The sequence below is a fragment of the Camellia sinensis genome, unplaced genomic scaffold (genome assembly GCF_055761805.1).
Source record: "Camellia sinensis isolate YWXY unplaced genomic scaffold, ASM5576180v1 Unanchor4, whole genome shotgun sequence".
Lineage (NCBI taxonomy): Eukaryota > Viridiplantae > Streptophyta > Magnoliopsida > Ericales > Theaceae > Camellia > Camellia sinensis.
In genome coordinates this window covers 10,086,570-10,230,748 of record NW_028129277.1, presented here as the reverse complement: position 1 = coordinate 10,230,748, position 144,179 = coordinate 10,086,570, and the positions used below count along the sequence as shown (strand labels likewise).

General features: G+C 36.9%; 1 protein-coding gene across 12 annotated transcripts; it reads right to left on the bottom strand.

Annotated features, from left to right (window-relative positions):
* Positions 1 to 36,707: 36,707 nt before the first annotated feature.
* On the bottom strand, positions 36,708 to 123,282 carry LOC114259240 (rRNA biogenesis protein RRP5). 12 transcript variants are annotated; one of them, XM_082912643.1, is made up of 40 exons: positions 122,977 to 123,282; positions 122,645 to 122,868; positions 120,643 to 120,783; positions 120,263 to 120,436; positions 114,028 to 114,127; positions 95,419 to 95,537; positions 95,197 to 95,319; positions 95,010 to 95,081; positions 93,408 to 93,500; positions 92,560 to 92,673; positions 92,336 to 92,458; positions 90,368 to 90,553; positions 90,082 to 90,156; positions 87,918 to 88,054; positions 73,252 to 73,386; positions 63,088 to 63,233; positions 62,937 to 63,002; positions 59,918 to 60,024; positions 59,139 to 59,219; positions 58,431 to 58,505; positions 58,249 to 58,350; positions 55,811 to 55,979; positions 55,572 to 55,720; positions 54,690 to 54,773; positions 54,489 to 54,589; positions 49,183 to 49,336; positions 48,975 to 49,049; positions 48,687 to 48,837; positions 45,347 to 46,010; positions 44,656 to 44,713; positions 40,531 to 40,676; positions 40,274 to 40,457; positions 39,870 to 39,968; positions 39,242 to 39,627; positions 38,974 to 39,150; positions 38,040 to 38,136; positions 37,767 to 37,922; positions 37,415 to 37,645; positions 37,221 to 37,304; positions 36,708 to 37,085 (listed from the first exon to the last, which is right to left on the bottom strand). In XM_082912643.1, exons 1-40 carry the CDS (start codon positions 123,137 to 123,139, stop codon positions 36,984 to 36,986), a joined length of 5,823 nt encoding a protein of 1,940 aa, XP_082768769.1. In that variant the 5' UTR covers positions 123,140 to 123,282; the 3' UTR covers positions 36,708 to 36,983. The 12 variants fall into 12 exon arrangements, with proteins under 12 accessions (XP_082768769.1, XP_028055069.2, XP_082768770.1 ...); XM_028199268.2 differs by having other exon boundaries at positions 122,974 to 123,268; XM_082912644.1 differs by having other exon boundaries at positions 120,685 to 120,783; positions 122,974 to 123,267.
* Between the last annotated feature and the right edge of the window lie 20,897 nt (positions 123,283 to 144,179).

The following is a 144,179-nucleotide window of genomic DNA, read 5'->3' as shown; positions in this document are numbered from 1 at the left end:
AGCAACCACTTGCACAAGACTTTAACTTTCAAAAGGGAACACATCCCGCTAACCAATTCAATTTGAACATAACTTCATCTTATAACAATACTCATGTGATCTAAACCTCATTAGCCATGCCATTAAGTTTTCTGTTTAGATTAATGTTTTAAGTTAGTTAGTACAAGTATTAAAGGAATAAATTTGCATATATGTGAGCATCATCGAAGGACTAAAAACAAATGTATATATAACCATGATATATTTAATATCATACCAAGACATGATCATATATTAATAAGCATATTTATGAACACGAGCATAAAATACCTATGCAAACTGAATTTCCAGATTCAGTACCACTTAAAGATTAAAATCAAAAGGGCTATTTCAGATTTTTTCCAAACTCGGCCTTTCTATGGCTCATAAATAATTTAATCTAGTTTTCAAAACATGTTTCGAAAATTGAATAGCTTTTCTAGAGTTTTAGTTATTTAAGAAACACTCCAGCACTGTCCAGATTCGTCGACCGTTGCAAAAATCAGATTTTCTTACAAATCGGTCACTCTTTTTGAATGAAACCAATTTTAATTGAAATCTAACTCCTTAACGAACATTTTGACATAAAATTGAGGTCCAGAACATGTTTCTACATTTTTCTAGAATTTTTGAAAGTTGGCTGTAAAATAGAATTTTTATTGCATAATACTCAAAATAAAAAGATTGGTGAGAAAAGAGGCCAACTAAGGGAAATTTTCCACTTCTTTTGTGTTGAAAACATACCATATAATATATCAATAACTCATATTTTTAGAGTTATGGTATGCCTTTGAAAAAAATGTGAGATATGGGAAGGAAAATATAGTTTTGCATCTATTAAGAGGAAATACGAATAGAAGAAGGATTAAAGCCCTATTTATCAACTTTGAACACATGAACACCGTTACAACACATCTGAAAATATGATTTCAACACTCTAATAACATGTATTTGAAAAAGAAAATAGAAGGAGAGATGGTGATGTGGCTTACTTGAGGCTTGGTTGGTTAGCTAACAATATCTTCTCTTTCTTTCCTTTCTTCTACCATGCTCACCCTCTTCCCCTCTCTTCCTCTCAGCCGAATGAAGTGTTTGTGTGCGTGTTCTTGCATGTAAAATGCTAAGTGCAAGGTGGTTTTTATAATAAAATTGGTATGAAAGGTCCAAAATGCCCATTGGTTGGAATTGGATTGTATATTTTGGATTGAGTTTGAATTCAATGGAATAGTGGATGATTAGAGGCGTTAATTGAGTACCTAAGCATGATCTTGTTAGAGTTTTATCTTAATTAAACCATCCTAGTTATAAGTACAATGCATATATACATTTATATATATTTATATATATATATATATAAGTTTGTACCTAGGTCAGAGATTTTCCTTAATCCAAGCAAGTTTGTTTCAAAAAGTACACTCATTGCATCTATATATGCATTGGCCGGCCTCATGATGGTGATTTGAGGAGATTATTTTATTTTTTTTGTACAATTCTTGAAATTTTCAAAATATGGTATGTGAAATAGGTTTAAGGTACAAGTGTGTGTATATATATATAATAGTACTTGTTTGGGGTAAATTAGTGATTTAATAAAAATGTTAGGGTTTTGGATTTAATTTATGAATTGGAAAATTTATTTTAGTGTAGAATTAAACTAAATTAGAGTTAGAGAATCTAATTCGGTTTGGATTTCTCGTTTCAAATAAAAGGCAATCAATCGACAAACGTGATAAAGATAAAAAAAACCGAGGGTTTTCAAGTGGTAATTTCATATTTAGGGAGTCAATTAATCAGTATTAGGGTATTAGAAATGATTCCCAAGTTACCAAAATCGATTAGGGTTTGCGAGTTTTCAGTTTGGTGCATAGATTTTGATCTTAGGGTTAAAATTACAATTAATTAAGAAATTGAGAGACTTCAAAGAAATAATTTAAAAATAAGGAAATTTAAAGAAAATAAAATTTTCAGGGGCCTTACATGTCTCGTTGAACTTTAAAGTGTAGTCTATTGTGCAGTCATGACATTGATGTGTTTTGAAAAGTATCATAATCCTAAAAGATGCTTTGTTTGTGTTGCTTGATTACCAAGGTCCCTCGACAAATTTTTTAGTGTTACTTCACTTCACTTGGAGTTTTCTTACACTTGTTCAAAAAAAATAAAAAAGAAAACAAAAGGCTTTTAAAAATACATGTTTTCCATCAAGATGGTATCTTGCATAAGTTCCTGATGTGCATAGTGGTTTTGTCCCTAGACGAGTTGCTCATAGATCTCTCTTGCCCCTAGGCATTGCATCCATTGATGTATTTGAGTAAATCCAGTGCCCCTTGCAACTGTCACTTGGCATAGCCATAAGCTCCTTCATCCCTTAAGTCACATCCCCTAGTGCATTTTTCTAGCATTGCAACCCCTGATGTATTTGGGTGGTCGATGTATTTACATTTCTCTTGGCATTACGTCCCTTAACGATGTATTTACAAATTGGGCCACATCTTTCTTCATGCCTCTTCACCAAAACTGACGTCTCAAGTCACGATACATTTTTGTACCTCCAGGATGAACAACAAAGCGGGAGTGATGGAAGCCTCGTAATATGTCATCTCTATAAGATTGTGGAATAAATAAACGATCTACATACCAAATACTTGAGTCATAATGCACCCTTAATCCTTTTTCCTCTTTTTATTGGCTCAAGTCACGATACATTTTTGTACCTCCAGGATGAACAACAAAGCGGGAGTGATGGAAGTCTCGTAATATGTCATCTCTACAAGATTGTGGAACAAATAAACGATCTACATACCAAATACTTGAGTCATAATGCACCCTTAATCCCTTTTCCTCTTTTCATTGCATGATTTTCTCTCTAATAGCCTCCACTTCTAGGTCATCTTGTTGTGCTTCCAAGACTCAGGTAATCAATGTTGGCTGGGCTAAAATTGAAAACAAGGTAGCTTGACTAGGTGGTTCACCAAGTCGTACATCAAACTCGTTTAGGTCATCTAACATCTTCCACTCCCTTATAACAAGGCTAGCAATCGCACTCATAGACCTTTTGCTCAAGCCATCAGCAACTACGTTTTCTTTTTTCGGGTGGTAGTGCAATTCAAAATCGTTGTCCTCCATATACTCCATACACCTCCTCTAACGCAAGTTTAGATCTTTTTGAGAAAACAAATATTTAATGCTCTTATGATCAGAAAACACATCAAATTTCTCTCCATAAAGATAGTGTCTCCAAAGTTTCAAGGCGAAGATGACTGTGGCCAACTCAAGATCATGAGTGGGGTAATTCCTTTCATGAGTTTTCAGTTGACGAGAACCGTAAGTTACAACTTTGCCTTCTTGCATCAAAATGCATCCCAACCCCTCTCTAAAAGCATCACGATAAACAGTATAAACCCTTCATCTTTCTGGGATAATCAGGATAGGTGCAGTGGTTAATCTTTCTTTTAACTCCAGAAAAGATTTCTCACATGCATCATTCTAGACAAACTTCACCCCTTTTCTGGTTAATTTGGTCAAAGGCACCACTAAAGTGAAAAAATCCTTTACAAAATGCCTATAATACCCAGCAAGACCCAAGAAGTTACGAATTTCAAAAACATTTCTAGGTCGTTCCCACTTTTGCATTGCTTCAATTTTGGAAGAATCTATTGTAACTCCCTCCTTTAAGACCACATGACCTAAAAATTTCACTTTCGAGAGCCAAAACTCACATTTTTCATATTTGGCATACAACCGATGTTCTCTAAGGAGTTGTAAGATAATGTGAAGGTGTTTCTCGTGATCCTATTCAGAAGGCAAATAAATAAGAATATCGTCTACAAAAACTACCACGAACTTATCAAGATAATCTCAGAAGACTCGATTCATTAAGTCTATGAAGGTAGCAGGGGCATTGGTCAAGCCAAATGGCATCACAAGAAACTTATAGTGGCCATATTGGATATGGAAGGCCATCTTAGGAATGTCCTCCTCCTTCACAATCATAAAATCTATCTTTGAGAAACACCGAGAACCCTTAAATTGGTTGAAAATATCATCTATCTGCGGTAAAGGGTATTTGTTCTTGATTATGACCCTATTGAGCTTACTATAATCGATGCATAACCATAAATAACCATCTTTCTTCTCAGCAAAGAGGGCCGGTGCTTCCCATGGCGAGGTGTTAGGGCATATAAAACCCTTGTCTAACAATTTTTGTAACTGCTCCTTTAGGACAAGTAGTTCTGTTGGGACAAATCTACATGGTGACATTGAGATAGGTGTTGTTCCCGGCACTAAGTCTATAGAAAATTCTACCTCACAATGAGACGGTAACTCAGTGAGGTCCTCGGGAAAAAAACATCTAAATACTCGCAAACTACCTTAGGAAACATCCCCCGAATCATGTCACTCTCATCGTCTAAGATGGCTGCAAGAGGAAAACTAAGTTTGCCCCGAGTTTGTGGGTCATACAATGGTGACAACCCTTTATTTGTTCTATCTCCTAGAAAATAAAAATAGTCTCCTCTTGCGGTACATATCGTAACCCTTCCACGGTAGCAATCTATAATAGCATGATAAAAGGACAAGCAGTCCATACCAAGAATAACATCAAAGCTCGACATTTCTAACAATACAAGATTTAAAGGGAGTTGACGTTCAGCTACCTCGATTACACACCCACGACACCCCCGATCCAAAACGGTTTGACCCCCAAGTGGTGACTCAACCATAAGTGAAGATTCTAATCATTCTACCTTTAGGCCCAACATAGATACAAATTCAGATGCAATGAATGAATGCGATGCCCCGGTATCTATCAATATGTTGGCCCATGTGTTATAAACAAGATAGGTACCTCTCATCACCGATGGGCCGAATGACTATTTCGGAGTAGTAACAACATAGACTCGTCCTTAGGGTCTTTGATCACCCCAATCACCTCTCGAAGTATTAGCTGGTTGTGTTGACTGTGCTGATGTGGCTCTTTGCACTACCCTTGATATTTGTCCTGACTGAACTAACTGATAGTTTTGCCTCTAACCCTGACTTGCTTGATAACCCTTAAAATTTCAAGACCCCCGAAGTACTCCCCACTCCAACCAACTGTGGACAAGATTTCTTTTGTATGACCCGATTACCCGCAATGGTAACACACAATTGGCCCCTTCCTTGGGCTTGACTTTGAGAACAAGTTGGTTGTTGATGACTAGGATTTTGTTTGCTGTCTAATGCCTTGTGACCTTGCTGACCACATTAGAAACAGGTAACACGATAGAGACTCACACCCCCCCGAACTTCTCATATAAATGGACCTTGATGATTTGGCTTGTTGGGGTGTGGACTAAGAGGATGAAGAAAAAGAACCCCTGGATCTCTTGGAAGACCCTGTATCACCCCTAGATTTGGTGTAACTTGGCTCATGTGTTTTTGCCTTGCTTCTTTGGTCTCTAGCATAATCTGTACATGGGCTGCAGCCTCCACCAATTGATCATATTCCTGATACACATTAATAATCACCTTTACCAAAATTTTGGGCCTCAATCTCTTCTCAAATTCCATACACTGATGTTCCATGGTCACTACATGCTCGGGTGCAAAACGGGCTAAACTAGTGAATGTGGCCTCAAATTCTGCCACCGGTGTGTCTAATTGTCTCAAGTCTTCAAATTGTTTCCTCATCCATTCCCTTGCCATGGGAGGCAAGAACTTATCTTAGAAGGCATGAGTGAATGCATCCCAAGTGTGTTCCACTCTGTGCTTAACAGACTTCCACCATTGACTAGCTTTCCCTTTTAACTGGTACATCGCCAATGCCAACCAAAGCTCCCCATCTCAGATGTCCAAAATTTCAAATGAATTAATAATTTGCTTCGACCACTCGTCTGTCTTTATCGGGTCAGGCCCACCAATAAATTCGGTGGGGTTAGAACAGAAAAATTCCTTCTTCAAGAAGGAGACTCGGTTTCCCCTTCAATTGTTAACGCTGCTTGCTCGACTGAGAGTATCTCCATGGACGCACGATGAGCCCCTGCCATCTCCCGGGCTGATGCCCCCCATTACATCTTGGGCTAGCGGAATGATTGCATTATTTTTCCCCACCATTTCTTCTTAGAAAGGGAGATCTTGTTGTGTCGGCATCTCCCAGCGACCTCTATAGGCTTATCTCTACCTCTTCCTCATCTTGACATATAAAGATAAGGAGAGAATGAACTAACTCAAGGCCTATGCATCACTAACCAACTTACATGTCACACAAGAATTAGACATACGCCTATGCAAATGCCTATACTACGTAAAACACACCACGCAGTCATATAAACACATAGAGCACACACAAGTTACTCTCCCAAGACTCTGACTAGTCCCATAGCACTCAAAGATTTTCTAGTGGAAAAAAGCATTTGATCAAGTGCCTTTCCAAAAGTATTTCAATGATTGCAATAGGTGCAAGTCATATCCGAAAAGCTTAACTCCATACCCTCATCATCACATACACAAATAAGACACACAAGACAAATTAAAGTCCCCACTAACACAATAGCCCTATGCGGTAAATCTGCTTCAAACGAGTTCCATGTATTAAACCCGGTTAACTCTGATACCAATCTATAACACCCTGGAAGAACCTTTCCCAACCCTGTCCACTAGGCATTACTACCATACAACCCATACAAATAAAAGAAGAAATATTAATAAGTAGATAACATTCATTATATTTCTATCCCTTTGAACTATTCGTCAACATTTACAATATTGTTCCATTACAATCCAGATAAAGCGAAACAGTTCAAAAGGCCAGAAACGTCTACAACAATTGCATCCTAATGAACTCCTTACAAAAGTACATCTCTAAAATGTAATAACACATATAATTACAACCCTTGCAAAACCAGATGCAACAAAATATGAAAAAAAAACAAGCCATCAAACTCCCAAAAAGGTTCCTTCGTATTAGAACAGTCACTTGGTGGGCACTTCACCTTCATTTCTTGAAAATTGTTAGTTTTGGGGGTGAGCACAAGCTCAGTAGGTGATGACTTTAACCAGTTATATAGCCAATTGAAAAACTTATAATCATGCAATGCAACATTTGAAATTATTGAAATGAAAGTGGGTACAAATGTATAGATATGTAGAAGAAAGATGCGATGCATGAACTTAGTTCCATCCTTTCACATTCACTTTAGGTGGTAAACTTACTATAGCATCCCAAGAGTCGAAAATCAAAACACATACATATAATTATAGTTTTGTATACAGAAAATAGTTACACATTTGCCGACTCTAAAAACGGTGGGGCGATGGGCACCCAAAAACGTTTTCCCTTCCACATTTGCCAGCTCCATAAACAGCGGGGACATGGACACCCAAAACCATGTTTTTCCACATTTTTCAGCTCTAGAAACGATGGGCACGTGAACACCCAAAAATATTTTCCCACATTTGTCTGGCGATATGCACAGACAAAGCAATTGAACACCTTGACTCCCTGCGTAGGTACCAATTACAATACACAACTCAACTTAACCCGACTCACTACACGGACTCATAGACAATTTACCACCATATAACTTTTTAACCTTCATTTCATTATGATGTCAAGAGAGAATGTAAGATACATATGATGCATGAATTTGGAAAACCTTTGATTTTCCCTAAAACAATTCTGAAGCATAACCATTCAACATTTCTCACATCAATAATGAAGCGTACCTCATAAGCAGTTCTTATGATCATCATGAGTCATATAGGGAAAGAGTTTCAAATCTTGCATTTCACCCTTAAAGTTAAGTAAATACATTCAATTTCATGTTTTTGAAACCAATTGAGCAAAACCACCCATCTTTGTTGAATGCATCTCAAAATTAGGGTTATGGAAAATTTAGGGTTTCTCTCTCAAATATAAATTCGAGATCAACTCTCATCATCACTTATAATAATCTTCAATAATAAACATAATTTCATCCATAACCATAGAGTATTACTCACATTTTCCCAAATCACTTACTAACAACACAATCCACATATACATATATAGATACACACACACATACGCATGAATAACTAATGAAAATTACCACATAAGTAGTTCAAATTAAAGATATAGCGAGTTAAAGACACCCTTACCTCAAATGTGGAAGCTAGGGTTGTGAATCACACTCGAAACTTTGATGATCCAACGAAATAATCGGTAGAAGTGTTGATCTAGACTTCCTTTCAACTTTTCTTGGATGATTTTGAGGGAATCTTGGGTTGAAGTTAAAGAAATCTAAGGTTTGTGGGTTAGGGTTTTCAAAAAAATAGCATTAGTGAGAAAGAGAGTGTGAAAAGTGGAAATAAAATGAGTGAGGATTGACTTTTAAAATCTACTATCCTGACTGACCGCTCAAGCGCAACTTCCTTCGCTCGAGCGAACAACACAAATTTGGACGGATCGCTAGAGCAACACGTCCTACGTTTGAGCGAAAAAGGAAAAGTCCCTGAAGTTTTGCAGAGTTACAGTGAAATTACTAGGAGCAAACATTATATGCTCAAGCGACAACATCTTCGCTCAAGTGATCCACCTGCAAAACTGCCAACTACTGCGAGTTGAAGATCTACGCTCGAGCAACAAAAGCACTGCTCGAGCGGTCCGAAAAACCCAGGTGTCACAAACTCTGTAAAGTTATGTTCAACTTTAAGTATTTTCTGAATGATATGATATGATCTGTTTTCTAAAATGCTATTTTGTGATTAAATGAATGATTGTCCTATTTGTGAAATGTATTCATGGCATCCATAGCATCTGTTACTGCTACTGTTCACTGTTGCTGTTACAGAGATCTCTGTCAGTTCCACTTCGTGGAACTTCTATTTACTGTATTGATGATCATCATATATGACTGCTCCGGTCTTTTAAGACCTACTGTACTGTTCTGCTAATGGACGTACCATGTATGACTGCTACGATTTCAATATGATTTGACATGTTACGAGATACTTATTTGAGAAATTGATTCACAGATGAAATTGACTGTTTTAAATTAGTGAAAGGACATCATTCATTGCCCCTTTACACTGTTGTTATTCACTGGGTTCTAGCTCACTATATATGTATATGTATATGTGTGTAGGTGATCAAGCGCGTAACCAGGCTTAGAGGCGTTTTCCTGGAAATATGTTTTTGTCAGCCAACCTATGCGCCTCCCGTGGAGGTTCCGAATATGGCAAGTGGTCAAGGCTATGTGAATAAAGTTTAAGTTTTTGTTTATTCCGTATATAGGGCTAAGTCCCTTTTGTCTCATCTATATATATGATGATGCAAAAATGATGTGATAATATATGTATATAAAAAGTATAAATATTTTCTTTCTCATGTAAGTCTGCACAGCTCAATGGACAATGTATGTTTGTATTTTGCTTCCACTAGCCCCTAATATTATGTATCTATTTCAGAGGCCTTTTGTAATCTTAGGTATCAGAGGCAAGTTTGGGCCATGACTGAATGGTATCAGAGAATGAGTTGATATCTCACACACAAGTCCATTGAGTATTAGAATGTCTAGCACGGATTTAAGTTACATGCATCTAGTAAGTAAGTGATAAGTTATGCATTCAAAAAATGTATATGTATTTGTTTAACAAGCTAAGTATGAGACAAAGAATTAAGAGCTGTTATTACGGAATTTTGATAATTATATGGAAAATCGGAATGTGTTTGTTAATAGGTTATGTATTGAGACTAAAAGTTTAAACGATTATGGAACTTTGATGTTATGAAAAAAAAAAAATTAGAATCTTGACTAGAATATTGGTGAGTACAAGTATATTGATTTGTGGGAATATGGAATTATACTAAATTAGAATCTTTGATGGGAGCCATGAAAGTTATATGGTTTATACATAAAATCAGACTATGGAAATATTTGGGAAATTAAGATATTGGATGATTAGTGAAGTGTGTGGAACTATGGTGATTGAGACGAAGAAAATTTTGTTTTGTCAGAAGATATATTGATTCGGTAAAGGATCTAATGCATGAACCATTCATACCTTTGTTGAATGACCTTGAAAGTCCGTTTGGAATCATGTTCGGCCGGCGTAGCTTCGAATTGGAAATTCTCGGTCAACTTCATGGGAATGAATAGTTTTCCGTACCCATGTCTTTGTATGATTGTATGTCTCATAGTTGGTTATGTGATACTATGTGTTATGTTCGAAGTTAGCAAATAATATCCCAAGTACTATCCACCCTTGTTTTGTGACTTTAGAAAAAAATGATGAGAAGTAAGAATGATGTGGAAATTGCATCATTGTTGGAGCAATTAGATAAAGTAGAAGAAGTGTTAGACAATATGACAAAACCTAAGCAAACATGTTATGAGAAACGACAAGATTAAAAGAAAAAGGCTAAATGTGGGATCAACAAAAGAATTAAAGAATGTGTTTGGAAATCTGTGGAAAGAAAGATCAATAAGAATATGATTAGTAAATGCAAGAAGTATTGAGTTGGAATTGGTATTCTTATATTGGTTTGATTGACTATTGGGGAATTTTAGAATTCATTTTTATGGACACTTGAAGCTCCATCTGAGATTGCTAAGATAATTAGGATGAGAACAATTCGATGTGCCAAGATCACTATTAAGAGTACCTAAACTATTTGTGAGAAAAATGTTTGTATATTAACTGACTTAGGACCCGTTCATTCGTTTTGAATTAATTGATACAAGATAAATAGATCATTGGGATTTATTTCAAGAATGTTATATGAGGAATATGACTCAATGCTTTTGTTATAAATTATTAGGATGCAATGATAAATGAGTTGTCTTTGACTTTCGAAGATAAATGACTATTCTTGTGGAACTAATGGAATAAATTACCGTCTTATTTGAATTGTCAATTAAGGCTTATGCATTGTGTAAGAACGAATATCTAGATTATTATTGCAAGACATTTAGTAGACCGAGAACTTGAATTTGTGATTGAGGTTGTATCAGGTACTTAACCTACTTTGAGGCCTTCAAGTGAATGTCAATAATAGATATGATTCATTTGAAACAAGGAGATATAATCATGAATATCCTTGAGGTTGAGCCCCGACTGTTTGGAGACATATGGATAATGTGGAAATATAAGGATTACTTAGAGATATGGGAATAGCTAAACAAGCATATGGGTTACATCAGTAGTACTTTTGTAAAGATATGTTCTTAAAGTGTTTTGGTTACTGCAAGTTCATTATTTTGAAATGCTATTTTGTTAGAATGAATGATTGTCTCTTTCAAAATGTAATTATGGCATCCTTAGTGCAGCCCTCGCCTGGGGGTAACAATATCGCGGCCTACGACCCTTGCCCAGGGGAATAATATTGTGGGCCATCGTACAGAGATCTTTGATGTAGACCTAAGGGGTCTCTATGTTAGACCTATATGGTCCCATTGTGCACTATTGGATGTACCACATATGAAAATGATTTATGAATTTTGATATAACTGTTTACAAGTACGAATATGACTCTGAAATGTTACGAAATTCTGATTCAAGAATTTATTCCACTGATGTGTTAACTGTTCGTAATGGTTAAATTGGAAGTATGTAGCTCTGCTCTGATCCATATGTTAGCCTAATGCTATTTGGTTACACCCCAAAGTCTATTACTCCAAAAAGGCTCAACGAATTTCTATAAGATATACTTATGTTCTGACTCTGATACACTTCTATTCTGAACCCGATATGTCTCTATTTCGAAATTACCTTTATTAATGGTATCCAAGATTCCTATTTGAAATTGAGACCATTAATATGTGATTATATTAGCATGTGAAACCTTATTTGAGGATACTACATTATTTGTATAACTTAAAAACCTCTGACATGGTCAATGAAGGTTAAATGACCGTTCTTTTGGCAAATAATGAATTACGAATTGCATAGAAAAAATGTCAAGACTATGATTGTCAATAGAATTGAAAGACTAAGAACTTGTATTTGTTATTAGTAATGCATTGACTATTAAATTCAATTTGAAGAATCTAGCATGTTAGTAGCGAAATATTTTGATTTATTTGAAAAGTAAAGAGAGTCATGAACATCCCTTGAAATAAATCTCCTAATATGTGGAGTATAAAAAATTATAGATCGATAAATTAAAATATATGAGTTATATGATTGATGAAAATAGAAACAGTAATGAATCACCAATTTAGGTTATTAACCATTAAGTGATTAGGAATAAATATAATTTCTATGAAGAAAATCAATTGAATTGAGACCAAGTCAGAGAGAAAATGAATTAAGAGAAAGCTATATGACTGATTTTCGGTACAAGTATCTTAAGTTTTATAGCGATTATGGTTTGGACCCGACCCATTTCATGTCTTATATAGTTGTTCATGCTTTGTTTCCCCTTATTTCTGTTTTAGTTTGGCTACTGGGATGTGTTGGTTGCGTTTGGAGTAGGTTGGTAGCTTGTCTTCCAAATTGTTGTTGCCCAAATTTTGGCTTCTTCACTCGAGTGCCACTTCTCAAGCTCGAGCGGTAATTGTAACTCTCAGTACTTTTTCAGGCCTGCAGAGATACTGGGAGTTGGCATTCTTCACTCGAGTGACACTACTTGCGCTCGAGCAATGTAACGACCCCAAAATCCATATTAGAGATTACCTTTATGGCCTTATGGGTTAATACATTTTAATTTAATGATATCTGTTCAAATTGAAGCATTATCTGTTGAGTTATGATTTTAGAATTGAAATTACCGACCTTTACGGGTTCAGAAAGCAAAATTGAGTACTTGGGTATGTTAATGGGAATTTTTAGAACTATTTGGAAAAATTAATTAGAAATCTAAATTGTCTGATTCGTTAATGCACGTTTGGGCGGTTAACTTGGTACTGCAAATTGAAGGCCTTAGAGGCTTCAGAAACCAGAACATGGGACATATTTATGATCAGCACAATTTTTAGAGTTACCTGGAAACTTTAATTGAAATTTGATTTCGTGCGATTCGTAAGGCCACGCTTGGCTCTCCCTATTGTGTTAAGCCATGTGTGTGTTTATTTATATATATAAATGTGCCTTTGTGTGGTTGATCTCATCTTTTGGGAGCCCAAACTATCTAAAAAGAGAGAGAAGAGAACCGTGAGAGAGAAAGAGAGAAAAGAGACCAAGATTCTTGAAGAAAAGCTCAACAATCATGAGAGTTTGAAGATGATTGAAGCGAATTGAAGAAAGAGAAGGAAGATCACCCATGGAAACTTGGGGGAAGTTGAAGAAAGCTAAGAGAAAGACAAAAATTGAACTAAGGTATGATCATCTATCTTGAATCCTTATGTTTAAAGCATCAATAACATGAAATCAAGGATTGATATGGAAGATGTGAACTTTGAACCCCAACTATGGCTATATTATGCTCTTGTGTTCTTGTGCTTGGGAATTGAGTAATATTTTGAGGTTATGATGGAGATTAATAATGTGAAATTTATCATGTATTAAAGGGTTTTGGGCTTTGATTTACATGAAATTGAGGTTTGATTTTGAAAATGAGAAGTTCCAATTTTACAGCCATTTTCGGGCTACAAACTGCCCAGGGCCGCACGTGCGGCTCTGTTTCCCGCACGTGCGGGAGACAGCTCTGTTCAGCCAACTTTGAATAAGCATATCTTTTGCCTCTGGACTCCGTTTTGAGTGATTCTTGTGCGGCTCTGTTTCCCGCACGTGCGGGAGACAGCTCTGTTCAGCCAACTTTGAATAAGCATATCTTTTGCCTCCGGACTCCGTTTTGAGTGATTCTTGAGCCTAAAATCAAGCCCCGGAAGTCTAATTTCCAATGGTGGTGGTATCACTCCCAAATTATAAATACAGAAATAGTTATGCCCAAATTAGTGACGACTGTTCACTTCCTGTCAACCAGTTTTGTACCATTTCTTCACCTAAACCATTTCCCATCGATTTCTCCTATTTTTTGAGACATGGATTAGAACTTATTAAGGAATAATGAGCTTGGTGCCACCATGGCTAATTGATTGAATGATCAAAGAGAATAAGTAAAGGATCGAGTATAATCTCATATTATGTGTTGTGCACTGTTCTTGTAGGTCGAGACGAGGGCATCGTCCCATTACTATCGGGAGCCGATCACTGTGAGTAATAGTGGTGTAACAATATGTTTCACTTACTTCTTGTGATTATGATTTATGTATTGTTATTTGTGAATGGTCTATTCCATTGATGTTGTGCTTTGATTCAATTAATCGATGTGCTTGAATAATGGCATTGATATGGACCTAAGGTCGTTCTGTCCCTAGTAATAGACGTGGGCCCGAGGCTGTTATGATGTGAATTGTTCTGTTCCTATTAATGCAGTGATACATTTGCCTTCTGTCAATAGTTATTATTAATGTTCTGTTATTCGCAAGACAACTATGTCGACTTGTAATAAACCATGGGAAAATCTTTGTGCACTATTGAGTAATAGTATTGTAGCAGTACGTTTTGCTTACTGTTAAGAGTTAATACTGACGCTCTGTTATCTGCAAGTTAACTATCTGAATTCATGATGAACAAATGGAACATAGGTGTATTATGGAACAATGATATCTTTGTGTATCTGGAATCATTCTGTTTTGTTAATAATGGGCCCGAGGCCAATCTGTTGATATCGAGGCCTAAGGCTGCTCTGCATAATATGTTGGGCCTAAGGCCGTTCTGTATTATTTGTGGGCTTAAAGCCAATCTGTATCATGTCTGGGCTTAAAGTCGTTCTGTATCACATCTGGGCTTAAAGCCGTTCTGTATTGTATCTGGGCTTATAGCCGATCTGTATTATATCTGGGCTTACAGTCGTTCTATGTTGTATCTGGGCTTATAGCCGATCTGTATTATATTTGGGCTTACAACCGATCTGTATTATATTTGGGCTTATAGTCGTTTTGTATTATATCTGGGCTTATAGCCGATCTATAATATACCTGGGTCTAGACATTCCCGAACGCCCCTGGAGGATGAGTCCCGTTCTGTTCTTTTTGGGGTTCACTACAGTTCGGACTCTCAAATTGTCACGGTTCTAAATCTGAACCAAAGAGTCCAAATCCGGCAAATCGTTTTAAGAAAACAGATTTTGAAAGAAGTGCCAAACATGGACTGCTTTGCCAGATACAGAGTCGCCACCTAAATGTTTTATTTCGGGAAAATTTAGGAAACCCTGACTCGTTTGCCTAAGGCCACGTATCTGTCATCACCAAAGTTGCCTCGGCTCGGGAACTTGGGTACGATTGGGGAAGGTCACTTCGTGAGCACCCCCGCTCGCCCGATCAAAGATCGGCCTCTACTAACCATGATATCTAGTTTTGAAAACTTTATGCGTTCTTATTCCGGTTATTAGCCTAGATTTACTATGTGATGCGCACAGCATACAAGTATAGACTGGATCGTCTGAATTGGAACAAAACATTTCATGTTTATTTTTTAAAGTGGTTTGATGGTGCTACCCGCAAGTAGGCTAAGACGTGGATTTGCCACCCTCGGGTGGGCTTAGAAAAACATGATTTTTCCACTTATCTAGTGGGCTTAAAACTCACAGTCAATGCATTTATTCCAATTCAAATAATCCAACCTTCATCCACAGGCATTCAGGCAGTTATATCACATAAGCATATAGCCTCATGGTAAGCATGCTATCATGGCAGTCACTCACACACATGCAAGGATGCTAAAGCATAAACACTTACCGAGTACTCCAAACCAAAACAGAAGCTAGTTAGTAATCATATGCATGATCCTAGTTTAAGATGGCTAATGCAACACATGCGAAATGCAACTAGAAATGGGCTCGGCTATTCTAAACATGGCATGTGAAATGCTACAACTAACACGTATTCAATTTGGAATTGAAACACAATGCAGTTAGCATGATGTGCCGAGCCTGGTGCATGCAAGACAAATGTATGAATGCACGCATGCATAGCATAAGGTATGCTAATTTAAATATGCCCTAGTCTACCATCATAAGCGGGTAAATAAAAGGAAAGAAAGACGTGGGGTTGGAAGACATATACACACTCACGCACACTTATTACACAATTGCCCTTGCTCGGAGGGTCCAAAAGAATAATATAGTCCGAATAATGAATCAACTATCCTAGCTAATTAATTATTACAGACCCTCTAATTAATTAACAAATTAATAACAAAAGAAGGTGGCCACGGCCCCACCTCGGGATGCGTGAATGATGCATTCTTGACTCGTCTCGCCCGGAAACTCGCTGCCATAGCACTGCTGCCTCTATTTTTCACTGCCCTGCTCCTCTGAGGCCTGCCAAAGTCCAAGGGCATGCTCTCTGGATGTTGGGGAATACCACCGACCAAGTAGAAACACCACCGGCCTAATAGGAGGATCACCGGCCGCCTTTTAACCTGTCGGCCACAGATTACTGGCCGATCGGCACTATATTTAGCCGACCGGCCAAAGCTTCCTGCAGAATCTGCAATTGACAGCAGCAGAGGGTAAGTAGTGTATGGCATGGAATTTTTAGGCAAATCTATGCATAGCCACACCCCCTATCATGCAATGGACTCAAGGGAGCATGGCCCTCGACCCCTGGGCCACCAATTGCGCATTTCGATGCATGATGGCCGAAGAGTCAAGTATGCATTTCAATGTCAAATGCAATACACACAAAACATACAAGGGACCCAACCTCAATCATGGTTGATCAAGAGGCGAGGCAATGCACAACGATGCACATGCGACCTAAGCATGCAAGCAAACATACAAATATGCAATGCAACTATATGGCACACACAATGCTAACAACATAACATATAAAACGCATTGAAACATGACATACACAATGCAGGATGGACTTACACTAACATGAATGGACCTCAGCCACACTCACATCAGTAGCCACTAGGTGGAAATGAGACTCTCGAAATGCGTGCATACATGCACGCAAACCGATGACCGAACCTAAGGCATAACATGTAACTCTAACAAGACATGGCAAGGGATGCAAGATGGCATGCAAACTCACAAATTCCAGCACTGAAATATGATGCTAAACAGCCCCAAAACATGGAAAAATGGCACCCGATGCATGAGATGAAACCCGAAACTAGGCACATGGAATGACTTATAGCTATACAAAGCATGCATTATTTGATCATGAAGCATGAAGACAGAACCAAGGCAGTCCCAAAACATGAACATTTCTAGTTCAAAGCATGGCTAAAAGATGCTAGCGTGGTGGACAAAAAGCATGCAATCTTGACTAGTAATCATAGTTTACATGGCAAGTATATGAAGAAAATGTAATCTCACCAAACCAGAAAAAATCAGTGAATAAATCATGTGAAAATAGGTCCAAATAACCACTGATATGCAACCATGGTATGCAAAAATAATGAGTTACTTTGGAGGGCCATGCAAGGAGTTATTAAGCACATGCAAGGTAGACATTTAGCATGGCATAAAAAACTATGAAAATCAAATATGGTAGTCCTAAAACTCACCAAATTGACCCTGGAAAGTGACTTCGAAGCATGCAAGGTAGGGTCTCTTTGGAAGGCCAAAAAGGCCACCAAACAAGAGAAAGAGAGAGGGGGTCACCCCCCTCTAATCTTGGATTTCAACACAGTGTTCCAGCCACTGAAAATCCACTGGATTTTAGTGGCTAGAAGGCCGAACAAAGCATGCAATTGGGGCTTAGATGTAAGGCTCAAAAACAAGGGACAATCAAGCATACAAGGAAGCATGTGGCCTTAAATAAAATAATGCCCTTAATAAAACATGAAGATGATGTCAAAACAAGCCTTTTTCCAGTTTATAACAAGTCTCAAAAATGAACAAAAATAGGGCTAATCTATCATGCAAAGATGGCCCTAAAAGAGAGAATAGAGACAAAGGACAGCAGCTGGCCCCAAACAGAGGAGAGCCCTTCAACAAAGTTGAAGAGGGGCTCAAAACAAGACATTTCACAGTTTGTGACCAAGTCCAAAACAGCTCACAAATAAGCCTAAAATATCATGCAAAAATAGGCCTAAAAGAGAGTTTAAACACAAAGGGGGAGGAGGAGACCTCAAACAGCAAGAGGTCCTTGATCAAACATGAAAAGGAGCTCAGAATATGACTATTTACAGTTCAGGTTGGAGCCCAAAAATGTAAGCAACAAAGGCTAAGATTGCATGAAAAATAGAGCAAAAAGAGAGAGAAATGAGGCTCACTCTTGTAGTCCAAACTTCCAACAGCTTTTGATCCGAGAAATGGTGTTCCTAAGCTCTGAAAAAAAAAGCCTCAAGTTGCTGGAATGGAGTATGGAGGTTGTAGGCTATGAGTGGTAGTGTAAAGGGGGGCAAGAACCTTAGGGTTTGAAGGGTTTGGAAGAGAGAGATAGGGAGAGAGCTGAGAATTTTAGAGAGAGAGAAATTTTTTTTCTCCAAGTTGTATCTCTCCTTTCTCTTCTTCTCTCCTAAGTGAGAGAGCTTGATTGATATAGATATGTATCAATCTGCAGCTCCTCAAAACACCCACGCGTAGGTATGGGCTGGGGTATGGCCTAGAATGACAGCTGCCAGCTGTCTACAGAAATATCTGTTGAAAACCACACTTGGCCGACCGGCTATCAAAGTGGTCGACCGGCAGTCAAATTGGCCGGCCGGCCATCACATTTGGCCGATTGAAAATCAAGGTGGCCGGTGGGCAGGAGACTTGGTCGACAGGCTACCCCCTTCCCTCAGGAACACATCCACAAGCTCTTGGTGCAAAACCAGACACAAAGCAATCGAGCCGAGATATTCTAAGGCAAGGTACGCAGCCGAGGCCTCCGGGAACTCAAGACGAACACAAACAAGGATGATCACCGAGTGTTCAAACGGTGACGTCCAAGTCTTGAGGACGGTCAAAAATGGGGTGTCTACACTGGGCTTACAGCCGCTCTATATTATATATGGGCCTGAGGCCGTTCTGTGTTGCATGTGGGTCTGAGGCCGTTTTAAAATATGATTATGTATAAGATCTATGTACAGTTTGATATGCATATTTACATTCTCTAAGTCTATGCTCAATTAATTAACCTCCTTATATTGCTATTATTTACTGAGCCTTACTCACTCCGTTTTTATGAATATTTCTGTAGGTGAGCCATCGGAGATTGACACTAGAGTTGTACTAAGGTTTGCCTGTCTACCAAGTCACTGGAGTATGTCTCCATGTGGAGGCCTTAATTTGTGTTGGGAGTCATATAAATTATTAATTCTTATGTAAGTGTGTGTGAGATCTATATAAATTCTGTGATTGTATGTGTAATTCTGAGAATGTATTTAAATGCTTGAATCTAATTAAACCATCATGTATGCACAAGCTTAATGGATGTTGTTTTTTATTGATATTGCTTCCGCTTAAGGCCCGTATGTGTTTAAATATTATTCTAAATTCTGTTTGAGGCCTATGTACGGTCCGGTCATGAACCAAACTTTTAGGGGCGGGTTTGGGTCGTGACAGGTGGTATCAGAGCACGAGTTAAGATCTCACACACGTGTCCATTGAGCATTAGAGTGTCTAGAATGCATTTAAGTTGCATGTATCTAGTAACGAAAGGATATGATGTGCATTTTAAAAGATGTATGTGAGCTTGTACAATACGTTAAGTATTGAGATTAAGAATGAGAATTCTCATAGACTTTGGGCTAATAAAAGAAGGTTCATATGTTTTGTTTCATAGACTGAGTTTTGTGTTTTAGGAGAATTGTATAATTGTTATGAAATGAGAATGGGTTACATAAGGCTAAAGTTTTGAAATATGTGGAATATCGGTGTTCTTCGGCTATTCAAATTAATAAGTATAAGCATGTTTGTGGAAACGTAATATGAAAAGAGATTAAACTTAGTTTCTATCTGTGTTATATGTGAAATTAGACCATGCAAAATTTGAGGAAACTGAGGATGTTGTGAATCAATGAAGTTTATGGCAATTGAAAGATACAATGATTAATAACGAGTATGGGATTTGAGAATGATTTGATATAAGAAGTAAAGATAAAGGGATTGTCCCACTCATATCCTTGTATGCTTATGTGTGTTATGACTAGGTTTGCGAAATTATGTGTTATTAAATAATTAATGAATGATATGCGATATGTTAACAGTCTGCATCTTATGACTCTAGGAGTGGGGATGAAATGGAATGTTAATAAATACAGGTATTATGATCTATGATCACATAGTATTCGGTGGAATTTTATGGAAGTTTAGTGATGCAGGGAAATTGAAATTTTGACTAGAATGTGGGTGGTGTTGAGTATGTTCATTTGTAGAGATAGAGTGTATGTTGAGGGAATTAAGATATGTATGCTGGCGAAGGAAATATTATCTGAAATCTTGAACCATGGAGTTAAATGACTTGGTATGATCTTATGTATTAAGCTAATTTGTTTTTAGTGGCTTGAGGGAAAGGTAGTAAGAATGAGGTGATGCTTATGTTGTCTTACCACGTGTAAGAATACGAATGGGCATTGTTAACGTAGTGAGATGATATGTTTGTTAATCAAATTATTTGGGTTATTAAAGTGGATCCTTGGTGAAAAGGTCATGTTGTAAATCTTTCTATGGGATGATAAGTGAAGTTTTGTTCCTCCTTTCAGTACGAACATATATTCTTGTGAATGAATGTAAATAAAAGGAAATTTGTGTTTCTTTTGTGGACTGCCATTTGTCTGAAAGACATAATTTTGTTCTGATGCGTTTTTGTTCAGAACCTAACATGTTGTTATCATAAACTCACCATTATTGACTAAAGACGAAATATTTGTATGAGAATTAATTCAAGGCTTATTCCTTTATTGTGATCTGAAAATGAGTGATCATTGGAATGAAACTTATGTGCTCCGTGTTATTTAGAGATGTCATACCATCAATTAAATTCGGTACTTCCGACATAGATGAATAATGTGCGACCTTGTGTGAGTTGACCATGGACCTAAGTGAGTAATGTCTTTGTAAAAGATACTTTTGTATAAATGATTTTGAAAATGGCTATACTCTACGATGTTTAATGAAATCTATATCTTGGTTACGAAATGTTCTATATGATAAGTATTTTCTGAAATGATAAAATATGCTATGAACTTCCGACATGTTTATGGTATGATGAGTTTTCCGAATAATTTTCCCAAAATGACTAGGTATGCTACGAAACTCCAATTGTTCAGGATATGACAAGTTTTCTGGAAGAGATATTTTGCTATGCATGAATGAGTTTTCCATTTGATAATTTATTGTGGCATGCGTGATGAATGCTCTATGTTGAACTTGAAGTCATTCTATCTTATCTGTTATAAGTTGGACCAAAGGTCCTTTTGTCAAAGTTTAAATAAGTTTAATGCTATTGGGAAGTATTCCATCATCTGATAATCTTTGAAAGGTCTGATAAGTTTCTGAATAATATCTCTGAACAACGTATTGTGTGTAATTATGAAAGGTTTGATGAACTTTATGTATTACACATTTTTGGAAAAGGTTTTTGTCCATGAGAAGAACGTTTTACTAAATATGGAACAAGAATATAATAGCTTTAAGGTGAATATATTATGTGCTTGATGTCATGATGTCGACTTTAAGATCTTCCAAGCGAATATGGATTTTAAATGATTATTACCTTACTGTAATTTGGGATTAAGGTTTGATCTGTATTTGATCTTACTAACAATTTATTTTGGAATTCGGGTTACTATTTAAAGTCTGTTAGGAATCTAATTTGAAGTGATAAGTTTAATTCTGATTATTTAAACCTACATTGAAGTTGAGGATTTGAGCCTGAATTTGAATATTCAAAATTTAGACCTCACTTATCCTATCTGTTATGGAAGTAAAACGCGTGAGGATACTTCAAATTACTGAAACTATTGTTCTGAATATTTAATTTATCAGTGAGCAAGGGTTATAAAGTCGTTAATGTAGAACTTATTGGTTTATTCTGGACCTAATTGTTGTAGTATGTTTGTGCCATTTAAAACCCGATTGAGAAGTGTTGTATACCCAAGACGAAACTGGACTTGTGGCAGGGTGAATCAAGTTTGGCGGACCAAACTTTTTAAGGTGGGGAGGATGTAACAACCCCAAAATCTGTATTAGAGATTACCTTTATGGCCTTATGGGTTAATACATTTTAATTTAATGATATCTGTTCAAATTGAAGCATTATCTGTTGAGTTACGACTTTAGAATTGAAATTACCGACCTTTACGGGTTCAGAAAGCAAAATTGAGTACTTGGGTATGTTAATGGGAATTTTTAGAACTATTTGAAAAAATTAATTAGAAATCTAAATTGTCTGATTCGTTAATGCACGTTTGGGCGGTTAACTTGGTACTGCAAATTGAAGGCCTTAGAGGCTTCAGAAACCAGAATAGGGGACATATTTATGATCAGCACAATTTTTAGAGTCACCTGAAAACTTTAATTGAAATTTGATTTCGTGCGATTCGTAAGGCCACGTTTGGCTCTCCCTATTGTGTTAAGCCATGTGTGTATTTATTTATATATATAGATGTGCCTTTGTGTGGTTGATCTCATCTTTTGGGAGCCCAAACTATCTAAAAAGAGAGAGAAGAGAACCATGAGAGAGAAAGAGAGAAAAGAGACCAAGATTCTTGAAGAAAAGCTCAACAATCATGAGGGTTTGAAGATGATTGAAGCGAATTGAAAAAAGAGAAGGAAGATCACCCATGGAAACTTGGGGGAAGTTGAAGAAAGCTAAGAGAAAGACAAAAATTGAACTAAGGTATGATCATCTATCTTGAATCCTTATGTTTAAAACATCAATTACATGAAATCAAGGATTGATATGGAAGATGTGAACTTTGAACCCCAACAATGGCTATATTATGCTCTTGTGTTCTTGTGCTTGGGAATTGAGTAATATTTTGAGGTTATGATGTTTGATGGAGATTAATAATGTGAAATTTATCATGTATTAATGGGTTTTGGGCTTTGATTTACATGAAATTGAGGTTTGATTTTGAAAATGAGAAGTTCCAATTTTGCAGCCATTTTCGGGCTGCAAACTACCCAGGGCCACACGTGTGGCTCTGTTTCCCGCACGTGTGGGAGACAACTCTGTTCAGCCAACTTTGAATAAGCATATCTTTTGCCTCCGAACTCCGTTTTGAGTGATTCTTGTGTGGCTCTGTTTCCCCGCACGTGCGGGAGACAGCATTGTTCAGCCAACTTTGAATAAACATATCTTTTGCCTCCGGACTCCGTTTTGAGTGATTCTTAAGCCTAAAATCAAGCCCCGGAAGTCTAGTTTCCAATGGTGGTGGTATCACTCCCAAATTATAAATACAGAAATAGTTATGCCCAAATTAGTGACGACTGTTCACTTCCTGTCAACCAGTTTTGTACCATTTCTTCACCTAAACCATTTCCCATCGATTTCTCCTATTTTCTGAGACATGGATTATAACTTATTAAGGAATAATGAGCTTGGTGCCACCATGGCTAATTGATTGAATGATCAAAGAGAATAAGTAAAGGATCGAGTATAATCTCATATTATGTGTTGTGCACTGTGCTTGTAGGTCGAGACGAGGACATCGTCCCATTACTATCGGGAGCCGACTGCTTTGTGTTAAGAGTTTTGCTTACTGTTAAGAGTTAATATTGACGCTCTGTTATCTGCAAGTTAACTATCTGAATTCATGATGAACAAATGGAACATAGGTGTATTATGGAACAATGATATCTTTGTGTATCTGGAATCATTCTGTTTTGTTAATAATGGGCCCGAGGCCAATCTGTTGATATCAGGGCCTAAGGCCGCTCTGCATAATATGTTGGGCCTAAGGCCATTCTGTATTATTTGTGGACTTAAAGCCAATCTGTATCATGTCTGGGCTTAAAGTCGTTCTGTACCACATCTGGGCTTAAAGTTGTTCTATATTGTATCTGGGCTTATAGCCGATCTGTATTATATCTGGGCTTACAGCCGTTCTATGTTGTATCTGGGCTTATAGCCAATCTGTATTATATCTGGGCTTACAGCCGATCTGTATTATATCTGGGCTTATAGTCGTTCTGCATTATATCTGGCCTTATAGCCGATCTGTATTATACCTGGGCTTATCGATCTGTATTTTATCTGGGCTTACAGCCGCTCTGTATTATATATGTGTCTGAGCCCGTTCTGTGTTATATGTGGGTCTGAGGCCGTTTTAAAATATGATTATGTATAAGATCTGTGTACAGTTTGATATGCATATTTACATTCTCTAAGTCTATGCTCAATTAATTAACCTCCTTATATTGCTATTATTCACTGAGTCTTGCTCACTTCGTTTTTATGACTATTTCTGTAGATGAGCCATCAAAGATTGACACTAGAGTTGTACTAAGGTTCGCATGTCTGCCAAGTCATCGGGGTATGTCTCCATATGGAGGCCTTAATTTGTGTTGGGAGTCATATAAATTATTAAGTCTTATGTAAGTGTGTGTGAGATCTATATAAATTCTGTGATTGTATGTGTAACTTTGAGAATGTATTTAAATGCTTGAATCTAATTAAACCATCATGTATGCACAAGCTCAATGGATGTTGTCTTTTATTGATATTGCTTCCGCTTAAGGCCCTGTATGTGTTTAAATATTATTCTAAATTCTGTTTGAGGCCTATGTACGGGTCAGTCATGAACCAAACTTTTAGGGGCGGGTTTGGGTCGTGACAAGCATTGTTGGCTTAAGTGATAGTCTTCTGTCTGTAAAACTTCTACAAGTTGGTATTCTTTGCTCAAGCAAAGCTTCTTGCGCTTAAACAGTGCAACTTGTTGTGTCTAGTCACTCGAGCAACACTTCTTGTGCTCGAGCGATCTATGCGTATATCAGTTCGTAAGAAACCATTTTTGAATCACTTTTTCATTTTTCTCTCTCTCTAAACATTCTAAAATCCCTAGATCTATACCCTCTATCTCTAAGACTCTACTTCTCTCTACAAATACACCTAGATCCGTCGAGTTCCCCACCCGTGTTCCTTTGTTAAAAAGATAGAGCACGTCGTGGGCTTCTTTTTTATCCGAACAAAGTTGAGTTTCAGTGTTCTTGAAGTATCTCCATTCTCTTTCTCATCTTCTAAGCTAGAGGTAGGGATTCTTTGCACTCTTTTATGATTTTTAACATAGTTATTCATTATTTTTTAAAACAATATTGTGATTTGAGGATTTTTGGACAAATCTAGGGTTTTTGGTTAAAAATGAAAAGAGGGTTTTTCAAATGGATTCTTGAAAATGGTTATGGAATTTGAAAAGAGATTGAGTTATGATAGACTGGTTGGTTCTAAAACTTGGATTTAGCTTTGAAGGAAACTAGGGTTTTGCCCTATATATATATATATAATGTTGATTTTGTATAAATAATGGGATTGATGTTAGAAATGTGAAATTGAATTGATATTGGTGAGGATGGTGGAGTTAGATATGTATTATCACTCACACCTTGAGATTTGGAAAGCTTATCTTTATTAATAATTGTTTATCTGTTTAGAAATATCTGTTTTGGGCTATCAGTTGAGGATAGCTATGATTGTTGTAGAAATTGCATGAGAATTAGGGGAATTGAAACTATTTCCTCATTCATTTACATTGAGTATTATCTCACATTTATACATTGGAAATGTTTATCATTTTGAGAAAAATTGGTGAATCTAGGAAGTATGTATTGTCTCGTTGAAATAAGTTGCCCTGAGTGTCCATGGTAAAAGTCCTAAAAATCGCGCGTATACATTAGTGTCAATCCCACGGATGAAATTTCTCTAAAACGGCAATAGTAGTGCTTATATAGCCTACGTTTACATGGGTGCCGATTTACGGTTTCTCGTAGACGAAATTTCCATGAAAGGTTGATATTGTTTTGAGATTCTCAAAGTGTAATTCGTTGCCCTATTTCTATTGTAAAGGAAGTGACTTATGAATTCTAGTATAAAGTTGGCATTACATGGTTTTTGGAAAAAGATATAAAATGTTTTGACACGAGCATTGCATGTGTATTTCACCCTTATATCTTTGTTAAGATTCATATATTGTGTTGGATTATTTCTACTGGACTTTTGCTCACCCTATGTGAGAAAACCATTTTCAAGTGCTAATGATACGCCTCCGCCAAGGCAATAGCTTGGGAGAACTTGGAAGTAAGAGCTTCATTTTGTTTATTTTGTTGTATTCTTTTTGTAAAAGCCTAGGGCTTTAACTGTATTGGATTTAAATCTATTTTGTTATAACCAAGCACTGTATTCGAAATTTGTAAGCTTTATGGGCATTTCTTACTTGTTCAATTCTCATTCTATTTCTCCATTATGTTACATATGCTATAGATTCAGGGTAAGGCTTGTGAATGTATGCCTGCATATGTTATCCTTTTGTACAATCATTGGAACTAATGGGAGGTAATCACTTATTCATGTGTTGTTATTTAATGGATATGGTGGATGGTTTATTGTCTTTTATTTCAGGGCGTGACAACTTGATATCAAAGCGTACCGGGTTTGAATATTTTGGGTACGTGGGAAGTGGTTCTTACCACAATGGGTTTATCTCGCTTGATAGAGATATTTGTATGTATGGTATGCTTATGTGATTATATGGGCATGAGATTTAATTTCTAAGATATTGATTAGGTCTACGAGTTTCTAGAAGTTCTATTAGAAAAGCACTTGATCACTGCTATTTCTAATTGGAACTCTGGCAATGTTGCGGGACGATAATTATCTAGGAAGGAAATTCGTATGTGTTTATGTGACTATGTGCTTATATGGAGTGAATTATCTGTTGCTTATCGCCTTAGGATGCGAGTGAGTTAGCTTTGGCACATTGTGAATGTGCTAATCTCTTTTGTTACCTTCATTAGAATGTCAAGACATGGATGTGGTAGGCATACTAGGCCTAGACGGCATGAGGTGCTGTTACCGGATAAAATTCCGGTGCAGGAAGAAGGGGCTGATCAGGCCAATGTGACCGAACCGGTTGGTCAATAGGCCATAGGCACCTTGGCCCGTGAAATGGCCAGGGCTTTGCAAGAATCCATAGACATTTTTAGGGTTGAGAATCAAGTCCAGGCCCAAGTTGCTGAAGCAGGGCAGTCGTTCTTGAAGACAAAGTTTTTCCGGTCTAATTCGGACGAGTTTTTGGGTGATCCTAAAGAGCCTTTGAAAATGGATGAATGGCTCAAGCAGATGATGAAGACAGTCGAGATGCTTGGCATCGAGGATGATAGGTTAAGGGTGACCTTGGCATTCTTCCAATTGAAGGGAGATGCGGGTCAATGGTGAAAGTATGCATGTAGGCACATTGGAGTGACTTGGGAGCCCTTTGTCAACGCCTTCCAGGACAAGTTTTTGCCTCTTACTGCTAGGGAGAAGTTGAGGGACCAATTTTTGAAGCTCAAGCATCTTAATTTTCCAGTAGCCGAGTTTGAGGCAACTTTCACAAGCCTCTGTAGATTTACACTGGAACTCATAGCGACAGAGGAACGCCGTTGTATCGAGTTCGAGAAGAGATTGAGGACCGGGCTTCTTTTCAAAGTAGCTAGGTCGATGATTCGGGATTACGGATGCCTTGTGGAGGTGGTGACTCATCTTGAGACCGTAGTTCAGGCGGAGAAGAAGCGGATGAGGGGCTCCAGGACCAGGAGGAGTCAGGAGGTTCAGAGTGAGGCACGAGGACAATATGAGACAGAGGGGTTCCACCCCACAGCGGTCCCAGGGTGTGGTCTAAATCGACCTTTCCTATGCCGAGTTCGGGCTTAGGGAGAGGTAGTCAGAGAGGTTTCACTTGTTTTAACTGTGGCCTATTGGGTCACAAATCTCCAGCTTGCCCGCAGAGAGGAGGAGGGCAACAGTCTGCACTAACTTCAGCTCGTTCTCAGAGTCAGAGTGAGGGGAGAGGGCAGTCGCTTACCTATTATCAGTGTGGGCAATCAGGGCATATAAAGAGGTTTTCCCTCAGTTGGGTGGCATACCTGGTGCATCTGGTTCGAGGTAGACACAGAGCCATCAGCCTACCCAGTCAATACAGACTTTGAGGGCCAATCAGAGGGCCTCTTCAACTCAATCCGTACATCAGACTTATGCTCTGAGGGGTGAGCAGGTAGAGCAGAGACCTACAGGGCGTGTGTATGTTGTTACCATGCTAGACTTAGTGTCATCACCTTTGATAGTGAGAGGTAACTTCTTGTTATGTAATTCTATTGCCAATGCGTTGGTTGATACCAGTGCATCCCATTCTTTTATCTCATCTGCATTTGCATCGACATTGGGGTCAGAAGTGGCTTAGTTAGTATCTTCACTCAGTGCAGAGTCGCCTATTGGTGGTGAGATTGTATTGGAGTAGGGGTGTTGGGGTTGTGAGATGGAGGTTGTCGGTCGCCGACTTTCTTTTGCATTTTTGTTAATTGACATGTCGAGTTTTGATGTCATATTGGGTACAGACTGGTTGTCATCGTATTGGGTTGTCATAGATTGTTGCCGTCCGAGGGTTATTGTATGTACCTCGAGTGGTGATTGCTTTTATTTCATGAGGGACAGAGTCAATAGAGCCTTATTGCCTGTGTGTGATCCGCATGGTCGGGGTGATTTTGGTCTCCTTCTAGCTACATTCTTGGGTGTTGAGACTGATGTGGTCCGAGTTGAGTTAGCGAGGGTAGTTTGTGAATACCCGAATGTCTTTCCCGAGGGTCTCACTAGTTTACCACCTCATCATGAGATTGAGTTTTCTATTGATTTAATGCCTGGCACGACACCGACTTCTATGGCACCGTATAGATTTACACCGACCGAGTTGAGTGAGTTAAAGATTCAACTCCAAGAATTGTTAGATAAGGGTTTTATCCGCCCTAGTGCTTCGCCTTGGGGAGTACCGGCTCTCTTTGCCAAGAAAAAAGACGGTGCAATGCGACTTTGTATTGATAGCTAGAAGTTAAACCGAGTAACTATTAAGAACAAGTACCTATTGTCTCGTATAGATGACTTGTTTGATCAGTTGAAGGAGTCTTGTTGTTTCTCTAAGATAGACTTGAGATCAGGCTATCATAAACATGGTTTTATGTTTGGTTTAAAATTTCGGGAATGAAATTCCTTAAGATAGAGGTTATAGCGATTCCGATTTGGACCCGACCCATTTGACGTCTTAGATCCGGGTTTCATTGTCTTATATAGTTGTTCATGCCTTATTTCCAATTATTTCTCTTTGAGTTTGGCTATTGGGATGTGTTGGTTGCATTTAAAGCAGGTTGATAACTTGTCTTCCAAATTGTTGTTGTCTAGATTTTGACTTCTTCGCTCGAGTTTCACTTCTTGTGCTCAAGCGGTAATTGTAAACTCTCAATACTTTTGCAGGCCTGCAGAGATACTGGAAGCTGGCATTCTTCGTTCAAGCAACACTTCTTGCGCTCAAGCGGTATTGGCTAGAGTGACCTTTCTGGAGCTCGAGCGAAAGTCTTCTGTCTGTAAAACTTCATCGAATTGGTATTCTTCGCTCGAGCGAAACTTCTTGTGCTTGGGCGGTGCAACTTGTTGTGTCTGGTCACTTGAATGACACTTTTTATGCTTGAGCGATCTGTGCATATATCAATTCGTAAGAAGCCACTTGTGAATCACTTTTTCATTTCTCTCTATCTCTCTCTAAACATTCTAAAAACCCTAGATCTACACCCTCTCTCTCTAAAACTCTATTTCTCTTTGCAAATACACCTAGATCTATCGAGTTCCTCACCCGTGTCCCTTTGTTAAAAAGGTAGAGCACGCCGTGGGCTTCTTTTTCATCCGAACAAAGTTGGGTTTCAGAGTTCTTGAAGTATCTCCATTCTCTCTCTCGTTTTCCAAGCTTGAGATAGGAATTCTTCGCACTCTTTCATGATTTTTAATTTAGTTATTTGTATTTCTAAAACAATATTGTGATTTGAGGATTTTTGGACAAATCTAGGGTTTTGGGTTAAAAATGAAAAGAGGAGTTTTCAAATGGATTCTTGAAAATGGTTGTGAGATTTGAAATGAGATTGAGTTGTGATAGAATGGTTGGTTTTGAAACTTGGATTCGGCTTTGGAGGAATCTAGGGTTTTACCCTAAATATATATAATGTTGATTTTGTATAAATAATGAGATTGATGTTGGAAATGTGAAATTGGATTGACATTGGTGAGGATGGTGGAGTTGGATATTTATTATCACTCACATCTTGGGATTTGGAAAGCTTATCTTTAATAATAATTGTTTATCTGTTTTGAGCTATCAGTGGAGGATAGTTATGATTATTGTAGAAATTGTATGAGAATTAGGGGAATTGAAACCACTTCCTCATTCATTTACATTGGGCATTATCTCACACTTATACATTGGAAATGTTTATCGTTTTGAGAAAAATTGGTGAATATGGGAAGTATGTATTGTCTCGTTGAAATAAGTTGGCCTCAGTGTCCATCATGAAAGTCCTAAAAACTGCGCATATACATGGGTACCAATCCCGCGAACGAAATTTTCATGAAATGGCAATAGTAGTACTTGTATAGGCTACGTTTATATAGGTGTCGGTTTACGGTTTCTCGCAGACGAAATTTCCGTGAAAGGTTGATATTGTTTTGAGATTCCCAAAGTGTAATTCACCGCCCTGTTTCTATTGTAAAGGAAGTGACTTATGAATTCTGGTATAAAGCTGGCATTACATGGTTTTTGGAAAAAGATATAAAATGCTTTGACATGAGCATTGCATGTGTATTTCACCCTTATATCTTTGTTAAGATTCATATATTGTGTTGGATCATTTCTACTGGATTTTAGCTCACCCTATGTGGGAAAACCATTTTCAGGTGCTGATGATATGCCTCCGCAAGGAAATAGATTGGGAGGACTTGGAAGTAAAAGCTTCATTTTGTTTATTTTGTTGTATTCCTTTTGTACAAGCCTGGGGCTTTAACTGTATTGGATTTAAATCTATTTTGTCGTAACTAAGATATGATTTATTTTATGAAATGCTATTTTGTGAATCATAAATGGTTGTCCAGTTTTTCTGCAATGTATTCGTACCATCCTTAGCATCAAGTGTTCATGTGATATCTGTGACCTAAAACCAGGGTTTCAAGTGGGTTCCATTCATGGAACTGGTTATGTATAACTGCTTATATGATCTGCACGTGGGTCTTTATGACTATTTCAAGTGAATGTGGGTCTTTATGACCATCCCAAGTGAATATGGGTCTTTATAACCAAGTGATTTGTTAGTTAATGGTTGTACCACGTATAACTGGTTGAGAAATTTGTATAAGTATGTAAATCTGAATTTGTTCTGATCTGAAATCTAATTTTTGAATCTGTCTTAGACATCATTCATAAACCCTTCACTCTGTTGTTATTCACTAGGCTCCAACTCATTGTATTATTTATGTATGTAGGTGATCAGGCGCGTGATCAGACCTAAGTTGCTACCTATGTAAGGCCCCTAAAATATGTATTTACTTTTAAGACCTTAATGATGAATTATTTTCTTAAAGCTCTCGTTTACTTGAATTAATTCGAATCTTGTCGGTTAGCAATTTCTATTTTTATTTTTATCGAAACAGAAATTTCTCTAACTAGATTAGTTTCCCTAACTTAATTTAATTCTACCTAGGTTGCATGTAATTAACTTCAAGCCCTCACTCTTTATTTAAATTTTAAACTTACCCCAAATTAGTACTTGTACCTTGTACCCTAGTATACCATCAATCTTGCAATATATATATATAGGTATATATACACCTTGAGGGATGTGCCTAAGACCAAAATTAATAAAATAGTCACCCAACACACTCTCCCAAGGCTGGCCCTCCTAGGGAAGGGAGAGAGGAGCCAATTTTCAAGGACTGTGATTAAGATATTCTAGGAAATCCAAACCTAATGACCTAGACCTAGGTTGCAAATCTCAAAACTAGTTACCTTTCAACTAAAGATCAACTAATTAATGCCCAAACCTATGATTTAGCACCTTAGTTACTCCTATCCCATTTGACACCATCCAAAATCCTAGCTTTCCCATCCATTTTCAACTAAAGGGCTTTTATGTCCTTTTACACCAAAATTGCCTATATATATCACACCTCCTTAGCTTACAAACTCACACAACACACTCACTCACACACACATTTTGGTTAGAGAGAGGGAGGAGAGCAAGGAAGAGAAGTCTAGAGGAGAAGAGAGAGGAAGAGGAGAGTTCTTGTGCAAAGCTTGGAAGGTAAGCCACAAACACAACCTTCTCTTCGTTTCCTTTTCTAATGCATGTTTTTGAAGATTCTAAATAATGTTTTCCAGATCTGTTATTATCAAGTTTTTATGTTAAAAATACTAAGATTTGAGTATTGAGTCCATCTCTCTTGTATTTCCCCATTTTGGCACAAAACCGTCTTCTTTTTGTACCAATCTCTCAATTTTTCAAGGGCACTCCTTCAAACAAATTTTCTAAGTTAAACATGGGATAGTTAGCATATTTTCCTCACAAAAGAAATGAAACTTTCCCATGGTGGAACCCCCTTTTTATAAATTTCTTGTTTTGGGCATTCTACATTAAAACCTGTTTTTGCAGTCAACTTTCAAAAATTCCAGAAAAATGTACAAAAATATTCTGAACCTCTATTTTATGTCAAAACCTTCCTTCAGAAGTTAGCTTTCAACTAAAATTGGTTTCATCGAAAAACATTGAGCGGTTTGCAAGAAAATCAAGTTTTCGTAACAGTCGACGGATCTGGACAGATTCTGGACAGATCCTGGACAGTGCTGAGATACTTTCTAAATCATCTAGAATCCGGAGGAACAACCCCAATTGAGTTCATGAGAATGTTTGCAGCTTATAATCATATCTTGATCTGATAATATATGTGTTGTAGTTATGTTATTTACCTTTCCCATCTTAAGATTTCATGCACATATGGATATTATTGTTTTATAAGTTAAGCTAGTATTGTCTTAAAACACTTAATTCAACGGGAAACCTAATTGGGAGGGTACTGGGTTTTCGAACATTTGAGTAATGACAAGATGAGAAAATGTGATATATGGATAATTGGGAGGCGTTCCCTTTTTGAAGGTTAAAAGCCTTGCGCAAGTGATTTTCGGAACCCTTGAACGGAGCGGTTGTATTCGGACCCTAGATAGTTGGTGTAAGGAGGGAGTTGGGCAAGGCCCTATTTGTACCGTCTCTTTTGAGGCCCTGCCGTTGGCGCTACGCGGTATAGAACTGTTGGTAGGCATCCAAGGTTCGTTCTGCAACAAAGCAGCAAAAGAGGGGGCATACCGAATAATCCGCGTCCGATTCTTGTGGTTGGGAGGACGGAATCTCTTTGGGGGATTTCTAGTTAACTGACATCTAACTTAACCATTTAATTATGTATTTATTTATTGAAATATCATGCTTTGCTACTTGATGTTATATTTTGTGATTGTGTATTGGACTGGGAAAAAGGGATGGGGTGTGTGTGTGTATGTTTACTGGGCATTCAAAGCTCACGGCGTATCATGCCAGGTGACGAAGCGGAACTCATAGCAAAAGGCGACGAGCCAGAAACCTTTGAAGACTTTTGGCTATCTTAGAAATACTAGAAATTTCCTTTCTGTTATTTTGTAAGACTCATGTGAAGTTTAAAACTTTCTTTTTGGGATGTATTGTAATAGAACAATCTTTTGAAGCAAGTGTAATTATGGCTAGTATGTATTTATATCCTATGTATGTACCTTATTGTTGCTTATGAGACCTTGTGTCAATGCCTTGTAAGATCTGTCAAAAAGGTAGTGCGCTGCCTAAGAAAGCTGGACTTAGAATGGAGGCTATTTGACTCCTCCGGCGATCTGGGATCTTACTTGATTATTGACCATAGGACTCACTAGTGACTTTCCCTTGATTGCAACCTATAGTGTAGAATCGGGGCGTCACAACCTAGATCTATTTTGTGTCAGCCAACCTGTGCGCCTCCCAAGGAGGTTCCCGGAATGCTTCAAGTGGTCGAAATTTGTGAACTGCATTTAAGCCTTTTGTTTATTTTGTTTTAAGTCTAATCAAGTTCTTATATACTCTGTATATTAGGCTAAGTCCCATTTTGATTTATCTGTATATAAGATGACGTAAGGCTGATGTGACAATGATATCATATATGTAAATAGAAGTTATAAATTTTTTGTTCCATATACGTCTGCACAGCTCTATAGACATTATATGATTGTATTTGCTTCCGCTAGCCCCTTATTTTGTTAAACTATTTCAGAAGCCTTCAGTAATTCCAGGATTACTGACCGATTACAATGTTAAACCTATAGGGGCGGGTTTGGGTCGTCACACCAAGCGATTGTGTCAGAATTGAGATCATTATATAATCATGAGTACATATATAGTGTTGAGGTTAAGCATGTTTATGAACTATGACTCACGAGGGGTTTTGAAATGTTTGACCTCGTGTGATCCAATGAATCTGGGGTGTGAACGAGATATTTTGAGTGATTTGCTAGGTTAGTTCATGGTGACTTAATATTGCACTCTTACCTTTACACCTTAAGTTGGACGCTCTATTTTTTCGTATGAGTATTCGTATGAGTAGTAGATTGAATGAGAGATTGACAAATGACAGTTGCGAATATAACTAATGATGTGGACAAGTGGGAGATGTTAGAAATTGAGTCAGATTTGACTTGACCCATTACCCATGGAATGTCCATATGGATTATTAATAATTCACATGATTTGTAAATAAGATAATTAAAAGATTATCTTTCGGTAAAGGTTTGAGTTGTGGGAGATTACAACTCCACCTCTATCGGTAGTGAATCTCTATACATCTGATATAGGGAGAAAAATAATATATGTATTATTCGTGTGGGAGTTTAAACAAAAAATCTCTACAAAATATTCCTCTTTGTTCTTCCCTCCTATGTCACCATTGTAAAATCTAAGGATTTGGAGTGTGGATATAATATTAAGAAACTCTAATAACTTCTTAATGAAAAATGTTTCAGACCACTAATTTAATACCACTAATACACCACTAATGATATGACACCATGTGGACTCCATCACTGGTGTGATAGTTTGGCCTTTGTTTTTTGTTTTTTGTTTTTTTTTTTTTTTCTTCTTGCACTGCCAGCTCATTAGAGCTGGCATTAGTACTACCATTTTAGAGCACTGAATCATTGCTGGGTCTTGATTGACAAAGGGTTTTCCAAATGAGACTTGTAATTCAAGTGTTCGATCCAAATCGTTTTCACATCAAGTAATATGGTTACCCGTGTTATTTTTATTCAACTATATATAGTAGGTGCTTGGAAAGTTGCTATTTTAATAGGTTATTTTAATTTTCATCTATTTTAGTAAGCTAAAAATCTGTGTTTAAGAGGATAGATTTTTTTTGTAATTGAATGTGATGTTTGTAAGAAAAAAAATGAAATGATTATAAATTTTGACATTTTATCTTATTAATTATTTTAGCATATTTTGTCCTTTTGTAAATTTTAACCTAAAAAAAAAGGCTAAAATCCAACTTGCCAAACACTCCCCTCAAGTGAACATGTTATTTGATGTCCAAACCTTCTTTTCGACAATGCTACGTAGCTCAAATTTTGTGGCTCAAAAGTGGCTCAAATGGCCAAAACGAAGTCGTTTTGAGTACAAAACAACATAAAAATGGCCAAAACGACGTCGTTTTGGCCATTTGAGCCACTTTTGAGCCACAAAATTTGAGCTACGAGACATTTTCCCCTTCTTTTTATGCCATGTTTATTTCTTAGAGAAATATAAAATTAAATATTAAGGTGATAAAAGGGACTTGAACCTAAAATCATTGGTCTAATAAACAATACTTCTACCACTAAAGCAATAGACACTATATTTTTAATTCAAAATCAAAATGTAGGGCTGAGCAAGGAATCCGTGAAATCCGTAATCCGATCCAGTCCAGTCCAATCCGATAGGTTTGGATTGGTTTTTTGAATCCGTGGTTCGGTTCCGGATTGAAAAATTAAAAATCCGTAGTACACGGATTGGTTCCGGATTGAACCCCACGGTTTTGGATTAGAACCGATCCGGACCGTATACAAATAGTATATATTTTTATTATACATCCTCCCCCATAGTCTGTTTTCTTATTCTATATAAAATCTAAACTCAAACTTAAAACCGTATAATATCTTCTTTTATTACTTTTGTTTGTTAGTTTTTAGTTTTAATTTGTAATGGTCTAAATACTTATGATAAAACCAGTTTTCTTATGGTTGTTTAAATTCTAGCATAGTATGTCGCTATTATAGAAATAGATGTTACTATTGTGGAATTAATATAGCGCTATGTTTATGAAATTAAAGTGTTATATATATTTTTTTGTTATTTAATTATGTGAATCCGTGGTCCTAAACCGATCCAATCCGTATTTAAACGGATTGGTTCGGATTGGTTCTATAATTTAAACGGATTGGATTGGTTCCAATTTTTCAGGAACCGTAGATAACGGATTGGTCTTGGTTTTATCCCAATCCGGTCCAATCCGAACCATGCTCACCCCTATCAAAATGTATATTTTATAGATTTAATATGACATTTATTGGGTGACACTCACCCACTAGTGTATATATATATATATGAAGTGTTGTTCAGGACACCGAAACAAAAATAAAAAATAAAAGAAACCTTAATGTAGAGAGAGAGAGAGAGAGAGAGAGAGAGAGAGAAAACAAAGACGTTCAGTGAATAATTAATTAAACAAAAAGCATACACAATCATGAGACAAACAGGAGGATGGTTATTAGTTATTTATGCCATCTATTTCTAACAGTCCGTGCTGCTGCTGCTCATCCTCCTATTGCAAATATTGAGTGGGTGAGCGAACGAGCAGATGTCATAATACTTTGGACTGTATTATGCGAAACAACCTCAACCTCAACATCAACCTCATCCTCATCTTCATCTTCATCTTCATCTTCATCTTCATCCTCATCCTCATCCTCATCAAGCAAGACTACCCCTCAACATATTCCATCGCCTTCCTCTTAACAGATTCAATCCTTTCTTCATCATCACCTACAGACTTTTCATACTCCAAATACTTTTTGAATAAGAACTGCATTTCCAACAAACCACACTTACTCACACACTCATGTGACAAGGAAAGTCTTAAAAACTAAATCTTCAGCATGAGCACGAAAATAAAAAACAAAACAAAACAAAACAAAACAAAAACAAACTTAACACACACCTTCATCCTTTTAGGTGGAAGGCTCAAACTTGTTGCCCTCTCAAATAATGCACGAATCACATCCACATCACCAAGTCGAATTTCCTGTTTGTTAATTTTTTTTTAAGACAAATTTTAATGCATAAAGCAAACTATATTTTTTTATCATGCATTGTTGAAAATAAACAACAGAAATAGAAGAAAAGGATTTTTACTTGATCAAGATAAATGCTCCACAAATCTGTTCTCTTTGGGTACTCGCGAAGCATTCCCTCAAACATGGATCGCCCTCTATCAGGAACCCCACATTTGAACTCTAGAATAGCTGCTTGCGAGAGGAACTTAATGTGCTTATGCCGGGGAAGGCATACAACAGCTCGTTTTACAATAGACTGAACTTCATCCTGATTTTGATTCAAAATCCACTGAATCCGCCTTAACCAAATCTATAAAAAATATAAATTAATAAAAAAAACGTATAGTGAAGTCTAGTAGATTAATTTGATAGCTCCGCTGCTCGAGGAAAAAACAATAACAATACTCTAGTTTATTATATCATAAAAATACCTTGCATGAATGCTTGAATTTCTTGCTCATTTTGTTGAGAAGCTCGTCAGCCAACTTGTGTTGCTCAGTCCTTTCATACATACCCAACAGTGCCAGATGCACCTTTTTGGGATCACAATACTGCAATGCTCTTCCAAATATTTTTGAAACGGCGTCCTGAAGAGAAAAACTAAAGTAAGAAAACTCCTAGAAGCTATTGAAATGATACTGATGGTGAGAGAGTTTTTTGGAAACAAGGCAAAAGGATATACATGTATAGTATATATATTTTACCTCTGGAGGATATCCATATTCATTCTCTAAATTAAAATAAGCCACCCATACATTCAACTTTTCAGATTCTTCTCGGATGTTTATTGTCTTCAAAGCCCTAAAGAACACAACACAAACATAGAGTGAGAAGCAAACTAGCACATATTATGAACATTAAAGCCAATTTGTGGATGTGCATTTATTTTATTTTTTTGATGCAACTAGCTACTGCTGACACAAAAAATGGCATGTTGGTTCAACCACAGCATATTTGATGAAGGGAATATAAGGTAAAACCAAAAAAATTTGAATGTAGAGAAAAATGAAACCAAAGAAGAAAGAAACAAAGAAAAAAAAACAAAGAACAAATCAATACAATAAGACATCACGTGACCAGAAAGCAGAAATGCAATTCAGGACCCACAATAATGTCAATTCTCCGCTTCAAGTCCAAGATCACTAATCCACTTTCACATCCTGTTCAGATATTCTCGCTTTTTCTTGACAAACAAAAGCTTACACACAAGACCATGCACTCATATGTGCCATGTGGCTATCCACTCAACAAATCAGTCTCATTATTTTGAAAATTTAAGGTTTAGCGTTTACTTTTCAACTCAAATTAAACAAGCCTTTGTCTCAATTATCTCAGCTCAATTTGAATATTTTCTTTCTTAATACCACCGGAGAAATGCTTATTATAACATTGATAAAAGCAGGCAGTGGATCGGATCCCATTGTTAATAACTTTCAGTATTTCCTGTTAAAAAATAAATCATAATAAGGAGAATAATAACAATAAAAAGACACATTTAGGGACAAAATGTTTTGCTTGAAGCAAAAATTTCAAATAAGATTTAAAAAATAAAATAAAAATACAAATGCAGAAAAAAAAAACACTCCATATGTTTTTGCCAGAGCAAACTGGAAACTAATAATACAGCTAAATGATTACCTCTCAGCAATTGAGCGGGCTTTCTCAACATCAGCCAAAGAAAGCATAAATGCCATGTACTTTATCCAGACAAAGCTGCTATTTGGGGAAATTCTAACCACTTTCTCAAATTCATCAGCACTTCTTGGAATATCTTTCTCTAATAGCCTTTCTTCAGCAGCCCTAATTTCTCGTTCCCTGAGCAGAACAATTTCCATTCTTAACAGGAAAACTGAGACAGACAGCCTTTAATAAGAAAATCATGAAAATATGTGAATAAAAAAATTACCTCTCTTCATTGGCTTTCTTCTTTGCCTGGCTTTTATTCTTTTGATCTACAGCATCAGCATCATCAACGTGCTCTATATTTTGAAAAGCAGCATTAACCATGTCTGATTTCTCTATATCATCGAGAGGGACCTCAAGTGGAAGAATAGAAGCCCTCGCTTCCACTTCAGCAGGAAGAGGATGCTGCCCATTTTCACATTCAAAGTCCAAATTCTGCATCCCCAATGAGCCTCTATCTGGCAACATTGTTAACTGAGTACCCACCATGTGATCTTTTTCCTCAATGGCATCATCATACTTCTGCTTTGAAGGAGCTTGAATGTCAAAATTGCTCATAAAATATGAATTCTTCATCCCAAGAGAAACTCGTTGTCTATCCTCATCCACCTGATAATAGTTTGAAAAATAAAAGAAAATAAAAAATACAGCTTCTGTAGCCACAGAGAGTTACTCAAACTGGCAGAAGTTCCATAGCAGCTGTTCCTATTTTAGATAATATTTAGAGAAATTATTCATTTGAATCAATATACATGTTCTCCAGAGTCTAGAAAGAGGTTACAATAATCACCATTCAGCAATCATAACACAACAACGATACTGCTTGCAAAGCTTGACATACAATTGTTTACCTTCAAAACCTTTGATGTAACTCTCTCCCCTGCTCTGTATTTAGTTTCAATATTGTCAACATGATCATCAGAAAGCTCGGAAATATGGCATAATCCAACCTAGGCAGAAGAAGAATGCAATTATAAACCCAAACTAATATACAGTCCGCTGCCAGAGCAGAATACCATGTGTTACATAACCTAAAAAGAGTTGGGGCACACCTACCCATAAAACACATCCTATATTCAAAGTTTGGTAAAATCAAACAGATGTGATGATTGTACAAACTGGCTTATTATTATAGTGACAGAAGTTGATGGGCCAGATGTCACAATAAATAAACTGAGACCCAATTATTCTTGTTCAAAACTACAAATCTGGGTATCATAAGAACGAACTTGCAGAGAAATACCAAATTACTTACTGTGTTTGTATGATCAATTGTGATAAACAAACCGTATGATTCAATGCGCTTAATCTGGCCAGAAACAATATCTCCAACATGGAGACTATTTAAACCATTTCTGTCACTTTTTTGTGTTTTGCTTGCATTTGATGTCCTAAGGGTGACTTCAACTCGCTTAGACAAAGGCTCCACAGATGCCACCCTGCATGCAAAGTGTCTCAAAAGATTGCCTTAACAACTATCTATCAGAAAGTAGTACTACCAGAAATACTTACTTGCCAACAACAAGTTTCCCAATAGGGAATTCTTTTTCGAGATTTTCAACATAGCCATCGGACAAGTTTGAGAGAAGGATTTTCGCATCGAGCTTCCGAGAAAGCATAATGAAGCATCCCTTTGGTGTGATGTTCTTAACATAGCCCTATTTAACCCAAAAAAGAAAAATAAAAAACTAAGGTGCTAAGCATGAATATTTGATGACAAAAAAAGCAACAAATGTCAACAGACAACAAAACACACTGCTCAGCCTAAATTAATTGAACTGATGCAAAACAATATTCTACATATATGACCAAAAAAAACATACTGAACATATTCTGTCCAAGCAACAAATCAATTAGAATGGATGATTACTGTACATTTGAAACTTAAATATCACATGGTCAGAACAAAAAGTAGATTCTGATGGAAGAAGAAACTGAGGATCAGTTCATTTATTTTGATAATCATGAATTAATCATACAGTCGAAAAAGATCTTGACAAAGTAAACATACCAATTTCCAATTCATACAACATTATCAGCAAAGTCAAAGTGTGGTCATTTGCCAGACAATGTAATGTAGGACAGCTTTTTGGATTTTCAGAACAGAGGCTATTTAACAGCTAAACAGTGTAATTTAGGTTTTAATGATTAAATTGGAAGCTAATAAGTAGGACAAGAAATTAGCGTTGATTTGGGTTTGATTGTAAATGATTTTCAGGCTGAAAAGTGCACTTTTTGAGGGCTGTGAATAATATAACCAGAAAATAGTAACTTGGGTATGTACAAAAAGAAGAAGAAAAAGAAATAGAAGAAGAAATAGGTGCTTCACCCTCAAAAGGGTTACGCCAATCACACACAAACACAATCTTAAATTCTCATAATTTGAACTCTATTGAATCATTGAGAGTACACATATATTTATAGGCTAAAGACTCCCCTACTCCCTACTCAAACAAAGGATTAAGACTCAAATTTAGAAACTAAAACTACAAAAATTCTAGACGAACTATTACTATGACTTCTAATTCTACTCCAACTATGACATGAGTTCAAAATAGGAAACTTTGACCTTTTTTACCACTAAGACTATTCTACACATGACAAAACATATATATAATAGGGGTAGTTACAAGCCAGTCCTGTGGACTGGACTTATTTATCAAAAAGTACACTCCAACTTTCAGTGATAAATTTATCACTTAAAAAATGTTTTTTTTAAAATGCAATTCAACTATTTCCCACATCATATTTCAATACAAACTAACACAAATAAACTAAGAATAAAACAAAATTCACAAACAAAAGTCAAATTTGATAAATTTATCAATATCATTACTAGTCACAAATTATCATTCCACAAACACAAAACACATCTAAAAAGTTTGAAAATGTTCTCATTATCAAAACAAGAGGCAAATATGTTAAAAAAATAAATAAATAAATTCACTTGGGACTTGTGAGTAAATAAGTCTAGTCAATATGACCTGCTAATAATTATCCCCATATCATAATCCATTTAATAATTGGATCCAAAATACAAACCATGGACAACCCAAACAATATGAGCCTCTACTTACACAACAACTGTATCTCCTTGCACCTTTTTTCTATTTGCAGCCCATCAAAAATTAAAAAATATAACTCACATGCCTACCCTCTAACAGCTGTAACCACCATCTCTGACTGCCGTAGCTACCATCTCTAACCACAGCAACCACCAGCCCTCCCCAACCTCCTACACATAGCCCCCATCCCCCTCAGCCCTCCCAAGCTCGGGGACCACCACATCGCAACCATCCCCAACCCAACGACCCCACTATGCAACCTTCCCTATCCAAGTGGCCATCACTTCGTAGACTCCCCCCACCCTTCCCCAACCTCAAATCTAGGGTTTTCATAAAGGAAGCGAAGAGGATCTAGAGTTCTCAGAGAAGAAAAGAAGGAAGTCACTGTCATCAAGCTACCGAAGCTGAACAAATCGTCTCTTTGCAGCGTCATGGCGTCAGTTCAATGCTCAATGTTCGAATATAGATAACCAGAGACAAACGAATAGCATTTGTTCAATTTTTTGATGTTGAATGAATCATGTTTGTTTGGAGAGCAGCCATCGAACAGGATGGTATAGTTCACTGGGGAGTCATCGAACAAGTTCACTAGGGAAGAGGAAGGGGGAGGGGGTGCGCGCGGTAGGCCAATGGCTATGGGAAGGGGTTGCGGTGGTTTTGGAGAGAGATTGCAGTGGTTTGCTGGTGTAGAGGAGGGGTTGTCTTGGTTCATCGGGATGGAGAGGAGAGGTTGTATTGGTTCGTAGGGTTAGTAGAGAGGTTGTGGTGGTTATAGGAAGGAATGGTAGCAAGTTGGGAAGGTTGTGGCGTTGGTTGTCGGTGCAATTGCTAGTAGCAATGGCAGTTTGGGGGTGTTTGAAAAATTAGGATTTATAATTTGTAGGGGAGTTTTTTTTTTGGTAATTTTACATGAGGATAGAATTGTAATAAAAAAAATATATTTTTAAAAAAAAGGGATGTGAATTACACTGACCACCCTTGAGGTTTGGAGAAAATACAGTAATCTTGGCATAATTACAATGAGTTCCCTGAAGGTTTTAATTTATGTAACACTTAGTCCCTTTTTCATCAATCATCCCTTGGCCAAATGGATAGAAAAATGATGTTAACATATTTTTCCTTGTTCATCTATATGCCTTTACACAATCTACATTAGTTCTTGGTCCATTTAGCCTCACTAAAAGGGAGGTCAATGTTATTATGTCAAAATTGTTGGACATACTATATTTTCTCCAAAACTTTAGGAAGGTTAAGTGTAATTTACTCTAAAAAAATAAAATAAAATAAAATAAAATAAAATAAAACAAACAAACAAAAGAATATAAGGAGTAAAATTTGTGGTGTAAATAGAAGCTCCCCCTACAACCCATCTCCAACAATTATTGAAATTACCATAATACCTTCAACTACTAAATACTATCATACATGGACACTTTTCTTTAGACCAAAAAGCCTTCTTGACGATCATGGGACCCTTAGACTTTGTTTCGAACTTCCAAAGCCTATCGTACTTGTTTAACATGCAATAGATGTTACATCACAATGTCTAGTTGGACCTTCTCCATTCATCATTCACAATATAATTCCAAAACAAAAGTCTAGTTGTTGCCGGTAGTTGGAATCAGTTGCAAAATTCCTTAAGTGCCCTAATGATGTGATGTGATTTTTCAAATTGTAACAGTCACAATATCGTTAAGTGGTTCATTTACCCTTGTCATTTCCGATATCCACTGGGGCTACAAAATGAACCAAACCACTCACGCTCAACTCGTGTTCAGCTCGTTAAAAACTCGTTGAAATTGACTCATTATGACTCATTATGTAAACAAGCTAAGCCTAAACATGTTTTAAAGCTCGTTAAGTTTTCAAGCTAAACTTCAACAACCTATCACTTGGCTTGACTTAGTAGGTTTGCAGCCCTAGAATCCACTCTCTTCTACTAAAAATTTCAATGGCACGTTGAAACTCCATGAGCTCACCATAACTTAACAGATCACAAAATTAATAAAAACTAAAATTTAGTATCGACATATTCAACACAATGAAACTGAGACTCTCACCAAAATATGATACTAGCAAAATGGGAAGGGAAAAATACTGACAAACACTACAAGAATTTATGTTGTTTCTAAACTAATAAATCAATGTAAATTTGAGGTAATAGAACAATGCATCCTAATTGAATTCACACAAAAAATCATCAAAAAAGACAAATAGGTGGGGAGAGAGAATAAATGAAACCAAGGCCTAGGCTGATGGTAAGGGAAAGCCTTTCGCATGCATATGTCCTGGGTTTTGAGCTTCGATCCTGCCCCCCTTCCACACCAATATTGTAATTAGATTCTCGGTCCTATCTCAAAATAAATAAAAAATAATAATAATAATAATACTTTTGGGAGGAGATACACCATGGTGAACTGAAAGGCATCCATAAAAGCAAGAGTTAATACCATGATAGATTTCACCATGACAGAGGTTTTGAGAAGTCATAGGCTATAGAGTATAGACAACAAAATATAAATAATAATAATAATAATAATTTAGAGAGAGAGGAATTTATAGTATGTAATACCTGCACATTCATCTTAGGATGAAGATCCTCTATACTTTCTACACGGCTTGCAAAATATCTGTGAATCATTAAATGGCTCTCTTCAGAATAATATTTGACAAATGATGGCATTCAAAGCATAAAAATAAAAGCTGATATTCAGCCAAGAAAACAAACTACAAGTCCTATTAACCATACATCTTAAATAACTACATTGAAAAAAGACACGCGATTCAATAATAGAGAGCCGACTATTATATTTCATATGATTTTCCAGAAAAGGGGGCAGTTTTTCGGAAATCTAAATTGCCAGCTTTGTGTGGAGCAATTTTCAGTTCTATCGGATATTGAAGGTGCTGACTGGCCAATTGGGATCACCAGCCAGGTTTATTGGAGCGTAATGTTAAGCTCTGGGCCCCATTGGTATTCAGGTCCCTGGTGTGCTGTTTGACAGTTAATTTTTTTGGGTCAGTTCAACATTGTTTTGCAATTTTCTAATATGATTTGGTGATATCAGTTCCTATTTTTTGTTGGGTGTTTGCTGACTGCTTGCAGCACCCACTAAACAAGAGGGGAGGGGGGGGGGGCTGTTTGGTGGTCACTTGAAGGGTTAATAATAATGCAAAATGATAAGTGCAAAAGAATGAAATAGAATTTTAATTATATACTGACTTGGTGATGCAAGAAAGCACCAGTAATTCTAAATACTTACACAGTGTTGTTGAGTTCACTGTTGTTGACAGTAGTAGACTTCTGAGAATGAATGCCATCTGAAGTTGTGCGTAATGACAAATCAACCTGGAAAGTTCCCTTAACTGAATGGCTGATTTCTAGGACTTTGCATTTGACAAATTGTCCCTCATGATATCCAGACAATGGGTCAGAAACCCATAAGTTCATCAATTCAGTAAAATGGACCTTTCCATAATGGTGTGGATCTATTTTGATGAGCATTCCACCCACACCAGGAAGAATTTTGGAAATCCTGCCGCCCACAACATCACCTTCGTGAATATGGTATGATACATTCCCATTCAAGTGATTGCTTGTGTCATCTATCTTAATAGTTTCACAACCAAGTGTTCTATCAGGAGCAGAATAAATTGGACGCAGCACGAAACGTAACAGCTTTTTCTCCTTATTAGCACTTAAAATATAACCAGATATTGCTTTCCCCACAGTATAGCGCTTCTGGAATTCCTGAAGTTCAGTAGGTTCATGTGAACTGTCAAGAATGTAGAGCTGAGCCTTCACATGTCGAGATATTGTTAACCAGATCCATTCACTATCCAATTTATAGACAAATCCAGTTACATGTTGCCCAATTGAATAACTGAAATCTTCATTGCCAAGCTTGCCTCCCATTTCTGTAGAACCTGGATAAGCAATTGCATTTGGATCAACTTGAGTGATAAAACAGACCCTAGAACAAAGTTTGGGTCATGTGCAACTTAGACCAACTAATGCACCAGCAAGGGCTGATTTGATACATGTTGCAGTCTCAAACAGAACAAAGAGGAAAACTGAGGACATGGGTTAAGGGAGTGGCCTTGGATCTCACCGAGCATTGCTTTGAATAGACCCAACCAGAGAAAAAGGATAAAAACTACACCCAGTAGATAAAATTATATCTACTCTTTTAATATATTAGCCATAAGAAACATCCAACGGCAAGTAGTCAGCAGCATGCTCAGGGACCAAATTTTGGGAAAATGGAGTAGAAATGAGCGGTCATGGTAGTTAAGTACTGCTTTCTATAGCAACAAAAAGATACATATAAAATACGTCTTTGTGTTTGTGTTTAAAACAGTCGCTTAGGCACGAAAGAGATGCACATTAAATACAGGTGTGAATGCCTTTTCATCTGTGCTCATACACGGATGAGGATGATCCCTAGAGCAATGCCCAACAACTATTAACAGACACATATAATGTGTAAGCTTTTCTGTTTCTGAGTTAAACATATAACAAGATGTAAGCATTTCAACGAATTTATCTTCAAGTGGGATAACTACGAAGACAATTAATAGCATAAGGTGAGTCATGCTACAATAAAGGATACCGTCTTTTTTTCCACCAAGGATGAGAGCCAGATAGTTGATCTTTTTTTGGTTTTGAGAATTTTTGGGGTGGTCTCAGGGCTAATTTGGAAAAAAGTAGTGTGGTGGGCATCAATTTGCAACGTAATAAGCTTCAATGAATGGCTTCGCTTCTAAGATGTGGTATTGAGGTACTTCCGTTCAAGTACCTGGGACTTCCACTGAGGGATACTCCTAGGAGTGAATCTTTTTGGAATCCAGTTGTGGAAAAGATTGGCAAGAGGTTGAAAGGGTGAAGCAAGGCTTTACTCTCACGTGGGGGTAGATATACTCTAGTAAGACAGTTTTAAGAGGTATTTCCATTTTTCTTTTTTATCTTTGTTTAGGATTCCAATTAAGGTTGCAAGATCATTAGAAAAGTTGACAAGGTCCTCTGAGAAGGTAAGGATGAGGGTAAGAAGGATCATCTAGTGAACTAGGAAATAGTTTCCTTTCCAAAGGAGAAGGGGGATTTGGCCATTGGTAACATTGTGGCTAGAAACATGACTACTTGGCAAGTGGTTATAGAGATTTCCAAATGAATGTGACACACTATGGCATTTTGTTATTAGAAGCAAGTACAGGATTCAGGGTAACGGTAGGGATTCACAGGTGGTCTTTAGGGGTAGTTGTCGTGCTCCTTGGAAATCAATTTCTCATCTCTATCCACTTTGGTCTCATTATCTTTCTATGATGGTGGATAATGGGAACTTGTTTGATTCTGGGAGGATGTTTAGGTGGGCTCTTCTTCCTTTGTTTCAAATTTTCCACATTTATATAGAGTGGCCCAGTCTCATAATAGTTCTATAGCTTCCATGGCTTGTTTCTTTTTGGCTCCAATTTCTTGAAATTTCAATTTTTTTAGGAATCTCAATGATAGGGAAGCTGAAGAGTTGATGTCTTTGTTGTCAAAAGTTAATCATATTTCTTTGACTCCTCTTTCGGAAGACAGAGGGTTTGGGCTCTTCATTCATCTGGTATTTTTTCTTGCAAGTCTTTTTTGGCAAAATCATTGATAATCCTCAAGTTCCTCAATAAAATAATTTGAAAGACTTGTGCTCCTCTTAAGGTAAAGGTGTTCATGTGGTCCTTGGTTCATGGATCATTTATTTTTGCACTGTCCAGTTGCTTTAAATTTATGGCATAGATTGTTTCTTTTGAAGAATGCTATGTGGGTGGCCCCAAAAGGCAGTGTGCATATGCTACTAATTGACTTTCGAGCTTTGGGTGCATCGAAGAAGGCCAACGTGCATTGTTATTGTGCCATCTTCGCAACTTTTTGGGTCATTTGGTTGGAAAGGAATGCACGGGTTTTCGAATATAAATTTCGGGATGTGGATTTTTTGTGGGATAAAATTTGTCATGTAACCTCCTTTTGGGCTGCAGTGAATGCTCTTTTTAGAGGGGTTCCACTTTTTAGAAATTGGTTGTCGATGTGTGACATGTAGAAGGATTTTGATGTAGTCTTGTTTGGGTTGTGTACTTTCTTTCTTTTTTATCCTCTTTGTAGAGGATGCCTTATCCTCGTTTCTTTTTGTTCATTAATAAATCTCTTTGTTGTTGATCAAAAAAATACTACAACAAAGGATACAAACTAGCATTACTGGGATGAACTATTTTGAGAAGGAAGAACACTATGATAAGTAGATATGATGGAACACAATTTGTGATGGAAAATAAAGTTTAACGGCTCTAGTGCTGGGGTTATAGTCCAAGTTCAAGACACTGCTTGCACAAAGGGGAGGAGTAGAAGTGTAGAAAATGATTCAAGGTTACAAGAAAAGAATGGTGTACCTAGATAAGAAAGAATGAAAAAAACAAGTTGTGTTGCCAATTCAACTACTTGGAACAAATGTCAGCCAACTTTGGGTGATATGTTAACATATTGAAAGGACAAGTATGCTGTTGAGGGAACCAAGTGAATAAAAGCTTCGATATAGACTATAAATAAAGAAACTTTAGACATTACCGTACCTGTAACGAGTGAAGGTCTGATAGACAATTCCCACTGATAGTTTTTCCTATTATTTTCTGATTTATTGGTCTTTGAAACAATTACTGCGGTCAGTGTTTGTCCAATTCTGAAGTCTTTAAAGGGATTTTCGACAGCATTATCATCATTTGCCTGCCACGACACAAGTTTAACTAGTATATACAGCCAAGTAATTGGAAACCCATATAAATCCAGAAACAATGATCATAGATGACTGTACTGTACCATTGTGTCAAAAAAATAACAAATAATAATTGAAAAATATTCACCTCTGTGATATGTACCCTCCCATGGAAACCAGATCCAAATTTCAATTTCAGTTCCAAAGTCTTTATTTCAGTAATCTAGCAATAAAACATAATTGCATATAAATAATCTTAAAAAATAAAGAAACCATGATAACAGGTTTTTGTGGTCAAATGAAGCCTTTAAATATTAACACCAAGATGGAAATCCAACAAAAATAGATATTTCTACCTCTGCCTGAACAACAGCTCCCACATCATAGCCAGACTTCTTTTTTGCTCTTTTTGAACTAGAAGTCTCTGTAACCTCACTTACAGATTTAAGTAGCAACAGCAACCTCCCAGCTGTTGCAGGGCTTGGCAAAGCCATGATGGTGGCAATGACACTACATTACATAAACAATTTCAACTTGAGAATCCACAAAAAAGCATATAAAATTTTGAACCTATACAGTTTCAAAAATATTTGGAAAGAACCTCTCCCACAATTGGATTAGTAAAGTTGGTTTATTCTTTAAGTTTGATTACAGCTTCTTTTTACTTTTTAATTTGCATATTAGGGTATTTTGCTAATTTTACTTTTCAGTTATATTCTGGTTGTCTTTTGTTCTTTATTACTCAGGTAAGCTTTCAAGATCATGAGTATGATTCTGTATAGGTCCAACCCTTAGCTTTACTTAATTTTCAAGACTACTTGGCTTCAAATTTTCAAGATTGAATCCTCCATAAAAGTGATGCAGTGGAATTACTTTGAAGCCCTGAATGAGGAATTTGTTGGAAGACAGTTACTAGTGGTATGTGATGCAACCTCTTGCAGATGTGATGCCAAAAGAGTCTAGGGGGGATTGCTTCAGGATTTCCTCACTGTTTCTACTGTCTCTTCCCATGTAGTCCTTGTTCACTGAACCCACACATTCTATCAACCACCAACTGCTGTTGTAACACCCTAGGTATTTCTATTAACTGACACGTACATATTTCTCATTTCAATGATTGAGATGCCTGGAATTAAATTTCCTTCTTCAGTGTATGATACACTTAAAAGACATACTTTGATGGTCCTTTGGCATGACTAGAAAGATTTGTTCTTTGAATAAAATACACATGTTTTGCTATCCAATGTTTATAGCCTTGAAGTTCTGTCATTTGATATGAAATGAAAGAAAACATAGAGACAAGAAAGGAAGAATTATATTTGCATACGGTAAGCTATATATAATTATATTTCCCTCATCAAGATGATTAAGTGGCATGGTCTTATGTTCTTAACATTTATATGCAATGTGTGGAAAACATAATCAGGATTAGTGGTAATTAAAGTGTGATTAGTGAATTTAATCAAGATTAATTAAGCTTAAACAGGAATAATTAAGTCAAGTGTGATTAGTTGCCTGAACTTGATTAATCAGTACTAACCTAGCTTAATTAGTGTAAACTTGATTAATTAATATTAATCATGTATTGGTAGAGACATCCAAGCACACACCTCACATAGGAGTGTGAAACCTCATACTCTATGAAGCACGGATACGGGTACGAGTACTGGTACTGGTACAATACGGGTACGTCGATACGGTAAAATTCAAAAAAGTAGGGTACGGGTACGGCTTGATACGCTTGTAAGAAAATATTTATTTTTAATTTAGAGTAATGCAAAAATTAATTAAATGGTTTAATTTGTTAAGATTCAACCTACAATTAACATTTAATGTCAAAAGTAAAGATATAAATCAAAATAAAATTTCAATATATTAAAATAACTTACAAACCACAGTTTAATTTTAAAAATATGCTAAGTATAAAACTAAAAATAAAAAAAAAAAGTTTAGTGAAATGAGTTTTATTTCTGTAGTAGAAGATAATATTGTTTCAACTGAGATACGGTACAGCTTGGGTAGTAGATACATCCGGGTATGCCAAAAATTAAAAAGAAAAAAAATTAGATACGTGTTTCGTGTACCCGGTACGTATGCAGAAGTACCATACGAGGTATCATACGCCGGTAAGTACCCGGTACGGGTACGGCATGTTTTTCGAAGGACTCATGCTTCATAGCTCATACTTGAATAGATAGATACATATATAGGAGAGACAAGTGTCTCTCCAGTAATAAAAAACAACGGAAAATAGAGAGAGAGAGAGAGAGAGAGAGAGAGAGGGAGAGAGAGAGAAAAGAAGAACCTAGACTTGCCCCTAGTTTGAATTGAGGTAAAAAAAAAATTTATTATTATTATTATTATTATTTTTTGATAGGTAAAATTCATGTTCACCTTATTGTTACCTTTAATTGGTTGACTTTATGCTTCGACACTTACTCTAATTGAATTTAAGCTTTTGAGTAGGAAAATAACTGAGTTCTTGACAGGTAGAATCTGAACAGGTTGCACTCTTTTGACTATATCTCCTAAAATATGTGAAATTTTGATGTGAAATTACTACTATTAGAAACCAGACTTATGGGAGTTCAATGTAGAGTCAATTTTGCCCAAACCCAAGTTTGTGTGAAGGAGTTATGCTCATTTGAAAGTAACTTACGTGTGCTGAAAATCAGTGCACAGGCAGCAAAAGTTTTGGGTCAATTTTGATTGCAAATCTGTATTAATTGGGAAAGAAATAAATGGTATGGCCTATACCATTGGAAACATATAGGAGTCTAGTTTCTAACACATCAAACGGAGCTCGATTTCAAGTTTTGTAGTGAGAGATATGATTGTTTTACTAAAAGGTGTCGGTGCTGCCTAGGGGTGAAGGAAAAACTGCCTACACTGAACAGGTCCCGGTTTTTGGTCTGTTTTCTGCACCGTTGGACTGTGTTGGGATTTTTTTTTTTTTCCTGGAAATCGGTTCAGCGTTCGGTTTTGGAGATTTCACCCGGATAGAACCGAACTTAAAGGATTATGCCAAATTTACCGAACATTCAAATAATATACAAGCATTACCTCTTACTGTTGTTGAATTTGATATTTGATGAATTAGTCTTGGTGCAATTATGTTGTTGTTTGTTGGGTAAAAACAAGCCTTATATTTTAATTAGATTGATCTATAAAATATATATATATATAAAGGCAATTATTATTTTTTTTCAAACAAATGCACAAACCGGTAAACTGCACCGAATCAAACGAAACCGAATTTACCAGTCCGGTCCGGTTTACCTGTTCTAGTCAGTCTGTTTGGTGCCATAGTTGTAGAAAACTGATTTTAACAATTCTGTCAAAAAAACATGCAAAACCAGACTGAACCAGACTGATTTCACCTACTGCACAATTCAAATCGCATTAAAATGGTTTCAAACTTATTTTCTTCATCTAATTCAGCCCCAAATCACACAGAATTTAACTCTAACATGTTTTGAGATATTAGCAAGGGCCTAAGCAACATGGTCGAACCTTCGATATACCTTAAACAAGTTAATTTAAAAAAAATGAATTTCAAACCGAATTAAAATTGCTCTAATTTTGCTGAAATGGATTGTGTACACCAACATGCATTGTTTTATATGATGCAGGTTGAATTATCTTTGGACTAACCTACATTTTAAGGGGGAAAAGAGGTGAGTGGCGATAAATCACAATTTATTTTGCAGTACAACTTCTTTGAAAATTAAATCTACCCTGTATTCTTCGAATATAAAATGTTTAATCAAGGATATCATATGTTTATTATATTTAATGTATAAAGATGTTATCTATGGTTTTGGTTATGGTTTTAACTGTTTTGGGAGCAAAGTACTACATGAAACTAAGTGCTACATTGTATTGTGAAAATACAATGGAAGCCACCGCTAGAATTTTTACGAGTCACCTCTTGGATCCTACATATCAGCTTTTGTCCTGGGCTGATATTGGGGAACATTAATCGACTAATAATATTCGTCCCGGAAGCTATTTGGATACATTAATCTACTAATCATATTGGTATTGTGAAAGTTATCTTAGAATGCGGTCTTGACATCATCGAAGTCAACCTAGTTATGTTTTGTTTTGTATTTTCTGGATGGGCATTATCACCATCGAAATGCATAAGATATGTTAAATTTCAAATGCAAATTTAGCTTTTAAGTTTTGAACAACTTATAATTATTGGAAATGAAGATATCCTTGTCTCTAAATAGCTTTGATACATCACAATTCATTGGGCTTTAGTTCACCGAGCTTCCCTATATATGAAGGAGATGATGATAGAGCATGAAGATTTCATGTTTGAAGCTAAGTGTTTATGTGAATAGACAAGAAAGTTTGTATGCATAGTTGTTGGATAAAAGACAAGCCCTGAAGTTTGAAAGCTTTGTACACGTTTATCTTTGGAAAGAACATGACGTTCTCTTGTAAAATTATGTACTCCTTGTGACTGAGTCTGTAAAAGGCATAAAAAATAATAATGTATGTTTCATTTCATTTACTTATGCACTTCCTCTGGATGGATGTCGTGGAATAAACAGGTCTTCCAATTTAGTGGCTTCCGCTATTCAAAGCAGTTTTTCCCCAAATTTTCCGTAAGCACAATGCTTTTGTTTAGTTAGGCCGTTGACTATTGGCTGGTCACTACTCTATCTCAGTTTCGGGTGGAATGCAGTCGTGACGACTGTGGACTTCTTAAGCCACATCATACTACTACAGAACTTTCATGCCAAAATAAAGCAATCATACTGCAATAATAGTAGAGGGCGAGCACATGAATGCAGGCTACAGCTATTGTCAGATTCTGTCAGATACTTACTTCAGTATAGAGGATCACATAATCCATATCATACTTAAGAAAATATAAATTTAAAAAATCATAAACTATGAAACCATGGTTCCATTTCAAGGCAGGATCCACTTTAAGCTTTTCATAATTAAGTTCTAAATAACGTCGAGTTTTGTTTTATATTTCCTTCAAGCACTACTGCTTCAGTTTTGCGTATCTTAAGTTATGTTATGTTTTAGGAGTAAAAAATTATTCAGCATATCCACATTTTCCAGAAATGGGCTGTAGTGCTAAAATGTGGTTTACATTTTGTTAATAGATGTGTTATTGGGTCCCTTGTTTTGGCCTTACGTGTGTTAAGATAAGTTTCACTAGTCATAATTTAAGCAGCTACTTTGCCTTATTCCTACCCCACAAGCCTCTTTCATACATTGACGAAACCAAACCAGTCTAAGTCTTCCCCTCCCCCTAAGTTATTCATTTGTGGTGATCATATAATTTTTTTTTTTTATCATTATCTTTGTTGTATATGATCAAACCATCTTAACATGTTCTCCCACAAAACCCTAAAAAGGTTGCCATACAAAAATTTCAGCAAGCCATCCTTCGAAAATTCAAAAAATCCAATCCATTTTTATCCATAAAACCTACCTTTTCGAAAATCCTCAAAACACAAGTTTACCAAAACCTAATCTCGCCAAATATTCAACTATAGGCCGCAGTATTCTAATTTTCAAGTGCTGTCAAAGAATATTTGATTTGAATTTTAAAATAAAATTAAAAAAGAAAGAAACAAAGAAACGGCATGCACAAAGTATTGATTAAATTACACCAGAAATCATGTTTCACCTTTGACCATTAACATATTGTCTGGGAGGGAACTTTTGTGTGTTGTAGTCGGTCAGTGAGGCATATCCAACAGCAAAGTTATATTGTGGTATTGACAGAACCTGCTCCACAAGTAACACAATAGGAAGAGAGAGATCAAAATAAGTATAGATCACTAACAGTGAATTCTTGTCAGACTAAACAAAAACATCAAAGACTTGCCAAGTAAGTATCTTTCACAATCTCCACCATGGCATCAACAGTTTGATGTACCTCCAGTTCTTTGTGTGATTCCTTTTTGCGTTTCTGGAATAAACAATTGCATAATTCATGTTTAAAAAGTCAAGGAGGAGAAAGAGAAGGGAACTACAGATGATCTTCATTAGTGAACCATGAGAAGTGAAATCTCTAAGACAGTAGCTAAATTTAAAATATAACATCACACCTCATCCTATAAACTTTAACAAATGAAATATAGGTGTATGGAGATTCCCTAAGACGTGAAAGCGCAACAATATAATTGCACTCAATGTGCAGCAAAACATATTCACCAGAGACCAAAAGCATTAACAGAGCTGGAAGAAGAAGAATATCAGAACTGAGAAAGATCATCCCAAATCACAATGTGGGTGTTTGGGAAGTGGCTATTTTAGAGGTTTTTTGGCTTTTTGGCTATTTTAGTAGGCTATTTTAGTTTTTGAGTTTGGAAAGATGGGATGGATTTTTATTTGAGTTGTTATATTGAAAAATGTGTTGAAATGATGTTTAAAGTTAAAATGACAAATTTACCCCTAACATCACGTTTTTCAAAATTAATGTGAAGGGGCAAAATCGTCATTTACCAAGGGATGGGACAACTTGTCAATTTGACAGTGTAGGCTGTGCCTACATTGTCCACGGTTGCAGCTATTTTTTTTATAAAGTGTTAATTTAGGAGCTTTTTGGCTTTTTTTTAGTTTGAGGCTATTTTAGCCTCAAACTCATCTTCCCAAACACCCCCAATGATAATATGTGACTGAGGAAGAGATGGAAGAAGCAAGGGAACAGACAACATTTGGTACATCAACAGTACATCAACATTTAGACACCAAACTTGAGGCAAACCTTCTTGTTAATATCAACTTTAGAAGTTTCTTCTCTCAATATATCAACAAATGCTGCCCTTAAAGACAAATCCACAAGGTGTTCAATCTTGGCAACATCAAGAACCACAGCTCGAACGATGGACCCAGTTTCCACAGTAATTCCACCTACTGCAAAAGATTTGTTGCACCAAACAGATGTATTACATCTTGAGAGATAATAAATAACTGATTCATGAAATTTTCAAATAAAGGACTTACACTGATAGTGCGTAACAAAACCAAAAACATCATCATACTTTTCAAAGCTGACGACAACTCCAAAATCTTTCACATCACTAACTTTTCCTTCAACAACACTGCCAATGCTAAAATCTTCAACCCAATTTAACCCAAGACTTTTTGAGTCAGATAACTGCAGCTTAGCAATCTGGATCATAAAGTAAGATCAGTTCAAAGATGAAAATATTACATATCCAGAACATGGTCTAGAGAGTCAACAGTAGCATCGAAACAAATATGCATGATAGTTACAGAGCAGAAGTAACATCTTACATAGGAACCTCAAATGCTAAATGAATAAATTCAATTTACAACACACTGTACAGTTTCAAGCAAAAAAGGTAAAAGATACAGAAAACAGTAATATTTTTTTTTTTTTTTTTTTTTTTGCTCATTTATCATATAAGCATTCTGAAGAATAAGGAACATAAAAGGAGGAATGTAGAAGGTACTTTAAAATTTTTAGGAAGAATATAAAGAATTTCCACCAAAATGCTTGAACAACTAAACCAACCAGTGAAAGGTTCCAAAGACATCATTCTTTGAAGTAAGTTCCACAAAGCTGTTCTACATTTTCCACAGGGGCTTCTTTTCTTTTCCAAGGGATGGCATTTTTCCCTTAGCTTATTCACTAAGCTATCCTCACCAAGCAAGACAAGTGAGTTATCCCACAATTAAGATCCCACCCTACCCAATGCCCATATGGTTTCAGCTGGAAAATTAAGGCTGTGTTTGAAACGATTTCCAAACGTTGATTCTACCCCCACGTTCCAATATGATATTTGGATAGGTATTTGGAACTAATTTTCCACAACTCTACAGAAAACTGTGTGAGGCGCGATTTTCATTTTTTTTTTTTTTTGAATTTGGCCTAACCGGTCGTCCCACTGGTCGTCCGGCCGGTTGACTGGAACAGTACAATTTTTTTTTTTTTTTTTTTTTTTTTGTAATTGACATATTTTAATTTTTATATATTCGAAAAAAATACTTTCCGAATTTTTTAAAAAAAAATTTATGTGTTTTAATAGAATTTTGAGTTGTATGTTTGGTTATGAGTTGTAAGTTTTTGTATCAAATATCAAATGACACATCAAAAATTCCCCACTCAATTCAAAACTCTTTCACCAAACAAATTTTCTATACTCAAATCATAATTCCAAAACTCACAAACTCAAAATACAACTCATACTCTCAAATCATAGTTAGAAAGCTCTACCAAACGCAACCTAAGATTTCAAAGGAAAATTCATTCGCAAATGGCATCAAATCAGATCAAACATAACAAAAAGAAATGCCATCCTTTCCTTGTCCACCTTGAACCACTGTCCAACTCTAAAACTTTGATGGCAACTTTAATAATAATAAAAATAAATAAATAAATAAAAAGAAGTATAGTTAAGACAATTCTGCATGTGCAATTAGGAATAGTTTAGACAATTTTCCTATAGTGTACATTGATACATTTCCTGTGCTAACTCATGAGCAATACTACAAGAAAATGACATAGTTAGCCTTACAGCATGACAATCGTTTTTGGTGTCCTTCAATTTCTATCACATTCACAATTCTTCCTGTTTTTGTAGAGCGCTAGATAACTGAGGAGTGATAATAGGCATTTTGGCTTTTGTGACAAGTCTGACTGTTGACATTGGTCAGTACCCCTTTAATGCTTTCTCTAATAAATCTTTTACTCACAAAAAATATAGATAATAAATAAAACTGCTTTTGCTGGCCATTGTAAGCCCTCAAACTTGTAGTTGAAGCGCAACTTTTTCCCATCATAGAGCAATTCAGAAGCTGATATAAGTTAGTCCACTAGTAAACCTTTCGTCAGCTGTTTCAAGAACCTTGTGCATACAGTGAACATCATCAGCTATTTCAAGAAATCATTACCTCCTGTTTTTATCAGTTCAGCGAACCAGAAACCATCAGCTATTTCAAGAATCTTATCCAGGCTACAGTAAATGAGTATACCAAACCAATGGACAAAAGCATCCTCAACAAGACAGGAAAATCAATTTTGTTTGAAACCTATCAAATAAGAATTGCATTTTGTACATCAATTAGAAACATGTCCATGATTTCCTAAACAGTTGAGCCAGATATGGAATTAGCACATATGATAAGTGCATTTCTAATGATTTGGAAGTCCTTGACAAAAAGAGTTGAATAACCCTTTCTTCCATGGGAAACTTTCGAGTTGTTCTGTAATTAGAATAACGACACAAAAAACAGAAATAAAAAATTTCACACTCACGAATCCAATGTTGTTGCATTTCTATTTTGTTTCCTTCTTAGTACATAGAATTTAAAGAAGAATTATCTTTTCTCTAAGTTTGGATTATTTAACTAAAGAGTTAAATTTGTAAACAAAATCATTTTTGATATGTTAAAAATATGGTGACTTCAGTGTTTACCTTTTCTTCCAAGAGAAAGTATTCTTGGATAAAGGATGCATCCGTCGAAGAGCATAATGATTGCTTCAAAGATAATGTTACTCTGCCAGTCTCGCTACTAACCTGGAAAGAAAACAAACAGAAGCTTGTAACTGAGATTCTTCAATAGCATAAGAGATTCCATTCTCAAATTGTCAACCTACATCAAGTATGTAACTGCGAACAGATTGCCCAATGTAGAAGGCTTCAGAAAGATTAGTTCTTCGGTCATCCGTTGCCTTCAAAAAACAAAAAACAAAAGAAAACCCAAAATGAGGGAGAATATTACTAAATTAAACAGGACACTTGGGCCTTGTTTGGTTCAGGCCATTTTAGCCTAAGAAACATTTCATCGAATTTTTTTGATTTTAGGTTCCTCAAGAGTAGAGGGAACCTAAAAACAAATTTTAAAAAATGATCCAATTTGAAAAAATTCATATGAGCAAAAATTAAGCCAATTTTTTGGGTAAAAGATAGCTTATTTTCGTCTTATTAAGATTCTTTAAAAATTTGATCATATTTATTATTTTTTGGAACCTAAAAAATTTAAATAAAAAATGATCAAATTTGAAAGAAAAAAAATTCAATTAAGGTAAAATAAAGCCAATTTTTGGGCAAATGATGCCTAATTTTTGTCTTAAAAGGACATTTTAAAATTCAATCGAAATGTTTTTTGATTTTTAGCTTTTAAAAAAAATAATAATAAAATAAAATAACTAGGAAAACAATTGATCAAATATGAAAAATGTCCTAATAAGACAAAAATAAGCTGATTTTTCTTACTTAGGTTAAAATAGTCTCAACCAAACCTGTCCAGAGAAAGTAATAGCTGGAAGAAAAAAAGAAATGACAGAAATAAAGAAGGTTACTACCTTGCTTCTAGGAGCAAAACCAGTTAAACGCTCAATATATCGAACAAAACAACCAGATTCAATCAAGTTACACACATACCCCTGGTTCAAACATCCAAAGTAGTATTAGTCAATAAAATTCAACTGCAAAATATCCGCAATTGATCTTTTAAAGCTATGGGACACTTTGATAATATTTCGTATACTTTTAAGTTCCAACTTTCCATGGGCTTCATCTGTAGGTAATCTAAGTTTTTGGAGATGATGATCCAGTTGTTTGGCAAGGGAAGTGGGTTAATCAAAGGGAACATAGTGAGTGCGAACTGTATGGAGGAGTTAAGTGGCTGAATAGTCTAGTGGCAAGCTGGAGTTTAATTTTTTCTCTTGTTGGAGAGTGCAGGTGTGAGTATAATATTTTATAAATGAAGATTGGGCAAGGTCGGCAATGGTTTAAGATTGGAAGAGAATGAAGACAAGGGGTGGGCTTAGGCAAACACAAACAAAGAAAATGTGAAAAGGGGTTGACAAGATTTACTTTTCATACTTTTTCATCCTATCATCTTATAATTTCATTCTTTTTTTGGCCATTTTCAGTTCTGTTTTGAAAACCAATGACACCAACAATGCATATTCTCTGGCTTCTCCCTCAATATATATATTTTTTAAGATATTACTTTTAAAAATGCAGCAGAATAGGGGCTGCATTAATATGTGATGAGTTTTCCTACAAAAATATATATATATATATATATAATAGAAAAAAACAGGGCTCAGAAATAAACTAGTAAATAAATTCTTACATGGATTACTGAGTGAGGACAAATTTGAGAAACTTCTGCAGGAAGCTGTTTAGCAGATTTAATAAGTGAATACTTTGCAGTGAGAATTAAATTGTTGCTCTCAGCGTCTACAACATTCAAGAGGAAATTTTAAAATTTGGATCAGCAATTCATAATTGTCATAAAGACTTTTTGGCAATGAAAATTTAATAGCATCTAAGCAGGAAACAAGCATACATACAAGAAATATCCTTTCAAGAAGAAGAAAATGACTAAGAAATAAAAATGATGACTGCCAAAAACTCGCTCTCTCCCCCTCTCCAGTTATTCACCCACAAGCAGCAAGGGTGCAACTCCAAAACATCTGCTCCATGAATGTATACACCCCTTGACAACCTCCCAACACCTAATACTAGTCTCTGATAATTCAATGAACCCATTCCCTTCCCCAAATGCTGCTCCCAATTCATCATGGTTTCTTGGAGGGGAGTGTAAAGAGGGGAAAAAAATAAAGGGACCATAGCTCACTAAATCAAGCAGTAAAGAGATGATCAACTGTCTTCCCTCTGTTCTTACATACAAAAACAAATGGGCAAAATAAATCTTGAATGTATTTCTGAAGGCCAATGAACTATCCATGTTAAAACTAATAAATCTTCAATGTTCAAACTAATAGCAACTGACTTGGGGACACAACCTCAATGAAGCATAAAATAATAAAAGAGGTAAAAAGCAAAAGAAAAACATTTTGTTTGGGTGCCTTTAATCAGGAAAGAGATACAAAACTTTGAGGATGTGAACAGTGCCAGACAATTACAGTTGGTGTCATTGCTATGGCTAATTATTTCAAAAGGAAAGCAAATAAGCTCAACAGAGAAGATTTTACAAGGGTTAAAAGTAGTTACGGGTCATAAACTAAGACCAAAAAAACAATATCAGTAGAAGTAGATGATAGGAGGCAATTCTAAAAATCCTTAAAGGTCAGACCTAGGCTTGGAATTGCACCACACATTCCCTAATAAATTGCTAGAAAATTCCTCGAGAACTTCTCTCTATTGAACTGAATGCATCTAGTAGGTATTATATGTAGACTAGTAGATAATCCTAACCTATGTTACGCGGACTCAGGTACAGGTATCGGGTGCGGGAGGGTATCTAGAGGTCAGACCCAGCAAACCTCAAATTTAAGAGTACACTAATTCGGTATAAAAGGTCAAATTTTATATTTTTAATCTATGATATGAAATAAAACAATGTTATCTTATATGTAACATACAATGTCAAAAAAGCATTTTATTTATTTTATAGCAATAATACAACAATATATACATATAATAACAGTGTGAAATAAAAATATGTATGGAGTGTCCGACGAGAAGTATCGGACATATATCCCACACCATTGCCCAAGTGTCGGGTGTCCAACATAAGTATTTGGTTTCTTTTTAGTCAATGTAACATAGAATCCTAACTTCAGTAGGATTTAGAATCCAAATTTAAAATTTTATATGCTTGCTAGTGCAATCCATATAACCAATATAAAGTCATCAACTAAAGATCCAATACATCACATGGACCAATAAAAAAAAGCCGATGTCAGGCAAACTAAGAAATATGAAAATATTTTGATTCGAAAAAACAAACAAAAGATGTAGAAACTGATCCAAACATACCAACCTGATAACAACAAAACAAGATGTCAGTAAGACTAAAAATGTGACTATTGCAATGTCTCAAATAGGCCCTACCCTAAAATCAAGTCAATTTCAACAAGTTTTTTCTAATTTTCTTATTTTACTCTTTCTAGTCCCTCATATGGATTACATCGGAACTATTAGACAATGGGCAAATAAGAAAAAAGCATAGCATCCCAGACCTTCGTCAAGGAAAACTCTGTGTGTGTGTGTGTGTGTGTGTGTGTGTGTGTGAGAGAGAGAGAGAGAGAGAGAGAGAGTCAAAAACCATAATAGCATTAATTTATTAAGTTCAACTCTCTCCCAGCAATGTTGGACTGTTGGGACATGGGGAAGTGGGCATAAATACAAATACTTACAAAAGAAAGCAACTCCAAATCATTATTTGTGCAGGTCTTTTTTCATTTTAAGTTGAGTGTTGATTTCCATTAAAACCTGTTGAAACCAACACCTATTCCACAATCAACAAAGAACTCAACCATTGTTGCTGCCTCATCAGTTTTCCTTTTTTATTTATTTCCCCTGTATGGTGTGTTTATCATATCTCAAAATCTTTAAAACTCATTTACAAATAGATATATATATATATAATTATACAAATATCAATCCTGTGGCCTACCAGGCTACAATGTACAGCATTCATTGAACTCAGGGTTGGTTTGGGAAGTGGGTTGGCTTTTTGGCTTTTTGGCTTCTTTGGCTATTTTAGTCTGGGCTAAAAAGCTTGGTTTGGGAAGGACTTTTTGACTTTTTGGCTTTTTTGACTTTTTTTGTGAGAGAAGAGTGTAATGATTATAGGTTGGATGTGATGTTTTGTTTGTTGTGGCTAAAATAGCCTATTTTGTCTTTTGTGGCTATTTTAGCCACAAACCATCTTGCCAAACGAACCCTCAGATCTAAAAACCAAATTGATAAATATGTTTCCAGAGGACATACTGGCCACTAAATTGTTCGTCCAAATTTAACTGTCATGTTTAAGAAATAATAATAATCATAAAAATAACACGAAATTGATCCTAAGCACAAAAATTGGCTTTCATAATCCTGCAGGCCTATTGGATATAGACATTCACTGAAATTCATATAAACATAAACAAAAATTTTCCAGTTGTTTAGACCAGCCAGTATCATTATTATGTCATAATAAAAAGGCTTATTTGAACAAGCATAAAACAAACTGAAAATATAAGAAAGAGTGTACATATTGAAACATAAAACATAAAAAATAATAATAATACTAATAATAAAAGCAAAAGCAAAAGAAAAATTAAAACTAAGGAAAACAATTTAACGAGAAAACAAGATGTGTCCTTGATACAAGTATTGAAAAGAAAGAAACTGAGTACCAAGAACCAATAGTTGATCAAACTCATATCCTGGCTTCAAGACAGATTTCATCAAACCCACAAGCCCTGTGCAGCAGTGCCTTGAAAGTCAGTAAACAATGAAAGAAGGCAGCCTTGAACAACCCTTTCTTCTTGAAGACAGAAAATATACCTTGGTGATCTGACAAATGTTCTGCAGAAATTGTACCCTTGGTGTAACCTTTTGCATTGACACGTACTATTGCTGCATGAGGGGTTACTCGCTCAACCACTCCAGAAACAATAGTGCCCAACTTGGCCACATCATCATCAGTAACCCTGCCAGTAGAAAATCTCAGTTGAGATTAGTACACTGTTCAATGTAAAAATGCAATTCAGGAATTGACATATATTTCCATTACCATACATGACTGTAGATTACAAGTATCAACATTTTATGTAACAGACAAGGAACAAGATTTCATTTTGTTTCAATGAAAATGACCGAAACATTTCAGTTTTCCAAGAAACCAACACAACACTGGTTGAAAACCAAAATTCTAGTGTTTCCACCAAAACACATTGAAACTCACCAAAACACTACGAAATACACAGGAACAATTTGTTAGAGCCCATTAGGAGTCCCTAGCCAAAATTGTTTGTGTTTTTCCATTTTGTAAAGAAAAAGAAACAAGAAGTTTAGAAACAAATAAAACATGTCAAATGTGATAAAAGGAATATGACAAAGTAGAATAGAGAAATAGAGAGATAAAGAGAATAGAAACAGGACATGATTGAGCTATTTATTCTCTTCTACTGTATTCACAGATATCTTCTTCTCCCCCTCTTCCCTAGTACTTTTAGTTTTTCTCTGAACAAAGACAATCCCCACTCCCCAACCCAACCATTTCATTTATCATTTGCAAAGAATCATAGACACAGATAAGGATGCGGACACAAGACATGCTCATTTTAAAAAAAATGGGGACACGGATACTGCGGAGACAAGGCAATAAAATATTTTTCATATATTTTAATTTTCTATGTAGATTAATATTACATCCGGAAACAATCAAAATTAACAAAAGCTAATACTAATTCAATATTAAAATAAATAAATAAATCACCTTTAAATTAACACTTATCGTTTGTATCTTTTTTTATGGATGATATATGAAGTATTTAAATCTAAGCAAAAAGAAATAAACATTCAACATCCAACATCCAACATACATCAAAAGCACTAAAGCAAGGGAGAAAAAAAAATACTTCGCATGTCCCCGGCATGTCCCCATAGCAGTGTTTTAAAAAGCTCTAGGCGTGAGGTGCAAGGCAAGGCACGTGCCTCATCAAAGTGAGGCACAAGTCGTAGACTATAAGTAAAATTTTAATATAGGCAAAGTTTTCAACATAAGCAACAATTTCTAAAATTTCAAAAAACATAGAACTTTCAATATTCTAAAAATCATAAAAATAACATTCAACATTCCGAAAATTTCTCAAAAATAACATTCAACCTTACTTTATCCAATACTACCTATCTTCCTTCATTAATTTATTAACGTGATTCACTTCTTTTTTAGATAAGAAACTCGCAACATATAACACCTTAGTGGTTTTGATTTTAAACCGGGCCCAAATTGCTTGATAGCTTCAATCATTGGCCCAAAGTTGTCCTAATTCACTACATTGAAAGGAATGCCAAAGTCATATATCCATATTGCAATCCAAGAGCTTTTTCTCAATCCCTAAGGGTTTTTTAATATAAAAATTGGGGCTCAAAGCACATGTTTATGTTTGTCGTCAACGGTGGCGGGTTTGGCTGTTGGTGCCGCTAAGTTTGATGTGGTTGGTTTGGTTGGAACGGAATCGACGAACGTTTCAAGAGGTTCATTATTGTGTGTCCTGGCTAGATTCGTTTATTATTTGTTGGTTGGAAAGGAGGACAGGTTCGGATTTGTTTGTTCTTTTTTGATTTTTTGGATGATGTTATTGCTTAGGTGTTGTTAGTTTTTCACCCCATGCCAAGGCTCTTTTTGTATTCTTTTGCATCATCTTGATGCTCGCTCGATAAATTTAGTTTATTTATCATAAATAAAATAAAATAAAATAAAATAAATTAAAGGGGTTATGATTCCCTATGGCGCGCACACAAAGAATAAGGATGGAGCAAAAAAACGAATGAGGCAAGCACCTCACGCCAAATCCTAAGTCACGGACCTCAAATCCGCCATTCCTATAGCACCTCGTCTCAAGTTGTCTAAGGCACCTCAAGTGCATTTCAATGCACTTTGCACCTAAGTGCGCGCTTAGGCATGTATTTTAAAACACTACCCCAGTGTGTCCATGTTGTGTCCCCAGTGTGTCCCCTAAAAGCAAATCAATTAAAAAAAGGGGCACACCACGTAACGTGTCCAATGCGTGTCCCCGCCATGTCCCCGTGTCTAAGACGGCTACAACACTTATTTTCAATTGTCGATGCTTCATAGATCATCTATCAATATTTATTGATCATTGTTGAAACGTTTTTTAACTTGTTAGAAAGAAACTTCTAATCTTATCGCTAAAGGCCTCCTTACACCTTAGAACCCCTTTGGCATTCATTTATTGCTCCCTCCATCCCACATTGTTCATCCTTATTTCCCATTTGGAATGTCCCGCAATGTCTCCTCTTCGAAAACTCAAAGCATAAGATTTTACAATTTTCCAAAATTATCTCTTATAAGTGACTAGGAATAGATTTAAGAGTGGGAATATAATGGCTATTTGGGAAACCATGTTGTTTGATTTTAAATTGAATGCATTAATGACATGCCTCCTTAAAATGCTGGAACTCCCAAATCAGACTAACATGTAAACCTTGTTTGGAAGGGATTTAATGTACATTTAGAATTATGAATGCTAACGTTAAAGACTTGTGGATTTATTTGACTTTAATTGAATTTTTTTTGTTTATATTAACATTTACTACCAAGTTTTAATAAGAATGGATGAGTAGACCTCAACTACTTTTTAATCATTAGGCTACATATGCATTTGGATAGCTTATAGTTTTTCCATCAAACATTATTGTGCTTTTCCAAAGATGTTTATGATTTCCCTCAAATTTCCCAAACATTTCCATTTCCAAAGAGACCCGTTGAAACAAATTTGACCCATGGTTACAAAGTAACCATATTTAACAAGTCACATGCTTTTTGGCCACTTATCATGTTAGAAAGTAAACACAAGATTTTAACAAATCTTGTAGATCCATTTTAAATATACAACCAATATTATTACACAGTTACATACTATTGCGCTCCGTTTGGATGGAGGGATTTGGTGAGAAAAGAAAAGAAATGGTGAGAATAGGAAACCCCTTCACTTGTGTGGATGGTTAAGTAAGTGAGAAATGATGAGAGATGGTGAGAAAAGGATTCTCACCAAACCTATGTTTTGTTTCTCACCAAAAGCGGTGAGATTTGGTGAGAAATGAATTGATTTAATGAAACTTTTCTGAAATACCAAAATTACCCTTATGAAAAAACATAGCTTATTAATATGGACGGCTATTTTAGTGAAATGAAACACAACACTTTCCTTTCTTTTTTCTTTTTTACTCTATCCAAACAAGAGAGGTGAGAAACCACATTATCTTCTCTTTTATTCATCTAAATATAATGGGGAGCTACGTTGCACGGACTCTTTGTTTTTTGAGAGGTACCCGTGTTGACATGACACAACACGGGTACGGGTGCTGAATACTGTTAATTTTAGAGAATACCAGATTAGGGAATGATTAGGATATCATTCCCTATTGATATTAATGAAGATTAATAATTATAAGGAAGCCCTAAAGCATAAAATAATTACAAAATAATAACCAAAACAATCATATATTATTCTAACACTCCCCCTCAAGCTGGTGTGAAGATATCTCTCATGGCCAGCTTGCGTAAAATGTCATGAAATGACTTACTCCCAACTCCCTTGGTGAGGATGTCAGCAAGTTGTTCACCAGACTACACAAAGGGAGTACATATTGCGCCACCAGTGAGTTTTTCCTTAATGAAGTGGTGATCAATCTCAACATGTTTTGTCCTGTCATGTTGAACCGGATTGTGAGCGATGTTGATAGCGGCCTTGTTATCACAGCATAACCGCATGGAGTCCGTCTGATCAATACCTAAATCACTCAACAATAACCTAATCCATAAGAGCTCACACACCCCTTGTGCCATAGCTCTAAACTCAGCTTTTGCACTCAACCTGGCAACCACATTCTGTTTCTTACTCCTCCAAGTAACTAGGTTGCCTCCAACAAAGGTGCAATACCCTGAAGTCGATCTCCTATCAGTCACTCATCCAGCCCAGTCAGCATCTGTATAGGCTTCTATACGAAGATGATCATACCTTGAAAAATAAAGACCCATACCAGGAGCAGACTTCAAGTACCTCAAAATTTGCATGACAGCCTCGAAGTGAATCTGATGAGGAGCATGCATAAACTGGCTAACCACACTGATAGCAACAGCAATATCAGGACCAGAGTGAGATAGGTAAATGAGTTTAGCCACTAATCGCTGATAGCTCCCCCTGTCAATAGTTGCTCCTCCTTCACCATCCCCCAATTTCTGATTGAGTTCTAGTGGAGTGTATCCCAGTTTCCTTCAACAAATCAAGCACATACTTCCTCTGTGAGATAAATATCCCATCCTTGGAGCGAGCAACTTCAATTCCCAAAAAATACTTCAAGCTCCCCAAGTCTTTGATCTCAAACTCACGAACTAAATATTTCTTCAACAGAGGAATTTGCTCACTATCATCACCGGTAAGAACTTTGTCATCTACATAAACAATGAGGGTTGTAGTCTTACCAAGTGAGGAATGTTTCACAAACAAGGTGTGATCTACCTGACTCTATTTGAAGCCATATTAAGCATAGCTTGAGTGAATCTCTCAAACCAAGCTCTCGGAGACTGCTTGAGTCCATATAATGACTTTCGAAGCCTACATACTTAGCCTTTTGGCTGATGATCCTCAAAACCAGGAGGAATGTCCATATATACCTTTTCTTCGAGGTCACCATGGAGAAAGACATTCTTTACATCAAACTGACGAAGTGGCCAATCTAGATTAGCTGCTAAAGAGAGAAGCACTCTGACTGAATTCATCTTAGCCACGGATGCAAAGGTCTCCTGATAGTCAATGCCATACGTCTGAGTGAACCCTTTTGCCACAAGTCTAGCCTTGTAACGCTCAATAGAACCATCTATTTTGTGTTTCACAGTATACAGCCATTTGCATCCCACCGGCCGTTTGCCCTTAGATAACTCAGTCAATTCCCAAGTACCATTCTTCCTAAGTGCTTTCATTTCCTCAATCATGACAAGTTTCCACTCAAAGGTAACAAGAGCATCCTTAAAATGGTTAGGAATGCTAACAGAGGAAATATTGGACACAAACGCTTTATATGAGGACGACAAATGAGAGTAGGACACAAAATTTGAGATAGGATGTTGAGTACAAGACCTCACACCCTTTCTCTTGGCAATCGAAACATCAAGATCAATGGACTCAAGAGATTCAAAGTTACCTGGACTCTCATCAGAAGTAGGAGATGACAGGGGAGAAGCAGAAGTGGTCTCTTGTATCTAGTTAACTTTCTGTCTGTCTTTGTCCCTGACAAAAACTTGCCCTTCCCTATCCTTGGTGACATTGGGTTCTGCAGTCCCAGTATGAGATGGCGGTGCAAGAACAACTGGTTCCACCATAGGAATCACAGGAATCACTTCACACCAAAGCTCCCCCTGAAAGGAGGACTGTGACACCGGAGAGGACAAGAAATAGGATTGGGACTCAAAGAATGTGACATCCATGGACACAAACCACTTACGAGGAGGGTAGTAACACTTATATCCTTTTTGAGTAGGAGAGTACCCAAGGAAAACACATTTGAGGGAGCGAGGGTCCAACTTACCACGAGTAGGAGAGTGATTATGGACAAAACAAACACAACCAAATATTTTAGGAGGAATAGAAAACAAGGACTGGGAACCTAGGAGGACTTGAAAATGAGCTTGTTTTTGCAAGACTTGAGTAGGGAGACGATTAATAAGATGGGCAGCGGTGAGAACAGCGTCGCCCCAGTAGGACCGAGGCATACTCATAGAAAAACACATGCACCGAACCATGTCAAAAAGATTGTGATTCTTACGTTCCGCCACCCCATTTTGTTGAGGGTATTGGTGCAAGAGGTCTGATGGATAATGCCATGAGTAGAAAAATATTGCCCTAACCCAGAATCTATGTATTCACCCCCATTATCAGAACGGAATATTTTGATAGTGACCCCAAACTAAGTACAAATCATCCTATGAAAATTGTGGAACACAGAGAAAACCTCACTCTTGTCTTTCATGAGATACACCCAAGTAGTACGAGAAAAATTATCAATAAATGTAACAAACCAGCGATGACCTTTCACAGACACAACACGAGATAGACCCAAAACATCAGAATGTATTAATGAGAAAGGAACTAAACTTTTATTAAAACTGGGAGCAAAAGAAGCTCTGTGTTGTTTGCCAAACTAACAAGACTCACAAAGAAATTCAGACACATTATTGTTTGAAAAAATAGATGGAAATAAATGCTTAAGTAAAGAAAAAGAAGGATGCCCAAGACGCCGATGCCGCAGCCATATATCATCCGTGGTAGTAGGACGCATGGTGGAAGAATGAGCAAGCTTGTCCTGTTGATCCAGGAAGTAGAGACCATTTTCTGCACTACCACTGCCAATCGTCCTCCGCGTGACAAGGTCCTGAAGAAGACGATGATCAGGAAAAAATGTCACACTACAATTCAAATCCTTTGTAATACGATTCAAGGATAGCAGGTTAACAGAAAAATTGGGAACATGGAGAACAGAAGAGAGAGATAAAGTAGGAGTGATATGGACTAAACATTTCTCAGAAATAGAAGAAACAGTACCATCTGCAATCCTAATTTTGTCCTGACCTGAAAAGGGCTTATAGGCAAAGAAGAGATCAGAGGAGCCAGACATATGATCTGAGGCACTAGAATCAATAATCCAAGGCAAAGACTTATGAGACAGGAAAACACAAGGAGAAGAGGCTAAGTAACCTGAGCGGGCAAATGACGAGGAAGATGTACTGAGAGCAATAGAAGATCGGCGGTCCAGCAATTGACGCAGAACACCCTCAAGCTCATGAGTAGTCATGCCAGAGAGATCATTAGAAGCCTGGCCAACGGAAGCAGAATTAGAATCAAGTGTATCAACGGCACTAGACTGATGAGCCCGGGAATAGGAGCCACGTCCTCTAGACTGGCCTGACCGACCTCCTCTAGAACTAGACCGATCACCTCGACCCCCGGATGGAGTCCCATGAAGCTTCCAACACATCTCACGAGTATGCCGTGGGTTCTTACAGTAATCACAGAATACAGACTCCTTGGCGACAAACGGAGGAATGGGAGTCAAGCTGAGGCCATCTCGAGAGGTAGACAGTAATGCTGAGCGGTCAGTAGAGACAGGGGACATCATAGCAGACTAGCAACTCCTCATTCTGGACATAGGCAAATGCCTCCTGAAGTGAAGGAAGAGTATCCATACTGAAAACCCGACTCCGAACCGGATCATACTCCACATTGAGACCGGCCAAAAACTTGAAGACCCTTTTCCTGTCCAATGAACTTCCTGTACCCGACAGAATCAGCAGTGCAAACAGGCTTATAGTCCTGCAAGTGATCAAGGCGTTTCCAGCCGTTGGTGAGGAAGGTGAAGTACTGAAAAACCGTCTACTCCCCCTGAATAGAGCTCTCAATAGAGCGACGTAACTCAAATGCCTGGGAGAAATTCCCTTTGCGGGAATAGATGGTAGCCACAGCATTCCAAACATCTTGGGCAGTCTCCATAGACAAGTAGCCCTTGCCAATGTCTGGTACCATCGAATGAATAAGCCAACCCATAATCAAAGAGTTAGTAATCTCCCATTGGTCATAACCCGGGTCAGTTGTGCTGGGTGCCTGTATCCTGCCATCCACATATCCCATCCTCCCCCTGCTCTTCAAAAACATAATCAAACTCTGCGACCAAGCGAGATAGTTCTAACCATTAAATAGAAAGGTGGTGATTTTAAGACTAACGTTGGGGTTATCAGTCATAGTAATAGGTATAGGGAGACTCACTCTTGCGTGTCTAAGAAGTAGTGGACACATCGGTGGAATCTACCATAGATACTGTACTACCGAACCCACAACAAAACTAGTGTCAATCACAAACCTGGAAGGTGGTGGTGGTAGAAAGAAAAACAAACAACCACTATGACAGTAAAGAATTAACAACTCATACTATTTTCTTCTTCTTTTTTTCTTTTTTTTTTTTAAGAAAAATAAAACAAACAGTGTTGGGTTATATACCTAGGTCATATAAACACAGAGCAAACAAACAACTCAAGAGTGAGAGACAGAGAAACAAGACAGACAGAGAGAGGAAGACGACAAGAGAAGCGAAGCAGAGGGAGAGTCGAGCAGTCGAGAGAAGCGAGGTAGGGTAGCGGAAGGGGCAAGGCAGTCAGCTGAAGCCAACGAAGACTGAGGAGCTGTCGGCTAAGTCATCCAGTGGTCAACAAAGCTAGCACAAACGACGATGATGAGCCGAGGGTGATTCAGTGGTCCACGTTCATCACACCAGGTGAGTTCCGAACCCTAGGTGAACCGAAACCCCTCAGGCTTGACACGAACGAAGCCAATGAAGCCAATAATGATGATGATCCGAATGTGATTCGGCTTGGTTGGCTCCGGAAGTGGGTTGGTGGCTCCAGTGGGTACTGTATGCTTAGAGGAATTTAGGTTTTAGGGTTAGCTCTGATACCATGTCAATTTTAGAGAATACCAGATTAGGGAATGATTACAATACCATTCCCTATTTATATTAATGTAGATTAATAATTACAAGGAAGTCCTAAGGCATAAAATAATTACAAAATAATAACCCAAATAATCATATATTATTCTAACAAATACGACCGGGACACTGCTGTTTACAAACAGATACGACAGAGCCCTAATTGCAAAAGAGAAAGAAGAGAGAGAAATGAGACAACCTGGTCATCAACTTCAAACGGATGAAGACATTGATGTCAATTAAAGATAACATATATAGATAAATTAAAAATATTATTAAGAGAAATTATTAGGTGTGGTACTTTTGGTTTGGGAAGAAATTATAATAGAACTGCCATGTTATCAAAAAAATACATAAAATTTTATCAGAAAAATACAAAATATTTTTTTGCAAATCCATGTTTAATCGTATCCACATACCCGTGTCTAATTTTTGGGTACTTTTTAGCAGTACCCGTGTATCCCTCATTTAGAGGTTTGTTGAGTCCGACCTCTAAATACATACCCACACCCGACACTCGTACACGAGTCCATGAAATGTAGATGGTGAGAAACCATAATCATTTCTTTTCTCACCTCACCTCACCTCACAATCCAAACGGAGTGTTACTGTTCAAAGCATAAAAGAGCTTTCTAAGGAAGGCGGCTCACTAAACAATGTTTGAGAAGACAATTGTCCACGTATGAAGCAATGTTATTTTCAGTCCATAATTCTTTTACAATGTACAGGTTCCTATACAATTGGATGCATATTACATGTATGAATAGTAGGCACATTTCCTACTCTAACAAGTTTTCCACGAGGAAAAAAAAAGGGGAGTAATTGGTAAGTAATATAAATATTAGTTCACACTCATGCAACCAAGTTACCTTACCAAAAGATAGTAGCCATTGAATTATTGACCAAGTAAATACAGTTTCTGCTGCCAACTAACTACACACGTAGGTATCCAGTTACAAAAATGCAAATCATGTCCTTCCATTCTAGGGTAGGACTGAAAAATATGAATGAGTTGTGCAAAAGCCATGGCGTTGGTCTCCCATACCCTTCTTGTTCACTCTCCATGCTCTTTATCTCTTTCTTTTTTTTCTTATTTAAACAACCTTCACACAAGTTACAGCACCTAGGCACTGTTTCTGACATAAATTTCAACCACTTTTCCTATGAAAAATATGTTTCATCATTCTAAACAAATCATATCTTCTTTCTTTTTCCTTTTTTTTTCAGTTACTTTTCAAGGTTTCACAGATTAGGTTAAAAGATCCTGATCCTTTGTGAGTTGTGTGTCATTATGTGTCAAACATGCATTAACTATTGAATCAAATTATGAAAAAATATTCTGACTGCTCAACTATGTTATGGTTTTATTATAAAGCTAGGTATTTTGCCAAAAATTTGCCCCCAATTATAATAATAAACACTTCAACTAATGATGTCAAAGATTACCGTGCAGGTGTAATAACAAAACTAAGGTTGATGCGCCGTGAAGCAGGAACAGAACTTGTAACTCTGCATTTGACAACTTGTTCAACATGATACAGCGAAGTTGGGTCATCACCAGGTTCTAAACCAAGCTCAGATCTGGGTCAGATACAATCAGTTAGTTTCTTTCAATGATCAGATAAGGACACACAACATCAAATAAGATGATAGTCAAACAGAAATTTGCTACAAATAATAATTCTTTTTTTTTTTTTTGTTTCAGGTACAATACTTTCTTCTTCCTCTCTCTTTTTTATTTTTTTCCCAGTGCATGGGGGGCAAAGGGATAAGGAGAAAGAAACAGTAACACTTATAGAAGAAACTCCAATCAATTAAACAAACTGCACAAAATATGATTAAAACATGCACAAGCTAACACACCTACCCATAAACACAAAGAGGCCAATGCACACCTTCCCCCCATATTTTTCCCATGACTAGAACCCGAGCCACAAGGCTGAAGGTGGATATCACATGCATCACACCAGGACACAACCTCTTATATACAGACATAAAAGAACTCCCAATTCAAACAAAAGATTAATATTCCAAAATTTAAAGCTTGAGGCATCGAGTTCTAAAAAACCTATCTAACCAAATTCAAACAAATTCAGAGACTCAAAACCATCAAATGACCGATATACTGACCCATGGGTGACTTCTATAGCCATGTCCATAAAATTTAAGAAAAAAAAGTTCTATTGCCTCTTTATTGTCCAACTCATGTGATGGAGAATGCATCGGATAAGGATAAGAATAAAAGTTCTATTTATCTATGAATTTTATTTATCAAAAAGCTATTTATCTAAGAATTTTATCAATTTAGGAAGTCGAGTTTGTTTAGGATTAGTTAGGCATGCTTATAAATTAATCTTTTATGTAATGGTTTAGCTGACTTGGAAAACAATTATAGTGTGTTTGGCAACGTTTTCGTTTTCAGTTTATATTTACAAAAATTTTATAAACTGATTTTTGTTTATTTTTAAAAAAACATAAACTACAAATGCGTTTGGTAATTGACAAAATGTTTTAAAAAATTTAAAAATATAAAAAAGAGTGAGAGCAAGTGGCGGCGGAAGACGGTGGTGGAAAGTGGTGACGGTGGGTGGTGGATAGCTGGTGGTGGCGGGTGGGTGGTGGTCAAGATTCTGAAAAGCGGTTGCGGTCGCCGTAACGGTGGCGGTGGCACGGTTGCGGTTGCGGGGTGTAAAGGCCGTAGCGTAACGGTTGCGGTAACCGGAACCGTGAATTTTTTTATTTTTCGCAAAATTTAAAAAAACCTTACCGATACGCACATTTTTTTTCCATAATCATATTTATTGGGTTTTAAAATAAATATTGATCAATTTTTATAAATTTTTAAATTTGATCCAATATATTTCATCAAGGTTCTGAAAAGTGGTTACGGTCGCCGTAACGGTGGCGGTGGAGCAGTTGCGGGGTGTAAAGGCCGTAGCGTAACGGTTGCGGTAACCGGAACCGTGAATTTTTTTATTTTTCGCACAATTTAAAAAAACCTTACCGATACGCACATTTTTTTTCCATGATCATATTTATTGGGTTTTAAAATAAATATTGATCAATTTTTATAAATTTTTAAATTTGATCCAATATATTTCATCAAGGTTCTGAAAAGCGGTTGCGGTCGCCGTAACGGTGGCGGTGGCGCGGTTGCGGTTGCGGTTGCGGTTGCGGGGTGTAAAGGCCGTAGCGTAACGGTTGCGGTAACCGGAACCGTGAATTTTTTTATTTTTCGCACAATTTAAAAAAACCTTACCGATATGCACATTTTTTTTCCATGATCATATTTATTGGGTTTTAAAATAAATATTGATCAATTTTTATAAATTTTTAAATTTGATCCAATATATTTCATATTTTTAAATAACTATAAACTGAGTTTTTTACATTATATTTTAATAATTAATAAATTTATATTATACAAAAAATCAATCACTAACTATTATATATAAGATAAACAATGACAAAAGTAAGAGAATAAATAAAAGCCTAAATATATATATATATATATATTAATCAAGCCAAATAGATAATGACCACACTTATTATTATTATTATTATTATTATTATTATTATTTTCAAACAGTATATAGATAGACACACACAAACAAAATGGTTGAGTGATAGCAGCTGAATAGAATAGTATAGGTTTTACAATTTCAACAAATCAATAACATACTCTTCATCTTCCCTATTCTCTCTCTCTATCTCTTGTTCCTCCATCTTCCCTCTTCTCTTTGTATCTCTCTTCCCCATTTTTCAACTTTTTTTTTTTGTGTTTTTTCGAAAGAAGCAATTCGGAACCGTTACGTAACGGTGCGTAACAGGCCGTTACGGCCGTTACGGCACCGTTACGACCGCTATATCAGCCGCTACGGTCTATACATCTGTGAATCTCAATCACACTGCAAAAGCGACCGTAACAGGTGGTGGTAACTACCACAACCGTTACGTAACGGCGTTACGTAACGGTTGCGGCTACTTTTTAAAACCTTGTATTTCATATTTTTAAATAACTATAAACTGAGTTTTTTACATTATATTTTAATAATTAATAAATTTATATTATACAAAAAATCAATCACTAACTATTATATATAAGATAAACAATGACAAAAGTAAGAGAATAAATAAAAGCCTAAATATATATATATATATATATTAATCAAGCCAAATAGATAATGACCACACTTATTATTATTATTATTATTATTATTATTTTCAAACAGTATATAGATAGACACACACAAACAAAATGGTTGAGTGATAGCAGCTGAATAGAATAGTATTGGTTTTACAATTTCAACAAATCAATAACATGCTCTTCATCTTCCCTATTCTCTCTCTATCTCTTGTTCCTCCATCTTCCCTCTTCTCTTTGTATCTCTCTTCCCCATTTTTCAACTTTTTTTTTTTTTGTGTTTTTTCGAAAGAAGCAATTCGGAACCGTTACGTAACAGTGCGTAACAGGCCGTTACGGCACCGTTACGACCGCTATATCAGCCGCTACGGTCGATACATCTGTGAATCTCAATCACACTGCAAAAGCGGCCGTAACGGGTGGCAATAACTACCACAACCGTTACGTAACGGCGTTACGTAACGGTTGCGGCCGCTTTTTAAAACCTTGGTGGTGGTGGTAGGTAGGCGGGTGGCGGTGACGGGTGGTAGCGAGTGGGTGGCGGCGGTGGTGGTGGTGGTGGTGGTGGTGGTGGTGGTGGTTGCGGGTGGTGGTGGCAGGTGGGTGGCGGATGGCGGGTGGTGGTGGGTGGTGGCAAGTGGGTGGTGGTGGCGGTAGGTGACGGCTGGATGGTGGTGGGTGGGTGGGTGACGGTGGCGGGTGGGTGGTGGGTGGTGGGTGGTAGCGAGTGGGTGGTGGTGGTGGTAGTGGGTGGTGGTGGTGGCAGATGGGTGGCGGATGGCGCGTAGTAGTGGGTGGTGGGTGGTGATGGTGGATGGGTGGGTGACGGTGGCGAGTGGTGGGTGGTAGCGAGTGGGTGGTGATGGTGGTGATGGGTGGTGGGTGGTGGTGGCAGGTGGGTGGCGGGTGGGTGGTGGTGGTGGTGGTGGTGGGTGGTGGGTGGTGTGTGGCGGGTGGGTGGTAGGTGGCAGGTGGGTGGTGAGTGGTGGTGGCAAGTAGGTAGCGGGTGGTGGGTGGTGGCCGGTGGGTGGTGGGTGGTGGGTGGTGGTGGTAGCGAGGGGTGGGTGGTGGTGGCGAGTGGGTGGCAGCTGGGTGGCTTGTGGGTGGTGGTGGCCGGTGGTGGGTGGTGGTGGCAGGTGGTGGTGGGGGGTGGGTGATGGGTGGTGGCGGCGAAAGACGGTGGTGGAAAATGGTGGCGAGGTGGTGGCTAGTGTTGGGTGGTAAAAAAAAAAAAAACTCAAAACTCAAAACGGAAACACATTTTTTGTGTTTTCATTTTTTGGCCAAATTTATAAACTGAGACGACTGATTTCTAAATCAAAAATTTTACCAAACAAATTTTTATTTGAGTTTTTAAAATTTTTACAAATATAAATAGAAAACTGAAAACGTAAGCGTTACCAAACGACACCTTAATAATTATCGTTTTGACTTATGATTGATGTGAAAGCCTAGGGTGATTGCCGCTATGTCTGAAACTAAACTCCTTCAATGTTCAATCCTAATGTTTCTCGTCTTTTCTTTTCATTCTTTCTTATTGATCCTGCATCAATTTAGGTGTCAGATCCTGGCATTGACCAACCTCATTCATTCAAGAAGTTCATCGAACAGATGGAAACCACCAATGTTTCAAGTCTTGATGAACCATCAGCAGCATCAACATCATCACACTGACATTACCCATCGCATATATTGAAGTTTGGGGACCAATTACTATTTTGGATCGCATCGACACTACTTTTCGTCATTGTCCTTGTCACTTCACTGCCTCAAATCACCAGATCATCCATTGTCAATCACAACCAACACCTTCGTGCCTCACTGCCACTGTCTTTCAATTTAGAATTGCAGGGTAGCCTGAACTGATGCAATCCACAACATTAACTTCGATCTGTTTGCGACAGATAATTCCATGACTCGTTGCTGGAAATAGCAATGATCGTCAACATCCCTTGTTGAGTCATTATTTCTTCCATCAAAGCCACATCATCTATTACATCACTGTAGGCGATGCTTCCCTCATGCCAATGCCACCATCAAAAGCCAGATCCCTTGTCCGTGGCCGTGTTACTGCTCAACATTGTCAGTGTTGTGTTCTGTATTCACTCGAGGTTTCATTATAGCTATATAGTGCCTTTATGTGCTGCTATTTACTACATGAGGAAAACATTGTGCAAAGAAAGAGTATAAAAACCCTTGATTAGACACAAGTCTAACCCAGAGCCAAGAATATTTAACGCAAAACAAGCCTAGCCCAACCGAACAGTCCAGACGACAATAAATACCCACACTGACCCAAGTCCTACCTTTATTATATTGATCCAGCCATTTTGTCTTACAAATAAAGATTTCCAATCCAAGAATATAATGAACCAATAACCCAACTCAATCCAACTGCCCCTGCCAAAGCCTAAACATAACAAGGATCAAAAATTTCATTCCGGTATGTTGTTTCGTGTAGCTTGGAAATGAAAATGTTTTAGAAACATTTCAGAAATATTATGGAAACGTTTCAAAAATCTCTCAAAATATTTCGAAACCATAAGGGAAATGATAAAAGAATTTGAAAATGTTTAATATCAAAAACTAAAACCTATATAAATGTTAATACATTATCAATAATTAAATAATTACACTTTTTTTTTATCAGCTACAAAATATAAATTAATTAATTAATTAATTAAATAAATAAAATACAAAATTCATTAATAATGAAAAAAAGGGTACAAGGAGAGGACAAGATGGTGTTCAAAAAAAAAAAAAAAAAGAGAGGACAAGATGTCCTCAAACACAACATGAAAAACCACACTGAAACACCACAAAGAAAAGAAATCAAGATTCACAAACAGCTTTCCAATCTTTGGAAATCGAAAAAAAAAAAAAAAATGCCGAACCCGTTTAAACGGAGGAGAGGCGTATATCCAAATATTCAATCCTATCCTCAAAGATCTTTGCATTCCTTTTCAACCAAACTACCCAAAAGATCACAAAGACAACACAATGCCACTATATTTTTGATTTCTAATTGCCACCAAAACCACATAAATCAATTAAGAACAAATTTGCACATGCACCAACAGCCACCCAATGTGTTTTCAATCAAACAAAATAGTTGATGCCATAAATTCAAACCCAGGAGGCAATGCAAGAATAAATGATCCACCAAATCCCCTACACATGATGCACCATTGAGGATAAAGGAAATGATTCGGTCTCCTCCTTTGAAACATATCGTTGGTCATAATGCTTCCATGAGCCAACGACCACATAAAAATCTTCACTTCAGGAGACAACACCGTTTTCCAAATCCTCTTGTGCAACAAAAAAGTAGAAACATTGGGGTTGCGTTTGGTAGAGTTTTAGAAATATAATTTGAGAATAGAGTTGTATTTTGAGTTTGTGAGTTTAGGAATTATGATTTGAGTGAAGAAAATTTGTTTGGTTATGAGTTTTGAAAAGAGTGATGTGACATATGATATTGAAAGTGGGTGTTTTGAAAAGTGGGTGTGAAATTAATTTTCTAAAGTTGTAACCAAACAACACACACAAACTAAGAGGTAGAATTAAACTTCAAAAGCTCTACCAAACAAAGCCTGGGTTTCTCAATGACTGAATCAAAAAAAAGACTTGCATGAAAAGATATCGGAAGAGTATTTAAGCCAAACTTACCTATCACAAACATTTGGAGACAACGAAAAATTATCAAGCAAAGGCAACAAAGATGCCAACTCAAGAGCCTCCTGATCATTAAGATTCCTGATGAAATTGAAATTCCAAATAATTGGAGCTAAATTGGAGCATGCGAAAGATGCAATGGAAAATTTATTGAGAACGAACCACAATATACAAGTGTAAAACAACCTTGTTAAAGGAAGATTCACCCAACCAAACATCCTCCCACAACCTCTGCACTTTGACCTGTTGCAAATTAATACCAACCACACTGCTCTTGTTCAAATTAACTGTTAATGTAAATGTAAATTACTACTACACCTACCACCAAACCTACCTCCACCTACTACTCCTATCACCTACTACACTCCACCAAACCTACCTCCACCACTCACTCCTCACCTACTCCAGAATCATCTCCTATATAATAGGAATTCTTGTACAAAATATATACACAACAATCTTGTAAAACATCAATCAATAATATACATCAATTTATTTTACATGGTATCAGAGCTATAGGTTAAAGATCTTGGTGTTCTTCGCCTTCCGGCGGGCGGCAACCTTGCCTTGACCGCCCGCCGGATCTCAACCACTTCAAACCTCCCTCTCCCTCTCGGCACCTCACTGAAACACCCTACCATGATCATCACTCAGTCAATTATTACATGAACTGAACCTGGGGCATGACACTGCTTCAGCACCAGAAATGCTTCCTTCCCCAGAAGTCAATCTTCAATCAGCCAAAAATTCTGATGTAAATGAAAGTCTATTACATGAACTGAACCTGGAGCATGACGAGGTGTTGCCAGAGAAATCAGTACCTAATACTACTGAATCGGCCAAAATTCCAGTTTGTTCGATGGGAGATAAACAGTTTTTGCCATTCATATCTCCACCATCACAGTCTTCTGCAACATTTCCGGCAACATTTCCTGTGAGACAGAGTGAGCCACCTATGCCCTTGTCGAGGACCAAAAGTGAAGCCAATGTAGATTTGCAGGATGTGTTGGCTGCAGCTCAGACTGCTGCTGAATCAGCTGAACGTGCGGCAACTGCTGCCCGCTCAGCAGCTAGCCTTGCCCAGCTCAGAATTAGTGAACTCGTCAAGAAAAAGAATAACCAGATCTCTGATAATAGCAGTGAAAATCTATTTCACATGGACACTTCTCAGTCTCCTACAATGGATAACCCTCATCTCTTTCATCAAAACCCACAAGCCTCTGCCGCCTTCGCCAACGCCGTCGGCTGATCCTCCGCTGTCACCGATGGCAGAATCGGAGCCTCACCCCACCCAACACACCCATTACTCAACTCAATCCGAATCGCCACATTCTCTACCTTCTCAACCCTCGAAGACGCAATCGTAAAAGGCGCAATTAAAGGCACATTCAGTGGCCTCCCCTCAGCTCTCTGAACATCCACAGTGAAAGTTTCTTTTGTGTACCCCACTCTCCCAATTCCCCCACTCATTCTCTCTCTCCTATTTCTACTTTCCAACCAACCATTTTTTTTTTTAATATTTCAACCCACTCTTTCACCCCGTGCTTTGAGCAGTGATTGATTTTTTTTTTTTTTTTAACTTTCCTCTTCTTTTTTAAAACAAACATCATCATCTCCTTTTTTTTAAAACCACTCTCTACGCACTAACATCTTAATATTCTTTCTTTCTTTTGTTTTTTATTTTTCTTTCCCTTTCACATGCCCCAAGATATTTCCCTTTCAAAAAAAAAAAAAAAAAAAAAACAAAAACAAACCCCAACACAATTTACAAATTTGCACAACAACCCATTTGTTTTATTCATATCAAGGGATCAACCCCGATCACAATTACAAAAAAAAAAAAAAAAAAAAAAAAAAACCAAACACAACCCACACAAACACCCACCCACAGTGGGATTTTTTTCTTCTCTATTCTGCCGCCGGTCTTTTCTTCTTGCCTCCGTCCTGGGCGGCCCTTGACAGTGATGCCTCTGTGTTTCCCGCGCCGCCGAGCACGTTCCCTCCCCCATACTCCTCCACTGTAGCATATGGCGGACCTTCAAATCGGAACATCACGGTGGCCTTCCGCTTCAGCTCCTTGTTTTCCGCCTTTAGCACACTTATCTCTGCTCGCGCATCCTTATACATGCGTTGGAACAGAGCCAGTTGGGCGTTTAACTGCTGCACCTCATTTGTCCTACTCTGCAGCCAGTGCGACAAGTTTGTAACCGCCGTCATGGACTCCACACATGCCTTCAAAGTATACTGATTCGCCTCCACATCCGTTTGCACTGCCATTTTTTGCTCCACCGACTGCATCGGAAAGTTCAACGGAGCAAACCCAGTGGTGTTTGGTCGAGGTTCACGGGACACCGCACCCGTTATCTCTCTTGTTGACTCGTTGAGGTCGGGAAAGAGAGTCAGCAGACCACGGGACGACGAAGCCATTTTCTCTCGCAACGAAGAGTTTTACAGAGGATTTCGCAGGTTTTTTGCTTCTGCCTCGGCCTCAGGCTCTGTCTTGGTTAAATAGCCGAGGCAGCCACGCGCATCGCGCGCCTCTTGACGCCCGACAAACTGGCACGCCTTTTCATGGCACATCTTTTGATAAAGTGGGCACGCCTTTTGAGGGCACGACTTTTGAGGGCTCGATATATATCTACATGTATATTTTTTGGGGAGCCTATATACACACTCATACAGTGTCTTGTACACCGGTCAGCTTTATCAATCCCTTTTCAACCTCAAATAGGTTTCTACCTTCACACCTATTTGAGTTTGAGGGGGGGTTATACACAGTATCATGTATAAGTCGCTCATGACGCACTGTGCACCACCACAACTTCTGCTACAACGGTCTGACATGACCCCGTAAACTGTCTGCTACACCGGTCCGACATGACCCCATAAACTGTCTTCTACAACGGTCTGACACGACCACACAGTGTCTGCTACAACGGTTCGACATGACCCCGTAAACTGTCTGCTACAACGGTCCGACATGACCCCGTAAACTGTCCTGCTACATCGGTCTGACACGACCACACAGTGTCTGCTACAACGGTCCGACATGACCCCATAAACTGTCCCGACATTGATTCCGGTCAGCTTCTACATCGGTCCGACATGACCCCATAAACTGTCTTCTCCAACGGTCCGACATGACCCCGTAAACTGTCCTGCTACAACGGTCCGACATGACCCCATAAACTGTCTTCTACATCGGTCTGACACGACCACACAGTGTCTGCTACAACGGTCCGACATGACCCCGTAAACTGTCTGCTACAACGGTCCGACACGACCATACAGTGTCTCCTATCCCATTTTTAATTGTCAGCCTATTTTTCTATTTTGTTACTCTCTCCAAACTCAAGTTGGCTAGTACCTATCCTCCTTGAGTTTGAGGGGGGCTGTTAATGTAAATGTAAATTACTACTACACCTACCACCAAACCTACCTCCACCTACTACTCCTATCACCTACTACACTCCACCAAACCTACCTCCACCACTCAGTCCTCACCTACTCCAGAATCATCTCCTATATAATAAGAATTCTTGTACAAAATATATACACAACAATCTTGTAAAACATCAATCAATAATATACATCAATTTATTTTACATTAACCTACGACCGAGCATAATTTCAAAACTTCTCACAATCCCTAAAAAATTAGCTACCATACTTTCCTCCCTTGAAAAAAAAAAAAAAAATGTCATCCACATAATGTAAGGTGAGACACAAATTTCATCCTCCCAATAACAAAACCATCAACTAAACAAAGCCCCTAGCTCTATCTACTATCCTCTCCAACACAACCGCCACCAAAATAAAAAGGAAAGGAGAAAGTGGGTCTCCCTACCTTAATCCTCTAGATGCCTTAAAAGTGTTCCCTGCTTCTCGATTAACAATGACCGACAAGCAACCCATAATCCATTTCCTCCATCTTACCCCCAAACCCTTTATTTGCATCACAAAATCCAAAAACCTCCAAGCAATATGACCAACCATATATGCTTTTTCAAAAATAAGGGCCTCCTTTTTCAAAGCTCTATATTCTTCCACGCTTCATTTGACACCAAAACAATATCCAAAATATGTCGGCCCTTAACAAAAACACCCTACACTAGAGATACAGTCTCCCCAAAATGGTTCCCAATCTTTTTGATAGAAATTTCCCCAAAATTATAAAGGGGTGTAACCAAATTGATGGGTCTAGAATTACCTTCGCTGGGTTTTCCTTTTTTAGGATCAGACAGATAAAAGAAGCATTTGTGCGCAAGTTAACTATTCCCTTCTCATAGAATTCATCAAAATCACTCACTAGATCCTTTTTCACTATCGCCCAACAATCTAGGAAGATCGCCATAGAGAACCCATCTGGGCATGGAGCTATATCACAATCAAAGACTACCTCTCTAATCTCAATTTCACCAAATGGTCTCGGCAACCAACTTGCTCTATATTCATCGATCGACATCCAATCAATTCCATCAATTCCTAGCTTCTCGACTCCCCCATCAGGGTAAAACCTTCAGTAAAAATTTAAAATCTCACTAACAAGTCGATCCTCCCTATCCACATACACTCCTTGATCAGCCTCCAATATTTTGATGAATGTCTTTTTCATCTTTCCATTAGTCATTCTATGGAAGAGCCTTGAGTTAACATCACCCTCCCTAACCCATTTTAATTTTGCCTTTTGGGCCCAAAAAAATATGCTCCATAAAATTAAATCTTCCAAATTCACTTTTAAATCAGCCCATTTGGATCTCAAATTCCCCACCAAATCCTCCCTAGCCTCAATGGGTATCCAACTCCTCAATATTCCTAATAATCTAATTCTTTGTTCCTTTCAAATCTCCAAAAGCCTCTATTCCATATCTTCAAGTTTTCCTTGATCTTCATTAGTTTTTTCACAAACCTAAAACCCTCCCATGTAAGGTTCTAAAAAGCGGTTACGGTCGCCGTAACAGTGGCGGTAGCGCGGTTGCTGTTGCGGGGTGTAAAGGCCGTAGTGTAACAGTTGCGGTAATCGGAACCGTGAATTTTTTTATTTTTCGCACAATTTGAAAAAAACTTATCGATACGCATATTTTTTTCCATGATCATATTTATTGCGTTAAAAATAAATATTGATCAATTTTTGTAAATTTTTATGTATGATCCAATATATTTGATATTTTTAAATCACTATAAACTGAGTTTTTTACATTTTATTTTAATAATTAATGACTTTATATTATACAAAAAATCAATCACTAACTATTATATATAAGATAAACAATGACAAAAGTAAGGGAATAAATAAATGCCTAAATATATATATATATATATATAAATATACATATTTTCACCAAGCCAAATAAATAATGACGACAATTATTATTATTATTATTATTTTCAAATAATATATAGATAGACACATACAAACAAAATGGTTGAGTGATAGCAGCTGAATAGACTAGCATAGGTCTTACAGCTTCAACAAATCAATAACATATTCTTCATCTTCCCTCTTCTCTCTCTCTATCTCTTGCTCTTCCATTCTCTCTTTATCTTCCCTCTTCTCTCTATCCCTCTTCCCCCATTTTCAGCTTTTTTTTGTGTGTTTTTTTGAAAAAAACAGTTTGGAACCGTTACATAACGGTGCGTAACAGGCCGTTACGGCTGTTACGGCGCTGTTACGACCGCCGTGGCAACCGCTACGGCCGACACACCTGTGAATCTCAATCACACTGCAAAAGCGGCCATAACGGGTGGCGGTAACCGCCAAAACTGTTACGTAACGGCGTTACGTAACGGTTGCGACCGCTTTTTCAAACCTTGCTCCCATGAATGACATCCACAACTATTTCATCACACCCCAAAATCTTTCTTAAAAGAATGGTGTTCCCAGCACATATTTTCAAACCTAAAAGGTGATGGACCCCATATTAATGGACAACTCTCCATGATCGCCAGACAATGATCTAAAACGATTCTTGGAAGACCCTCCTACCTTGAACTAGGAAATAATTCCTCTCATCCCAAAGCAACTAAGAACCTATCCAACCTACTACATATCAAATTTTTTTGAAGATTAGACCCAAGTAAATATAGCATTACACAAAGAGGGGTCAATCAAATCACAATCTCTTATTAAAGAGTCAAAGTCCCTCGTGCTCCTATTTGTTGAAGTCTCATTAAAGAGTCAAAGTCCCTCATGCTTCTATTCTTGAGGTTCCTAGTTCAAGCCATTCTAGCAACACCAATTCTATATTTTTAGCAAATTTGGCATTGTCCAATTGTACCAAGACCCAAAAAGCACCAAATTATTTCTCGAATCAAGTGGATATCTTCAGAAACCAAACTGCACCACTTTTGCCATACTACTCACAGGAGAACAATTTTTTTTTATTGGCACCGGGGTGTCCGGATCAAAACCCAACTAATTCCCAGTGGTGCCCAGGCCCTCAGCAAGGAGAATAATTTTTTTTATTACAAATTGTATTTTTATTTAATAATAGTTTATTATTATTAGATTAGGTTTAGGTTTTCTCTTTTATGTAAACACATGTAACCCTTGTTATTTGGGGACGACTTTTTAGAGAGAGAGAAAAGGAAAAAGATTGCTAGGGTTTTGCTATTATCTTCTTCAATAATAGTAAGTTTTATAACTTTGATATATATATATATATATATATATTTTATTGGCACTGGGGTGTCTAGATCAAAACCCAACTACTCCCCAAGAGTGCACAGGCCATTGGCAAGGAGTTTCCCATAAGTGCACCACAGTTAATTCAAGGGTTAACCCCTAGTCCAATTGCCCCAAGGAATTGTTAGTACCTAAGTGGTTTCGATCCTGAACCTTCGAAGAAGCACACCCCAAGACCCAAGCCTTGCCACCGGACCAACCCCTTGGGGTTTTTATGACTTTGATTATTTCTTCAACAATGTGTAACTAAACTATTAATTAAGGTTAAAGATGAAACCACATGCTTCATAGTAATTAAATATTAACCTAATTGTATTTTCTTGAATTGTGATTTAATTAATTAATCATTCTTGTCTCTTCGTAATTAATTCAGTAAATTTTGGACATGAATTTAATCATGTTTCTTTCATGATTTGAAATCTACTGATTAATAGTTTGCCTTGATTATTATCTTGTTCAATTCGTATATTGGATATCTACTGTGATTTGTGCAAACGGATACATTAGATGATTAGATTTTTAACTTTTAGGCGAGGAAGAACGTACATAAGATAATTATTTTCAAAAGAATTTAACGATCCTATTTTCCATAAAAATTGAGATTGATTTCCATATTATTGTGAAGAGAATTAAAAAAACAAAAAAAAAACCATTCAGATTATGTTATTAATTATTATGCATGCTTGAGTGTGGATTTTGAAACCTTAGTTCTATTCATCAGATTAATTTATTCTTCAATTCCATTATTTCTATATTTATTTAATTATTTTTTCATTGCATATTTAGAATTAATTTCAATCACACCAAAATTTGTTCACTACATTAGGATCTATTTAATTTGAAATTGATTAGTTGTTGCAAAAATCATTAGTGTTTGTGGGTTCAACCTCGCATTCATTAAACTATACTATTGTACGGTCCATACACTTGCAAGTAATTAAAATTGACACATCACCCTCCATGGCCTCTAACAGGACAAGGATATTCGCAACAGATTATAAAAAAGTAAAGAGTCATAGCATGTTTTGTTTTGCGCTATGGAACCAATCTGGTTTTCCAAATATATGTAATGTAACTTTTGCCAAGCGTGGTATAGTTTGCTCATTCAAAAAATTGAAGAATTTTAATGAAGAAAATGCAGAGTCCAAATAAATACATCATATCTATTTAGAGACTCAAGAAGTTGTCAAATCATCCAAACCCCCAAAGTCAATAAGTTAATCGGGCTTATGCCATAACTAAAGTCTAAATAGAACCCACTAATTATTTAGATTCCACATCTCTTAGACAAAAACCATAGCTTTATTTGACAACTACTAAAATCATATTCATGCAAAAAAAAATTGATGTTAAACAAAAGCATAAGAGCTAAAAACCTTTGGAGTTGGGAGCCAAAGGAAACAAAAGAAACCAGCTATTTTATATTGTTTAGCATAGCTAATTTCAAAGAAGAGAAGAGGCCTAAAGACCATCATTATGTAATTACACTACTTTTTTTTCTTGATAAGCAAGACAATATTCATTAAATTACAATCACATTATTACCACAATTCACACTCAAGGCAAAAGAAAGTGATTGGAACTGAAATTAAAGGTGCTGATACTAACCTTGAGGCAAATCCCTGTACTCCATTGTAAAATCGCACAAAGCATCCATGGTTTTCGATCTTGGTTATCCATCCATGTGTTATTAATCCTTCAGTAGCATCAGCATATGAACTAACAATTCCAAGCTTTGATTTCAACTGAAAAGATACAGAAAAAAAATGTACAAAACATCATACATGAGTGTATTGCAATTTTATTTTAATTTTTCATTTTGAATAACAGAAATTAACAGAAATGAAGAGGGTTGTTAGCACCCAAAAAATTTTTTTGCATTTTGTATCAAATGGAGTAAAATTTGTTACTCTAAGATTTATTCCTACATTTTGATAGCATGTTTCTTGAAATATGCAACCTACAATAATAGCTTACACTGTAACCAAAATTTCTCTCATTTAGATTCATTAAATGGGGGGACTAGATTCAGGCGTTGAACAATATAAGGATAAATTAGTAGCAACTAGCAATACAAGATCAAATACGACATGATAATATTTAGGACACATTACAGACCACACCAATTGAAACAGGATAATAGAATCCAGCCTCAGATGATTTGCCATGTGCAATACTGCCAATACAGGTGCACAGGTAGCAGCAAGTGATTATTATTTATTTTTCTTTTTTTGCTGAGGGAACAAGAACAAAAATTGAAAATGAACAATCAATGACATAACTGATGCCACACTGAGTAAAGAAGAACAATCCAACGAGCTGATCCTTGGTAGTTGGGAAAGTCTCATTGAGTTACTCAAAGGATCTCAACAAAAACCAACTCATAGAAAAGAATAAAAAATTGAGTTCAAAATTGAAATATTCACTTTTATAAATGAGGACTGAAATGAAATGCAACTCTTTAAAATAAAGAGGGATATACAAGCATGTAATATGAGTCTGCATAACTAACAGGTGAATTGAGAAGGTGACCCCTCCTACACACATCATATACTTCATAGCAATCCAGTCAGCCCAAATTATGATAATTGAAAAATTCACAAAATTCATGCTCATGAAAAACAAATGTTGCAAAAATAAATCCTAAGGTCTCAAAGAAAGCTTGCTATGCTCAAGAATAAGATGACATTATCAACTCTACTTCCAGCACGGTAGCACCTACAATACGGAGGAATTTTCCACCCTCAACTCATGAGATGCTACTAAAATTTATACTTGGTAAGCTGTGACTTGTGAGATAAACAGGGACGGGAAAGAATAAAGTTCGGGTGGGGTCCGGTTGATTTCAGCTAAGAGGTGAAGTCTTCTAAAGGGTACGAAGCAGTCCCATGTTGGAGGACAGGTTTTCCAAAGAAGCATATTACTGCCTTTCTGTTTTCCTGGATGAATTCATGAGACAATTTAAGAAAAAGTATATCTGGAAATTAAATTTTATGGGGTTATTCGAAAACCGGATGGAAATCACAAAAGAGAAAAAAAACACCATTTGTGGAAATGGCGTGTTATTGAGGCAATTCAGGGACTAAGAGAATTTTTTTTTTAGATGTTGGGGGTATTAGATCTATTTTCTATACTTTTTCTTGTTTTCTTTCTTTGTATTTTATTTGATTATACAAGGGATGTTACTTATGTGTGGCCCCTCAACACATTCTCTAATACAACGTGAACCTGTATGTACCCATTTGGTAATGGTTGACAAAGAGAACAAAAGAATTGCTAAGATGCAGCAGAGAGGAACACAAACCAACCAAGTCAAATTTACAACAATAGAGTTATTCCTCAAAGGCATATAAGGTTTCTTTCATAAAAACTCCGTAAACCAAAAGCATAATTTTAACAAGTTTCACAATCCCAGTGCACTAGTTCATTGATAGGGACATAGATACATCAAAATGTGATTTTAAACACCAAATAACAGTGAATGTCTTATTACCTCAGAAAAAACACGAGTAGCATCATTCACAAATCAATAATGATTAAGACCTCATACAACTTATTTGGGTTTAGCAGAGGAATTATTTTCTACCGGCTAGACACTTCTCTAGTGCAACAAGGCAAGCTTGGAATTACAAATTTGATCAATTTCAATCATTCCATTCATAGATTTTAAAACAGGACCAATCCAATAAAAGGGTTTGAACATCTAATTTAAGTTTTAAAGGAGTTCTTTAAAGTTTATAAGATTGTTCATGGTAAGTCTGGAAAAGCATACTAGTGTTTTCTTGTGAGTAACAGTGATTCTCTTGGACTTGCATCCAAGCACACGGAACTGTAGTTCAGCTCCAACCTGCACAGAAATTACCAAAGATAACATTAAACAAAGTAACTGACAAGAAAAAGAATCATCTCTTTTAACAGGATGGAAAAAAACAAACAAACAAACAAACAAACAAAAAGTATTTCTGCTCTCAATATACATCATGAACTGGTGCAAACTACCCACAGAAAAAATGCAGTAATAAAAGCATCTTTAAGAGGACATGTTGCTTAAAAATAACCTGAAACTTTTTTCTAGGCTTTGCTATTTCAAACTCTGACATATGTCGAAGGGGACAAAGTGCCTTGACACCACTGGGAAATTGAACAATGGCCCCAAAATTGTCCACAACAGTTACTTTAGCTCTTACCACCATGCCAGGCTTCACATCGGAGTGAGTGAAAACTGAACCTTCAAAGGCACTACTCTGCTTAAAAGAAAAACGCAAGGACAAGAATGTATGCAACCAGATAAGCCACATATTCATTAGTAACATTGAGGAAGCAAAAACACCATTTTTTCACACTTAACCATATAAATCCCCTTAATATATTCCAACCAGTCCGCTATTTATATTAACATTTCAGCAATAACATGGCAATTTGTAAGCCAAAACAATCATTTCTTTTGCATTAGAGAAAATTCATTACTAGAAGAAGCACATCAAAAAGCCTTAAATCAGAACATATCTTGCTAAAACATTTTTGCAAATCAATCAATAACAGCACCCAATCAACAGGAAAACTATATATTAAAGAATGATGCTGTAGACAGTGTGCAATATGATTTGGTGGACTAAGAAAGGTGTATATTGAAAGGGATGGGATTAAATCAACAGATGAACCAAAGCTTTATGTGGATACAAAATTGAGCATCAATGAGAAAAATGTACTTAGAGATATAATCATGATAGGGTATGAAATCACTAAATAAAATACATTAATACTTCCAAGATCCCAATCAAGTGGCACTCTTTATACAAACAAAATATCCTATGAATCCATTCAACACTAGAGAAATGGAATTTAACCTTCTAAGTTATGTTACCAAGAATCTGGATCATTCTAGTACGAGGAATGGGAACGGGAACGTAATACACCACATGCTCTAAAATCTGGTACGATAGAGGTGGACTTCTTAATTTAATATCCAATATATTATAGTTTATTTTTCTTCAAATTAATGATTCAACAACACACTTGTATGAATATTAAAGCCCATTGTTTTACATTTTCATAATCCAAAACTCCATTCCATCTCAATTTTAGTTCATTATATTTAAGTTTTCCCTATTAAGTAGACCTTTTAATAAAAAACATAGAAACAAATTATGGGATCACTAAATTCACCATTTTGGAACGAAAGTGTACCATGTTTCAGAACGTGCATTCCAAAACGTCGCTAAGGTGTTGGCATTTTCTAGTAACACTACTTCTAAGTAGACTATCTTTCTATAAGTACAAATAAAGTTTTATAGAGACCCTGGTGCACATGTAATGCACACAAAACATTAGTACACATGCCTTGCTGGGTTACCTAAAACAAAGGCAATAAACAAACTGTTAACAAGAAATTTTTGAAAGCCCAAAAGACCTTCAAAGAGGGTATATGTTAATAAAAAATTTAAAAAAAAAAAAAAAAAAAAAAAACCTACAAATCTTCTGTTTTTTTCCCAACAATGTTCCTTCACCATGTGGAAGAAATGGGGACGTGCTATCCAATAAGAACCCAACGCACAATGCTAACTGAAAACAAAGGTTGTATCCAGTGCATTACAGCGGAGTCTTGGAGAGGTACTAGGTAGGCAGGCAGCCATCCCTCCACTCTTTTTCTATAGTGGTTTTTTAGCAGAGAGGCTAATTCTCGTGACTCAAACCAACGCCACAACAAAATATATGTTGAAGTTCTTTTAAAAATTAGTTCATCAAACTGAGGCCAAAAATTACAGCTTCTTGTCTTAAAAATGTAACTTTTCTTGTAAAACAAATAAAAACATCATAAATGGTAATGAAGTCCCGGAGGAAATTTACTTGTGTACGTACATATAATGTAACCAGTACAAAAGCACACACAAAAGAGTCCAACCATCAAAAGCACACACAAAAGAGTCCAACCATCAAAAGCACCACAATAACAACCTAAACTAAAATATAGTTCAACCTAGAATATTCAACCTCAAATAGAATTCAATGGAAGATATAAAAGTGACCTTTAAAACACCCATAGCGAGCCCTTCCAAGTGCCTAAATCCAAGAATCCGAGCACGAACATGGCTCCCTTGCTTGAAGTTTTTTTCCAATTTCCTAACATCCTTGTCAGCGACATCAGATACCTATGAATCTCATAAATTAAATATTACCATTACAAAATCAGTAGCCCAGCTGAATAAAATCAAGATCACCACTACAACTTAAGATGCCAGGATGAACTTACACTGACATATGCTGGAGTTGGGATTGGAGAAGTAGGGACCTCAAGTAGAAGACCGAATCCTCTATCCACCCTGATTACTTTTGAATGGTCAAAGATATCTCCAGTTTTAACAAGCTGCATAATGGACCCAAAAAATGAACTCCATAACTGAGCAAATTGTATATCAATTTTGCTATTCCAAAACACATTCAACTGGTACATAATATATATATATATATATATATCAGATAGAATGCAAAAGAAGAAGGAAAACAAAAGATATCGGCAGAAACAAAGAGAATTGTCAGTGAAGCCTGAGCAGCACCAAATCCCTTTAGGCACAAGAGCCAATAAGCGAAGCTAAAGTATGCTTAGGTAAGTTAACTAGCATATGCATGCTACAATCGTAAACCTGTCCTAGAGATTTTCAAGTCTTTTGTGTACAAAGCACGCTTTTACTATTTTGCTTCATTCTGGTGACCCCATGTACAAATGGATTTTAATAAAACTGTTCAACTTGTCCAGTGAAAAAAATTCTTTTAATGCACAATGGAAAAGCGTAATAAACCAAGTCTCAAAACCAAAAGTACCAAGCTTGAGCCCAAAAGAATGCACAAGCTGAAGCTTGGCCTCACGCATGTTAATTGTACCTTTTTCCTATGCACAGGGTTCAACTGTTAATTCGAAACAACCCAAATCATATTTAGAATCTGAACATATAAGAACTAAGAAGTACTAGATCACATTCACTCCAAGCAACATTTAATAAATAACAGCACAAAATAAATGATCTCTGATTGCAATCAATGTTCTTGCAACTTGGTATATTCAAGGAGAAAGCTCAGAATTATCAGAAGTACTAAACTTACAAAAGGTGGAGCCTTGTTATGGACAAGGTGAGGATTCAGAGTCAAACCAACAGCTCTAGTGAAGGGATCAATGAATAATATCCGAGCATTGACCTAATCCCAGGTAAAAGATATTAGTAAAAAAACAAAAATGAAGACTCATCAAAATTTGAGAAAGAATTAATGGCTTTAGAGACCATGGCTGGAAAACTATCAATGGATTAAATTTTATATTTCTAGCACAAGAAACAAAAGCAAATAAAATTATAGAATCCCTGCAAAGAGCAATTTAAACAAATCTCAGTGAAGGTAAATCAGCAAGAGAACAAATCACTCCAATAAGGCCAATTCCCTCTTATGATGCTTTGATCCATCGAAACTTCTATATTTATAAAGCACCAGTTATGATATGAAGCACAAACACTCCAACACAAGTGCCGTAGCAATGTCGAACACGCCAGGGACATGGTGGACACGTACGGGACACACCAGCTGATGTGTCACCTTATTTAATTAATTTGTTTTTCAAGGCCAGGCTGAGGACACTTCGGGGACATGCCAAGTAGTTTTTTCCCCCTCTTCTTTACTGCTTTTGATGGATATTTTTATGGATTATCTATTCATTATTTAAATCTAGTTATATATAATATATATTGAATTACGGTTAGTTTTTGTTAATTTTGATTGTTTGTGGAGATTAATATTAATCTTCATAGCAAATAAAAATGTATAAAAAATAATATGTTTTTATTGTCATATCCCTGCAATGCCCATGTCCTCATTTTTTTTAAATCACCATATCCCTTGCCAGTGTTTGTGTCCGTTATTGTGCTTCTTAGGTTGGAGTCTAAGACTCTAATATTTACAATGGCTCTTGTATTTAATGTGTGAACATTTAGCTTCACCATAAAAAAATGGATTGTCGATGTACAATCATATAATTTACAATCAATAAGTGTGTAATTAATTATCTCTTGAAGCCTTCCAATATAAGTATCTATGTGGTGCAAAGCACAAAATACTGTCACTTCAAATAAACTACATATTATATCATTCACTATAGCATTCTCTGATTTCACCTGTGTCCACAAATCTTATCTTTTCCTACACATGAAATTAAAACATTTTATTGCAGTAAGTTCAAGATTCATATGATGCAATTGAAGTATTGATTTTAACCTAAGTTTTGAGTTGCAAGGACATGTCACATAATTCACATTAACAAAACTATCAAAACATAATTACATTCCAGCCTAACATGCTTTACTGGAAAAAGAAATTGTTGTCAACCGCTTGTACTAGGAATTACAGTAGTCTTTGTGCTGACCTTGTCACTCCAAAAAGATGATATCAATGTTTACCAGATGTCTAAAGTCTCATTATTGTTCTTGAACACTTTGCAAACTTGTCCCAAACTTCTAAAAGGGGAAACTTCGAATCCAAAATAAATCTCAAGACCTAAACTTATGACAAAAAGTACACACCCATGAACACCTTAGGCCTTAAGCTCAGATACACCAAATGACAACAGCAATAAATGGCTTAGATAAAGGGGGGCAAAGAATCCTATTATAGATTTCTACACCAGAGCTACAAAAAAAATGGGTGAGAAAGTGCCCAAACCTTCTTATTTTGATTGTAATCATCTTTCCAATTTGAAGTAGGGAATGCTTTTTGCAAGTGAAATATGTCAACCTGTAAAGATATGAAATGAAAGATCACGGTGGCAGGCAGTTAAATTGAACAAATTTATAACCTGTTAAATCATGATCTTATTGCTGCAAAAATATGACAGACACTACAAACTCACAGTTCCCGTAAAGTACGTAAGGAATGATAACATGATTCCGTTTTCAAGGGTTGATTGTACACGTGCATTAACCATCATGCCCGGAATGAGAAGATCAATTGAAATGCCTTTAAGCTCCTTGGTCTGTATAGAAGTACAAATTGAAGTGTTAAACAACAAAATAAATTGCTTGAGAACAGGACAATTAACAATAAAAGAATACTAATCAATGACAAGGCATACCACACATTTAGACACCACATCAGGGTCAGAACTCAGATAAACTACTTTACGAGTTTTGTCGACGCTTTTGACAACCCCTTGTAAAAGTTGTCCAATATTGACCCTAATTTCCCTGCTTTCTGCCAGAGAAGGGTAAATAAAATGAAAAAATAAAACATGTTACTAGATGAGCTGCAAATCACAAGCCACTAATGCAACCACAACAGAGTCCTCATAAACATATTACAAGTAGATTGCAACATAAGAGAGAATTCTGAGAGAGAAAATATAAAAATAAAAGGGAATAGTGTTTGATTTTTGCGAAACAAAGAATGGCCTGATCGTCATTGTGAAGCTTATACTTAATAATTTCAGGGGATATTTTTTCATAAGAAATGAAGACCTCATTCAAAAAAAAAAGAGATGCACAACAAATTTATATATACAATGAATTGTAGAGTCAAATGATCCCATCTATGGAAACCAAGGTTTCAAATAATGGTTGCAGCTACCGTAACGGCTGTGATGGCAGTGACGTGGCAGCGTGTTACGGCCGTAGTGTAATGGTTGCAGCAACTAGAACCATGAATTTATTTTTTTTCTTCATGCAATTGAAAGAAAATTGACCAATACACTTGTTTTATTTCAGAATCACATTTATTGAGATTTAAAATAGATTTTGACAAATTTTGTTTTTTTTAAAGTATTATACAATATATGCCATATTGTAATAATATCTTCCAATTACTATAAATACATTTTTTCAATAATCAATGATTTTATATATCACAAAATTACATTTGGTTAAAAAAAAAATCAATTTCACATTTAAATGTGTACAAAATTATATGTTGAATCTTGGATTAAAAAGAGAATGATTTGAAGACATCCATAAAATTATGCAAACATCCCACTTAATGTTCATAAACTAAACTCAATTCACTAAATAAATAAAAATAACGATCTAATCTAAAATTTAAAAAAAAAATTAAAAAATAAAGGCAATGTTCATAATCATACAATAAACAAAAATACTAGCAGTGTTTTTATATTTATAATTTCATATTTAATGTAATCACATTAAATAAATTGTATAGGAAAAAAATTGGCTGATAAATGACAATTTATGTAAATAATAAATAAAAGTAGAAACAGAATTGTAGATGTGGGGATATATTTTCTGAGTACCAACACGTGGCAAGGTGACGCCGACGTGTCAGCCGAGGTGCCACGTGTCCTGGTCGTGACGCCGAGGTGATCTCGGCAAGGCCGAGGTTATCTCCGAAGATATCGGAATCCGAGATAAACGGATAAGGGATCAGAGTCCTAAAATGAAGAGAAGACTTAGTCAAGATGAGGATAAATCTCTTAGAGAGTTTATCTTTATCTCTTGAGGAGTCCAAAGTAAGTACTGAGTTGGAGTTCATAGAAGTCAGGCTTCTAGTGGGACTAGGATTAAGGTAACTATAAAAGAGAGACACCCCCGTGGGTCTAAGGTACGCAAGTTTATGCTTTGAGTAGTAAGTTTAGCACTTGATTATCTTTGAGAGATATACTGACTTGATCGTCGGAGTGCCCCCGGGTGGAAGAGGCACCGCCGGAGCCTTTTCTTTCTGTTGCAGGTTAACTGGAGCCATCTATTCTGCCAATGCTTTCCCAGCTGATTACTAGGCGGGCAGTGTGATCAGAAAATTACCCACACAATAGATATTAATGACTGTTATAGATAGTGTATAACATCTCTATCATCTATCTAGAGAACATCACTCTAAAGCATATCAAAAGACAGCACTCTTCCAGATCATATCAAAAGATAGTCAATAAAAGAGAAGGTTAAAAGAAATATCTAGAAGCTAAAGCTCCCTGATGAGGTGACCCCATCAATGGCGATGGCATCCTGTTGTCTCTCGTCTTCTCTCCTTTCCTTTCAGGCTTTGTCAATCTCACTCTATCTCCCACTGACCATGCAAGTCAAAGCCCACTAGGGCCTCTAAGGTCATCTACAGGTTTGGAACCCTCTCCCTCTCTTGATCCGAGATTCTAAAGTTGTTCAAACCTTTCAAAGATAAAAATAAGGCTATAGATAATACATCTGAGGATTCTGAGGTATGTCAATAATTTTTGGTTGAAGGGCTCTAAAAACTTTGTTTTTCCAAACCAAGGATGTTTGAAGGGCCCTGAAAACTTTGTTTTTTTTCCAAACCAAGCCTATTTAGAGGCTTACCTGCACCTTAATGGGACATTAAGACTGTTACTCTACCGTTACAGCAGTTACACGTGCAATTTTCTGTCACACCGCAAAAGTGGGCATAACGGGTGGCGCCTGAGACCGCAACCATTACATTGCACCGCTTTTTGAAACTTTGCCCATAACTAAGAAACAACAATATCAAAAGCTAAAGACATGCCACGAAGTATCAAATGGGAAATGTGGTTCAAGTACTACTAGGAACACGAGAAAGAGGGGTCCAGAGTTTTATGCTTGATCATGAAGAAGAAAAAAGTTCTAGGAGCGGAGTAAGGTATTCACCTTTCAATCTCAATATTTTTCTTTTCTTTTTTTCTTTTCTTTTTTTTCTAAGAAACGACCTTTGTATATAAGGTATGAGGTTCAAAATTTTCAAAAAATTCAAAATGTATTATATTGGCTCAGCACAAAAATTGAGCTCTCCTATATTATCAAGTAACTAGAGCAAAAGAGGATTCGAAAAAAAAAACAAAAAAAAAATCCATCATACCAAAATGAGAACTATGAAATAAACAAATCTTTAATTTTTGCACCACTATAGACACCCCATTTTTGACCGTCCTCAAGACTTGGACATCACCGTTCGAACGCTCGGTGATCATCCATGTTCGTGTTCGTTTTGAGTTCCCGGAGGCCTCGGCCGCGCACCTTGCCTCAAAATCTCTTAACTTGCCTATTCTGTGCTTGGTTTTACACCAGGGACTTGTGTTTTGTGCTTCTGAGCGTGGGAAGAGGCTTGTTAGCCACCCCTGAAACCCACCGGCCGTGGCATAAAGCCACCAGCCTTTCCTTTTTCCTACCGACCAAATGTTTGGTCGGTCGGCACTTATCTGAGGTGTATCGGCATTTTGTGTGGTCGGCCGACCATGCATTTGGCCGGTGGTCTCCTTTTCTGGCCGGTACCACCATTTTACCTTTTTCAGGCATTATGCATGCCAGCTGTGCCAGTTGGAGTGCACGGACATGCCCTCCATACACGTGTATGGAGGAATTTGCACCCTTTGCACCCTTTTGGTCTAGCTTCTTGGGGAAGCTTGGACCTTTGTCTTAGCTTCCTCAAGAAGCTTGGACACCTGTCTCAGCTTCCTAAGGAAGCCTTGGCCCCTTTGCCTTAGCTTCTTTAGGAAGCCTTGACCCCTTTTGATAGCTTCTCTTGGAAGCTTAGGCCTTCTGCCTTGTCTATATAAGGAGGCCTCCCTCCTCTTTTGAGGAGGTTCAGCAAAACCAGAGATAATACATATATATTTGATATATACTCCACTCTCTCTCTATATCTCCCTCTCTCTCTTCATTTGTGTGTGTTTAAAGGCCAAAAAGTGTGTTTTGTTCTTAGTTTTGCACTAAGACACATAGCATTACACCATACTTCGACTTTGGAGGTGTTGAGGGTTTGTTCTTGAAGTTTTGACCTAGTTTTGATCAGAAGAAGGGGGCTGGACTTGCTATTCTTGAAGTGTTCTTCAAGGGTAACACTATTGCTTTATATTCCCCAATCTTGCATTAGCTTTTACCCCTCTTTGCATGTTGTTTTGAACTTTGTGTATAACTGAAAAAAGTCTTGTATTTGCATGCTTAAGATGTTTCATTAAGGTCATTTTGGTGTTGGGGGTCGACCTCCCCCTCTTAGGCCTTGTTTGGCCCTTTTGTGCCTTCTTTGGTTGAGCTTTGAATACCTTCGTGTGTTGGTCTTCTCACCACTGAAATCCAGAGGATTTTCAGTGGTCAAGAAAAGGTTTTGAGGTCTTGCATAGGGGAGGGACACCCTTCTCCCTTTGTGTCTCTTTTGTCCATGTTTTTGGCTCATAATGGTAACATGCGTGAATAGTCGTCTTTGGCTCCATTTCAAAGGTTTTTGGATGTTGTTAGGTCATAATATGCCTCTGTTTTTTGTCAGATTGATGGCCCATTTCATGCATTATACACTTACTTGCCTTGTATTCCCCCATTTTGCCTAAAAGTGCATCTTGCCATTAGACCATCATGCTTGCATGTTTTTGCCTAGCTTTGTGAAGCTTTTGGTCATGTTTCATCATGTTTGAGGTCTGTTGGGTGTTGATTTGGTCATGCCTTTCATGCTTTCTATAGTCTCTTTGCATTCTAGCATGTTGGCATCGGGTGTGCGAGTCATTAGCATGCATTATCTTGGCTATTTTAGTGATTTGGAATCACTTATTAGGTCATTTCAGTCCATGTTTTGTGCTTACATGCTTGCATTTGCTACCCTTTCAATGCCTTGAAGAGATGTGATCTTATGCTCCATGTTAGGGCCTTGGTGTATGCCTATGTGTTTGAGGCTTTGGGCTGCCATATCGGTGGGTTTTGGGGCATATTTTGATGCATAAAAACTCTGTTTTTGGTTGCTTAGTCCATGCCATGAGTGGTCATGATAGTTGTAGTAGAATGTTCCTTTTTATGCCTTAGTCTTAGGCCCCTTGGTATGCTTGTTTGCATGAGCATTTGTCCACCATTTCCACCACTTTTGGCCACTGTTTTGGGGCATGGCTGAGGCCTCCCATTTCAGTTTAAGACCACCCTTGTATATAGTTGCATGCTTAGCATGATGCATGTTGCATTACATTAGTTGCATGCTTGCATTATATCTTGTTTGCATGTTTGCATATTGTTTAGCTAAGTGCATCACATAGTCTTGTTGTATGCTTGACATGTTCATATTGCATTAGTTTAGCTTGCATGAGTAAGTAGTGTCATGTTGCATTAGCTTAGCATGCTCATATTGCCTTGCATGAGTTGCATCACTTTGCATTGTATATGGCATACATGCATTGCACCTTGTTTGGTTTGGGGTGTCAAACCAAACTTGAGGGTGTTCGTACTTAGAGTGACGAAACACGTCTCACTCCTCAGTCGCCAATGTCCTTGGCCTCAATATGATAGGGCATGAGGCATTCATTTCTTTTGTGCATGCATTTACATTGAATGGCAAACTTGGCCTCTTAGACCATCATGCATCAAAATGCATAATTGATGGCCTAAGGGTCGAGAGCCACGCTCCCTTGAGTCCATTGCATGATAGGGAGTATGGTCATGCTCACATTTGCTTGAAAATTCCATGCCATACACTGCTTGCCCTCTGCTGCTGTCAACTACAGGATTCTGCAGGAAGAAATAGCCGGCCGGCCATTTGTAGTGCCGACTGACCATCATTGTCCAGCCGATGGCCCAATATTTAGCCGATGAGCATATTCCCATGGCCGGTTATCTTATTCCTTGGCCGGTGGCATTCCACAATGCTCAAGGAGCAGTTCAGAGGCAACCTCAGGATTTTCATAATTTTTAGAGGAGCAGGGCAATGTAAACAGAGGCAACAGTGGCATGGTATCGGGTTTCCGAACAAAGCAAATCGAGCATGCATCATCCACGCATTCCGAGACAGAACTGCGGCAGTCTCTTTAGTTTCATATTTAGGCTGTTTTTGTAAATAATTTATTAATTAAAGGGTTTGTAATAATTAATGGACTAGGATAGTTGATTTGTTATTCGGCCTGTATTATTCTTTCGGACCCTCTGAGCGAGGGCAATTGTGTAATAAGTGTGTGTGAGTGTGTGTGTCTTCCACCCTCCACTTCTTTCTCCCTTTTACTAACCTGTTTTTTTTTTTTTTTTTTTTTTTTTTTTTTTTTTTTTTTTTATCAACAACAACAGAAGCTTTATTAATAAAACTGAAAAAGGAGAGAAGAGGATGAGGCATCCTCTGAATACAAAACAGTGAGAAGACAACAAGAAAAAGCTCCTAACCGACTAAAAACAATCAAAAGCTTACAAAGCACACACCGCTAACCAATCTCTAGCTAACAAAAAGAGTGGAACTCCTTTAAATAAAGAGTTCCCCGACGCCCAAAAAGAAGATAAGTGACAAACATGATCCCATAAAACAATCCATCTCCCGAAATTTATCTTCAAACAACCTCTGATTACGCTCCCACCATAGCGCCCAAAAAGTTGCAAAGACCACACAAGTCCATAAAATTTTGGCTCTCTTCGATCCTCCAAATGTATGAAAATCAATTACGAGCATATGCACGCTCCTTTTTGGGGCCATCCACATACCGTTTCCAACACGAAACAATCTATGCCATAGATTCAAAACTATTGGACAATGCAAGAATAAGTGATCCACGGATTCCCCGCTCTTACAACACAGAATACACCACTGAGGATTTAAAAGACGATTTGGTCTCCTTTTCTGCAATGTATCATTGGTCAAAATTCCCCCATGAATCAAGGCCCACATGAACACCTTTACCTTTAAGGGAACACAAGCCTTCCAAACTTTTTTACAAAAAGGGAATTGAGGGATTTGAGGATTATCGATGATGTAGTCAAAAAAAGACTTGCAAGAAAATATGCCGGACGAATGAAGTGCCCAAACCCTCTTATCCTCCAAAAGATGAGATAAAGAAAAGTGATCAACTCTAGATAATAAAGAAACCAACTGTGAAGCCTCCCTATCATTAAGATTTCGAGAAAAATCAAAGTTCCAAGCAATTGGAGCTAAGAGAGAGCAAGCCATGGAAGCAATTGAAGAATTATGAGAACGAGCCACTTGATAAAGATGCGAAAAATCCGCGGCAAAAGAAGATTGACCCATCCAAACATCCTCCCAAAACCGAACAACTTCCCCATTACCCACCCTTACAGAAAGATGTCAAGACCAACATGTGAAAATTAGAGAAATTGACTTCCAAGGAGCACGGCAACTACCCCTTAAAACCACTCGTGAATCCCTACCATTGTCCTGAATCCCATATTTGCTTCTAATAACCAAATGCCATAATGAATCAATCTCCAGTGGAAATCTCCATAACCACTTGCCAAGAAGGGGCAAGTTCCTAGCAACAATGTTACCGATAGCCAAACCCCCTTTCTCCTTAGATAGCGACACCACCTCCCAATTCACCAAATGATCCTTTTTCCCCTCATCCTTACCTTCCCAAAGAAAATCCCGCATCAACTTTTCTATTGACCTTGCCACCTTAACCGGAATCTTGAACAAAGATAAATAATAGATAGGAATTCCGCTCAAAACAGTCTTAACCAAAGTGTACCTTCCCCCTCGAGATAATAAAGCCTTGCTCCAGCCGTCCAATCTTTTGCCAATCTTTTCCATTACTGAAGTCCAAAAAGCTTCACTCCTAGGATTACCCCCCAAAGGAAGACCCAAATACTTAATCGGAAGGGACTCTATACCACAACCTAAAAAAGATGCCCTACTTTGAAGTTGATCTTGCTACATATTAATTCCCACCACACTACTTTTTCCCAAATTAACCTTGAGTCCCGAAATAAGCCCAAAGATTCTCAAGATCGAATACAAGTTGAATATCTGATTTTCATCCCCCGTAGGAAAAAAAATAGTATCATCCGCATATTGTAAATGGGTCACACTAACTCTATCCCGCCCCACCTCCAACCCCTCTACAAGACCTGTTTCTTTAGCTCTATCAACCATCCTATCCAAAATATCCGCCACCAAAATAAAAAGGGAGAAAGAGGGTCCCCTTGTCGAAGTCCTCTCGAAGCCCTAAAACACTCCCCTGGTTTCCCATTAACTATAACTGACATATTGCAGGTCGACAAACAACCCCTAATCCAAGATCTCCACCTCCCACCGTATCCTTTCTTATCCATAACAAAATCTAAAAATTGCCAATCCACATTGTCATATGCCTTCTCAAAATCAACCTTAAAAATAAGCCCTTCCCTCCCTAAACTCCTATATTCCTCCACTACTTCATTTGCCACTAAGGCAACATCTAAAATTTGTCTACCTTTCACAAAAGCCCCTTGCACCCTAGACACCGTATCCCCTAAAGACATCCTAAGTCTTTTTGATAAAACCTTTCCCAAGATCTTATACAATGACGTTACCAAACTAATAGGCCTAAAATCTCCAATTCTAACAGCATTGACTTTCTTAGGAATTAAACAGATGAATGTGGCATTTGAGCTCAAATTAACAATTCCGGACTCATAAAATTCCAAAAACTCTCTCAACAAATCCCCTTTCACCACCTCCCAACAATCTCGAAAGACAACTATAGAAAAACCATCCGGACCTGGAGCTTTATCTCTCTCACAATCAAAAACCGCCTCTCGAATTTCTGTTTCATCAAAAGGCCTTTCAAGCCATATTGCAATTTCTGGATCAATGGTTCCCCATTCTAGTCCTTCAATCCCCGGTCTACTCATCTCTTCCTTTGAATAAAGTTGGGAATAAAACTCATAAATGCCACTGACAATCTGATTCTCCCTGTCCTCCACAACCCCTGGATTTAATTCTAATCTCTTGATGAACTTCTTTTTTCTTTTCCTATCTGCAACCTTGTGAAAAAATTTTGAACTAACGTCGCCTTTCCTTCAACCATTTGATCTTTTGCTTTTTGAGCCCAATAAATTTGCTCCCTAAAAGTCAACTCCTCCAGTTTCAATCTACACTCGGATCTTTCCTTTCTCAATGACTCAACTAAAACCCCACGTGTCTCCAAATCATTTAACTCTACTATTCTACCCATCACCTCCTTTTTTGAAGATTCCAAAATCCCAAACACCTCCCTATTCCAACACTTTACCTTCTCCTTGACCATTTTCAACTTTCTCATAAATTTAAAACCTTCCCAGCCATGACAACTAGCATTGGACCACCATTCCTCAAAATTTCGCTTAAAACATGCATGCTCCAACCACATATTCTCAAATCTAAAAGGCGTCGGATCCCATTTTAATGGACAACTTTCGAGCACAATAGGACAATGATCTGAAACTATTCTAGGCAACGATTCTTGTTTTGAATTGGGAAAAACCCCATCCCACCCCGAAGAATATAAAAATCTATCCAGTCTACAGCACACCAAATTCTCTTGGAGATTAGACCAAGTAAATCTGGTATTACACAAAGGAGGATCCACCAACTCACACTCTCGTATGAACGAGTCAAAATTTCTCATCCCCCTAGTCGTTCTAATCCCATTAAGTTTTTCTGAAACCGTTCTAACCACATTAAAATCCCCCCCAACACACCAATTTGGTGAACACAACCCAAATGATCCAACTATCTCCTCCCAAAAATCCTTTCTCCTAGAAGGCCTGTTAGGGCCATAAACACCTGTCAACCACCACTCCGAATTATCTAAGTTCCTAAACCTAATTGATAACGAAAACTCCCCCACTATTGTTTCACACTCAGAAACAACTCTCTCATCCCACAAAATCAAAACACCCCCTGATCTACCACTTGCAAGCAAACACACCCATCTCCTATGTCTAACCCCCCAAAGGCTTTGCATGAACCTTCTCTCACATACTTCTACTTTGGTTTTCTGTAAAACAACAATGTCCGGTTGATGATGTCCAAGAAAATCCTTGATAACACCCCTCTTTTTCCGAGAGCCCAGACCCCTAACATTCCAGCTAAAAATCTTCATAAGGAAACCTTATCTCCCCTACCCGCCCCACTTCTCCTCACATAATTCACTGAACTTGCTAGATTCTTTAATTCCCTAGCCCCCTTTTTACTACTATCACCTTCCTTTCTAACAGCTGACCCCCTCGTGGGCCTATTACTCACCCTACCCGACCCAAACATATCCTTAATTCTAACTAATGACAACCCCATGACCTGCAATAGTTGCAAAAAATGAGGAATCTCACTCTCCTCAATTGGGCAAGTTGCATACTTGCTCAACTCGTTCAACCATCTTTCTGTTTCATCCTTCTCTCCACTAAAACCCTGATCCCCCTTGTCAAAATGATTTCTGGAAATCCTACACTGATTATCGTTCACCTGACCTTGAGATATAGTTGCACATAAGGACTCAGACACTAAGGTAGATTGCATCACCGTGGCCCTCGGGATATCAATTGTAACCCCTTGTACAACAGTGTCAACTAAAGAAACATCATGAACAGGGCAGAAAGAATTGGACTGAAGAGGCAAAGACCACCCATCCCGAACCCCATCCCCAGAAGAGGAAGAATTTGGAATAGCATGTAATCCCTCTTGGAAAGGTGAAACTTGTAAACCTTGGGTATCAGAAGAATTGACCTGATTCAAAGCTTCAGGAACCTTACCGAAATCCTCATCCAAAGTGGTACAGTCAACATTAAAGAATCGGTTGGGATCCCAGTCACTATCTACTTGCTCACCCTCACTAATTTCCCCTTCAGACTTCGATTCCGAGCTTGCAGATGATCCATAATCCTCCAAATTTTGCAATACCTCGTGTATCTCAAAATGACCCTCATCCACCTCATTAATCTGCTTTTCCGAGCTCCTTATCACCTCCATCAATTCCTGAATTCCAGTCTCTGTCCTCCCATTGAGTCCCTGTAAATCCCCCACTGATCTATCGACAACATCTGCCAGCCCAAAATGGATCTCCTCTATGCTCATATCTCTGCGAATGGGTGACAAGATTTGTATAGCATGATCGACTTGATCTGAGCCTTCGCATGGTGTAACTATACTGGCCTCCTTCATCGCAGAGCTACGTCGAAGACCCTCTTCTTCATCGAACCCTGTAACCCGCTTGAAACCCAACCCCGAAACCTCAATCGGGTTGGCAAAAGAGACCTTAGGGCCTTTAAAAACACTTGGGCCCCTTTCAAGAGGCAGCCCAGATGTTGAAATTTCAAAATTAATTGGGCCCTTCTCCTTATGAATATGGCAAGCATATGGAACTGAAAACTGTGGCCCATCAGCGTAGCTATTATCTGATACTAACACTTCGTGGGTTGAGCCCACTTCATTACCAGGCCCATTAAAATTGAAGACAAGCCCATTCACATTATTCTTCCCAAGTCGACTTCCCCGATCAACCTTTGCAATTCCTCCATTATCTTCACCCTCCTCGAGCGTGTCACCCAACTGCCTTCTCATCTTCTTCGTGCCACGTGTCGAGCTTGTCCCCTGAGGCTCCTCGTCTTCCCCTTCTCCGGCTCTGGGTTCACCTGAAAAACTCCATCGCCGATGTACCTCCATTCTTCCGACGGGCTTTGACAGAGCCTTCAAACGCACAACCACCAAGATCCCATCGAACTGAACATGGAGTTTTACCCATTTCCATACCCTCTAACCTTCAATCGAGCCTCGAAGAGATTTCCAAAATTCCTGGTTCTGCAATCTACCTCAATCAGCCCACCACTTTTTGACCCAATCCACTCAAAAACTCAGTTCTTCCAGAAATTAAAAGGCAGATCACAGACAGATATCCAACCTCCATTTGAAGCGATGACAGCATCCTTACTGAATACCTCCTCCGACCACCTATCCAGTCTCACAGCAATACTTTTATGAAAAAAGCACACTCCTTGTTCACCATAGTAATCAGCTTCCTCAGAACTCTTTGCAAAAAATAAAGCCTTATTTAATTGAAAAGGTCTCAAAACAATTGAGGTTTTAAACAATCGATTTAATTCCTTTTCAATCTGAGCCCAGTCATCGAAGAAGTCAGTTCTAGTACAGACCACCACCTCGCGCATCTCCAAAAAGAAATCATTGCCATCCGAAACATTTGATCGGGACTTAAGCACATCAGCGTATGAGGCTACTCTGTTTGCCCCTGTTTTTTGGAGAGTAAACCTATTTCCTTCTGAATTTCCCTTACGGCTTCTGAATACAAATTGATCATTTATATTATGGCCTCTTTTATCTGTAGACCTTACATTCCTTTCAACATCCGAAACCCTGATACCTCCATGGATGATTCGTTCCAGCATCTTGGCCATTGCCTGCCATCCCTGACCATCAACCCCTGCTGGGATGATGATGTTGTTGCGTTTCACCCCAGCCTCCCATTTTGACATCTCAACAAAGATACCTCCCTTGTTACTAAATTTCTGAACCCAAAAAACTGCTGAACTACTTGTGTATTTAGAGAAGAAAGGTCGGTCATTATGCTGGCTCCATACCTGTCGCAAGGCTTTAATGGCCCAAGAAACACCCCCCAGATCTATCTTCAAATTGTAACTTCGAAATCGATTCCTCTCAATGATCTCCACTAAGCCTCCTCTGGATTCAGAATCCACCTGAATGGTGATAAGCTTCTGTTCGATTCGCAGCTCAGAAGCTCCCCCTACAAAAACACTCAACCTCACTCTCTCACTCATCTCTAATCAGAATTTTGTCCTTTCAACCTTTTCTTTGAGGTGCAACAGAACTTCCACTGCAAGCAAAAATACTGCCAACTAGGGCATATTTCAATTAGCATCGTTATGCTCGCATGTTTGCATCATTCATCTGTATTGCATGCACTGGGCTCGGCGCATCATACTAACTGCATTGTATTTTCCATTCCAAAGTTGAATACATGCTATCTGTTGCATTTCATATGTCATCATAGAATAGCCGAGCTTATTTCTAATAGCATTTTGCATGCGTTGCATTAGCCATCTTAACATGAGCTAGGATCATACATTTGATTACTAACTAGCTTTTGTTTTGGCTCAGAGCACTAGGTAAGCTTTTATGTTTTAGCATCCTTGCATGTGTGTGAGTGACTGCCATGATAGCATGCTTACCATGAGACTATTTGCTTATGTAATATAACTGCCTGAATGCCTGTGGGTAAAGGTTGGGTTATCTAAACTGGAGCAATGCGTTGAATACAAGTTTTAAGCCCACTTGAGAGTAGCAAATCACCTTATTTTTCTAAGCCCACTTGAGGGTGGCAAAAATCCGCATTTTAGCCTACTTGCGAGTAGCAAACCGTTTTTCAAAATGAATATGCAATGCTTTGTTCTAACTCAGGCGACCTAGTCTACACTTGTATGCTGTGCGCATCACATAGGCCTCGTTTGGGAAGTGGCTATTTTAGTAGACTATTTTAATTTTTGGCTATTTTAAGTAGGCTAAAATTTGTGTTTGGGAAGATGATTGAATTTTTTTGTGGTTGGATGTGATGTTTGTGAGAGAAAAAGTGAAATGATTATGGGTTTGATGTGATAGTCTTATTAGCTATTTTAGCCTATTTTGTCTTTTCGTGATTTTTAGCCTAAATTTGGCTATTTTTTTCTTCCCAAACACCCCCATAGTAAATCTAGGCTAATAACCGGTATAAGAACACATAACGTTTTCAAAACTAGATATTATGGTTAGTAGAAGCCGATCTTCGGATAGGGCGAGAGGGGGTGCTCATAGCTGACCTTCCCCAATCGTACCCAAGTTCCAAAGCCGAGGCAACTTTGGTGATGACGGACACGTGGCCTTAGGCAAACGAGTCAGGGTTTCCTAAATTCTCCCAAAATAAAATATTTAGATGGCGACGCTGTATCTGGCAAAGTAGTCCATGTTTGGCACTTCTTTACAAAAATCTATTTTCCAAAACGATTTGCCAAATTTGGACTCTTTGGTTCAGATTAAGAACCGTGACAATTTGAGTCCGAACTGTAGTAAGCCCCAGAACGAACAAATCGGGATCATCCTCCCGGGGCGTTCTGGGACGTCTACAACCACCAACTCTGTATCCTCAAAAGTGCATCCATCTCTTTCTCTCCACAACCACCACATGATACAATCATCCATGCTTTTTTTGGTAAAATATCCCAACCTTAATGGGATGAGTTTGGGGATGGGTAGGTAGAATCTGATTAGGTTCAGGAGGGGGTGGGTGGGAAAAGGGCAACTTCAACTCAAGCATATAAATTCTCATAAATATATTTATATTTTAGAGCAAATTACAAATACACCTCTTAAAATTTGCTTAAAATATGGATTATCCCTTGTAGTTTGAAAAATTACAAATACCTTCTTGTCAGAATTTTTTATTTAACAGAATTAACTAAAAAAATAAAAATTTTGACTACTCTTCTATAGAATAATAAAATTACATGAATTATTAATTGAAATAAATTTCTAACATCATTAAAAACTGTTAATTCATTTGATGATTTATTAACAAAAGAGCCTATTTGTTATGAAATTAAAAACTTCAAGAGGTGGAATGTAATTTTCAGAATTCATATTTTAAATTAACCTCAAGGGGTGTATTTGTAATTTACCCTATATTTTAATATATATCTACGGGAGCTTCTATTTGCACCCTAAAATGTAGGTTGAGGACCACATTACTTTGAGCACCCCAATAATAAATTTGAAATTTTATTTATTTGTTTGGACACTCTAAATAATACCTATCCTAATCTCAAAAGCTCTTAAACCCTATACAAATCTACTTTGTACACCCTATTACCAATAAACAGAGGAACAAAAACCACATTTGGAGTCTCTGGAATTCCAAGCGACGAAAAGGGATTCTGAGTTCAACCGAGACGAAGAGGGTCTCTCTCTGCTCCTCTATGCAATCCGTCTATCAAAGCAAACTACCACTCCTACATCTACCAACAGTAGGACTGTGCAAAATATCGCCCAATCCGTTAAAATCGCACCGATCTGCATCGATCCACATTATCCGCTAACCGCGGTTTAAACTTTAAAATTTATAATCCGCCTTCGAAACCGCTCTGCTCCGCTATAGTTGATACATATATATTTTTTAACCTATAATAAAATATCAAGGTAAAAATGAGTGTAAAAGATATTTAATATGTGAAATTTATTACAAATTAGTAGTTATATATATGAAAAATATTATGTAAAATTAGTTTGTGTCATATATATGAAAAATATTATGCAAATTAGTATTATATATTATGCAAAAACTTGATAATTGGCTAAAATATTCTTCAATCTGCCAATCCATCCAAAACCACTCAAACCGCAATTTACCAATCTATCAATCTGCCAATCCGCCATTCGGTTTATAATTTTACTCTCAAGCTGCCCGAACCGCAACGCACACACCCCTAACCAGCGGCTACCTGGTCCCAGTTGTTTCAAATGGATACTCAGTGCGGAACAAAATATATTTGTCCACATACTTAATTCCAAACATATGAAGTTTATTCGGATACTCAAGCCCAAACCACAGAAAATTGATTCCGATTGTTTCATATGGATACACAGTGCCGAACAAAATATATTTATCCGGATACTTAATTCCAAACACGTGAAGTTTATTCCGGCCAGTTGTTTCATATGGATACTCAGTGCCGAACAAAATATTTTGTCCGAATACTTAATTCCAAACATGTGAAGTTTGTTCGGATGCTCAGCGTCAAATCAATTCGGAAAACTAACCTACAAAAAATGATGAACAACAATTAAAAATTTAATTTCTCTATAGAAAATTGCTTGGAAACGTCTTATTTAGGCCAAGTTTGGGTAGTTTAAAAAAAGTCAAAAAGCCAAAAAGTTACTCAAAAAGTTAAAAAGTCATCACTATTCACCAAAAGTCAACAATTACGGCTGCATAATTCCCAATTCTAATTTTCTCCTACAAATTAATTTTTACAATTTTTTATTACACATTTTTCTATAAAAAGTCAAAAAGTTAACCCAAACATTCATATTTTCAACCTCAACTTTTTAGTCTAAAAAGACAAAAAGTGCACTTATTTAGTCTTCCCAAACTTGGCCTTATTGTCTATTATTGATTTCAATATGAAATAGAATACAAGAATGATGGATTAAAGTAAATAGGGTTGGGTATGAAGATGCAAAGTGATGAAAGTAGGAAAAGAATAGAGAAAATGAATATTGGGGCTGATGATGAATGGGGTTTTCAAAACACTTTTATTTACACTTTTTCCAAAGTCAAGTACTTTTTGGTCATTTTAAATAGGGACTTAATAGTAATAAAAAAATATATCATTAAATTGGGGTGCCTAATCTACTTTTTGGGATGCAAATAGAAGCTCTCATATATCCACAAGAAGTAGGAACACTTCTATGAAAGAAGTGTCGTGTCAGACACTGACACTCTGCTAACACTCCTAATTTATTGTTTCCTCTTCTTTCTCATATAAGCAATGACAATGATTGGTATGTATATACCCTGTCTTCTTTAGGTTATCAATAGAAGGAATAGTCATCTATTGTTTCCTCTTTCTAACGTAAGCAGCACAACACTAATAAAGTGATTAGTGAGCCTATATCCTTTCTTCTTTAGTTTATCAATAGTAAGAAAAGAGTAACGCAATCATCCATACAAAGAATGCCACCTTTGTTGGCGCTCCCAACTCCCAAATCACTTCAAAAGGAAATAAGATCCTCACCCTACCAAATGTTCGAGAATATTAGGACTTTACCATGAAAATCCCATTCCCATGATTCCACCAATCTTACTCCTATGAACAGTAATTCTGTATAGAAGCTCAAAGAAATAACTTATAGCCTCCGATTACTAGTCCTAAAGCAATCTAATGAGAGATATTCCCAAACCATTCCTGAGTCTCATGTAATTTGCTATCAAAGTTTCCTAGTTCACAACAACACTATGACAATCCAAAGGTAACTATGACCATCACCACAAAGCTCACGTGCTTGACAAAGTCAGACCATCCTCTATCGTCACCCTTCTCCACAGATTGTCTTTCTATTCTCCGAATATCCAAAGTCATTTACCCAACAAGGCTAGATTAAAAAGGCAAAAATGATGAAAGCCCCCTATACACAAAGTAGGCAAGCAAGCTAGGGAACCCTGAATAAGAGTGATTATAATCTCTTATATAGATATTGCCTTTTCCATCCAGCTAGCTTGATGCAGAGTATAAAATGCTCAAGGAAGAGTAAATTTAAAGAAGCGATGATATTTGAAAATTAGAATGATTTCAAAAAAAAATCGATATATAATCATGTCTCTAGTATTATTAGTCTTATTTTATGACTAGTTTTAATTTACTAGGATTTTAAGGTAGCGGTATTTTGGTAATTTTCATATTTGCTAACATGGGTTGTAGGGGTTGGCCTGTGGGTCAAGTTACTGAATTGAATTTTATTCTTATTTTCTTATTTGATTTTAAATTGGTTTCGGAAGTAAAAGAATTTTTAGTAGTTCACTTCTCTTGTTATAGTTGGAATAGGAAGTCTTTAAAGTCTATATGAAGTCATGTAATTCTTCTAATTCAATAGATTTGATATTTAAGAAAATTTTCAAAACTTTTGAAGCTTCTTTACGGATTGTGTGATGCAATCAAATGCTAGGTGTAATGCCTAAAAGATTCTAAGAGTGATTCCACAACCTATCTTCTTCTTCTCCTTCTTTCCCTCTTGTATTTTCTGCACTTTAACAGCCCCTAAACAGTGCCAAATCTCATCTTTTCATGCATAAACTCTTAAACATATATTATCCTAAACAAGCCCTACTTGTCCCCTATACTTTTATTGCAATTTCAGCCATCTATTCAATTAAAATCAACTCTTAATTTTCAAGAAACAATAACTTAACAATGATGTTGATATTTCATAATCATATATACCTTTACAAGTAACAGTGACCCAATAATAACGAACTTGTAGAACCATTAGGTTTAACTAACCTCATCCATGTAATATTAAAATATATTTATTTCAATAAAATAACAATAGATGAATTCATATTGGAAATTACTTTAACCTTAAACATTTTTAGAATATACATTCTGTTGTTTTTTTTCAAGGGAAAAAAAAAAACAGAGAGAAAAAAATGTTTAAAACATGTTGGGCCTGACTGAATCTGATTTGATCCTATTAAAAACTCCCTCATCTAAAAGAGAAAAAAAAATCATGTATATATAGTGGTTATTTCGCACCAAATCCTATTAGAAGTTGTATTATGTCATTTTAACTAAAAAAATGAAGAAAAAAATTGAAATATGTCAAACATGATAGCTTCAAGAATTGCATGAATTGTAAAAAGTGAATCGAATCGTAAATCGATTGTGAATTGCGCGATTCACTAGAGACTCACTTCCAAAATAGATTCACCCATAGATTCGTATCGATTTTGTAAAAATTGTAAATCGAATCGTGAATCGTAAGATCCTGATAGCAAAGTTCTGGATCATTGGCTTCTCAATTACGAGGTAGTTAGGGAGCTTTGGGATTTGTTGTTAGAACATTTTTGGGGTTCTGAGTTATCCCTGCTTGATTAAGAGAGTTGTTGGAAAGTTGGGAATGCTGCAAATGGAGGAAAACAAAGAGAGCTTGATTGAAAGCTTCTCCCTGCATTTTGTGGTTTTATGAAAAGAAAGAAATGGGTGCATTTTTTATGATAACAGTGTTAGCAACTTTTATGTTCAAGATTTGTCTTTTGCATAGTTTTCCTTCTTGGTGTAAAAGATTTTTTGTCAATCCTCGTCTACTGTAGATTTCGTCAGGAGCTCAACTTGGCATCAAGCCTTCTTTGATACTCTTGAATACAGGTTGCGTACCCTTTGCCCTTTTGTTTTTTTCTAATACATATTTACTTATCAAAAAAGATGTAACAAAGATTAATTAAAAGACAAAAAGTGACTAGAATGGATATGCTAGGATGACTAGTGATTACCAGCTTGACTGTTTTTCGACATAAACCCAGTAAATGAAGGCAATCCAAAATGAAGTATATAGCCGTGGTCTTCAATGCTCTTCACATATGCAGTGATAACCTGTAAATCATACACAATTAGAAAAAGAAAAGAAAAAATCATACCAGAACATAAGCATGAGAGATAAACAAAAGATATGGTTAAGAGTAGAGTGTTCAACTCAAACACAATTTCGCAAGAAACAGACTCCACATCAAACCAAAAAGAGCGCCTTACCTAGCCTCTTTTGTCATATAGGCAAATAAGGGAATAAAATTTTTATTTTACAACTTCAAAGCTAGATAATAAAGAGCTAAAAGAGCACATAATAATTAATAATGTAGCAATAATAATTGAGTCTTATTTTTTCATGGGTAATTGAAACGGGAGGATTTAATTTGAGTATTGGCATACCTCTGCTATAGAGGTCTAGGCAGTGTTTTTAAAGGCTCAAGGCGCACCAAGTCGCTAAAGGTCTCTTAGGACCTAGGCTTAAGACGCAAGGAGCAAGGCGCAAGGCGCAAGGTGAGGTGCGGGCTTTATTGGAGCAAGGAGCAAGGTGAGGTGCGGGCTTTCTTGAAGCAAGGCACGCAGTCTTAGTAAAAAATAAATAAATTAACATAGACTAATGACTCATACTTGTACTAAGACAAATTATTAAGAAAATAAAAAAATAAAAAATAAATAAAAGAAGAAAAAGAAGAAGAAAGTAACCAAGGCAAATTATCGAATAATTCTCAAACCATAGAATAAAAAAAGAAGACATGTGCTTGCTTATACAAACAGTTGTTATTCTCGTTTTTGCATTATTCCATGTAACAGAGAAGCAAAAAAAAAAAAAGACAGGAAAAAAAACCCAACCCAGCAATAGACAGAAAAGAAGAGAAAGAACCCTGCCCAGCAAAGAAGCAGGGTCTAAAAGAGAGTCGAAGAAGCTAGAAAAAGAAAAAAACATAGAGCAAAGAAGAGGAAGAGGAAGAAGAAGAAGAAGAAGAAGAAGAAGAGAGAGAAAGAGGGTGAGAGAAAGTCGAAGTTGAAAAAGAAAAAAACAGAGAGCAACAAAGTAGAAGGGGAAGGAGGAGGAGGAGAAAAAATAAGTCACCTAGCAACCAGCGAAGAAAAAGAACAAGGGAAAGAAAAAAAAAAAAAAGTCGAATCGAATTGAATCGAATCACCTAACAACAACTAACGAAGAAGAAGAAGAAGAACTAACCTCAAGATTTCGAAGTCCTCAATTGAAGTCAAAGTCGAAGTCAAAAGAAACGAGCCCAGAGGAAGAGACGACACAGATTTCTTCAATAGATTAGGGATTTAAGCTGTTGACTGATTTGAGTTGAGTTATATTGTATGAGTTGTAATCCTATGGGTTGGAGCCTTTTGAACACAGATCAGAGCCGTTAGATCAGCATCAGAAACAAAAACAAAAACAAAAACAAAAAAAGCCCTCTTAGGCTCGCACCTTGTGCCTTTCAGCGCCTGGCCAAAGCGCGCAACTCATTCAACGTGCCTCGCCTTGGATTCCTTCAAGACACTAGTTGCGCCCTACGTCTAAGTGCGCCTTTCACAACACTAGGACTAGGGTTACCACAATTCTCACTAGTCATCATCATTCCTAAGTGGGGGAACCACAATGCTGTTAGGCACATCCTTCATGTGAGCTCACCTATTATGTGATGCAAGATTCTTCCCTAATTGTTTAATCCAGCACCTGGGGATTTTGACGACATGTATTCCTCTGTTACAACCTTAAGTTGAGTCCAAGGACAAGGCCTTGTTACTTAGTCCAAAAGGTAGCCCCCTCTGGGAGTGCTCCCTTAGTTGTACAGTCAAGCTCTTCCACACTAACCACTCTGTGCTTGGCCAATATGATAATCTTAGTGGTCTGATCCAGTTACAGATGCTCGACCATTGCCTATCTTGGCCCAAATAGTGGCTGGACCAACTCTAACATTCTCGACGCACAACCCTAATTCCAATATACGGTATCTAGCCCTAGCCCTAGCCCTAGCCCTAGCCCAAAGCTCGGCTCGATCCAAGGGTGCTAGACTAGGTTTGGCCCATCTCGTGTACTTGGCCTATGCCCTTATCTAACCACATATGCAAGCTAGTTGGGCTTGACCCATGTGACGAGTTCGGCCCAATCTAGGCCTTGCCTTGGTCATATTAACCACCTTCATTTGCCCCTTAGCTTTCACTTGTACTTAGCAGTGTTTTAAAAGGCTCTAGGCGCACCGAGGCGACAAGATCTCCTATTGCCTAAGCATAAGGCACGAGGCAAGGCGCGCGCCTCACCAAAGCGAAGCGCAAGTAGTAGAAGAAAAGCAAAATTATAAAATAGACAAACTTTTCAACATAACTAATATATACAGAATTTCAAAAATCATAATCACTTCCAATAATCTTTAAACATAACATTCAATAATCTAAAAACTAGAAATATAATATCCAATGAAAGATATAAAGCATAACATTCAATCTTTTATCAGTTTTCGCTCTTTTGACCACGTTTTGTCATTTTATATTGAAGAGTTTTGAATCCCTGTGGGTATTCCCACAAAAAAAGCACTTAATCAACAATTGGAGTAGAAAAATCGAGTATGAGCTCACGTCTTGCGCCTCAAAAAAAAGCCCAAACCTCGCGCCTCAAAAAAAAAGCCCTTACCTCAGCACCTAAGCTGCACCTTGCATATTGCGCCTCGCCTTGACCTGTTAGAAGCGCAAGGTTGCTCCTCATTGCAACTCGCGCGCCTTTTAAAACACCGGTACTTAGTGAAGTAGAAGCTAACTTCAGGGGCAATCTCCTTGTGATATTAAGTGTCTACCTCCTTAGCTCAATCATCCCCCTGGTCAGACACAAATATCCGTTTGTGTACTGCTTGTGCACACGTGGCGCTTTTCAATTGGCGAAGCCAACCTATCCTTAACCGCTTGATTTGCTCAATGTGACACGATCCGTTGTATTTTTTCATCTTCCCCAACAAGTAATGATAGTAATAAACAACACCCTTTGGTTTCCCAATACACTTGGATGTCCCTTCTAGTTCAAAAGCTATGAGTACTACATCTTCCTTCCAAGAAGGTCTTCCCCTTCCTAATGATCTAGAGTGCTCTCTCGCAGATTCTATTCACTCCAATTCCGTCATTCCCCTCCAACGAGCCTGTTCCAGCCCCAACTTTGAGCCCATCTGTTGTAAGTCGTCCTTCCTCACTAGCTTTGATTCCTAGTCCCACTTAGTTCCTTTGATTTCCAATACTGTTCTGGTTTCTCCCGATGTCCGCCATTGATTCTAGTGACTATTGCCATGATTTCCCCGCCATTTATTATTTCCATGCTTTGTGAGGTTTCAACGCCATGGACAAGTTTCGGACTAAGGTGGATACTCCCGCTGCTATGGTGCGATTCCATCACGAGTACAGTGTTGCCAATGACATCACATTATCGTTGGCAAAGATGGATGCTAAACAGATGGGGACCAAATCAATAGTCGTCTTCCCCATAGCATCCATTGTTGAAGGCGGCCTTAGATTCTTGTTAGACTCTTCGTTGCATCAGCTTTTCCATCAAGTCATGCTTACCTCGATGCAAGTGTCTATTAATGTCATTAGGATAGTCTGTGGAATCTCAACCCTTAATCACAAGCTCAGACTTAACCTTGAAATCTGGGACATCTTTCATTGCAATGGTTTATTCCACAGCAAGGATTATAGCACATATTACTTGTGTGCTTGGTCGGCCGAGTTACATATTGCTTGTGTGTCTAGTTGGCCGAGTTGCACCTAGTTACCAAGCTCTTTGATAAAAGACAAGCACAATGATGACTTCCTTCAAGTTAGGAGAAATAGGGAGTTTTCAGCCGATACTAAGGACCAAACAGAGAGGCTACCACAAGTCGATAGCCATCCAAGTCTTGGACTGACCTCTCCTTTAATCTCAAATTCTTGATTATTTTGCCTAAGTCACTCGTTTGGTTCCCCTTTCAGGTCCTAGTTGACACAAGAGGCAGCCGACCACGGAGAACGTAGAAGCAATCAAGGCCACATTTCAATACAAAAAACGTTCAGCTCCAGAGTTGCTCGGTTACATACAAATCTACAGGTTTACTATCACAAAGAAAGTTAAAGTACTGATTATCTTCAAGAGTCTCCTGAGCATAAAGACAAGCATCAACTCGATTAGACTACAAGTGCCTCTTCTTTTGTTCCAACCCGTTCTTCGAGCCAAACTCCCAATAGCACTGTCTAGGGAGATAACCATACCGAAGCAAAGAGTGATGCTTGACTTGGAGACCAAAGTGCTCAACTCCACATCTACACAAGGAACAGCTCTCTTGCCTTTCCTTAGACTAGGGAGTATGAGAGGCTTGTTTAGAAATTTGTCTGTGGGAGAAGAACATTTATTTTATCTGAGGTTGAACTGAACAAGTCCCCCCCCTCCCCAAACCGAGAGGTCCTGGAAGAGGCATAAGGAGACTAGCAAAGAACTAGTTGATGCCATATTGAAGAGCAAGGAACGAAAGAGTTGCCCGAGCTGTGGGAACAGCCTTTGATGCATACTGGCCAACTGATCAATACCACTAACTCCGTTGTAAATTCGCGCGAGATGGCTTTCGATCTGTCGAAGATCTTCTTCTTCCACTTGACATGGCCAACCACAACATTCCTTCAAGAAACCACATAATGAAGGGAATAGCCCAAATGCTAACCGTGGAAATGTGTTTTTGTACATATTTAAGTCTTTCCTCTCCCTTGTTAACAACTAATTGACTGTCTTCTTCAATGTGTACAAAGGATGCATATCATTGATGATTTGACTACTTTAGAGGATTCCAAGAGGACCCCCAAGGTGGCTGAGCAAGAGGCATCTTGGCCTAAGACTTCTATTGCGTCAGATGAGAAGGCAAAGCTAGAAGCTGTGGAGATAAGCAAGAAATTAGAGGAGAGGGCAGCCAAGCTAGAGGGTGTGGTGGCAATCAAACTCTAGGTGCGATGTCAAAGGCTTGTAAAAGTGATTCCAATAACCAGATTTATTTAAAGCACTTTAACCCTCAAACATCTCACATCACAAGTGCAACCCTATAAAGAACTGCAAAATAAACATGTATTCCTATTTTTTGGATATTGTTCACAAGGTAGGAACAAGCCCAAACCAATCCCCAAAACTCGTATTTTTCAATCTCAAAACCCAACCCTTTGTTTCACTTTTAAAACCCTAAAATCCTCGTATCTTTTCACTCATCTAGCCTTTTAAAACTAACTGAAAGAGTCACATGCACTTTTTTTGTTGCTATACATTTGAGAACAAGAGTCACTCCTCTTAGTAGAGTGCAATTTGCACTGATTCTACATCACAAAAAAGCAAGGACATATGCCTAAGTGGGTACAAGATACAGGTGGTTTGCCTTTGTCTATCCTAACACCCCATTAATAGTGGGACCTCAACTACTAGGACCACCAAATCACCAATACACAGATTTCAGATGTTTACAAAGCACATCACATGCCTTTATCTTGGTATAGAGTCATCTCCTTTTGAAGATCTATCTCTTTCGCTCTCTAAGTCAAGCAAAAGCGCAAGTCCCTCGAGGGAGAGTGGAGCGAGCATCTTAATCAACCTTTAATTCTAGCCACCAAGTCACATGACCTGAGAGGTATTGCATAGGGTCATAGGGTCACACTCAACTGCCCTGTAATCGTGGAACAAACTCTACCAGAGAGGTCCCTAGGCTAGTGTAAGAGCATTGGATGCCATTGGGGGAAAAGGGGGGACACAGCATAGGTGAAACACACTATAGTAAAGAATCAATCCACCACCAAACAAAAGGCATCAAGCATGGCATCGAGAGCAAGAGAGGCGACGCGCAAGAGAGGAGCATATTGAGCACGTTTACGTAAGCATATTAGAAGTACCTTACTAATTGTCTGTAAGCCCTAGGCTTAAGGTTAAGACATCGTTAGTCTTAAGTGACATGTCTCGACTCACAAAATATCAAATTTCAATTTCTCATCACAAAATATTTTATTAAACCTTTTCCTTTCACTAGTAACATTTATCATTATTAAAATTAATATTCATTTGTTATAGGATTGTGGTCAAAAAAAGTTGAATGAAAACAGGAAGGAACCAAAAATAAGAAGAAAGTATCATATTAGTATCAGAGTCATTTTCTTGCTAAAAGAAAAATTAAATCATCAATGAAACATTTGAAAAATGCATACCATTCCTTCTCGAATAACATCCAAGGTTAAGGTCTTATGCAACAAAGCAAGACGCAAAGAAAGCCAGATCTTTCGTTTCCCCTTCTCTTTCTTATCGTCACCCAATTGCAGTACAATGCAAGAAACCAGTTGCCCAACATGATAAATGCTAGAAAGAAAATTAGTCTCCACATCCTGATATAATAGAAAATAAAACCTTCTTAGACTGAAATTATGAAAACAAACAATTTTAAGCACACATAAATGTAAGGAAGGAGGGGGAAAATCTAAATGAGAAAAATTAGTTCAAAAGCAGTAGAATAATAATGGCACAAAGACAAAAAATAAATGTCAAGGGAAGAACTATTTGGATATTCTTTATAGAAGAAGCAAGTCACCACCTTCACTTTATTATCTGAAATAGGATCAAATGCTTCACTTGCACGAACTAATCCACGCAAGCCCCCTGGAAGACTAATTACGATATCTTTCTCATTTACTTCAGCAATGACTCCCCAAAGCTTCATTCCAGGAGAAATATTCTAGGAATGCACAAAGAAAGCATAACTTTAAATTAGACAGCAAATTAATGTGGAAAAAAAATATATCCAATATTAAGATGCTAAATTATTAACAGATGGCATCTATGAAGTTAACTTCAAAGTGTAGATAAGCTAGAAATACAAAAGTAGCAGTACCAATAATTACAAGAATTTTTTAAAACAATATTAGGCTTTTATTGAAATTTCATGCAATTTTTATTAAAATCTTCAAAATAAAGTCTACACACATTGTACTATTCTCAGGTTGCCCAGTCTCAATAGAGACAAATAAAGAAAAAAAATACACACAAAAAAAAAAATAATAAGAAGTATAATAGATAACATTCACGTATGGAACGAGAGAAGGGAAAATGAAATAGTATGACAGGACAAGGTCTATACAGTCAATCATAACATTATGATCAGGGTTGGAGAAAGTATGATCAGGAAGAAAACAAGTAGGGTTGGAGAAAGTATGATTAGGAAGAAAACAAGTGGGCATAGCAAAAGTAGTCACAAGACTCACAGCTGACACGTTTAGCAGACCTTAGACACTCAAGTTGATCCAACAACTTCCATCAAGGTAGTCCATTAACTTCACATGAAATCAGGGGCAAGTTAAAGGAAGAAATACAAAATCTAACCACCTGGCTCAGATTTGTAAATTTTATTTTCCCATTTTAGCACAAGTAGAACTTTAATTTTAGAAATTAAGCTCTCCTTGTATTCAGTATTTTATGGTCATGGTTCATTCACCCTTTAATATATATTAATTAAAATTTTACATGGATTGAGTTTGATCAAGTCATACGGATGTACATGTCTATGTATATAGCATTCCCCTCTTCTTCTTTTTTTCTTTTTTTGGGTCAATTGATAGAGAGAATTTTTCAATATGAAGTGAATTACATCAGGGGCAAACATAGTCCAACAACTATAGAATAGAAGCCCCACAACTAATCTAGTGAAGAGCCCCTATAATAGGAAAGAAACAAGTAGCCTAACCAACCAACCTACAAACATACCCCATATTGGGGAAGAAGAGAACAATATTACGAAAGAGCGGGAAGAAATTATCAGTCCTTGCTCAATGCAAGGATTGACCCCCTAACCTCCCAAATAGGAATGTACCAGGGTAACCAACTAAGTTAACCCACCCTTGTTATTTGTACCTTTTTCAAGGAATGTAAGCACCTTAAATTCATAGATCAAACTGAGAATGAAGCTGAAACATTGTCAGTTCAGTATTGTGAAGGCAAGATTGCAGATGTATAGGACCTCAGATTTCAGTTTTTCGGCCTGACAAACAACTAAACAAAAATTCACCAAGTCTGGAAATACAGTAACTTAATTTAGTTTAATGAAATAGCACTATTAGCACCTAAGTACGGCTGTTACCAACCATCTTATTACTTCCATCACCCAGTGAATTCCCTATTCAGCTTTGTAGTTATGCAATTTTATCAGCTAACTCTAATCAAACTTGTAAATTGTTTGAGTCATTACTCAACAATCTTGTTTCTTTTCATGCATTTCCTCTTTTATTCCCCCACTTACTCTCCATTTTTTCGTTTGTTTGTTTTCTTGCAAAACCACATTGTTGTTTCAGCATATAACTCGAGTATCCAGTTCCTAAACTAGGAAAATCAGACATTCAGAACAGATGTCGCAGCAACAATACAAAAGAAAACTTGAATGAATTATACATCAAAACCCTATTATAATAATGATTCAAGGATGGGTCAACAATAGCATAGCATCCGAGAGAACCAACCATAGTGCACACTAATGATAGAATAATCTATCTCCATACATATAATGACTTAAAACACAAACAATCAATTATCTAACAAATATTTACCTTCAAGGTGATCTTATTGGCAAACCTAGGTAGTTTTCCAGAAATGCCATCACCAAAAAGAGAACCCAAATCATCCTCTTCTGCTGAATGATTTCGCTTTTGTAGCCTTTTATTCTTATTCTTATAATAATTATTATTCAACTCCCTCTTTCCTGATTCAAACTCCATATCAACATCATCGCAATCAACTTCATCGACTTCTTTCCCAAGTGAACTTCTTCCACCTAATAATAACAAGACATACAAAACAACAAACAAATTTAAAACCATACATACATACATACATACATACATACATACATGTAATATATATATATATATACACGAACCACCTCTGGCAGTGGCTCTGGGGAAGTCAGGGACGTCGTCTTGGAGTTGCATAGCCAATACTTGTGTTTCGTCTGTTTTACTTGTGGGCTTGAATGATTTCTTAGATGGCTTCTGGAATTTCTGCTCAGATTTCTTGTTTGAAAGTTTCTTGGAAGGTCGTGCCATTTTTACCTGAAATTTTTTCTAAGCAACCAAACACGTTCTAGGGTTTTGAGACAAGTGATCGTTTAAACCCTAAACCCTAGACCAATAAAGAGCATGAGCTGCGGGGGGGCTTTAGAAGGATTTTAGACAAAACTGCTGATGACAATGTTTATATATATATATATATATCAAATAAATACAATTGTTAATTACACTTTTTATCCTTCTAATTTGATTTAAATTTTATTTTAATATCTATTATTTTAATTTAATCAATTTAATTCTTATAGTTGCCTTATTTGATTAGATGAATTATAATATAATATTTGAATTATTGATTCATGAAACTCACATTTTATTATTTTGTTACAAATTTTATTATTCAGTTTAGATTCCAATAACTATCTAACAAAATTGATGAATTTTTTAATCTTACAATTAATAGCACAAAACATATATATAATTGGTTATAGACCAATTTTTCCTTACTTGATTATTGACCAAATATTACCTAAACCTTGTTACTTAGAGTAGTATTTGGGCCGTTACCTTTGTTTTTTATAAAATTTACATTTTTGAAAACTATTTGATAAGATCTATCAAAAAAAATATCTCAATTGAATATAAAATTATTTTTTTAAAAAAATACACTTTTTGAATGAAAATGTATAACTTTCGAAATTTCACATTTTTAAAATTTCATATAGTTTCTAAATTGAAAATTTTTAAATTTAAATTTCTAATAATGTGAAATTTCACATATTTGAAATGCAACAAATAAAAAATAAATAAATAAGCTTTACCCTTGTTTTAAATAAAAATAATGTGATTTTTTTTTAAAGTGCGAATATTCACACTTTCAATAAACAATAAATACTTTGTACAAGTTTTTAGTGGCCTTGTGACCTTTTTATCAAAATCCAAACTAAAATTAACAAAAATAAAATAAAATAAAATTGAAAATTTTAAAAATTACTAAAGAATTGCATCCAAACTACTACTGATTGTTGGTCATGTACTTCGTTAAAGAGGGTAAAGATTTTTCACAAGGGAAAGTTTATAGTATATATAAGAATTTTTCTTAAATATGGCTTAATGTGGCTTATACATGATTATACTAGATTCATCTCATTAAGTAAAATACATTTACGTCAATTAGATGGTGACTAATCATTGATGAATGCACCTATATATACATAATGTATAGAAGACTAATGGAGATAATGTCAATGCATTGAATGTAATAGATTCATTATGAATGAATCTTAAAGATGCATTATGTATCTATTATGAAAATATAAGATACATTAATCTATCTAATGATTTTATTAATATAGAAGATGCATTATGTATCATGAATGTATAAGATACATTAATCTAGTTAATGAATTCATTGAATGAATGGATTCTTTGATGGGAAGAATATTAGTATAAATAGTGTAAGGTCCCAAACTACACTCTCCATCACAAAAAAACTCAAGTTGTCACCACAAGAAGGCTCTCATCGCCTAAAGAAAGAGAAGTGGTTTGAAGATCTTAGACAAGTAAAGAACTTGAAAATCAAGGTTTTCCATTCAAAAAAGCTTCAATACCAGACAAGTAACTATTAATTGCAGTAGGATTCAATGTTGTAAACACATAATATCCATTGCATAATATAATCAAGAAAACTACTTTTCACATCTCATAAAAATAACACCACAAGTTAAATATATCTAATTATAAAACATAATTAGATAGATACGAAATCAAGTTATCCTTCCATTGGGCTGAATAACAATATATTTTAACAATTCATAAAAGTAAATGAGATGACTAATAAAAATAAACAATACAAAATAAAATAATCATTAAGACCGTAACGAGTTTATCACCGTTGGGCAGAAAAACTCAATGTCTCTTACTTTATTTTATTAACTAAAGCACGTGAGAAGTTTATCACCGTTGGGCATAAAAACTTATTGCTACATTTATTATACTAATCATCTCGGTTGTTCAAACATATATAGTGTTGAACCTCCGTTGGGCTGATCAACAATGTTTCAACTCATAAGGTGTGTAACAAAACATTATAAGTGCATAAAACACTATCTTAATTACCACTTGTTCAATCATTTTCAATTTTTATTTTAATATCAATAGAATAAAAGATTGGCAAAAAATAAAAATAAATTTGGACAAGTGTAAATCAAGGTTTTGCACTTGTTACACCAAACATCATCATAAAATGAAATTCATATTTATACGTTTCATGCATCAGAATTGAGAACCATGGCTCTGATACCAATTGATAGAAAACTTTGCGGAACATAAACTAAAAACCATTAAGAATTCAATTCTATACATGAAAACTATATGAATTTCTACTATACAAAATAAGTGAATACATACATTGATCCATGATAGTATGAAATCCTCTTTTAAGAAAGAGAAATCTTGAATGGAAAACCTTGATCTTCAAGTTCTTTACTTGTCTAAGATCTTCAAACCACTTCTCTCTCTCTAGACGATGGGAGCCTTCTTGTGGTGACAACTTGAGTTTTTTTTTGTGTGTCTTTATGTATTTTCCTTTAATGTAATTCACACAAGTACTAAAATCAGAAAAATCAAGTGAACTTAAAATTCCGTCTTTAATAAGACGTTCCATCCTTTCTCTTGATATGTGGCCCAAGCGCTTATGCCACAACATGGATGAATTTTCATTCACTCGCTTTCTCTTTTTATTTACCAAGTCGTTTACATTAAAGGATAAAAGAGATTGTGCATAAGTGGAATCTAAATTCAATGAATAAAGATTACCATATAAAGTACCAGAACCAATCATATGAGAATTGTGGAATAAAGAGACTCTATTATTTCCAAACTTAAATTCATAACCACAGGAATCAAGTTGTGAAACAGAAATTAGGTTTCTAGTAAAAACAGGAACATAAACTGTGTTTACTAAATCTAAAATGAAACCAGAGTCTAAAATTAGACGGAGGGTGCCAATAGCCTCAGCGTCCACTTCTATTCCATTCCCAACCGTAATGGTTCATTCTCCTTTATTTAGTTTCTGACTTGTAAGGTATCCCTGCATGAAATTTGTTATGTGAATACTTGTACCAATGTCCATCCACCAAGAATTTGGTGGAACATCTACCAAAAAGGATTCATAAGACACAAAACATTGAGTGTTACCTTTCTTGTCCAACCAACTTTTAAAACCTGGACAGTCCTTTCTTATGTGACCTTTCTTTCGACAGAAATGGCATCGAATCTTATTTTCTTCATTAGTCTTGTGAGTTTCATCATTTGCATTCTTCTTCTTCTTACTTTTGCCTTTCTTGAAAATCTTTTTGGTTGGACCCAAGGTGGTAAGGTGAGCCATATCAGGCTTTTCAACTTTAAGCCTCTCTTCTTCTTGAACACACATGGCAATTAACTCGCTCATCTTCCACTTATCTTTTTGCGTATTATAATTGATCTTAAAAGGACCAAATTGCGCAAGAAGATAAGTCATAATGAAATGAACAAGAAAACCTTCAGAAATTTCCATGTCCATTCCCTTTAATTGAGAGGCCATGTCATTCATCTTTAAGATATGTTCACGAACACCACTCGAACCATCATATTTCATTGTCATCATTTTAATCATGAAAGTACTAGCAAGGGATTTGGAAGTTCCAATGAATTGTTCTTCAATAGATTTCATATAGCTCACTGCACTTTCAGAAACAGGGATTGCTCCTTGAATTGCAGGCGTAATTGAGCCTTTCATAATTATTAAACTTGAGTGATTAAAGCATTCCCATTTTTCATATAAAGCCATATGTTCCTTAGAACTTGTATCATTAGGCTTTAGAGGAGCTGGCTCTCTTAATGCATAGTCTAAATCCATAATTCCCAAAACAATTCCAATTTGTTCCTTCCATTTCTTAAAATTAGTTCCACTCAAAGCTTCGTGTCTTATGAATCCCTTTTGGTAGATGTTCCACCAAATTCTTAGTGGATTGACATTGGTGCAAGTATTTACATAACAAATTCCATACAGGGATACCTTACAAGTCAGAAACTAAATAAAGGAGAACGAACCATTGCGGTTGGGAATGGAATAGAAGTGGACGCTGAGGCTATTGGCACCCTCCGTCTAATTTTAGACTCTGGTTTCATTTTAGATTTAGTAAACACAGTTTATGTTCCTGTTTTTACTAGAAACCTAATTTCTGTTTCACAACTTGATTCCTGTGGTTATGAATTTAAGTTTGGAAATAATAGAGTCTCTTTATTCCACAATTCTCATATGATTGGTTTTGGTACTTTATATGGTAATCTTTATTCATTGAATTTAGATTCCACTTATGCACAATCTCTTTTATCCTTTAATGTAAACAACTTGGTAAATAAAAAGAGAAAGCGAGTAAATGAAAATTCAGCCATGTTATGGCATAAGCGCTTGGGCCACATATCAAGAGAAATGATGGAACGTCTTATAAAAGACGAAATTTTAAGTTCACTTGATTTTTTTGATTTTAGTACTTGTGTGAATTGCATTAAAGGAAAATACACAAAGACAAAGAAAAATGGTGCTACTAGGACTACTGAATTATTAGACACAATTTATACTGATATATGTAGTCCCTTTACTATTCCAACTATTTCTGGACATAAATATTTTATTATTTTTATTGATGACTTTTCTAGGTATACTTATGTGTATCTTATTCATGAAAAATCAGAAGCACTGGATATGTTCAAACTCTATAAAGCTGAAGTTGAAAATCAACTTGACAGACGGATTAAAAGTGTAAGATCTGATAGAGGTGGTGAATATTATGGTAGATTCACTGAGTCGGGTCAAAATCCAAGTACTTTTGCTTTATTTTTGGCTGAGAATGGTATTGTTGTTAACTACACAATGCCTGGTACACCTGAGCAAAATGGTGTAGCTGAGCGACGAAACCGTACTCTTTTGGACATTATGAGAAGCATGATTTCTTTGCCAGATTATTTGTGAGGTGAAGCTTTAAAAACTGCTGTACATGTTCTTAATAGGGTTCTTAGTAAGGTTGTTCCTATAACCCCTTATGAGTTGTAGGTTGGTAGGAAACCTAATTTGAATTATTTACATGTATGGGGTTATCCTGCTGAAGCAAAAATTTTCAACCCACAAATAAAGAAATTAGACCCTAGAATTATAAGTTGTTATTTCATTGGATATCCTGAGAGATCCAAGGGTTTTAGATTCTATTGTCTCACTCATAGCACAAGAATTGTTGAAACTAGAAATGATGTGTTCTTATAGGATGAAAACATTAGTGGGAGTATGAATCTCAAAAATATTTCTTTGGAAAAAAATCGTGATTTTACGCCTTTCACAATTATCTAAGAAAATGTAGTACCTGAACCTATTGGTACACAAGAGATTTCTCACACTGGAAAAGAAGTTGTCCCAGTTGCAAAACAACCTTTACGCAAATCACAAAGAGAAAAGAAACCAGCCATATCAGATGACTATGAGGTTTATCTAAATGAGTGTGATATAGCCTTGGAGAACGATCTTGTTTCTTATGCCCAAGCCATGAAAAATGGAAATGCAACTCAATGGTTAAATGCCATGAAAGATGAGTTAAAATCCATGAAAGACAACAATGTCTGGGAGCTTGTAGAATTGCCTAAGGGAGCCAAAACTGTTGGATGCAAATGGGTTTTTAAAACCAAGCGTGATCCTAAAGGCAATGTCGAAAGATACAAGGCCAAATTAGTTGCTAAAGGATACACTCAAAAAGAAGGGATAGACTATAAGGAAACTTATTCTCCTGTTTCTAATAAAGATTCCTTGAGAATAGTCATGGCCTTAGTAGCTCATTATGATTTAGTGTTACATCAAATGGACATTAAAACAGTTTTTTTGAATGGTGACTTGCATAAAGTGGTCTACATGGACCAACCTGAAGGTTTTCAGGATGAAAGCAAGGAAAATATGGTTTGTAGGCTTAAGAAGTCCATATATGGTCTAAAGCAGGCATCTCGACAATGGTATCTTAAATTTCATGAAGTTCTCATCAAATTTGATTTTAAGGATAATGTGGTTGATCAATGTGTCTACCTTAAAATCAGTGGGAGCAATATTTGCATTATAGTTTTGTATGTTGATGATATATTGCTTGCTAGCAATAATTTGGGAATGATACATGAGACAAAGAAATTTCTTACGAGAAATTTTGAAATGAAAGATCTTGGTGAAGCCTCTTTTGTCATTGGGATAGAAATTCACCGAGATAGGTCTCGTCGTATTTTAAGATTGTCCCAAAGAGCCTATATTGAAAAGGTTCTTAAAATGTTCAACATGCAGAACTGTTCAAGTAGTGTTGCCCCTATAGTTAAAGGTGATAAATTTAGTGAATTTCAGTGTCCCAAAAATAATTTAGAAAGGGAACAAATGAAAGAAATTCCTTATGCCTCTGTAGTTGGGAGCATTATGTATGCTCAAGTTTGTATGCATCCTGACATAGCATTTGTAGTTGGTATGCTTGGTCGATACCAAAGCAATCCCGGACTTGATCATTGGAAAGCAGTTAAGAAAGTGTTGCGATATTTACAAGGCACTAAGGATTACATGCTCACTTATCAAAGAATAGACAGTCTTGAAGTGGTTGGTTATTCAGATACTGATTATGCTAGATGTAAAGACACTCGAAAGTCCACTTCTGGATACATTTTTATGCTTGCTAATGGACTCATTTCGTGGAAGATTCATAAGCAGTCTCTGACAGCCTCTTCCACTACGGAGGCAGAGTTCATAGCATGTTATGAAGCCACATGTCATGCAGTATGGCTAAAGAATTTCATATCTGGATTACAACTTGTCGATTCAATTTTGAAGCCCTTACAGATTTACTGTGATAATGATGCTGCTGTGCGGTTCTCCAATAATAACAAAACTTCAGGAGGATCAAACCATATTGATATCAAGTATCTAGTTGTTAAAGAAAGGGTTCTGAATCAGACTATTTCCATCTCTCATTTTAGTAATTGTAGACGTCCCCGAACGTCCCGGGAAAGATCTCGTTTTGTTCATTAGGGCTTACTACAGTTTGGACTCAATGTCACGGTCCTGTATCTAATCTCACGGAGTGCAATGCAAGACCGATGAATCATCAAAAAGTCCAAATTCGACAAATCGTTTTGAAAAACTGATTTTTAGAAAGAAGTGCCAAACATTGACTGCTTTTCCAGATACAGAGTCGCCATCTAAATATTTTATTTTGGGAGAATTTAGGAAACCCTGACTCGTGCCTAAGGCCACGCGTCCGTCATCACCAAAGTTGCCTCGGCTCGGGAACTTGGATACGATTGGGGAAGGTCACCTTGTGAGCACCCCCGCTCGCCCGATCAAAGATCGGCCTCTACTAACCATGATATCGAGTTTTGAAAACATTATGTGCTCTTATTCCGGTTATTAGCCTAGAATTACTATGTGATGCACACAACAAACAAGTATAGACTAGATCGCCTAATTTGGAACAAAGCATTGCTGTCACGACCCAAACCTGGCCCTATGGGTTTAGCACCGTAACCGGCCAGTAATCCAAGATTACCAAAGGCCTGCTTAACAGTAGCACAGTAAAACAGAGTACAGGGCCTGGCGGAAGCCAAAACAGTAAAGAAACAATGTCCAATGAGCTGTGACAGTCTGTATGTAAAAAGACTTTTCATACGTATATACACAAACAGTACAGAACAGTATGCACAATATATACAATCATTCAGAATAGGGACTTAATCCCTATATAACAGTACAGTAAACATTCAGTCTATACAATCCACTCGGTTATTACAAAACAGCAAGACAGTACAGAAGGGGGAGTCCTAAAACACCCCTAAGCCTTAGCATGATAGGCTTAGAACCTCGCAGTCAGGCACGGTAGTTGGCTGGACAAAACTGGAGTGACCCTGACGCTCCTAGCCGTGGTCTGGTGCCTGTACACCTACATATATATATGAGCAGTGAGCTAAATCCCAGTGAATAACATAATGCGTAAAGAGGTTAAGAATGAATGTCCTTACAGTAATGAAAACAGTTCATTAAATCAGTATTTCAGTCGTTTAGTCAGTACAGTCATATGTGGTACATCCATTAGCATAACAGTACAGTAAACAGTAGGTCTTAAAAGACCGAGCAGTAAATGATGGTCATCAGTCAGTAACAGTAGTGGTTTCAACAAGGGAACCGACAGAGATCTCTGTAACAGTAATAGTAAACAATAAACAATAAACAGTAGGTGCTAAGGATGCCACAATACAGTTCAGAATATAGGACATACATTCATTCAATTAACAGTATTCAATTCAGAAACAGTACAGTTCAGTTGTTCAGAAAATAATCATTTTTGAACATATCTTTACACAATCGTTACTCACAGAGTTTGGGCTACAGTATACTAGAGCGTGTCTCCCCAGTCGCCAACCCTATACAGTTAACAGATTGAACACACTAAGCTACACAGCTGGGAAAGATAATAACTTAATCCCTAATTTGCCTCAGTGTGTTCTACATCTATATCCTCAATAAGATGTCGTAAACTAGGCCTAAGAATGCCTAGGATGAGATGAGGATGCAAAGATGTGATCAGAAAATAGTTTCAGGAGTTTTCAGAAAAACAAAGTCCCGCTCGAGCTCAGGTTTCCCCGCTCGAGCGGTCATGCAACAAAGGTACACGCTCGAGCGTCAAATATCCCGCTCGAGCGTATTGTAAAAGTACTAGATGGGTGAAATCTCCGTTCAACGGACGCTCGACGTCTGCTCGAGCTTGAGACACATGACTCCGCTCGAGCGTCTAATCCTCCGCTCGAGCGGACTGTAAAACAGTGCAGAGATACTGGATGCTCAGATTCCCCGATCGAGCGTCACTAGCCCCCGCTCGAGCGGAAGTGCAGAATCTGGAAAACCCAGATTGCACCTCCAAGCTCAAACCAAGTTTTAACAACTCAAAACTCGACCTTTTGGGCTGAATTTCCAAAAAACATTTGTAAACGCATAGAATAACATGGTTCAAAGCTCAATTTTGAGAAATTAAAGCCCAAGGGTGTTTAATTCAAATCCAATTTCAAACCATTTTCATGAACATGAAGAAAATGCAACCATGCATGAATTCAAATCAATTCAAAGCTTCAATTTGATGCTCTAAGGAGCCAATTGTTTCCAAAACATGATGAAATCATGGACTTAAACATAATTGTGGACATGCATGTAACATTTTGCCATGAAAACAACTCAACATCTACAATACAACCATGCATGCAAGGATTGAGCTTCAATTCAACAACAATGAACCAAAACATGACTTAGTTCTACAATGAAGCATGAATCATGCAAGAACTAGCTCAATGGCAACAATAAGAAGATGAGTTTCCTACCTTAGTCTTGTATTCAAGATTTAGGAGCTCAAATTAACGATCAACCTTCAATTTCTTCAATTAGCAAGCAAAACTCAAGATGGAATCCAATTCTCTCACTCTCTCCCTCTCTTGGTCGGCTAAGGCTCAAGAAGAAAGGCTGAAGGAGTTATGTTATGATCAAGTGTAAGGCTCAAATGTGCGTGAGATAGTGGACCACTAGGGTTAGTTTGGTAATTAAGTCAACTTGCAATCCATCAATATTTAATCTAATTTAATCATACCTAATCAGTTTTCAGATAAATTTACCATAAAGTCACATTAATTATGAGGATCATAAAACATCAATCAATTCTCGGTTCGGCCGCCGATAAGGCCTTCAATTAGCAGTTGAAACATAAAATGTGAACAGATCAAATAAACAATCAAACAGATAGAATACAAATTAACATACGTACGCAGTCAATTCAGTTCCAATTTTCAGTCAGTCAGTTCAATACTTTAATCAGTTCAATTAGCAGTCCTAATCAGTTCAGTTTAGCGGTAATCAATGTTTATCGGTAAGCAGTGGGGAGGGTTATTACAATTGCATACCCATTTGTTTTGGAAAATGGTTTTGAGGTTTACTACTCCCAAGTAGGCTAAAACACGGGTTTCGACGAATTATTCCAATTTAAGCAACCCAACCTTCACCCACAGGCATTCAGGCAGTTATATCAAATAAGCAGATAGCCTCATGGCAACACTCACACTCATGCGAGATGCTAAAGCATAAAAGCTTACCTAGTACTCCGAGCCAAAACAAGAAAGTAGTTAGGAAACATGCATGATCCTAATTCATGTTAAGATGACTAATGTAACACATGCAAAATGCAACTAAAATAGGCTCAGCTATTCTAAAAATGGCATGTGAAATGCGGCAACTCGATACACGTATTCAAGTTGGAATTGAAATGCTATGCAATTAGTATGATGCGTCGAGCCTGGTGCGTGCAATACGGATGAATGCAAACATGCAAACATATAGATGCTAATTGAAACATATCCTAAAACTAACCATCATAAGCTGGTAAATAAAAGGGAGAAAGACGTGGGGTTAGAATACATGCATCACACACACGCACACTTATTACAAAGCTCGCCCTCTTGCGAAGGGTCCGAATAAATAATACAGTCCGAATAATTAATCAACTACTCTAGCTATAATTAAATATTACAAAACCCTTAATTAATTAACAAACTAGTTACAAAAAAATCCAAGTATGAAGTAAAAGAGGCCGCCGCAGCTCTACCTTGAAATGATTGGATGATGTATGCTCGATTAGCCTCGCTCGGAAACCTGTTGCCATGCCAACTGTTTCCTCTGTTTGCACTGTTTCATGCCTCTGAAAGCTACACAGGTCCTAAGGCTGCTTCTGAACCACTCCCTGAACATTGTAGGAGGTCACCGGTGAAGAGACAAGACTACCGGCCATGGAAGGAAGGTCATCGACCAAAGATGGGGCCATCGGCTGGATATTGGTAGTCGGCTGGCACTGAAAGTTGCCGACCGGCCATTTCTTTCTGCAGAACACTGGTTTTGCTGCAATAGAGGACAGAGAGTGCATGGCATGGAATTTGCAAGCCAAATGTATGCACGGCCACCCTCCTCATCATGTTTAAGACTCAAAGGAGTATGGTCCTCAACCCTCGGGCCACCAATCACGCATTTTGATGCATGATGGCCAAAGGTGTCGAATGTGCATTTAATATCAAATGAAATGCACACAACACAAAAGGGGCCCCCAATCTCTATCATGGTTGATCAAGAGACAAGGGATGTAAACATGCAAGCAAAACTAATGCAACGTGAGCATGTTAATGGCAATGCCATGCAAGGCTAATAGTAACAAGCATGCCAAATACAATGCAACCTAAACAAGCATGCAAACATGCAAGGCATGTGACACCATTCAAGCATGTAACAACATGTGAGGCAAACATGTAACAACATGTTAGGCAACTTAACAAGAGGTGCATGCCATATGCAATACCACTTAAACATACAACAACATGTTAATAAGCCGAGTATGTAACAACATGCAAGGCAAGCATGCAACAACATGCAAATGATGGACTTAAACCAATATGGGCAGCTCTTAAATAGGCCCAAATCAGTGGCCAAAATGGACTAAAATGATGGCTTGCAATGCACAAAAAATGAAACTCATGCAATGGCTTATAAATGGGGCATACAAGCACAACTCTCAAATGTGCTTATAGAGTGATAAACATGGGAAGATGGCGAATGAATAAGCTCTGAAATATCATACACAATGACCCCAAAACATGCAAACACCTCAATATAAGCATGCAATAGACTTCAAAACTCAAAGCTAGGCAAGGGTATTGCACTACAACCATGCATAGCAAACATCATTCAACCATGAGGCCTAAAAACAGAGCTAAGGCAGTCCAAAACATGCACAAAATCAGTTTACAATATGGCCAAAATATGCTAGAATCAAAAGCCAAAACAACATGCATTACAAGCTAGTGAAGAGGATTTACACTACAAGCATGTGAAGCATTCAAGAGGCCACTAAACCAGCAAAATTCAGAGGTATGACATGCTAAATAAAGCCAAAAAATCCACTGAAACACGGTTAATGCATGCAAGAATGAGATGCTCCTTTGATATGCTATGAAGAGGGTTATTCTACACATGCAAGATGGACATCCAATGTGGCAAAACAAGCTATAGACAGAGCCTATGCAGGTCCTAAAACTCATCAAAAAGGCCTGAAACATGGCTTGGAAGCATGCAACTAAGGGCTCTTTTGTAAGGCCAAAAATGCTAGAAAACAAAACAAGGAGAGAGAGGGTCACCCCTCTCTGATTTTGGCACTCAAAACAACATGCTAGCCACTAAAAATCTGCTGGATTTCAGTGGCTAAAAGGCCAAACAAAGGCCAATACAAATGCTCTAAGGCATGGCTCAAAATAAGGTAAAATGAAGCATGCAAGGGGGTAGATGACTCCCAACGGAAAAATGATCTTAAACAAACATGTTAAAGGCCTCAAAATAAGACCTTTTTTTTTTTTCAGTTTACACCAAAGCTCAAATATGCTTGCAAGTATGGCTAAAAGATGGAGCAAAATAAAGCTTAAAAGAGGGAATAGTGTGTTACCCTTGTAGCTTCAGCAAAACCAGCCGCTTCTTGGACCAAAAACCAGCTCTTTGAGACCTCTCAAGACCCTCCAAGAACCTTAGATCAATGGTGGAGGTTTGTGCTTAAGAGTTATTGTAATGACCCCAAAATGCGTATAGAAAGTCATCCTTATTTAATTAGGGGTTAATGTGTTTTAATTCAACTATATCTATCGGAATTAAAGAATTATCTGCTGAGTTATGGCGACCTTTATTGTATCGGCTTGAAATTTTTTTTATCCTCCGCTCGAGCATAGGCTCATTTTTGACATTCTTAATAGTGTATTTGGAATGTTCTTACCTTATTTTGGGGTATTGTTTGAGGTGGTGGTATGATGGTAAAGTAAGATTGGACCAACGAATTTAATTCGAATAGTTAACCTACGATCAGCCGTCATTCATTTGTCCTTTTCTTTTTCCACACTTTGAATTTAAATGTGAGGTTAGAACCATTGGAAAGCTTATTTCCGGGGCTTCGATTTGGACACAAGAACGACCTAGAACGGAGTCCCGATGAAAGAGTTATACCCGTTTGAAGTTTTCACATCTGTGCTGGAAGCAGAGCCGCACGTGCGGGGAATAGCGCCGCACGTGCGGTCTGTGCGGGACAGCAGCTCTAAAAATGGGATTTTTGGACCATTTCTTGCAATTTTTTTTCCTCTTTTCTTCTCCCCTCTTCCATGTCCGAAACCCTAGCTTCCAAAACCTTGATTTCCTCAACTTTTATCAACAAATCCTCCATGGATCTTGTATCAAGGATGGAGAACAAGAAAGGGTCAACATTTCCAACCGATTGAATTTTGAAATTGAGGTGGAATCTCATCCAAGCTCGCTCCTTTGTTTGTTCTTCGAGGTAGGGGTTCTAGATCTCCTCAATACTTACATCTATGGATAGATTTATGGCAACTTCATTATATTAATGCAAAAATCTTCATTTTTATCATCTAGGGTATATTATGAGATTTGGGGATTTAGAGTTTGAGATGTTGGAAGTTAAATTGGTGGGTTAAAATGATGAATTGTGAATCCTAGGTGTAGAATCATTGGGAAAATTGGAATTAAAAGTGGTGATTTAAGAAGTGTGAATTTTTGTTAAAAATCCTCATTTCTCTTGAAACCCTAGGTTGATTAATGATGATACCCAATGATTTGGCCCAAATTGAAAGTAGAATAGTGAAATTGAGGTATTGAATTATATGTGTTCAAGTTTAATTAGAATTTGGAAATGTTTGAAAATTATGTTTAAAATTTGCGAATGAACTTTGTTATGAATATTGGAATTCATGCTAGCATGTGAAGGGAAAATTGGAGAAATAATCTATTAATGGTATGAATGATATGAACTTGGTTTTGCAATGTTGAAATGGGATTCAAAGATTTATTTCGAATTATGTTAAGTTACAAATGGTGTTGATGAACTAAATGTTGACTTTTGTTGAAGTTATGTTGTGTTGAATAATGCTGACTTGAATGGTGATGTACTATGATAAATGATGTTTGAATTACGTGAATTGTGTAGGGTCAGCTACAGGGGCGGGCCAAGCACCTGAACGCTGTGAGTAGTAGTACTTTGATGTACCTTTAACCGTTAATAATTATTATTATTGATGTTATGATCTTCGTCGTAAGAATTATGTTGATATGTATGCTATGTATGCTATGTGAGAAACATTGTGAACTCATGGAAACATCAAAGAAGTTGTGAAGTTATGTATGCTATGTGAGAAACATTGTGAAATTATGGGAACATCAAAAGATTTGTGAAATTATGAATATTTGTGAAATATGAAGTTATGTGGCCAAGGGCCATTTGTGAATTATGAATCTATGTGGCCAAAGGCCATTTGTGAAATATGAAGTTATGTGACCAAGGGCCATTTGTGAATTATGAATCTATGTGGCCAAAGGCCATTTGTGAAATATGAAGTTATGTGACCAAGGGCCATTTGTGAAGATCAAACCTATGTGGCCAAGGGCCGACTTGTGACTTATGAAGCTATGAGGCCAAGGGCCAAACTTGTGAACTTGTGAATCCAAAGGGCCGAAGGCCGATGTGATAAGTTGTGAATCTATGAAACCCAAAGGCTATTGTGAATATGAGAACCTCTCAGGCCAAGGGCCAAACTGTGAAATTGTGAAACCGATAAAGTCATCTGTAATCTAATGAAAATGTGCTTACTTTTCGTTACTAATTATCAGGAATGTCCTGTTAACTTTACGTTAATTATGTCAACTCATGGGAATAATGTAACGGTTACCATTAGGACTCTGTTAATTACAAGGCAAGGCAACTATGTTAACATATAAGAATGATTAAACAAAGGTGTATGCTATTGATTAATAGAGCACGTAAAGTAAGTCATTTACCCAAAAGAATTTATGTTCATTCTTGGATGATGGATTCTGAGTAAATATAAGAGTAGCTATGTGCATCCATATGAATTGAAGTTATTTTGCTATGATGCTTATAAATTGGAAGTTATTCAGAATCTACGTTATAAGTGTAAAGTTTAGAATCATTGTGTGACCCTCATAAGAATGTGAATTAGTCTCTTATTGTTAAGCGTACGATAATGACATGATACAACAAGAAATGCTCTAGTTATGATATGTTCCGTTCGAATTAATAAATGATGTTCAAGTATGTTTCAGGCATGTTTCCATATGTTACAAGTTCAAGGATGTTACAAGTTCTTTGTTTCAAGGGCTTCATGCCAACTTTTCAAGGGCCTTAGTGCCATATGTTACAAGGGCTTTATGCCACATGTTTCAAGGGCTTATAGCCACCATGTTTCAAGGGCTTATAGCCACCATGTTTATGTTGCAAGATTGAACCTAAGGCCATTATGTACTTAGCACAGAATCAGACTAACTATGTGAACTCTACATCTTTATATGCATTGCTCTGTGTTATGTTTCAAGTTAAGCATCGTTTTATTTATGCATTACTATTCACTGAGTCCGGCTCACTCTCTGTTATGCCTGTTTCTGTAGGTCACCAATCAGATGGTCAGTACTAGCCATGACGCTGCTTTCTTTTGTCAACCTTCGTGTATCTAGGCACTATACACAGTCATTGATTTTGTTAAGCTGATAAGATGTTGGTTTGCTTTTTGAATGTCTATCTAAGAGTGATGTATATAGCTCTCATGTTTTTGTATACGCCCAATAATAGGGCTGGGTCTGTATATATGTATGTATATAATCGATGTTCAGGTGTATGTTTTAGATTTTATTTGTTTGTTAAAAGTTTGTGGTCCTGGCATGATAGTAGTAGCTCGATGGAGTTTGTTTCTAGTGTCAAATTTTAATATTTAGTGCTTCCGTTCAGGCCCCATATATATATATATATATATAAAACAGGTTAAGTGTCCGTTTCTGAAGTGGTCATGCCCAAACTTCTAGGGGCGGGTTTGGGGTGTGACAGTTATGGTGCAATAGGCCAAGAATCAACACTTTCTAAGCCTAAAATGTAGAGATATAGAGAGATATATGTGTTTTTTGCCTTAGACCAATTCTAGAACCCCTTTAAAGGAGAGGGAGGGCCTCTCTTATAGAGAAACAAAAGGGTTCAAGCTTCTTGGAGAAGCTAGAGCAAAAGGTCCAAGCTTCTTGGAGAAGCTAGAGCAAAGGTTCAAGCTTCTTGGAGAAGCTAGAGCAAAAGGTTTAAGCTTCTTTAAGAAGCTAAAACAAGGGTTCAAAAGGTTCAAGCTTTCTCAAGAAGCTAAAACAAAAGTTCAAGCTTCCTCAAGAAGTTAAAACAAGGGTTCAAAAGGTTCAAGTTTTCTCAAGAAGCTAAAACAAAGGTTCAAATCCTTCATACACGTGTATGGAGAGCAGGGTCTGTGCTTACCAGCTGGCACAACTGGTATGCATAATGCTTGAAAAAGGCAAAGAAAAGGTCTCGGCCAGAAAAAGTGGCCAATCGACCAAAACAATGGTCGGCTGACCAAAAACATTGCCGACCGGCCAACACCTTTGGCCGGTAGCAAAAAAACAGGGCCGGTGGCTTCAAGCCATGGCCGGTGAGGTGTGGGGATGGCCAACAAGACATTCCCTGCCCTTAGAAGCAAAAACACAAGTGTTTGGTCCATGACCAAACACAAAACAGATAAGTTGAGAGATCTTGAGGCAAGGTGCGTAGCCGAGACCTCTGAGAACTCAAAACGAACACGAGCATGGATGATCATCGAGTGTTCAAACGATGACGTCCAAGTCTTGAGGACGGTCAAAAATGGGGTGTCTAGAGTACTACACTCATGTAGCAGATCTTTTAACTAAAGGTCTCACACTTAAGCTCTTTCAAGAACATGTTGCACACATGGGCTTAGTAAAAAGTTTATCATGTTTAGACTTGAAATGAGTGTATTATGTTCGTGATAAATGTTACGTTATAATCATCTTCTGTTAGTAATGATTATGTTTGTTGTTTTCATTCTCCATACTTGTGCACAATTTAGAAGAAGATGTAAATAACGGGACCATTATAGATGAATTAGCATTAATCACCATTATGTTGCTAATGTCATCTCTGTGATTTAAGATTCACTTATTCATGTTGATGGAAAATATTAACACTATAACCATTGTACAGTTTTGATCAATGTGTAAATCACTGACTACAATGATTTGGTGCTAATAATTTCATTGAACAGAATCTAATGGTGATGGTGCAATCTTCTAGTGGGAGAACGTTGGCCATATTATGATAATCTAGTTATGTAATATAATCATGCAAGCCAAGTGGGAGATTGTAAGAATTTTTCCTAAATATGGCTTAATGTGGCTTATGCATGATTATACTAGATTCATCTCATTAAGTAAGATACATGTACATCAATTAGATGGTGACTAATCATTGATGAATGCACCTATATATACATAATGTATAGAAGACTAATGGAGATAATGTCAATGTATTGAATGTAATAGATTCATTATGAATGAATCTTAAAGATGCATTATGTATCTATTATGAATATATAAGATACATTAATCTAGCTAATGAATTCATTAATATAGAAGATACATTATGTATCATGAATATATAAGATACATTAATCTATTTAGTGAAATTCATTGAATGAATGGATTCTTTGTTGGGAAGAATATAAATAGTGTAAGGTCCCAAACCACACTCTCCATCACAAAAAAACTCAAGTTGTCACCACAAGAAGGCTCTCATCGCCTAGAGAGAGACAAGTGGTTTGAAGATCTTAGACAAGTAAAGAACTTGAAGATCAAGGTTTTCCATCCAAAGTTTCTCTTTCTTAAAAGAGTATTTCATACTATCATGGATCAATGTATGTATTCACTTATTTTGTATAGTAGAAATTCATATAGTTTTCATGTATAGAATTGAATCCTTAATGATTTTTAGTTTATGTTCTGCAAAGTTTTCTATCAGTATATACATATGCATCTCTAGTTATTATTTTTGTAATTTTTAGTTGTAATTTATTGGAGTGTTAGTCATGACTCATTATAATATTGATTAGGACATTATTTGGTTATGATTCAAAAGTTTTTTAGTTATACCTTATGAATATTTTTAAATTTTGGCTCCCAACAAATTAAGTTATGACATTTGTAGTAATCAACCCCACAAATATTATAACTTACATATAGTAGCATTGCCTTTTTGACAAATGCTTAAGATGAATTTTGGAGTATGCCTATCATTTATTGCTCTCTCTTTCTTTCTTTGTTTTTGTTCTATAATGATGACATACATAGCAACTAGTGAGCCTCTACAACTAATGAGCTCAATTAGATACCATTACTGAAGAGGGCTCTTCAATATGTGTCAAAGAAACCACAAACATTTCCTTGAGTTGAGTTGAATTGACATATAATCTGTGTTGAAGAATCCAAAAACATTATAATAGTTTTGGAGAAATAAAGCACCGCTTGAACGGTGGAGTTACCGCTTGAGCGGTGAATTGAGGCAACCAATATTTTCCTCTACAAGTCTGATGTAATAACCTCAACATACATATCATGATTATATTCATTTACTTATGTGTTATTTATTAATTGTGATATGTGCCTTGTGATTAATTTGCACATATCTGTCTGATTTGGAAATTATCTATCATGATTTTTGCTCTAAATCTGAAATTGATAGCCAAAATGTTTTCAGAAACTGAAACTGAGCCCATGGATAGACTAATTGGAATTTTTGGAACCATCTGAGAAGTTTTATTAGAAATTGATTTAGTTTAGTAAAATCGCATGTGATTAAATTGAGCCTTAATTGGAACTATTTTTGATTAATTGAGTTGTATACTAACCTTGATTAATTAAGGCTACTTGTGTTTAATTAAGATGATATAAGATAATACATGATTAGTATCTAATTTAATCCTATTTATGATTCAACATCAGATTAAGTGTAGTATGAGATGGGAATTTTGTAACGTTGGTGTAGAGGATTAAAATCCATTAGTGTGTGTTGTGCTGGAAGTTTTGGAAGAGTTGTTTGTGCACGTATCTTGTGTAGGAGAGTCAAGATGTGAGAGTGTGTGTATGTGTATTCTGCTGAGTTGAGGGAATGTTATATTATTCCTTTGGTTTTATTGAGTTCATCCTTGGCTCCTTGTGTTGAGAGCTCAAGTTAGAAAGAGAGTGAGAGTTAAAGACTTGCTTTGGAGAGAAAAGAAACTAGGGAGGATCATCTCATATTTTCTGAAATCAAAGCTCTAGGTAAGAATCTTGAACACAATTCCTGTAGTAAATCCTCTATGCGTCATGATTTCATCAAGTTATTGAGCTACTTTGATGAGAGTTGTAAAAAAATGGATTTTTGAGCATGAAGATGAGTTGCATGTACATTCTTAGTAGTTAATCTTTGATTTCATCATTTTGAGTATGAGTTTTGAAGTCTTTGCATGCATGTGAATTCATATCGTGTATATTGTTTCAGAAACTCATGAATTTATAAGCACCATTGCAAATTTTTTTGAAGAATAAGAGAGAAGAGTTGGAAATTCTTGCATGCGCGGATTTTGGTTCAAATCTTTGACAAATTGATAAAGATTTGAATAAAGGATGTTTCAAAGGTCTTGTATTTGAGTTTTCTAAAACTATTTCATGTATTTGAACAAACCATGCAAGACCCCAAGTTTTGAAGAGTTGTTAGAAGCCATTTTTGTTGAGCTTGGTACCCAAAAATTTTGCAGACCGCTCGAGCGACCGTTTGGTGGCTCAAGTGAACTTCATGGGCTCCCAATAGTTTTGTAGTCTTTACAGATCGCTCGAGAGACCAAAAGGTGGCTCAAGCGAACCCTTTGTATGTTATCCTACCACTTGAGCGATGGAGTGTTGGCTCGAGCCAACTTCAAACCTTCCCAGTATTTTTGAAATCCATGCAGTCTGCTCGAGCGACCATTTGATGTCTCGAGCGATCACATCATTTTCAGCACATTTTGGGATGTTGTTTTGTGTTCGCATCTTTGTTTCCATCTTCTTCTAAGCATTCCTAGGCATGAATTATGACTCATTAAGGAACTAATAAGTAAGAAACCATCATGAATAATTGGATTAGAAAAGAGTAGATGAATTATTTGGTTCAAACAATATGTTTCAATATGTATGCTTATATGTAATGTGTAGGTTCAAACGTTGTGGAAGAACATCAACCTACTCAAGGTGAGTAATATCTTAGTAAAGATATTTTCTCCTATGTTATTTTTTGACCATAACAATGTGGTAAGTTTTTTTGTATTGATGATTTTGAAAGTATGAATGAGTCTTTTATCTGTCTGATCGGTATGCTATTTGTAAATGTATCTATCGGACCTAAGGTCATTCTGTATCTCTGTTCATGTTGGACCTAAGGTCGTTTTGCTATGTATTAAATCGGAGGCCGTTTTATACAGTTGTGTTGAATTGGAACCTAGGTTGTCCTTTTTTGCCATTGTCTGCTCTGCTTTGTTTTCTGCTCTATTCTCTGTTATACGTTGGACCCGAGGTCGTTCTGTCATGTATTGGACCTGAGGTTGTTCCGTTACGTATTGAGGTTACTTTATGGTTTTACTTATGTATATAGAACTCATTCATATAACCTCTTTACTCTGATGCTATTCACTAGGCTCACCCATATTTATATGCATGTAGGTGAGCAACGAGTTGTCCAGTCCCAGTGAGTTTGTGAAAGGATTATTGAGTTTTGTGGAGTTAGCCCAAGATGCCTCATGTATGAGGCTTTTGCCTTTCGTCTTTTGTTTCGTTTTATTGGTCATGTATTGGCCATGTCTGTACATAAGTTTTAAGTTTTGTATGGTCCTGGTTTTGTAGTATCTTTTGTGTATGAATGGATGTGAGTAATTAACTAAATGAGATGTCTATGATATGCTATATATGCTTAGCTCATTGGACAAAAGTTGTTAATCTGCTTCCGCTTTTGGCCCATTTATTATTAAAATATTTTTGTTAATTCTGTCTTTGAGGCCAAGTAATTCGAGATTACTGGCCGGTTACGGTCTAAATCCA

What these genes read in the sequence shown, in the direction of transcription:
- LOC114259240 (XM_028199268.2), bottom strand. Translation starts at nt 123,139, where the DNA reads ATGGCACGACCTTCCAAGAAACTTTCAAACAAGAAATCTGAGCAGAAA. An exon ending in ATTACAATCAAAATAAGAAG is followed by an intron (nt 93,501 to 95,009) that starts GTTTGGGCACTT and finishes ACCTGGGATTAG; the next exon opens with GTCAATGCTCGGATATTATT. An exon ending in TTTGTTATTACACCTGCACG is followed by an intron (nt 63,234 to 73,251) that starts GTAATCTTTGAC and finishes TTCTACTGGCAG; the next exon opens with GGTTACTGATGATGATGTGG.